The sequence below is a fragment of the Bos indicus x Bos taurus genome, chromosome 10 (genome assembly GCF_003369695.1).
Source record: "Bos indicus x Bos taurus breed Angus x Brahman F1 hybrid chromosome 10, Bos_hybrid_MaternalHap_v2.0, whole genome shotgun sequence".
NCBI classification, from domain to species: Eukaryota; Metazoa; Chordata; class Mammalia; order Artiodactyla; family Bovidae; genus Bos; species Bos indicus x Bos taurus.
In genome coordinates this window covers 59,328,006-59,472,184 of record NC_040085.1, presented here as the reverse complement: position 1 = coordinate 59,472,184, position 144,179 = coordinate 59,328,006, and the positions used below count along the sequence as shown (strand labels likewise).

Sequence of the window (144,179 nt, the reverse complement as noted above, 5' to 3'; positions counted from 1 at the left end):
AATATTTTATTTAAAACATTGTTATGAGCACAAGGAAGATGTTAGTCAAAAGATATGGACAAGAAATAGTAAGCCTTCAATGTAAGCTTTAACAAGTGAGCAGTGATATCCTAAGTAATCTATTGATTTGATTGCAACCTCAGTAAAAATGCAGCAGGATTTTATGTGACAAACTATTTTTCAAACTTATATTGGAAATATAAACAAGAATAGCCAGTAATTTCTTAGAGGAAAGAAGAATAATTAGACCTACTGTAGAGTAAAACATAGTATAAAACTACTATGATGAGAACTCTATAGTGTATGAAAAGACAAGGGAGACCAACAGAATAAACTAAAAAGCCCAGAAAGGCATCAAATAGATAAATTTAGTCTGTGATAAAGTTGACATTTTAAATCATCCAGTGAGAAGAATCTAAATTAAAAGTATGAGATCCTACTCTTTGCCTGTAAGGTTGACAAAGTTCAAAAAGCTTGATAGAGTGCTCTCTTGCTTAGGTCTGCTGCTGCTGCTGCTGTTGCGTCGCTTCAGTCGTGTCCGACTCTGTGCAACCCCATAGACAGCAGCCCACCAGGCTCCCCCATCCCTGGGATTCTCCAGGCAAGAACACTGGAGTGGGTTGCCATTTCCTTCTCCAGTGCATAAAAGTGAAAAGTGAAAGTGAAGTCGCTCAGTCGTGTCCGACTCCTAGCGACCCCATGGACTGCAGCCTACCAGGCTCCTCTGTCCTAGGAAACAGATATTCTCAAATGTTTGCCAATATTAACATGAATAAGGACAACCTCTTTGGTGGGCAATTTGGTGATAACTGCTTCCCGGGTGGCGCAGTGGTAAAGAATCCATCTGCCAAGCAAGAGATGTGGGTTTAATCCCTGCGTTGGGAAGATCCCCTGGAATAGGAAATGGCAACCCACTCCAATATCCTTAACTGGAACATTCCATGGATAGAGGAACCTGACAGCCTGCAGATCATGGGGTCGCAAAGAGTTATACATGACTGAGCACTCACACATATCAAAATTAAAATGCCCATCTGCTTTTACTCAGCAATTCTGCTTCTACAAATGCATCCTTCAAATGTCCTCATATGTGCAAAATGAGCTACATATGAAGTAATTCACTGCAGAAATGCTAGTGACAGCAAAAGATTAGCATCAGTGTAAATGTTCATTGATTGGGATTAGTTAAATAAATGATGGTACCTCCATAAATTGGAATGGTGTGTAGCTTAAAGATTTAAAAAATGATAAGATAAGGCAGTCCTGGATGTACAGGTATAAAACAATCCTCAACCTACATGGTTAAGTGAAAACCAAAATGCAGAACTGTGTATATAGAACGTAGTCTATTGTGAAGGGGGTTTGGGAGTATGAAATACTCGGAAAGATAAGAAAGTTCTAGTGGTTTCTTCTGCAAAAGAGTCTAAGAGTTTTTAATTGCATAATCAATCCTTTCCCTATTTAATTAAGATATTACTCTTGTCATCCCAAAAGTCTTCACATATAAGTCTACTTCTGTATTCTGGAATCTATTCCATTGACTTCATTCACAAAGCACACACTGTTTAAATTACTGCAGTTTTATAATGTTATACTATCTTGTTAGGCTGGTCTTCTTTCATATAGCTTTCCTAATAGGAAGGCTAATGATATTGTGTTCATTCGCTAAGTCACATCTGATTTTGCAACCCCATGGACTTCAGCATCCCTGTCTATCACTATCTCCTGGAGATTGCTCAAATTCACATCTGTTACTTTGTTCCTAATTTCAGGTGATTTTCTTTCTTGAGTTTTTCAGACGTGTAATCATATTGTCTATTAATAAGGATTAATTTTAATTCTATCTTTGTGATTCAATTTTTGCTCCTCTTATTTATTTCTGTTGTCTAATTATGTAGGCTATTACCTCCAGATTGATGATAGTTATAATGGTGAGGGTAGACATTCTAGTATTTTCCCTATAGAGCATAGTCTTTCTGGTTGGGATATATATATGAATGATATAACATGATTATTCCTATTTTACTAAGCATTTTAATCAAGAGTTGTTGAAATTTAAAAAATGCTTTCTAAAATAATTTATGAAGATGGTCATATGATTTTTCTCTTTTTTACACTAATAGGGTGAATTATGTAGATACATATTTTTTCAGATGGAACCATCTTTGCATGTCTTATATGAGTCATGCTTTACTAAGGTATGCTAGTCTTTTTATGTGTTGTTGAATCCATTTGCTAATACACTCTTTGGAGTCTTAGAATTGATACTCATGAGTGCTTTTAGTTTGTGATTTTTATTTTATGTTACCTTTGTCAGGTTTTGGTATCAGTTTTAGCTTGGCTTCATCATGAGAATCTGGAAGACTTTTGTCTTTTCTACATACTCTAGAACATTCGATGTCATCTGTTATTTAAAAGTTGGTAGAATTTACTAGTAAAATCACTTGTGAGTAGGGTATTATTTATTAGTTTATTTTGAGTAGGAAATTTGACAACTTTTCACATTTCTCTCATAGTAATTGCTATGTTTTGATTGTTATCTCTTCTGAGGACAACTTGGCAATTAATATTTTACTAGGAAATAATCTATTTTCTTCATTTAAAAAATGCATTTTCATACAGCTGAACAAAATCAGCTTTTAGAAGGCTTTTCATCCCTTATGTCTGTGGGTTTTAATTAACTTCCAATTTCTATTTTTAGTATGTGTATTTTCTCCATTTAAAAAATATAGTTAATTCTCTGAAACTGGAGCCTATTATACAGAGTGAAGTAAGCCAGAAAGAAAAACACCAATACAGTGTACTAACACATATATATGGAATTTAGAAAGATGGTAACAATAACCCTGTGTACGAGACAGCAAAAGAGACACTGATGTATAGATCAGTCTTATGGACTCTGTTGGAAAGGGAGAGGGTGGGAAGATTTGGGAGAATGGCATTGAAACATGTATAATATCATATATGAAACGAGTTGCCAGTCCAGGTTCGATGCACGATACTGGATGCTTGGGGCTGGTGCACTGGGACGACCCAGAGGGATGGTATGGGGAGGGAGGAGGGAGGAGGGTTCAGGATGGGGAACACATGTATACCTGTGGCGGATTCATTTCTATATTTGGCAAAACTAATACAATATTGTAAAGTTTAAAAAGAAAATAAAATTTAAAAAAATATATATATAGTTAAAAAGGGACTTCCCTAGTGGTCCAGTGACTAAGACTCAGGGCCAGGGTTTGATCCCTGGTCAGGGAATTAGACCCCTCATGCCACAACTAAGACCCAGCAACCCAGCACGGCCAAATAAATAAATAAATAATTTTAACTACTTAGTAATTAATTACTTACATTAATTAATTATCAATCAATTATCAATGTAAGTAATTAACTATCATTTTGGGGGGTTTTGGATTTATTTATTAGTACTGAATTTTTCTGTTTTCTAATTCTTTAATATCTACTTTTATCTTTATGCATTCCTTCCTTTTGCTATACTAGATGTAATAACACCAGTTCATGTCTAACAGCATTTTGGAAATTGTTTAAACAAATAAAAATAGTATGTCATTTCTATTGCCCTCCATATGGTAATTTTTTTAAAGAGAGAAAATTAAATTTTAGTGAGGAGAAATGGAATAAAGTCCTTAATTTTTTCCTTTGTTTCAGGTAAATATAAATTTAACTGTCCTGTGATTTTTTTTATTTTGGAATTGTTGACAATTTCTCCTAAGCAACAAACCTAATATGACAATAGGAGTAAAAAATACGCTGTTCTTGTTGGCTTTCTTTAAAATGGCCTTCCTAAAAAATAAAATAAAATAAAGTAAAATGGCCTTCCTCTGTTCCCTTGTGTCTTAATAAATTATTATACAATGGGTCAAACTATAATATGAATATCAAGAAAAAGTATATTCCCAGCTTCTCTCCCTGCCAAAACATTGCTTTATCTATTAATTTAATTGTTTGACTACCTCCCAAGTATCCCTTGTTTGTGTATGGTTTTGATGTTATGGGTCAGTTAGTTTCCCTTCTTGTAGTTTGATTCAGTCTAATCGTCCTTTACCACCTGCTCGCCACTGTCCTCAGGTGCAAGAGAGAGAAAACTAAGCCAAGCCGCCATCTCTCCACGCTTCCCCGTCCCCACCCCAAGGAACTCACAGTCTGTTCTGTTGGTACAGATTGTTCTTTAAGCCTCAATCAGACTTTGCCAAAATACCCGTCACAAGACAGGGTAAGGAGAAGAGGAGATCGCTTAACCCAGATGGTTTCCCTAACTGTAAAAACAACAAAAGTTAAGCTGGTTAATATGCATGCCCAGTAGTCAGAAGGATCCTCACAGCAAACTGCTTGTAGCAGCCCTCACAAGCCTGAATGAAGCTCTTGTTTGACTCTCTAAATTCTGAGGGTATTGAATCCCTAGACTGTATTTTCCCTGGAAAAGCCTTGGTCCTCTATGCTCTGCCAAGGAGAGTGAAGGTGAGGAGGCCTTCGTTTCCCCACAGCTTTTCTCCATTCTTGATCTCCTCAGGATCCTGAGAGTGGTAGAACCAGTTCATATACAAGCTAGCTAAAGAGTTTAATTACCTTCAGAGATTTTTATTTCTTGCAAATGCAAAATAACTTCAATTAACTCAATTCTTACATTTCACATAAAAGAAGAAATATGCAAGTAATATATGTATATCTAAGGTACATTTATCATTTCGTATTTAAAATAGTTAATTCAAAATAATCAACATTAGGTCTTCTCTGGCAGTCCAGTCTTTAAGACTCTGTGCTTCCATTGCAGGGGGTATGGTTCAGTTTCTGATCAGGGAACTAAGATCCCACATGCCTCGCAGTGGGGGAAAAAAATTAAAACAAATTTAGTGGCTTAGAGCAACACAAGTTTAAAAATAAGAACAATAATCAACATTATCCTCAGGGATACTCTGATGATGGACGTGGCCTTAGATTTATTATGAAGTTACAAGGAAAGAACAAGATTTGGGGCTTATTACTCACTTGAACATGCTAGAAACCAGAAGGCAACATGAGAATATGATAGTATATAGTTGTATACCTTTTTCAGTATAATTTCAGGAATATTTCAGTAAATTTAGATCTTGTATTTATTTTATGATGGTAAAGGTGAATTATCCGGAGCCTCTGGACTCCAGCTATTTAGTTATTTAGGAACATTTCCTGGGAGGAAGATATTTGCATCCCATGAACAAGGGCCCCAAAAGAAAAGTGTTTGGAACCCATGAAATGATTCCTCCAGGCTTGCTCTACTAGTGATAGAAGTTAGTTGTTCAAACAACACACATTTCTCGTGTTGTCTCATCTCATAGCCTCATCTGAAAAGTTTCATCTCCCATTTTCTCTCACATTTTGTAGTATCTCCACAGATCAATATCTGTGTGGAGGGAATGTTGTTTTATTTTTAAAGACATATTTCATCTGTCTTTGTACCATTACATTTTTATACAGTTATCTCAGTGGTAACATAATTTAACAGAATCATAGACTGTCTTCCTTGTGTTTTTTCTAAGTTAAATTTCTCCATTTCTTCATATAAAGACTTATCACCTTCCTAATCACTCTCCTACTGGACATATTTTAATTTGTCCCTATCTGCATTAAAATAAAATGCTTAAAACAGGAAAATACACTCTAGTTGTAGCTAACAAGAGCAGAAGGATAAGGAAGCAGGCCTCTGACCTTTGTCCTTGTCCTGCCCACTGTAGCCTCTGGCAGGCACATCACTCTATTATTAAAACTCGTTATATCATGGTGCCTGATAATTCCTAAGTTTTGGACATCCCTGGTGTTTCAGTTGTTAAGAATCCACCTGCCAATGCAGAGGACGCAGGTTCAATGCATGGTCAGGAAGATTCCACATGCTGCAGAGCAACTAATCCCGTGTGCCACATCTACTGAGCCCGCCCCTAGAGCCCAAGAGCCGCAAATACTGAAGCCTGTTTGCCTAGAGCCTGTGCTCTGCAACGAGAGAAGCCACCTCAATGAGAAACCTGCAAATTGCAACAAAGAGTAGACCTCGCTCACTATAGAAAGCCGGTGTGCAGCAATGAAGACCCAGCTCAGCCAAAAAACATAAAATTAAATATTTTTTAAGTCTTTTAAAAAAAATCCCTAGGTCTTTTTCACATGGATTGCCAAGTGCCCAGTTTTTCTCACTTGATTTTTGAATCCTGAACCCAAAATATTTTATACTTGTCAAGGTTCTGATTATAAATAACAAAAACCACCTACAGTTCCTTAAGTGGAAATGGAATTGACTGGGTATCTGGTGACTCGTAGAAACAAACAAACAAACAAAGCAGAAATGGACCAGATACTCGCCATAGCACCAGGCTGCTCAGGACGTGCCACTTACTGACAGGGAATTTGGCGTCCCAAGACTGGCACCTGCACCACTGGATACCTACCGTCCCTGTGCTGGGTTCCATTGTCACTGGACATGCACTTTGCCCTTCCAGACGCTCCTCCCTGCACACCCGGAGGCATTCCTAACTGACCGGAGCTGTGTTGTCACCCCCTCAAGATATACAGTCCAGGTGGCAGCATTTGATTGGCTGTGCTTGATCTTGTCCTTGTTTGTGGAGGGATTAATTGGCTTTTGGGCCTCAGAGTAGGGGGGCGTTTTCCCTATTATGATCTTAGTGTGTATATGTGTGTGTGTACTCCGTTGTGTCTGACTCTGAAACCCCATGGACTGTAGCCCTCCAGGCTCCTCTCTCCATGGGACTCTCCAGGCAAGAATACTGGACTTGGTTGCCATTTCCTTCTCCAAGGGATCTTGCTGACCCAGAGGCTGAACCATGTCTCCTGCATTGCAGGCAAATTCTTTACCACTGCACCATGGGAACTGATCTTAGGGCTCCTCCCAAATAGGAAAAGCTTTTCAACACTGGGCAACCCAGATTATAAATACTATCTGTAAATTTTCATTTTGTGAATTTGGGCTCCAAACTTGGGACTAGTATCTTTCAAGTAATGATGCTGTCATTCAGTTAGCTTTCATTCCCAGGTATATGCTACTACACACTTTCTACATACTTTCTTTGTGTTTCTCCAGACTCAGTCAAAGGATTGCACAGGAAAGCCCCAAAAGTAAGCATTGCAATCAGGCTTCCCTCTGACTTGAAGACCACATATTAATCTTCAGGAAATGTATTCCTCCTGCCACCCCCAAGAAGAGAACATAACTTCTAGCTGGATGAAAGAAAGCTGGTATAGGATATCTAACAACATTTCGGAAAAGCAGGACTCAAGTATTCTAAGGCTGAGAATTGCTTCAGTTGATGTCTATCCTCTCTACCCACTACCATCAACTTCAAGTCGCAGACACAAAAGTATGAAGACACAAAATTTCCAGCCCTCAAACCATGATATGGAGAGGAAAACCAAATAGAACTAACTGGGTTCTGAAATTTATAGAGGAAAAAGAATCTTGATTCAAAGCAAATACAATGTAGACAATCTAGATAAAATGTGAGCAGGATGAAAAAAATTGTAAAGTGATTTAACAAACACTTGCTTTTCCAACATTCAAAGAAAGGAAAATAGCATAAACATGATAAAGGGCCTAATTTAGAAGAACCCTAGGAACAAGGGAATTGACTACAGATGGTTTTGATCTCAAGTCATTTTAAGAACATGAATTAAATAAAACAAGAGCTCAAATACACTGTGATAAAAGAAAAAAAGCATAATGAGCTGATAGGAGGACCAAACAACATAATTACAAAATTAATAAAAGTAAAAGCGGCAAGGAACAGAGTAGAGATTGCTAAAAAATTTGAATTACTAACAGGCAAAGGTTTGAAGCATAATATAATCATAAATGATGTCCCAGAAATAGTAAACCCATCAAATTAAACAAAAAATATTCAGGAGAATACCCCTGAAACAAAGGAAAGTGAATTTGCAGAATTAAAAAACACACTTTCAGAAAACCTCACCATGTAACATTTAGTACTGAGATATATCATGACTTAAACTTAACCTATTGAAATTCAAAAGTAAGACTTCTTCAAGGATTCAGGCAAACAATATCAAATTATCTGCAGGAGATGAACTGACTCAGAATTCAATGACAGAAAATAGGAACAATGACTAAATAATGCAACCAAAGAGTGGTTTATCCAAATAAGTTATCATTCCTGTACATAGGCAAAATGGACTTATCTAAACATACAAAAAAAAAAACCAGGAAACATAATGCCCATGAGCGTCTCTCAAAAAAACTACTTGGTGATATCTTGGCATTTAAGGACAAATTTAAGGGGGAAAAAGAAACAAAGAAGCATATAGAGGACTTTTAGTGAACCCCAAATCCATATAAATGCAGACCAGTAAAAACTGCTGGACTGTCACTGAAGAGAATGTTAATGTTCCTGAAGAGACTGTTAATAAACATAAAGAGTACTATAAAAGTCAGGGAGAGAGGATGTGAGGTGGGAGACCATGTATGCAGTTTATCCCCATCTTTCACAGAAGGGGTCAATCCATGTATGAAATTGAAATGACTAAACACGCTTAGTGACTTCCAAAATCTCTTCTCGATCGTTTTTTTGTCTTTAACTTTTATTGGAGTATAGTGGCTTTACAATGTTATGTTAGTTTCTTGCTGTCCAACAAAGTGAATCAGTCATATGTGTACATATATCCCCTCTTTCTTAGATTTCCTCCCCACTTAGGTCACCACAGAGCACTGAGCAGAGTTCCTTGTGCTACACAGTAGGTTCTCATTAGTTACCTAGTTTATACATAGTAGTGTACATACGTCAGTCCCAATTCATCCCACCCTTTCTTCTCAATCTTAAAGAGATTGTTTAGGGACTAATATTTCTTGAAAGAAGAAAAAGTTATTGGAGTTTTAGCAATTCTTTCCACTTCAATTTTGTTTTCTATGAAATCCAAGTTATTTTCTTCCATGAAATTCAAGTGAAATCAAATCAAATGCTATTATTTTTGTTGATAGTAAAGGAGCCTTAATATGATGTTACATCCATGGGATTAGGGCAATACAGGAGAATATTAAATACTCTTGATTCCTCCCTTTAAAAAATGTACATTTTGGGCTTCCCTGATGGTTCAGTGGTTAAGAGTCCACCTGCCAGTTCAGGAAACATGGGTTTGACCCCTGATCCAGAAGGATACCACATGCAGAGGGACAATTAAGCCCATGCTTCAAACCACTGAGCCAGCGAGCAACAACTACTAAAGCCTGTGCTCCACAAGAGAAGCCCTAAAATGAGAAGCCTGTGCACTGCAACAAAGATTAGCCCCCCACTCACTGCAACTAGAAAAAGCCCTCACATAGCAATGAAGACCCAGCACAACCATAAATAAAAAATAAAATTAAAAAAATTTTAAAGATTACTCATAAAAATGTACACTTATTTCATTGTGTTCATATCAACTAGTTAATGATTTCAAATTATACCTTTCATGGGTATATACAATCTGCCAAAACTCTAAATTAAATTGTACACTTAAAATGGGTATATTTTATTGTGTATAAATTTAGTTAAGAAGGTGTATTTAAGTGATTTGTTTAGATTATGTCCCATTGGAGCCTATCTAGAGCATCAGGGGTGAAATGTCAGTGGACAGGGTTTTCTTCTCCTCCAATTCCCACCCATATCTGTTTAATTAATCTGTTTAATCTGGGCAGTTTGGCATTTATTTCTTTTACACATACTTCAACACAGGATTCCATAGCTTTAAGGAAGGGGGAAAAAAAAAGACACTACTGTTTTAAAAGTATTAATAGATATCAGATGACCTGAATACAAAAATATTGTGTATGACTGTACATGGTGGGTAAGAGAAATGAGCTAACAAAGTAATTCTAGTGAATTAAAGGTAAACATATTTGAAGCAAACATTTCTGGATGAGACACACATTCCTGCTTTCCAGCGTGGCTTCAGCTCAGGTCCTTCCTGGACAGATGGAGATGGTCTCCAGATGGCCTGTGGGGCTTCTGGATACATGACTTGGCCTCACTGGGGCTTGAACAACCCCCTCCACATCCCTTCCTCCCCCCCTCCACTCAGCCTCCACCGCATCCCCCGGCCTTGCTCAAATTACCAGCAGGCCTACACCAGGGAGCGGCTGGCTGAGGTCCTGCCCGCACAAAACGTTTTCAGTTTCCCTAACAATTTTTTCCCTCATCCTTGCAATGTTTTGGCAGCTGCAGAGCCTCTTTTTCTCCTCTCTTTCAACTTGCCTTGTGCTTCGAGCCACAGGGGAGACCCAAAACCCTGCAGAACATCCCGGAATGCAAAGCATTTGCAATGAGTCACAGCTGCAGAGGTGCCAGCGAGGGCTGTTCCAGACTGAGAGAGGGAATGAGGGAGGAGGGGTCAGGGGCAGCTGCAGAGCCTGTGTCAAAGGCTGGACCAGGAAAGAGGCGCGGCAACACTGGCTAAAAGGAGGAAAGAAAACCACCAGGAAAAATCTGTACAGGGACCACTCCTCTGAAACATCTCCACCTGCTCCGCATGGATGGAGCTGCCAGCTCTTCTAGCCTCATCCTCTAAGCCCCATACATTTTCCCAGGAAAAAACAACCTGGACTGTAGAAGGCTGCAAGTTAGCTGGAGGAAATGATCCTGACAGTCCTGTAACCAACAACCAGAAGGAGCTGAGCCCACTGAGCTTTGCAGTCAGTACACTATTTTAAGACACTCTTTAAAAATGCAGTGGGCGTTCTTTCCTTTTACACCAACAGAGGGGGCATTCACTGGCTCTTCCTGCCTGAAGACACTCCTCCCTTTTAAGTCCTGGAAAGAGTATTTGGTGTCAAAACATTACCCTCTTTTCAATGTTTTTATTCGTCACTATGAATAGAGAAAGCGTTCATAATATTCATCCAAAATATTTGAAAAACTATAAAATAAGAAGTAAGAGCACCTCTCACTTCTGTCCACCCCAGCCTCCTAGTTTCACACCCTGGAAGTTAGTATTGTTATTTGTTCCTTGGGTATTTTTATTGAAGTGTTTTTTGCATGTACAAGCATGTCTGGTGTATGTAAATTTTTGCACAAATAGCATACATCACACAATGTTCCGTTCTTTGTTTTTTTTTTAACTTATTTATTTTAACTGGAGGCTAATTACTTTACAATATTGTGGTGGTTTTTGCCATACATTGACATGAATCAGCCATGGGTGTACATGTGTTCCCCATCCTGAACCCCTCTCCCACCTCCCTCCCCCGTTCTTTGTTTTTAATAACGTTAGAAAACTGTTTCATATCAGTTCAGATAGAACTCTCTTGTTTATTGTTGATTTAACTAGACATTTAAACAGTAGCCTGTTAATACACATATTGGTTATTTTCAATCTTTCTGTATTTCAAACTCTGCTTCATTGAATATCTTTGAATATGTATCATGTATAGGTATATACATAGGTTGGATTTCTAGTGGTGGGATTTCTTGCAGTGGGATTGCTATGTCATATTTTAACATTTTCATAGATATTTTGTCTAATTCCCCTCCACAGAGATTATTCAAATATATACTCACATCCCCTATTCCTCAGCATGATTGGCCAACTCTTTTTGCCTTTGCCAATTGATAGGTTAAAAAATAGCATCTCATAATTTTAATTCAGTTTCTTCTTATTGCAAATGAGGCTGAGAGCTGCTGGCATTTTCTGTTCTGTGAACTATGTTCTCTGCCCATTCTCTATGGCATTGTTTGTTCTGATTCATTGAGCTCGATATATTAAGGAAAATAGCTCTTTGTCAATAAACATACAGGACGCTTTTTTCCCACTTGTTTTCTATCTTGTTTGTACTTACATTGCTTATTTCATACTGAGCTCTCTTTAGTTTTATGTTGTTGAAGTTACCTTTTCATTCTTGTCATCCAGAAAGTTTAGCATTTAGATTGTATTTCCCCTAAAACGACAAAACTTCCCCCCATGTGTTTTCCTTGAAGATTTGTTATTTTGTGTTGAGTGTTTTAATCTGATCCAGCCAGGATTTATTGCAGTGGCAGGGTAAGTAGTGCTCCTTCTATATCTCCCTCCAGGGGATTGGCCAGTTGTTCTAACACCGTTTATTGAACAACCAAGTCCTCACCCATTATGCTGGAATCCTCCCTCTATTAGAAAGTAAGTTTTCATAAAAATGTGTGTAGTAATATTTTTATTGCTACATAAAAAAAAAAAATCACCTGAGATTTCGGAACAAAGTAACACACATTTATTTATTCCCTCTCAGTTTCTGTGGGTCAGGAATCCAGGCACAGCTTGGTTGTGTCCTGTACTTCAGGGTCTCTCACTAGGCTACAAAGCGTGGGGTCTCAGCTGGGGCTGACCTGAGGAAGGGTTTGCTTCCAAGCTCAGGTGGCTGTTGGCAGGATTCAGTTCCTCCAGGGGATGTCAGATGGAGGCCTCAGCTTCTGTCACCCACAGCGTAACCTATCGGTTAGAAGCAACTCACAGGCACTACCCACATGCAAGGGGAGAGGACTACACGAGGCATTGATTGGGTGCCATCCTAGACTCTTCCTCCGGGCTTCAGTGATTGCTGTTCCTCCCACATGCAAAACACACCCGCCTCTCAAGTTCTCCAGGGGTCTCATCCCATTATAGCATCAATTTGAGCTCCAGAATCTCAACATCTACATCAGTCCCAGGTGTGACTGAGGTGCCTGGGATGTAGTTCATGAAGTCCAGCCCCTGGAACACAATTCTTCTCTGTCTGTGAACTTGCGAGACTAATGACACAAGTCATCAGCCCACACACCCGACATAAAAAGGTGGGACTGCAAAGCATGGCAGCTAGAGCCACTCCCAGTCAAAACAGGAGAAAATGTGGGGGGAAGGGTGTGCAATGGAGTCACTGTCCAAGTAGCAATGCACACGTTTGGGTTTGTTCAAAATGTCCAGAGCTCAATAGCAATGTTATTCTATTTTGTGCATTTGCTCTTTCCTGGTCTTTTCTTTATAAATACGTAGTTTCCTTTTTATTACTCCTTTTTTAATCACCACCCTCAACATCATCAGGCTTCCCAAGTAGCTCAGTGGTAAAGAATCTGCCTGCCAATGCAGAAGACACAAGAGACAGGGGTTCAATCCCTGAGTCAGGAGGATCCCCTGGAGAAGGAAATAGCAACCCACTCCAGTATTCTTGACTGGAGAATCCCATGGACAGAGAAACCTGGCAGGCTACAGTCCATGCGGTTACAGAGCCAGACACGACTGAATGACTGAACATGCAGCACACCATCATCATCACTTACACTGTGCTTACTAATTCCAAGTACTTTTCTAAGTACCTTACACATATTAACTTATTTAACCCTCAGAGCAATCTAATGAGGGTAGATACTCTTGTTCTCCTTATTTTACTTGAGAGCAAAATGAAGTGCAGAGACGTTAAACAACTTCCAATGACCTAGAGTGGTGAGATTGGGGGCAGAGGGGCGGGGAGGACATGGGAGGGAGGCTTAAGAGGGAGGGGATATATGTGTACCTGTGGCTGATTCACATCATTGTATGGCAGAAACAAAAACAACACTGCTAAGCAATTATCCTCCAAATAAAAATTTAAAAATAAAATTTTTTTTGATAAAGAAATCTAAAAAACAACTTTCCAAGAAGGTACAGGTAATAAGTGGCAGAGTCAGACATAAGATGGGTGTTCATGGAAGAACAATTTGTAGGAGGTTTGAGGGAAGGAGGGACTAAACAGGTGCTGTCAGCTGGCAAGCTTCTTCTCTGTTCCTTACAACACAAAGTTGTGTGTGTGTGTGTGTGTGTGTGTGTGTGTGAGACGGTTTAACCCTTTCTACTCCCCAGTCAGCAGCAATCAACAACTGTGGGGCTGTTCACAATTCACAGGTATTTTTTTCCAACCCTATTTCACCAACAGGCTGCTTCAGCAAGTACAGCAAGGGCGTGTCTTTTTTCTTTACCTATCCCTCCCCTGCTGCTCCTCAGGGCCACCTGGGAACTCCTGCAGCCCCCTTAAACCAGCCTGTTCACATCCCTTTCTGACCGGGGAGTGTGGAATTCTCCATCACGTGAAGGCATGCCACATGTGGGAATCTGGGAGCCACACTGCAGGCCTCCTCCTCCTACCTTCACCACCCCTCACTGATCCTCACTGCATTGGGCCTCCATTTCCATTGTTGTAGATCAGGGTTTGTGGTTCTCACTTTTGGTTGCCCACTCAGTATCGTTCCCCACTGCCCTCCTTCTAATAGAACATCAATTTTTTTCAGGCGTCCCAAACACCCACAGCCCAGGAGTTTCCAGGGAAGATGGCTCCATCCCCTCTATTCTCAGTCAAGGAACAGGCTATGGTTGGCCTAAACCTATTTCAATAGGAGTGGCTTAAACTCCTTCCTTCACCTGTATTTAGTTAAGTAACCAAAGTTTGAGCCAAACAGCATGTGGCAATCTCTTTGGTGATGCTTACTGATCCACAGGAAGGCATGTGAACTAACTTGGCATCAGGATTTTCATGGCTCTCTCAGCTAGCGGATGTGAACAGGGAATCAGGTAGCCAAAACTGCTGGGCAGCCACAGAGGGAACATAACAGGGAGCAGCCTTTAGACGAATCCTTAGGACAACAGCAAAGAGAGGCAGAAAAAATAACACTCTGTGGGAGAGGGAGAGGGTGGGAAGATTTGGGAGAATGGCATTGAAACATGTGAAATGTCATGTATGAAACGAGATGCCAGTCCAGGTTCAATGCACGATGCTGGATGCTTGGGGCTGGTGCACTGGGACAACTCAGAGGGATGGTATGGAGAGGGAGGAGGGAGGAGGGTTTATTTTTAGAAATTTTTATTAGTAAAAAAGAAAAAAAGAAAAAAAAATAAATATAAAACCAAGAGAGGAAAACATAATAAAAAAGTACCTATATGTTTGGACTCTTAAAAAAAAAAATAAAATAAAAAAAATAAAAAAATAAACTAAAAAAAAAAAAAAAAACCACTGATGATACTGTCCAGCCTGACATATCTTTGGAGTTCCTATTATATGACTTAATGCATTTCCTTATTTTTTAAGCCAGTCTGAGTCAGACTTTCTATTACTTGTAGTCAAAAGCTTCCTAATCAGTACAGAATTAAAGAAGTTGCCTAGGTTGGTCAAAGATGTACCTTGTGTTTTTATTGTTTTAGCTTTTCCACTTATTTTTGAAGGTGTTCAAAAAACTAAAGAATCCGCCTGCCAATGCAGGTGATACAAGAGATGCAGGTCCAATCCCTGGGTCAGGAAGATCCCCTGGAGGAGGGCATGGCAACCCACTCCAGTATTCTTGCCTGGAGAATCCCATGGACAGAAGAGCCTGGTGGGACACAACTGAGTGACTGAGCAGCAGAGCAGAGCAGTTCAAATTACCTCCATGAACTCGACTAGTTCAATCAGAATTGTAAACCATCAAAAAATATGATTAGCTTCAAACACAGAGCAAAAGCATTGGCCAGGGAAAACTCAGCCTTGCAGTAGTTGTCATACTCAAGGAAGCAGGGGCATCCTACAGCATTACATGTGGACAGGCCACTTGGACTTTCTCGCTGCAGTGTCAGTCACCCACCACCAGGGGATGCGGGGTGCTAGAGGCAGGAACTGGGTTCTCCTTGTCCAGTGTCTTAGTATAGTACCTTCAGCTTGGGAATGAGTGCCAAGCATGAAGCACTCCACATGTCAGAGTAATTCTGAAGGCCCTTAAGATACCCCAGGTATAAAAACTGAAATCAGAATAGTAAAGAAGAGGTGCTGAGTAAAAACTTCTTTGAATTTTCAAAACCCATAGCCATGGTGGAGTGCAGGAAGAAATGTTAAATCTGCGTTTTTCTTCCTCAATTATTTGTTGTGTTGTGTGTGCTAAATTTGTTGTATATTGTTTCTGAGTGGTCCTTTCTACTCTTTTTTTCCTAAAGAAAAGTAAAGAGCTTTTGTACTTCAAGGCCAGCATGGAGGATTGATTTAAGTGAGTCCAGAGGAGGATGGGATAAGGCTGGGCTTAGAACTGGGCATTTCCCCAAACATGAGTGGCTGGGAACGGGCAGCTTTCACAGTCTTCCAGGAAGTGACAAGGGTAGGACTCCATTTACACAATGTCTCAAATAAGGAATTGAGGGGATGCCTGCGTCTCTGCAATAAGTTTACCCATCAGCAGAGTGGACCACTCTGAAGAGCTACCAGGTTGGTGCAGATAAAATTATCTGAGTGGATGACCCTGGAGGCCCAGCCCTTGACAGCTGGAGCAGGGAGCAGAAAGGACAACCTCAATAACGTCAAGTAAATTTTGTTTCCTCTCATGGTTTGTGCATTTTGCATTTTAAGAAATCCTTTTCCACACATAGGTCGCAAGGATCCATATATATATATTTTTTCTATTAGCTTCATGATAGCTTTGAAAATAAGTCTTTAGCCCATTGGGAGCCAACGTTCATTTATGTAATAGACAGGGATTCGGTTTAGTTTTTCTCAAAACAGTGAGCAAGTTTTCCCGTCTGATAAACAGTCCATCCTTTCCCACACATATGTTCCAATCTAAACACAGTTGTACCTCTGTGTTCTATCATTCTGTTCCAGTTATTCATTTTGTCTGTTCTTGTACCAGTACCATAATGTTTCAATCATCATGGCTTAGTATTAGTATTCCTAAATATTCCCTCTTTGTCTTTCTTTCTCAAAGTGGACTTCACTGAATCATGGACATGTATCTCCAAATTCATTTTAGGATAAATTTTCAGTGTTTCTCAGAAAACAAACTACATTTTGAAAGAGATTAAATTTATGGATTAATTTGGAGAAAATCTGCATTTTCTTATTATGCCATTCTACTCATGAGTATGCAATACCTTTTCATCTATTCAGATCTTTTATGTACTCTAATAGAGTTTAAAATTTTTTCTTATAGAGCTCTAGTATATTCTTTGTTAATTCCTAGATATTCTGATAGTCTCAGTTGCTACTATGAAATATGTTATTTTTTCTATTATATATTTTATAGTTGCTTATTCTTAGTATAAAGAAATGCTATTGACTTTTATCTCATCAATTATTTATACCTTACTGGAAACAAGTTCCATAGATTTTTTCCCTGGGAGAGATTTTAGTCGGTAAAAGTGGGGAGGAAAAAGAGCATGAAGATACATGTGAGGACAAAAGGCTCTGCAAGAAGCCCAAAGGACAGGGAAGAGGCTGCCAGGTGCTTTGGAAAGCAATTTTATTGCTTTGTCTTTTTCCTTGAATTTTCATAGAATTATCCTAATTCTCGAAAACAGACCAGCCTCTTCACAAATGTGCCACTCTTTCCTCAGAGAGTAGTTCCTCCATCAGAATCTATCTGGAGTCCAGTTCCCTCTCAGCACCGTCACCTCTGTAACCCAAGTCCTCTCCTCTAATCCAAGCAGTCACCTATGACACTAACCTTCCAATGGGTCTCCCACATTTGACACGTTCCCTGTACAGTCTCTGCCATCAAGCCTGTCCTTTCATCATGTCACCCACCTGCTCACAACTCTGCACTGTGCATTCTCACCTCATTAGGTGCCCAATTAGAAGCCTGAGTGTTACCGTTGCTCATGAGACTCCATTGAGCTGGCCTCCCCGTCTGCTCTCTGACATCATCACCTATCATGCTCCCTCCTGCTCACTTTGTTCCAGCCATGTTCCAACTTGGCAAGCAAGCTGCAGCCTTGGGGCCTTAATGAATTATACTTTGCTGCATAACAAATTACCCCAACACTTAGCATCTTGAAATAACAAAGCTGTATTATTTCTCAGTTCTTGAGGGTCAGCTCAGCCCAGAGTGGCTGAGCTATGGGGTTCTGACTCAAGATCTCCGATCAGATTGCTGTCAAGCTTTCGTCTGTGGGTACAGTGTCAACTGAAGGTTCACCTGGGGAAGGATATATCAGTACTTCAAAGCTCACTCACGAGGCTGTTGGCAAGCCTCAGGTCCTCGTGGATTTGGGGACTAAGGACTTCCTTTCCTCCTTGACGGCTAGCCAGACACAGCACTCAGTGTCTTGCCACGTGAGCCTCTCTGTAGAGCAGAGAGCAACTCTCCTGGCAGCTCCCCAGGGAGAGTGATCTGAGAGAAATGAGCACCCAGAGTGGAAGCTGTAATCTTTTTAAAAGCTAATCTCAGAAGTAACACACCATCAGGTCTGCCATATTCTATTTATTTCAAATGCAGCACACACTCCAGGATAGGGGAGTCGAGCTCCACTTCTTAAAGAGTGCCAAGCGTTGATGAAATAGTTTTTATAACCATCATGAACTTTGCACCCATTCCATCTGCTCTGGGGTCTCCCTGCAAGGCTGACTCCTCTCGTTCAGGTCTCTGCTTATCAGAGAGACTTCTCATTACCTTCCTGTCTAATACAGCATTATTCTCTGTTCCCTTCCTCTGTTTTTTTCATAGCCTTTATCATCTGACATATTACATTTTATTTGTTTATAATTTGTCTTCCCACTAGACTATTAGCTTGAGAAAGGTAGGAACTTTGCTTGGCTTGCTGTTGAATCCCAGTACCCTAGAACTTTGACTGGCATATAACTGACTCACTGACTCAATAAATACTTGTAGGGCGAGAAGGGAGAAGGAAATCCCAGAAAGGGGGCCCCTGTCTTTAGTGTCTTCCTGTTGGAGACCTTGTTCAAGTCTGGAGCCAACTATCTATCCAACCCCTTGGGTCTGGAGGAATCCCAGGTGTCGGACGAAAGGTCAGAAATGTCCAAATCCATGGGACTTCCCTGGTGGTCCAGTGGTCCTGGTGGTCCTTGCAATGCAGGGGATGTGGATTCAATCCCTTGTTGGGGAACTAAGACTCCACCTGCTGATTAGCAACTAAGCCCGTGCGCCACAACTGGAGAGTCCGTGGGACACAACAAAAGATCGCTCAGGATTCGCGCCACAACTAGGACCCGACACAGCCAAATTATTTAATCAATTAACTTAAAAAAATATCTTCTGGGGTGAGTTTTAACAAAATAAGAAAAAGACATGTCCAAGTCCTAACCTCTGCTGCTGCTGCTAAGTCACTTCAGTTGTGTCCGACTCTGTGCGACCCCATAGTACCTATGAGTGTGACCTTATTTGAAAATAAAGTCTCTACAGATGCAATTAAGTTAAAGATCTCAAGATGAGATCATTGTGGAGTTAGGGTGGGCCCTAAATTCAACAGCTGGTGTCCTTATAAGAGGGAAAGGGAGATCTGTAATACAAAGACACATAGAGAAGAAGGCCAAGTGAAGATGGAGGCAGAGATTGTATTTTTGCTGTGGTTAAACCAAGGAATGCCTGAAGCCACCAGAAGCCAGAAGGAATAAGGCAGGATTTTCCCCTGAGCCTTCCAAGGGAGTGCAGCCCTGCCAACATCTTAATTGCAGACATCAAGCTTCCAGAACCAAGGAAGAATGCATTTCTATTGTTTAAAGCTACCCAGTGTGTGGTAATTTGTTAAGGCAGCTCTAGGAAGCTAATACAGGATTTAAGCACTTCTCTGAGACCCTTTCCTTGGGCCTCTGATTATAAGTGATTAAAAGAATCATCTCCAAGACTCAGATAAAAATTAATGACTCAGATCAGTTTTCATAACTTACATGCCAGATAAAAACCCTTTAGAATCATATTGGAGAAGGAAATGGCAACCAACTTCAGTATTCTTGCCTGGAAAATCCCATGGACAGAGGAGCCTGATGGGCTAAAGTCCATGGGGCCGCAAAGAGTCAGACAGGACTTAGCGACTGAGCAAAATCATATTGCTAACTACACATATAACTTTTTGAACACAACTTGCTTACCTGTCAAGTTGCTTCAGTCATGTCCGACTCTGCAAACCTAAGGACTGTAGCCTGCAAGGCTCCTCTGTCCATGGGATTCTCCAGGCAAGAATACTGAAGTGGGTTGCTGTGTCCTACTCCAGGGCATATTCCCAACCCAGGGACTGAACCTGTGTCTTCTGTGTCTCCTGCATTGGCAGACAGATTCTTTACAACTATCGCCATCTGGGAAGCCCCAACTTGCTTAAAAATGCTCAGAAAGAAAGTCAAAGTGAAAGTTGCTCCTTCGTGTTCAACTCTGCAACCCATGGACTATACAGTCCATGGAATTGTCCAGGCCAGAATACTGGAGTGGGTAGCCTTTACCTTCTCCAACCCAGTGATCGAACCTAGGTCTCCTGCATTGCAGGCAGATTCTTTACCAGCTGAACCACCAGGGAAGCCCAAGAATACTGGAATGGGTAGCTTATCCCTTCTTCGGCGGATCTTCTGGACCCAGGGATTCAACTGGGGTCTGCTGCATTGCAGGCAGATTCTTTAACAACTGCGCTATCAGGGAAGCATGCTCAGAATTCTAAATTCAGGATATGCAAGAAATGGTATCATTTGATATCTCTGCTGAAGAGGACAAGGATGGAGGAGCAAATTCAGGAGGCAGACATTCTGAAGTAAGTACCTTTTGTGCTGCTTGAGGTTTTATCTTGCACCTTCCTTTTCTTAACCTGCAAACGCACAATTAGGAAAAAAACAACAAAGCATTCCTATTGCTTCCATAAACTGGGATATAGTTTTCACAGAGTTATGTAAGAGTACCTTTTAGCCAACAATTGCTTAATCAAAAGCAAACATCAATCTGTTCACTTGTTTATTTTAAAAAAAAGAACTGCAATAGAAGCAGAGAATAGAATGGTGGTTCCTAGGGACAGGGAGGAGGGGAAATTGGGAGATGCTGGTTGAAGGGTACATAGTTTCAGTTATGCAAGAAGAGTCATTTCTAGAGAATCCACTCTATAGTATAGTGCATATAGTTAATAATACTGTTCTGCATATTCCAGAACTTGTTAAGAAGGTAGATCTTGTATCAAATGTTCTTATCACAAAAACAGAGGCAAGGAGGAAGTGTTTAGAGTTGATGGTCATGTTTCCAGCAGTGTTGATTGTGGTAATGGTTTCACAGCTGTATCCTTACTTTCAAACTCATCAAGGAGTACACAGCAAATATGTACAGCTTTCTTTTGTATGTCAAGCATTCTTCAATTTAAAAATATTTTTAAAAGGGACTTCCCTGGTGGTCCAGTGGCTAAGACCCTGTTCTCTCAATGCAGGGGGCCCAAGTTCAATTCCCTGATCAGGGAACTAGATCCCACCTGCAGCAATGCAGGCAGATAAATTATTTTTTAAAAAATTTTAAAGGACTGTGATATTACTAATAACAGTTTGGCACACAGTAGTGAGAATGTAGCAAAGGCGTTGCTTTGTTACATTGCTACTGCCTGAAATCTGTTTACACATCAAATTTGTCTCCCTCCACTTACTTAACTTCTTTGTCATAGCTTAGGATTGTCAGGGTATGCTTGCACCTTCTACAATGTGGATAGATGAAAGTGAGGGCACGCTGAATGATGGTTACCACTAGATTCTCTTTAAATAAAGAAAAGACAGGGACTTGCTGGCAGTCCAGCAGTTAAGACTCTGCACTTCCATCACAGGCACAGCACCCCAAAAAGATGATGACCACAGAACACAGGCCATTTTGTGGTGTTTGTTTGTTTTCCAAATAGAAAGGTGAGATAGGCTTATGTGTGAATGTTAACGTAAAGATAATGATTTTTGTATCTGTCAATAAGTCAGTGTTTTGGGAGATCCAAGACAAAAATGCACTCACTGATACTCACTTCTTCTTTCTTTAATTCAAGTGTAGTGCCTGTATGTGCCTTGGAATGTGTCAGAGGCTAAGGATAAAAGCAATAAGGCAGGGAATCTTCTCTCAAGATGGGGACGACTTCTAACTGAGTGTGCATGACTCACAATGATGGGCTTAGTGAGCCCACAAGGAAGGGGTGAACTGCCATCCCAGGGACCTTTGTGGAGCTTCAAGGGGAGACTTGAGAGTAAAAGTCACTGCTGCTGCTACTGCTGCTAAGTCGTGTCAGTCATGTCTGACTCTGTGCGACCACTTAGACGGCAGCCCACCAGGCTCCCCCGTCCCTGGGATTCTCCAGGCAAGAACACTGGAGTGGGTTGCCATTTCCTTCTCCAATGCATGAGAGTGAAAAGTGTAAGTGAAGTCGTCAGTCATGTCCAACTCTTAGTGACCCCATGGACTGCATCCTACCAGGCTCCTCCGTCCATGGGATTTTCCAGGCAAGAGTACTGGAGTGGGGTGCCATTGCCTCACAGAGATGATTGATTTTGTTAATGGCTCCGTGATGGGCGATATTTCTGTACAATAACTATAATTCCAGGCCATCTAAACAGAATTGTTTTTTCCTCTTTAGGAACGTCTGTGATTCTTGGCAGTGTATATTCCTGATGCACTCTTGGCAAATATCAAAGACTTCACTGGGCTCAATCACATACGTCTGTGGGAGAATGATGACCATCCAACAAGAGATATAAATTGGAAGCAGAGAGAGATTCCTCTGTAAGGAAGTAAAACTTAGGAGCTTCACATTTTGCCATTAAAATCTGACAGTTGGCTAATTGAGAAATGTACTGCACGACACATTACAGTTCTCACTATTAAGAGCTACAAAGAAACGTTATAGAACCATTTTGAATAGTGTCATTCTAGCAAGAGTTTAGTCTTGGTTTTAGAATTTAAAAATTTTAAAGAATTTCTTAAATTAAAAATACTGTAGTCCAGTGACTTCCCTGGTGGTCCAGGGGTTAAGACTCCAAGCTGCCAATGCAGGGGCACAGGTTCTATCCCTGGTTGAGGACCTAAGATCCCACAGGCCATGCAGCACAGCCAAAAGATTTTTTAAAATTAGCATATTGTAGTACAAACTTCAGTTCAATTCAGTTCAGTCGCTCAGTCGTGTCCGACTCTTTGCGACCCCATGAATCGCAGCACGCCAGGCCTCCCTGTCCATCACCATCTCCTGGAGTTCACTCAAACTCATGTCCATCGAGTTGGTGATGCCATCCAGCCATCTCATCCTCTGTCGTTGCAAAAGGACATCATTTCCATTTCATGGCTGAGAAGCTAGCCACTTTTCTTCTTGGCCATATGGTTGTACCCCATGGCCCAGCTCCCCACTTACAAACAGGAGGAGCCCTGTGACTGTGCCCCAGCTAGTGGGAGGGGCTAGAGGGGTGTGTGCCACGATCAGCCCTGGTCCATGAAACCCCATGCTCTTTGCCCCTTGCAGCTGGCTGGAATGCAGATGACCCCCCAGCAACATCGTGGAAGCCACCAGTTAAAGCCTGGCTGCCCAAATGATACACAAGGAGGAGCCCTACTGACTCAGGCCGTTTACCCAGTCCTATTCTGAGAACAAGAAATCACTCTGTGGTATTTCAGTCATAATATATTTTAGGGTCAGTTTGTTGCAATAGGTAGCGTTTTCTAAGTCATATACTTGCCTAGCAAAATTCTTCCCTTTCGCTTTTTTGGGGGAGGGAGGAGACGCACAAGAAAGGACAAACAGGGAAATTTAATTATACTGCTTGTGCTGAGCCTCTGTCATTTGCCCCTTTAAACCCATGCTCCATCTTTCCATACCCTGCTTTCAGTCCCTGAAGACTGACCCACATCACCGGGCCTCTGAGAGCCTGGGAGATGAGTGGGAGGGAGGGAAGGGAGGTCTTGCCCTGGTTTGCTCCCTGTGAGGTCCTGACCGAAGTTCTCTGCTGCTCCCAATCTGACTGTTTCCCATGACTATCTCACACTTTCAGATTCAAGCAGCGGCTCCCTGCCCTTGTCCACGTGGGCTTTGCGTTAGTCAGCTCAGCTTAGTCAGCTCCGGCTGCCATAAGGAAATACCATGGACTGGGTGGCTTCAAAAACAGACATTTGTTTCTCACAGTCTGGAAATTGGGAAGTCTGAGATCAGGGTGCCAGCATGGTCAACTTCTGGTGGTAGCCCACTTCCTGGCTTGCAGACAGCTGCCTTCTTGCCCTGTTCTCACATGGCAGTGGGGGAGAGAAGGAGAGGGAGAGGGAGAGTGAGCTCTGGTCCCTTCTCATAAGGGTAGTAATCCCACCATGAGGACCCTACATGCATAACCTCACCTAAACCTAATTACCTCCCAAAGGCCCCACCTCTTGATGCCATCACATTGGGGGTTAGGGGCTGCCTGGGGGAGTGGGGGGTGGGGGGATCACAGCGTTTAGTTCATAACAGGCCTAAGCATGTGTTGTCGGCCAGGCTGCTATGAGACCCAGATCACTGTAGCATCCCTCGCACACACCTACCCTGTGCCCACACCTGCATGTTGCCCATCTTTAAACAAACCCTCCTGGAATCATCCTCCTTTGATCGTGCCATCTGTTTCCTGTTAGCTTTCCAACTGAAACAATATTGTTTTGTTTTAACTCTCAAAGATGACAGGAACAAATACTGTACATATCACCGGAACCTAGTAAGGCTATGGTATGTTTTAGGACAATAACAATCACAAGCAGTAATTCACAGGCAAAGTATTCCATCTCCCTCTTCAGTATAGCAGAACTCTCTCCACAACCCAACCCAACCCAAACCTAGTATGTCAGTTCCCTTAGCCTTTCTGCCAGAATTGAAACCCTTAGCCCAGCCTTCAAGGCCCTTCATTATCTGATCTCTTCTCTCCAGTGTTATCGATGCCATTTCCTGCCCCCTTCCCCCTACTGCCTCATGCCCCGAGCCCTGTCTCTGAATCCCCTCCTGTCTTCCTCTTCACTTTGTGCCAAGTAGTTCTTTAAAACTCAGCTCACCTCTCTCCTGCTGAGGGAATCCTGACACCTAAACCCCCACCCCTCCCCATCTTCACACACACATCCCTTCCTAGGCTGGAAGACACTCATGTCCCTCTACCCTACACCACTTTATTTTCCTGTCCCCTGACTCCTGGATCATGATTCTTTTAAGGACTGGAGTTGACTGTTATTAATGTCTGTAAGCTCATAGTAGGTACTTTAAAAGTTTGTTGAAAGCATGTCTCCAGTGGCTTTACACTTTTATTAAAAGCCTGCATGTGAACTGGACTTACCATAGGAGACCTAGATAAAGCTGGGACCAAGATAGTTACATGTTCCTCTTCTCTCCCCACTCACCTTCTGCAAGAGCTGGAGACTTGGGAGAAGAGTCTATTTCTCTTACAGCATTTCATCACTTCCCTCCTCCTCGTGGAATGAAGACATAGCTCACCATCCTTGTCTTTAACGTGTCTGACCCTTTGCAACCCCATGGACTGTAGCCCACCAGGCTTCTCTGTCCATGGAATTTTCCAGGCAAGAATGCTAGAGCAGGTTGCCATTTCCTCCCCTAGAGGATCTTCCCAACCCGGGGCTCAACCCACCTCCCCTGTGTCTCCTGCATTGGCAGGCATATTCTTTACCACCGCACCATCTGAGAAGCCCTTGAACTTGTTCAACTCACTGCAAATTCCCAATGAATAGGACCTGAATTACTCAAGGTTTTGCTCTTACACACTTCTAGGTATTTTTTTTTTATTTAGATTTCTGAATAGGTAATGCATTCTTACTGGTCAAAACCAAAACATATACAAAGTTATATAGAGAGTGAAATTTCTCCCCTCACCCACCCCATGTTTCCATGAATCCAGTTCATACCCTCCATATGTAACCACTCTTCTTAATTTCTTACATGTACTTAGTTCCAGAGTTGTTTAGTGCACACACAAACAAATTTCAAATATCCATTCTTATATTTCTCTCTTCTTTACCAAAGCATGACATACTTTTTTGAACTGTGGGTTTTTTTTAAACTTAGTATGTTTTAGAAAACTTTCCTTACCTGTTCATAACTAGTTTCCTTGTTCTTTTGTACAGCTGCACAGTATTCCAATGTGTGAATTTACTTAACTAAACCTTTATTTATAAACATTTGAATTGTTTCTAATCTTTCTTTGTAAGTAATGCCTGTAGTGATGCACATTTTAAATTTTTATTTTTTAATTGAAATAGAGTTGATTTACAATATTGTATTAGTTTCAGGTATACAGCAAAGGGATTCATTTATATCTATGTGTATATTCACATCCTTTTAAATTTTTTTCCATTATAGTTTATTCCAATATATTGACTATAGTTCCCTGTGCTATATAGTAAATCTTTGTTTATGCATTTTATATGTAGTAGTGTGCATCTGTTAATCCCATACTCCCAATTTATCCCCCCCCACTTCCCCTTTGGTAGCCATAAGTTTGTTTTCTATGATAATGATGCATATCCAATCTTGATATGATGCTATATGATTCGATGTATAATTCTTTTTAACATTTTGACTTTATTCTTTATTTCAGAAACTTTTCATCTGTTGACCAATCAATACGTGACATTTGCTAAAGGATAAATTAAGGCTAGACCACAAATCAATGACCTGAGAAAGTTATTTAACTTTATGAGTTCATTTCTGGGCATTTATCCATAGAATGTTGGACGATATAGCAGAGTATGAGTTCATTTCAATGGAGCAGGCGGATGGATGTGTAAACTTTGCAATTTCTGCCAAGGTCATTTGGAAAAAGAAGCATTCTGGATTCCCCTTGGGAAAAAACCTCAATTGTTTTAGTACTTTTGATAATGAGTAACATTTTAATATTTGTTGTTCAGTCACTCAGTCGTGTCCGACTCTTTGAGAACCGATGCATGCAGCAGCCAGGCTTCCCTGTCCTTCACCATCTCCTGGAGCTTGCTCAAACTCATGTCCTTTGAGTTGGTGAAGCCATCTAATCATCTTGTCCTCTCTCTTCCCTTTCTCCTCCTGCCTTCAGTCTTTCCCAGCATCAGGGTCTTTTCTAATAAGTCAGCTCCTCACATCAGGTGGCCAAAGTGTTAGAGCTTCAGCATCAGTCCTTCCAATGAATATTCAGGGCTGATTTCTTTTAGCATGGACTGGTTCGATCTCCTTGCAGTCCAAGGGACTCTCAAGAGTCTTCTCCAGCACCACAGTTCAAAAGCATCAATTCTTTGGTGTTCAGCCTTCTTTATGGTCCAACTCTCACAACTATACATGACTACTGGAAAAACCATAGCTTTGACTATATGGACTTTTGTCGGCAAAGTATTGTCTCTGCTTTTTGATACACTGCCCAGTTTTGTCATAGCTTTTCTTTCAAGATGCAAGCGTCTTTTAATTTCATGGCTGCAGTCACCATCTGTAGTGATTTTGGAGCCTAAGAAAATAAAGTCTGTCACTCTTTCCATTGTTTCCCCATCTCTTTGCCATGAAGTGATGGGACTTGGAATATTAATGTGGTGTATTCAGAAGTTAGAAGAAAGGGAAGGACTGAGCTTGTCCATCCACATCCAGGGCACCATGAGCCCTTGAAGGAAGGCACACTGCTTCAAGAGAGCACTCTGCCCTCTGCTTCAAGACCATGCTCATTCCAGAGGCTGAGAGGTCAGTTGTGGGTTCCTCATCTGCTCCCCAGGACAAGATAGATGTGTGTGGGATTCTGTATGTTTATCCTGCTGCTGTACAGACTGGTGTCCCACTTGGCCACAAGGAATTCTGTCCAGCTGCCCCCCGGCAGGGTTGATAAGTGAGGCAAGCCTTTGGGCATGGTACATGCTACATCTGCTAGAGGGCAGTGATGGGTGGAAGGGGCCAATAGACTATTACTAGAACTTACTAACGGCTTGTAGGAGCTCCTTTCCTCAAAGAGGAGGACTGTGGATCTTATGAAGCTGTTCAGTCTAAACAGTGTCTGGCCTTAGACCTAACCTCAAGATGAGACACATTTCTCTTCAGGAAGGCTGGGCCTCTAGGCCCTCTGACTAGAACCAACTGAGAACACTCAGTGGGGCCATGCCACCCTCTGCTAAACCTTGCTTTGGGGCTGAGAAACCTAAACTCCTCTAAAACAGTGAGATGCTCCATCTCCTGTATCTCTTTTATTAATTTGTTTATTTTTGGCTGCCGTGAGTATTCATTGCATGGTTTGGGTTCTGAGGCAAACAGGCTCAGCAGTTGCAGCACACAGGCTTAGTTGCCCCATAGCACATGTGATCGTAGTTCCCCGACCAAATATTGAACCTGCATCCCCTGCATTGGAAGACAGATTCTCAACCACTGGGCCACCAGGGAAGTCTCTTCCTGTATCTCTTTACATGTATATTTTATACTTTCCAAAGTGAAAGCCTTTTTTTTCTGAGAAAATAAGACAAAAGAAAAATTTTACCTTCATCTTTTTCTTTCTGACAAAAGAGAAAGGTGAAGATAAAATTAGAGGTCTAAATCAGAGAGAACTGTTGCTAAAAAACACAGGCTCAAAGCCTTTTTATGAATAGTTTTCACAAACCTTGCTTTTATTCTGACCATTAGCCTTCCTGACCCTTTGAAGTCTCTGGTAATGGTATTTTATCTCTTTTATAGGTTTCTGGAACTCTCTCCAACTAACCCATTCCACCTCTTCCCATCTTATCAGGTTGGAAACCCTAAACTGGATGAACTACTCTATTTCACTTCTGATATTTAGTAGGTAAAATTTTTTAATTATAGTATGGTTTCGTGTGTTTATTTCCTGCCACAAGTCTTCAGTGAGCACTTATGAGTTCCTGTTCCAGTCATCTGGGGATGCATCAGCGAGCAAAACCAGTGAAATCATGCTGTACCAATTTCTCCACTGAAGGGTGGGGTGGTAGATAAATGCTTTTTTTATGACCAATAGTTGAACACAGGTCAGTTTAGTAAACTGATTTCCAATTCTCAAGTTCAAATATGATCCTGAGAAAAAAGTGAGCCCTTCTGTTAACTATTTTCCTTTTTTTCTTTCTCCTCCTTCAATTTTCCAAGACTTCTCTTTGACTTTCCCCCAATACACACACACACACCCCTATTTTTAAAATCTCCTGCCTGAAAACTCATGCAATTAAGTGATTAAGGTTTTGTATTGTGACAATATTTACACATGTCAGTTATCTATTGCTGTGTAATAAACAGCCCCATGATATACTGGCTTAAAATAACAGCCATTTTATTTGCTCAAGATTCTCTGGATCAGGAATTTGGGCTGGGCTCAGCTGGTGGTCCTGCTTCATATAACATTGTCTGGCTCTCTCATGAGGTTACAACATTCAGCTGGCAGTTTGGTCAGGGCTGGAGTGGTCAAGGTGTCTTCAGGCTTCTCTCCACTGGTCTCTCTCCAGCAGAGCAGAGGGTTTCTTACATGGCAGCTGGCTTCCAAGATGGAAGACCAGCCTTGAAAATTGCATATCACTTCTGTCACATTTTATTGGTCAAAATACATCTCAGAGCCAGCACAGATTCAAAGAGAGAGGAAACATAAGCCACTCACTTATTGTTGGGGGAATAGCAAATTCAAAATGCAAAATTCAAGATGCAAAAGAGCATGTGGGAGGGAAGATGTCATTACAGCCATCTTTGGAACATGAACTACTATACAGACCTATTTTATGGTAGCTGGTAATCCACCAGAAACAACAGTTATAGTCAGTAGTAATGAATCTAGTATTAGTTTGTTTTCTCTCTGTGTGTCTGTCTGCTTTTTACTAATAGTATCTGAGCTATAAAGAATGACTTGAACAATAATCCTGAGTTTCACGAGTATCCATCAGTATTTTTATTAATAGCTCCTTTAGTTCCAAGGAAGCAATTCTGGCTAGGTTTTTAGTCACTAAGTCATGTCCAGCTCTTTTGCAACCCCATGGACTATGGCCCACAAGGCTCCTCTGTCCATGGAATTCTCCAGCCAACAATATTGGAGTGGGTTGCCATTTACTTCTCAGGGGATCTTCCCGACCCAGTGGACACTGCTGCCATGGAGTCTCACTGCAACCACACCTGTGACAAAGGCTTTCTCATGGCTCCGAGTCCTGAGTAAGAACAATCAATTGTCCAGTCTACCTGCTCCCTCATTGACCAGGAGGTGAGGAGAGGGTCCTTTCCCCCTTCAAAGGTTGGGGTTTAAAGTCAATAAAGCGTCCTGATCTGGCCTCTGCTACTTCTCTGATCTCAATTCCTATTCACTCTGCTGCCGCCTCAATGCAGAACACCAAGTATACTCCTGCCTCAGGACCTTTGTACATGCCGTTTTCACATCTAAAGTGCTCTTACCTAAGTATCTGCATGACTCTCTCTCACCTTATTCAAATCTTTACACAAACATCACCTTTTCATAAGGCCTTCCAACAGCCATTCTATCTAAAATTGTAAGGCTTTTCCCCATACTTCCTATCCTCTATCACTACTTTTTTTTTTACCTCTTAACATTATCTAACAAAGCATATGTATATATTCTCTTCCCCCTAGGATGTAAGCTCCACGGAGGCAAGAATTTTAGTCTGTTTTACTCAATATTATGTCCTCAGCATCTAGAATAGAGCCTGGAAAACATTAAGTGTTCAATAAACATGTCTTGCTTAAAATGAATGTAGAGCCAGTATCTACATAATCCCTTTGAAATTCCTTTAAAACACATTTATTGTAAGGTTGACAATGATTCTTCTTAGAGTTTAATCCTTCTACCAGTATATCTGCCTAGAATATGTTTTTCTCATTTTAATTTGTTAAAATGAAAATTTTTCTTAGGTTAAAAAATTGTTTAATTTATTGTTTCTTTTCCTTCAGCCAGGCTTATCCCTCTGCCTAAAAGGAAATTAGATGAGTTGGACAAGGATCATTTATTATAAAACCATACCTTATGCTTTGTTCACTTCTCAGCGCTTCCAAAGTGATATTTGGCCGATTTATTGCACTACTTTTCAGGATATTGCCTCAGGCTTAATACTTTTCATAGTCATCTCCTTCATCCCTCATTCAGAAAGACATGAAGTTGGCCTTTTTCCCATTTTCAGAAATGTATTAGTCCTCAGGAGCTGCCGCAAGCAAAGCAACACCACTGTGACCTTAACTAATTCATGATGCGTCCCAAGAGACAAAAGACCCACCCAGAGACTAGAATCCATTGATAGCGTCCAAGTAGTCATCAGTGAGTCAAAAAACACATACTGATTGCAAAGCAGTGCTAGCTCTTCCCTTTTCTGTGGTTTAACGTCCAGCCTTCTCATCAGCGGAGAAGTTCGTCAAGCTCTGCCTCGTGCACACTTGTTCAAACTGGAAGCAGGAGGGAGAGGATTCAGCTGGCTTTAACAAACGTTTTGTGACATCGCACATTTGTGTCCCTGGCACAGGGCCCAATTTCAGTAGCCCTCTATCAGATGATAGCATATTTCCCTCTTTGAATAATAATTGATGAAGATGAACTCTCATTCATTCATTCATTCACAGAACATGTTCAAATAAATGAAATGTTTCAGTAAGTAGAATGGTCTCTATATCCACAAGGAGAAATCAATTTAAACAGATGAGTTTTGGGTGTTAGAAATGTTCATTTTTAAAACTACAGAAAATGACAACCTTTACAACGAAACCCATATTCATTCCTATCAGCCAGAATTAGTGACCATTATCATTTTGTCTTTTTTTTGTTTCCAGCCTTTAATAAAAGGTCATGCAGTACATGATAGTTAGAATAACATGACAAGGCTTAAAAGTCAGTTTCCTACCCCTAGACCCCTAATCTTCTATTTCAAGGCAACCTCTACTGCAAATTTTTTGTATTTCCTTACAAAGATATTCTATGCACATAGAAGTGAAGTGAAGTGAAAGTCACTCAGTCGTGTCCAACTCTTTGCGACCCCATGGACTCGATAGTCCATGGAATTCTCCAGGCCAGAATACTGGAGTGGGTAGCCTTTCCCTTCTCCAGGGGATCTTCCCAACCCAGGGACCGAACCCAGGTCTCCTGCACTGCAGGTAGATTCTTTACCAGCTGAGCCACAAGGGAAGCCCATGCACATAGAAGCTTATATGTAATTGTATTCTCCATTTTTCTTTTTTTTTTTCACAAATGGAAGCTCATGATATACAATATTCCGCATTTTAATTTTTTCAAGCAATACATCTTGGAGACCTTTGAAACAAGAGAGTTGTAAATCTAACATGAGAAAGTACTTTTTAACTTCCATGATGATAAAAATTTTGAAATAAGTCACTAAAATTAATAATATTACTTTCAGCTCTCTCAAACCATTTCTGGCACCTCTCTGGTTGAGGATCCTGAGAAGCCAACTCTGAAACAGATTAATGTGCAGGAATTTCATTGGGAAGTGCTCTTGGAATTAATACCTATGGAAGAGAACAGAAGAGGGAACAAAGCAGAAATGAGCAGAGAGGAAGTTTGGGTTGCAATTCAATGTTTCAGCTACGGCCTCATGACTGCTTGGGGAGCTAAAGCTGGAATGATCCTTCCGAGTTGTCCTCAGTCAGGAAGGAGTCCAGGCCTTTAAACTTCTACATCAATTAGTCATGGGATGCAGATGGCCCCTGAAAGGTTGTGACCTTGGGCTACATGGTCTTCCCAGCCAAGACAACTTCCAGAGAAGGCCAACAGCTAAGGGTTACCTGCCAGAGGCACTCCCAAAATAGGGGGGAATAAGTTCTTCATCCCTGAAGGGGAATCCAGGGAAAGCATCATAGTATTTACTCTGCTTTTTAAAGGTTCTCTTTTTAAATATTCATTTATTTATTTTCGGCTGTGCTGGGTCTTCATTGCAGCACACAGGCTTTCTCTAGTTGTGGTAAACAGGGAGTATTCTAGTTGTGGTGTGCCGGCTTCTCATTACTGTGGCTTTTCTTGTGAAGACCACGCGCTCTAGGGCACATGTGCTCAGTAGGCTGTGCACAGCCTGCTGTGGGATCTTCCCAGACTAGGGATTGAACCTGTGTCCCTTGCACTGGCAGGTGTATTCTTAACCACTGGACCACCAATGAAGTCCAAACCTTCCTATTTTTAAGACTACATGTCACAGTATTTAGGAGTGAAATTTCATAATAAATATAATTAGCTTTCGAATGGCTCCAGAAAATATACTTGTGGGAATTGGAGAAAGAGATAAAGCAAATTTACAAAATGCTAACAGTTAGTGAATCTAAGCAGAAGATATGTGGGTATTCATAGTATTAATTCTTGCAATTTTCCTGTGGCATTGGTGACACAGTATAAGAGGCTGCACCTGGAACCCAAATGCTAGAACCAGGTGACATAACTTATTAAAGGTGGATAACTATCTAAGGTTGCTAGAGTCTCATGGTGACCCTCTCAGGTCTTCTCCCAACCTTCAGGCCTCATTTTGGACAGGAAGGATTTTCCACCAACATAAACATGACTTTAGTAAAGATAGTGGGGAGATTTGAGAACACACACTCTCTGCACATCACTGTAAAGAAAAGTACCCCAAACTTAACAAATAAAACAGAAAGTACTGTGTGCCCTTTCAATATTCTCCTAGAGCATTATCTCTAACAAGACTGCCTAACAAGCCTGATGGTCTAGGAAATGTAGTTTTGTTTGATTGGCCATTTACTGTTGATTCGAGCCTAGACTCTGTGAAGTTAAATATTACCATAGAAAATTGATAATGATTTTTGCCCAGTCAATATAATAATCTCAAAGATTATGGTTTTACTCTTAGGACATCTACCAGTTTTGTATCTAATTTTGCCATCTTATTCCAGCATTCTTTTTTTCACCGATCCTATATATCAGCTTCCTAGATCCTCTTTGGATAAATTTCACCATCCTCCTGTTTCTTCATTAATAATTAAATAAATCTTTGACATATTGTGTATTTCTGTATAAGTCATGTTTTTGAAAATTATATTGTGACCTCCTCCAGACTGCTATCTCCTAGTTTCCTTTGAAAAAAAAAAATGTATTTCTTTTATCACCATAAATTCTCTTAATGCTCTTTTACACCAAGCCTTCAACTCTGTCCTGCATGGGATGACTCCAATGGAGTTTTCTTACCCATCATTCTCCTTGAGACATGTAACTTATTTCTCTCCCTAGAGTATTTTAAAGGATTAAAATTCCATTTGTCCTGCAAAAAAAAAAAAAAATCTACAAAGCCAATAAAATCAACTGCACAATTATATTACATGAAAATAAAATACCTAAAAATATAAAACAAACAGCAACATTAGAAGAGTGAACTATATGAGCAACAAAGAGTTGCCGTGGAGCTGTAGGAACAGGCTAGACTGTGCTGTTCTTTACATCCGTCATCCACTCTGCCTGGGCTGAGCTTTGTTCTCATTGCCCAGTGTCACTGCCGTGCCAGTTGTTAGTGTTAGTCACTCAATTGTGTCCAACTCTCTGAAACTCCATGGATCCTCTGTTCCTGGATCCCACCAGGATCCAGGATCCCTAGAATGCCAGTTGTTAACTATTTTGACTATCACTCTTGAATTAATACAACTGTAATAAGGTTATTTTTAGTTGTGTCATCATTTAAAATCATGGTATGTTAGAGTTTAGAGGTGTTAGTCCCTTAAAGAAATAAAAATGAACTTACGTGAAGTGACTATAATAGTGAAATTCATAGAGGCAGAAAGTAAAACAGCTAGGGGATGTTGAGGGGATGGAAAGTTAGTGCTTCTATATAGGTACAGAGTTTCAGTTTAGGAAGATGAAAAAGCTCTGGAGACAGATGGTCGTGCTGGTTGCAGGACAATGTGTATGTAGTTATTGCCACTAAATTGTACACTGAAAAATGGCTAAAATGGTAAATTTTATCTTATGCTATTTTACTACCAAAAAGTCACTACTAAAAATAGTTAATTTAAAAAAAATTATCAGGGACTTCCTTGGTGGTTCAGTGACTAAGACTCCACATTCCCAATGCAGGGGGCCCAGGTTTGATCCCAGGTCAGGGAACTAGATCCCATGGGTTGCAGCTAAGACCCAGTGCAGCTAAATAAATAAATATTTTAAAAACAAACAAGAAAGTCTTCTGATTATCTGTATCATTTTTTAAAAATTTAAATAAAATAATGAGCCTACAAGTAGAAAATAAGTTCATATAGATGTGAAAAGAATTTAAAAAAGATAGGTGTTCAGAAAAAACAATAAAAACAAATGGTTAAGGGTATTAATTTCACTGAAGAGACTAAAGAAATATATTGCCTACTGAAACATCGTTGGTACATTTATACCATATATAAAAATTGTATCTTCTCCCAGAGAGGAAATAACCTCCAAGAGAACAAGATGAAAGTTAGAAATTTGGGTTGATTACTGGAAACACTCCCTGTCTAGGAGATAAATATTGAATTATGAAATGGTCTCTTCAGGGAAATTGTGAAAGTCATCATCCAAAATATTAAAAATTAAATCGGATAAAACATCAGACAGGCCTAATGTAGGAAATGATCCTGTCCTGGTTTTGGGGAGACAGACTGGAAGACTTGTTGGGGCTTTTCTATTATTTATCTGAAAGATTCTGCCAAGCAGCAAAATCCATACGTTCAACTTAGGCCTAAACTCTGAAACTGCTATTCAGAGTTCCTGAAAAAAAAAAACAATAGGTTAATAGAGACTGGAGACAAATGTTCATTGGCAAAGTCATGTCCAACTCTGCAACCCCATGGACTACAGCACACCAGACCCCCTTGTCCTCCACTATTTTCTGGAGTTTGCTCAGATTCACGTCCATTGAGTCGGTGATGCTATCTAACCATCTCATCTTCTGCTGCCCACTTCTCCTTTTGCCCTTCAATCTTTCCCAGCATCAGGGTCTTTTCCAATGGGTTGGCTTTTTGCATCAGATGGCCAAAATATTGGAGCTTCAGCTTCAGCATCAGTTGGAGTCCTATTTTGAATGTATTAAACTAGAGACTTGGGCATGCTCAGATCCTGCACTGCCAAGCATCCTTCATGCTCAGTTGGTTCAACCACACGAAAAGAAAGATCCAAATTCACAGCGAAGTTCCCTTTCATTAACATCTGAGCCAGCACTTCATACTCCCACAGAGAGGGAGGGAGTCTCTGGCTGGATTGGAGAATGTGGCTTCTGCGTAAGGTTTCATTTCTTTGTTCCAAATAGGAGGAGCCTGCACCTCTGGAGGGCATATAGAATGGAAGAGAGGAGGCACAGAGTCTGCCCCAAGTGGAGAAAGGCTACCACACAAAAGATGCTGGAGATAGGTTCCAACTTGGACAAACACTAAACTTGCCTGTTAACAAACCTCCCCAGCTAATAATGTGGGCTCTAATCTACATATTAACAACTCTTCCCTTGTGGGCAAAGACCTAGGAGTTGTGGGGAGAAGGGAGATATGTCCTTTCCCCATTTTCTCACACTCAAAAATAAATTATGTATAAGGGCCAATTCTCAGGAATGCAAAATTATTTAATATTGGAAAGACTGATGCTGAAGCTGAGGCTCCAGTACTTTGGCCATCTGATGCAAAGAGCCAACTCATTAGAAAAGACCCTGATGCTGGGAAAGATTGAAGACAAAAGGAGAAGGGGATGACAGAGGACTAGACGATTGGATGGCATCACTGACTCAATGGACATGAGTTTGAGCAAACTCCAAGAGATAGTGAAGGACAGGCAAGCCCGGCATGTGGTAGTCCATGGGGTTGCAAAGAGTTGGACAGGATTTAGTACCTGAACAACAACAAATTCACATGTCCACATCCTGTAGAATTGTGAATGCCAATAGTGTGTTAGTTAGTTGCTCAATTGTGTCTGACTCTTTGCAATCCCATGGACTGTAGTCTGCCAGGCTCCTCTGTCCATGGGATGCTCTAGGCAAGTATACTAGAGTGGAATGCCAATACTGCTAAGTCACTTCATTCGTGTCCGACTCTGTGCGACCCCATAGATGGCAGCCTACGAAGCTCCGCCATCCCTGGGATTCTCCAGGCAAGAACACTGGAGTGGGTTGCCATTTCCATCTCCAATGCATGAAAGTGAAAACTGAAAGTAAAGTCACTCAGTCGCATCTGACTCTTTGTGACCCCATGGACTACAGTCTACCAGGCTCCTCTGTCCATGGGATTTTCCAGGCAAGAGTACTGGAATGCCAATAAAAGCCTGCAATTAAAAGCCTTTATACTCTTGATTCATGTTGAGGTTTGACAGAAAACAACAAAATTCTGTAAAGAAATTATTCTTCAGTAAAAAACTTAAAAAAAAAAGCTTTTATAGGCTTTGAGGATGGATGTCCAGAAATATTGTGACTTGAAATTTAAGGTCCTATCACAGAAGGAGTTGTTTCTATAGTTAGGAGGACAAATATTTTGGTTGGAAAGGAGATAAATTTGGATCAAATTAAGGGAGAGTCCTAGTATTATGTGGAGAATGTTATTGTCCTAAATATAAAATGAAAACATTGAAATTTATTAAAGGAAAGAGAAAGAGACTAGAAGGAATGTAAAAGAAAAATATGTTGAAATGTAATGACAGATAACCTGAGAATTTCTCAGCTAGACCTTCAGGAAGTTATGGGTGAAAACATACTATCCATTGGCTGTCATTCATTCAACAATATTTATTGGGTATCTATTTTTGTGCCAGGTACTGGCAGGTGTTGAGGACAAAACAGGGTGGGATAGACACTGTTCCTTCAAGATAGGGATGGCATACATTAACCAAAAAATCATGCAAATATCTAATTGTAAACTGTGAGCAGTGCTGTGATATGAAAGAAGAGGGCTTAAAAACAGCCTGTAGCAGAGTAAACCAGTTTAGTCTGGGAGTGGAGGAAAGCTTCCCTTACATGGAGTATTTGCACTGTGTATCTTAATCTGCATTTTCCCAAACGCAGACCCTAAGACAAGGGTTTGGGCACAAGTGACTTATTTAAGAATGAATGAAAATTTCATGGACCGGAGCCTGGCAGGCTACAGTCGCGGGGGTCACAAAGAGTTGGACATGACTTAGCGACTGAGCACGCACGCACAACTTAAGAGTGAACGAGTAGGTTAAGGAAGGACAACTTTTCCATTAAAAAGGAAGGAAGGGCCAGGAAAATATGGTGTGACAGGAGGCAAGGGAAATGTTGCAAGGAGAAAGTGATCGCCAATGTTAAGAACTGCCAATAAATCAAGATGAGGGTTAAAAATGCCTTTTGTGTTTAGTGACATGGAGGTAATTCTAACATGAGCCACTTCAGTGAAGTAAGGAGGCAGGCACAAGAATGAGATGGGTTCAATAGTAAGAGAGGAAAGGAAGGAAAGGAAGACAAAATGTTCTGACTGGAGACAGTGAGCAGAGGACAGCCATTTAAGCCATCGTTGTAAGGAGTTCAATTTTATTCTGAGCACAATGGAAAGTTGTTGATGTTTCTAAGAGTAAATCTTGTGATTTACATATTTAGAGGATCACTCTAGGTACTCTGTAGGAAATGGACTGGAGAGGGGAAGAGTGGAGAGACCACTCAGGAGGCTCTTGAATAAATAACCCAACTGAGAATAAATAACCCAACCTGTGGCCAGCCCCAGGATGGTGATGGTGAAGTTGTAGAGAAGTGGATGAATTCAGGATCTATTTTACAGACGGACTTAGCATGTACTTAGTGGAGTGGTGGTGAAGGAATGTGGGAAACCCAGCTTTTAGGCTCAGCAAATGGATGAATGATGGTGTCATTTACTGAGATGGGAAACACTGGAGCGGGAACAGATATTGAAGGAAAGTCAGTGTCAATTGCACACATTAGTGTGAAGTATTTTTTATGCATGAATCTCTAAGTCTGGAGCTCCAAGGACAGATCTGGGCTAGAGACATGGAATCATCAGCATAGAGACAACATTTTAAGTCTCAAAGTAGAAGAAAGTAGGCTAGAGAGAGAATGCATATAGAAAAGAAAAGAGGTCCCAGGTTGAATTTAGGGCTTGGCTAGAGGCTAAGGAGCCAGCAAGGGAGACTGAAAAAAGAAGACAGAAAGGTAGAACAAAAATAAGGAGATGGTGATTTCCAGAGTCCAAGAGGAGCAAGAAATTAGAAAGAGAGCAGACAGCATCTAATGTTGCTGAAAGTTTGAGAAGATGGAAAAGGCACTAAATGTTTTGCAACAGAGAAGTCATGAGTGTCAGTGGAGAGGTGATCACAGAGACTAATTTGAGGGTGAATTAAAAAGTAATTTAGACTCGAGGAAATAGATATGTTGCACATAAGTATCTCATATAAGTGGTTTTGTGTTCAAGGAGACCATAGCAGGATCGGTAGTGGAGGGATATACGTCATCAAGAATGACCTTCTTCTTTCTTTGAGTGTGAAATGGTAGAGGCATCCCAGGCGGCACAAGTGGTAAAGAATCCACCTACCAGTGCAGGAGACACAAGAGACAGGGGTTCAATCCCTGGGTTGGGAAGATCCCCTGGAGTAGGAAATGGCAGCCCACTCCAGTATTCTTGCCTGGAGAATCCTACGGATAGAGGAGCCTGACATGCTACAGTCCATAAGGTTGAAAAGAGTCCGACAAGACTGAGCAACCAAGCACAAAGCACAGCACAGAGTCTGTCTATATGGTGATGGCAATGATTTGAAGCAAGCGGAGAATTAGATGAAGCAGGAAAAATTGCTGATGCAGGAATAGTGTGGATATCTCCAAGAGCACAGTCCTAAAAAAATAATGGGATCCCAAAATGAAGAGTTTATATTTTCATAGATGCATTTTTTTTTCCATTTGCTCACTAATTTCATAATGAAATTTATGTTGAATTTAATTCAACGGGGAGAAAAGATTTGCAGTGACACCTCCCAGGCACCAGGTGGTGATGTTCAGCTGTGGTCAATTCTCTGTCACCTGAGCACCTGTTTAGGAGCAAGTGGATAAAAACACTTTTGTCCTTCCAAGTTGAACTGAGTTGGCCTCAGGGCAACAGGAATTGTGGGTGACTTTCTGGTTTGGCTCTTTTAGTGGAATTGCAACTCCTAGTTTGGGAAGAATAGAGGGTTTATGCATTTGAAGAGGGCATTGTGATACAAAGCACAAAGGGGAGGGATCCTTCCTCCGAATAGGGGTTGGGAGTCAGCAATTTACCTGCCACTAAAAACAGGGAGGAACTGGGTAGAGTAAATAACACTGAAAATCAGGGAGGAGCCTAGTGTGTTCATTAACAGGGAAACACTTATCAAGTGGGAGTTTTTGCTGTGTTGCAGGAATTGACTGCAGAAGGCAGCTGTGGGGGTTGACCTCTTGACCTGTAGACTTCCAGTGACTTACACGTGACAGCTATACTGTCCCCAGGCCAGCTGAGCCCCTGCAGCATCTCTGGAGCAGGAAAGTTGGCATCTGTGCTGCCACCACTGGTTTTCCTTACAGGCCTCTGAATTTCTGTCCTTGTCCTACTGAAATAATCTCTTAATCACATCCTTCCTTTCTTACATCCTGGCCCCAATCTGACCTCCTGGGAGGGCGTCCATCTGAATAGCACAGTAACTCAGCCAGCCCCACCCTCTTCTTGACTAATATAGACATTATTTATTTAAATAAGTTTATGCACCAATTTGCTGTGTCCTGCCATGCGCTTCCACTCTTACAAGGTGGTTAGAACCTTCCAATAAACCAGTTTTATCCTTGCAAGTTTGTGAGTCTGTATTCTGTCTTGGCAAGGGCTGCTCCTATTCCCCCTGAAGCTTTGGTACAATCCCAGATAATCCCAGAGGTAATTTGGTTTTGTTGTTAAGCAACCAGTTCCCTCTTATGTCTTCCATGGTCTTTATGAATGCTCAGGCCCCCTTTGTTTTGAAAAAGCATCTCTGCTCCTGTGGCACCCCCAAATTACCATCCTATTTCTTGCTTTCCTTTTATTGATAAACTTCCCTTTCTTTAGCTGTCTGAACCCTGTCTTCAGTGGGTTAGCTGGAAAGTGATCTCTCCAAGGTGAGCAATGATTCTCACCAGCCTCATCTTCTTTTGGTACTCTATTCTCCTGGACTTCTCGGCATCATTTGATACTGCTGACCACCCTTCCTTCTTGGAATGGCTTCTTTCTTTGTTTTGGTTGGCATGACACTGGACTAACGACTCTTTTCCTTACTCCGATCCTTTCTTCTCTGTTGCCTTGGACGTCTCTTCTTCTTGCTTCCATCCTTGGAGAGCAGTTCCCCAAGGGTCAGTTTCATTTGCGAAGTTGAGACACCCATGAAGGCTTGCCTCAATGTTAATGATTTTTCTCTGTGTGATCTGATCCTCTCACAAGATTACTAGGCTTGTTTATCTAATTGTCCTCCAAGTGTTTCCACTGGGATGTACAGTTCTCACCTCAAGTTCAATATTTCTTTAAAAAAAAAAAAAAAGCTTCACATTTCCCTTGGTCCCTGAAATCAGCTCCTCCCAATTTTTCTTTTCCAGTTCAGTAACTCCACTGTTTTTTCTGGTCACCCAATGGTAAAAACTTTGAAGCATTTATGATCTTCTGTTTTCAAACCTGTTTTAAATCCTCTTCTTCCAAGTACCAACCATGTCATTTAGAACAAATTAGACAACCAGATAATCAGTTTGGCTATCAGTTAACTCACATTAAATAAGGATAATAATAAAAACTCAAGGTTATTGTGAGGTACATGTAAAGTGTCCTGCACAGCAGCACTTAGAACATCAAAAATGCACAAAAACTTTTGACATACTGAATTCCCTCCATCTCTCACCCCCTATTACTTACCTTACCAGCCCAAGACTTTCTCTTGCATCTAAGTAATAAGCAAGCAAACTTCTGGACTTTAGTCTCTTGTTCTTCCATCATGCATATTTTTCTTGGATTAATCTCATTTGAACATTGCTTTCATGATGTTACTATTGTGAGCCAGTTTTTTAACGGCTCCCCATTCTCTTTCTCAGATTCCAGACTCACTAGTCAGCCTCACTGCATGCTCACTCTTCCCCAGGGCAACTCTGTGGCATTTCTTCCTTTCTTCTCTCTGGCTGGTGATCATGCCAGGCTCTCTTCTGCCTCATGATTTCACATACCACCCCTCTGGATAAACCTAACTCCATCTACTATTTCAGATCTGTTTAGGTTTATCTTCAGAACACGTTCCCATGACTGTCTTGATGACTTTTTTCGGAGGCTAGGTTATCACAAATCTTCAAAGAGGGTCTGTACTTCACAATTTAGTCATTACAGTAATAGAATTGTTATCGCTTCTGATTTTTTAATGTCATTTTAAAATAATTTATTTTCTTTTTGGTCGTGCTGGGCCTTTGTCGCTGCGCACTTTTCTCTCGTTATGGCAAGCACGGGTTGCTCTCTAGCTGTGGTGCAGGGGCTGCTCACTGCGGTGGCTCTCAGGGACGCAGGCTTCAGTAGTTGTGGCGAATGGGCTCAGTAGTTGCAGTTCCTGGGCTCTAGAGCACAAGCTCAAAAGTTGCAGCTTACTTAGTTGCTCTAAGGCATGAGGGATCTTCCCTGATCAGGGATTGAACCTCTGTCTCCTGCACTGGTGGGTGGATTCTTTACCACTGAGCCACCAGAGAGGCCCCTCCCCTTTAATTTTTTAATGAATCACTACGAAATACTTCTATATGAATATTAATAATAGTCAAAAGGTAGAAATAATCCAAATGTCCTTCATTTATCACTTGAAAGACATTTGGTTGTTTCTATCTTTTGGTTATTATTAATGTAGCTGGATCGTAAAGAAGGCAGAGCACCAAAGAATTGATGCCTTCAAACTATGGCGCTGGAGAAGACACCTGAGAGTCCCTTGGACAGCAAGGAGATCAAACCAATCTTAAGGGAAATCAACCCTGGATACTCGTTGAAAGGACGGACACGGAAGCTGAAACTCCAGTATTATGTTCATCTGATGCAAACAGCTGACTCATTGGAAAAGTCCCTGATGCTGGGAAAGATTGAGGAGAAGAGGTCATCAGAGGATGAGATGGCTGGATGGCATCACTGATGCAACGGACATAAGCTTGGGCAAACTTCAGGAAATGGTGGTGAACAGAGAGAACTGGCGTGCTGCACAGTCCATGGGGTCGCAAAGAGTCGGACAGGACTGGGCGACTGAACAAAAACAACAATCTTTGTATACAAGTATTTGTGTGGACATATGTTTCCAATTCTCCTGGGTATATATCTAGGAGCAGAACTGCTAGGTTATATGGGAATTCCATATTTAACTTTCTACGGAACTACCAGATCATTTTTCAAAACAGCTGACCATTTTGCACTCCCACCAGCAATGCGTGAGGGTTGTAGTTTCTCCACATCTTAGCCAATACTTGTTACTGTCATCTTTTTTATTATATCATTTTAGTGGATGGAAAGTGTTATCACATTGCAGTTTTGATTAGCATTTCCCTGATGCCTAATAATGTTGAGCATCTTATTAGGTGCTTTTCGCTTATTTGTAAATCTTCTTTGAAGAACTGTCTACTCAGATCATTTGCCCATTCTAAACTTAATTACTTGGCTGTGTCAGGTCTTAGTTACCACCCTTAGGATCTTTGTGGTGTCACATGGGATCTCTCGTTGCATCTTTTGCTGTGGCACACAGGCTCTAGCTGTGGCTCGTGGGCTCAGTAGTAGGAGCATATGGCCTAAGTTGCTCTGCAGCACATGAGACCTTAGTTTCCTGACCAGGGATGAACTCAGGCACCCCCTCCAGTGGAAGCACAGAGTCCTAACCATTGAACCATCAGAGAATTCCCTCTTTTCACATTTTTAAAATGAGATTAAAAAAAAAATTTTTTTTTTATTGGAGTATACCTGATTTACAATGCTGTGATAGTTTCAGGTGGGCAGAAAAGGGACCAATCATAGATATACGTATATCCATTCTCCCTGAAATTCCCCTCCCATCTAGACTGCCACAAAACATTGAGCAGAGTTCCCTGTGTTATACAGTAGGTCGTTACTGGTTTTCCATTTTAAATAAAGCAGTGTGTGTGTATTGATGACAAACTCTCTACCTAACCCTTCCCTGCCTCTTTTCACATTTTTGTTACTGTTCTTTGAAATACTGGCATTTTTGATTTTGATAAAACCCAACTTAGTTTTCCTTTCATTGTTTTTGCTTTGATGTCCTGTTTAAGAAGGCATTATTTAATCTATGGTGACAAAGGTTTACTCCTATGTTTTCTTCTAAGAATTTTACAGTTTAAATATTATATTTAGGTCTATGATCCTTTTTCAGTTAATTTTTGTAAATGGTATAAGGTCTAATTTAACTCTTTATGCATATGGATAGCCTTTCTGGTGTTTTAAATATTCCACTATTAGAAACATGTTCCTTAAGAGCTCGTGACATGTGTTATACATCTACAGACATGTCTCAGGGCCCTGCACTGCGCTAAGCACACAGCTAGCCACCGTGTTTGTGTGTGTGTGTGAACAGTTCATATTTCTGTCAGAGGCAGAACACTTCACAAGATGATGTGATGTTCAAAAACTGTTTCCTAAGGATCAGCCAGCATGATTTTCTACCAAACAGCTTTCTGTAATCTAGAGCGGTAAATACAAGAGTGTATTTCTTTCCCCTTGAAGTAGAGATTTCAATGTTATCTCAGAGGCTTTCTTTAGGTCTGTGTCAAAACAGCCCCACCCTGAAGCAAGTCTTCCTTGTTGCTCATTTTGCCAGACTTTTCCTTGCTGTCCACCTTGAATAACACTTATATCAAAAAAGTGGCCCCCTCAACCTTCCTTCCCATTATTAGTTCACACTCCATGCCCCTGGATTTCTACCTCCTTAGTAGCTTTCACAGGGAGCTCCATTTTTGGTAATCCCTGAGACAAACAGAGAATTCTGCTCACCTGGTATTTGACAGGAATAATTCATTACATTTCATCTTGCTGGCCTCAAATGGTATTTTTAAGTGCATTTTAAAATACTTCTACACATTCCTACTCACACAAACCTTCCCTTATGTTCTTCTATCCCCCAATCTCCCTATAGTTCAAACTCAGTGGTTATATTTGCTACGAACCTTTTAAGACTGTAAAGCACAGTTTAAGTGGGCTCAGAGAAAAAGCTGAAGTCAACCTGTGGACTACCAAGCCGGAGGGCTGCGTTTGACGGCAGATCTGTGAGGTATCATTTGGTCTAAACCTAAGCCCAGTGCTTGGTACCTTATTTGGATATTGCTGCTTTCAATGCTTGAGCTGTTCTTCCAAACACTGGAGTTCTCGGCTACTTTTCAGTATGATGTAAGTACCACAAGTATTGCATTGTCTTAGAGGTTCTAGTGGGGCATTTCAGATGAGATTCCACATCTGAACACACTGGGAAACGTTAGGTGGAAGTAAACGTTTAAGAAATGTATTTGAAGGTCTCACTCAATTATCGAGAAAAAAAAAAACCCCAGTTTCAGAGATTCAAGTCTGACTCCTCTTTAATCTTCAAAGCAAGCAACAGCTTGAAACACTCAAAAAGAGGGCCTACAGGGACCAGCTGCACCCAACTCAGCCTAACTATTCCTCTAATAGTTCTTTTAGGGGGTCACTGCCTACCCTGTGCTTCCAGTTGGCTCGAACACCAACTGCTGATTATCTGAAGCTAGTAAAGTCGCTTGTAAAGCTATAATTAAGCTGTTTCAGTGCTAAGAAACGGGACTGATATTTGCAATATTAACACCCGGCTCCCAGCTCCCCATCCTAATGCAGGAAACATTCACTTAAGTCAGCAGCTGTCATAGGAGTAGGCATTGTGGTGGGAGGCTGTTCAGAAAGTAACTCACTGGAGAGTTCGAAAAAGAGAACTAGAATGTGGAAACTGAGCATTCAAAGAGTTTCTGAAACACAACAGTTGGCTTAGACAAATTTGCCTGAAGGAAAGGGAATATTCAGAAAGGACGTGGATATTTTTGGTTCTACAAAGGCATGTTTAAGAAGTCATAGTCATTCAGAGCTTGCTGGAGCACTTGCACAATTTGTTGAGGTACAATTCTCAGCCTCATTCCTGGCTCCATTTTAAGTCTCTAATTTTCCACTTCCCACCTTTTTTCCTTGTTGTTTTGTGCCCTTTATAATGTATGCTATCTCATAGTTTGTGCATCATTATATATTGCCATAAATCTTTGGAGGATAAGGTGTAGAAATAAGCACATACATTTCCAAGCCAGGATTTCCCCCCAGAATGAAATATCTCCATGGGGCAGACATAGTGTTTCCTAGCCTTTTGAGTTGATTTGCTCCTAGCATGTCTTTCATTTTCTTTGTGCCAAGGTATTTGTAAATTTGTGGGCAAGACAAAGAACTTGAGGTCCCTGCTCTCAAAGAACTCATGTCTTATTTGGGGATATTTAAAAACACAATAGGAAACCCCTGAAGGTCCTGTCCATGTGTCCAGCAGCTGCTCTATCAGTTGTGTCTATCACTGTGAAGGTAATGGCATGCCCAGAGAAACTGAGATGCTGGATGTAATTAAAGGTGGTGACAGACAAGTCCTGAATGCAAAGCTCTGGAATTTTTAGAAAATCAAAAATAGAGAGGCAAAAAAACCTCCCTTGATTTTAACACCCAGAGAGCTTGTTAACATTTTGGTGTATTTCCTTTCGCTCTTTTTTCTCTTAATAATTAGAACTAGATACGCTTGTGATTTTTTACAGTTGCATGTACAGTTCTGTACAGTTTTTTTTTTTTACCCTAACAAGTTACTCTCTATTTTATTAAAAACATTTTCCTATTATACTTGCAACACCACAATTTACATAAACATCGCCTCCTCTCTGGACGTTCATAATGTTTGTAAGTGAACTATTTAGAACTTCCATGAGAAGAAATGATTGGAGAGTGGAGAGCCTACAGACTCTGAGGCATCAATTTCTCCATGATGACTAGCTGAAAATGCTGTAGTGGTTTTCCCTATTTTTGGTGCCAAACCTCTGGGATCTGACTAAACTTCGCTGCTTTTCTTTTACTCCTTTATGGGTCCCACCCTTCTTGAGGCCTCTAACCTCGTTTCCCAATAGTGTTGCTGAACACAGGATTATTTGCCTAGGGTGGGGGTGGGGGTGTCCTCTTTGAAGAGTCTGACACAGTTCAAGAAGACTTGGAGGCTTTTAAAACCGGGGGTCTTTCATGGGATCTGGGATATCTTATCTGCGTCTTCCTGACCTAAATTCGTCGAGCCCTCTATTTGCCAGCGAGGCAGTTTTCCAGTAGCCGTTTTTGACTGGAGCCCTCTGGATTGAGTGCGATAGTAAAAGGGGGAAGTGGAAGTGAAGTGGGAAGCTGGAGGACCGTTCTCCATCACTGGTCAGTCTCAACAGGTAACATTCTTTAGTTCCTCCCGTACCTGCTGGCACCGGTTCAGAGCTATTAAAATTCCTTCAAGGTGTGGCTGAGGGTGGGGTAGAGTGATGTCCAGCCATCTAAATAACTTAGTAGACTGGGATTGCTAAAATGCAAATAAAAATACACAAATACGTACACAGAGTCGAAAAGGCTGGAGAAAAGAGTTTCCGAATAAATCTCACTGTCCTGATCCTCGCCCCCGCCCCGCGCCCCGCAACTACAGCATCGTGGACCTAAATGACTCACTTTTGGTTGCAGCTTCCGAATGGGTTAAGAGCGCAAGTAAACTCTTGGGAGTCCGGTAGGAGTTGCTGATTGTGCCGGACATTGCTTGCAAAGCAATTTTGCGGTTCACCTCTCTCCGCTTTTTCTCATTCTTTTGTTGGAGGTTCGCGGAGTTGGCTTGGGCATTTACTTTTTTTTAAAGTTTTTACGTCCCCAATCCCCTGTCTCCAGCTCCCGGAGTGCGGCACTTCTCACCGCCCCGAGACTTTTGGGCTCGCTCCAGCCGTGGGGAGGGGGCGGGGGGACTTTGTTCCCCGAAAACGACCTTGCCCTGGGAATTTCCTGTGGCCATTTCTCACGGACCAGCCCCCTCCTCCGGGTGGAAGCACCGACACCCACCGCTGCATGCCCTCCCGGAGCCAGAGACGCGAGCGTGGAAGGGAACGCCTGGCTCCCTCCCGCACCCGGGTGGGAGGCAGCCGCGCTCCCCGGGCTCCCCCTCCTCAGGTCCCGCCGCCGAGAGCCCGGATGTTGGATTCAATCCCTACGCCGGGTCCTTCATTTCCATAAAAGGGCAGCGACTCGGCGGGGCCGAGATTGCTGCCGCCGCGGGCGCCCCCGCCTCCCCCGCACGGCTCGCCTCCCCGCCGCGCGCCACCCCTCCCCAGCCCGGGAGTTCGCGCGGCCTCGGCCCCGAGAGCGGCGGCGGGGGGACGGCGGGGGAGGGGCGAGGCGGCCGGACCCGCGGAGGGCGGCTCGGCGGGGCGGGGAGGAGGGAGCTGGTCTCGGACTGAGGGGGCGGGGAGAGAGGGGTGGAGCGCGGAGGGAGAGGCGAGGGGCAGCGACCGCTGGACTCCATTAGTCGCTCGGGCCAGGACGCCGCGTTTCGCCGGCAGAGGAGGGGACCCGACACCACCGCCGCTGCCGGGCAAGCCCCCGCTCCGCGCCCGTTGCTGCTCCAGTCCGGGCCGGGAGCGCAAGAAGCGCTCGGTGAGGGGCCGGGCCCGGCAGGGACTGAGGGGAAGCGCGGGCGGGGAGGAGGACCGTGGAGCCCGCGGACGGCCTCTCCCGGGCCTGGGTGCGGCCGGCAGGCGGGCAGGTGAAGCCCGCCGCGGTCCGCTAGGCGAGGGCCGCTAGGCTGGGGCCGCGCGGGGTGGGCGGCGCCGTGTCCGCCGAGGACCGCCGCGGGGCGGGAGCCGGGGTGACCGCGGGAAGGGGCGCGGGGCGTAGAGTCCTGCCGGCAGCTGGCCTCCCCGCCGGCTCTCCAGAATTCGTGCGGAAACCCTTGCGTCCTCTCACCCGCGGCTGACTGTGCGAGTTCGGTGGGATTTGCTTTCCTTTGGGAGAGTGACGCTGACGAGAGCCATTTCCTCCGTGCTCGCAGGAAGGAGCCATGGCTCTGGACGGGATAAGGATGCCAGATGGCTGCTATGCGGATGGGACGTGGGAACTGAGCGTTCATGTGACGGACCTGAACCGCGATGTCACCCTGAGAGTGACTGGGGAGGTGCACATTGGAGGCGTCATGCTCAAATTGGTGGAAAAACTCGGTGAGTAGCATCCCGGCCGCGTCAAAGTAACGACTTCTCAGGCTGGGCGCGCGGGTGGGGAGGGGGGGACTTTAAGGCGGGAGGAGGGGTGGGTTTTGGAAGTCTTGCTTGGCATCCCGCAAATGCTTTTGTTTTTCCTAGTGTAAGATTCCGTTAATATTTAAACAAATAGGCTTTCCCCCTTTGCCTCTTTTTTGTATTGTTACTCTTTGAAATTTTAATAATTTGGTGACTTCAGTCTCCTAACTAGTACTCTTAATTGCGTAGGAAATAGAAAAAACTTAATTCTTAAAGGAAGTGAGAAGAGTGCGCAAATGAAGGTTGAGAGGGTTATATTACAGGGTTTGTGGTTATCGGTTCCTTACCTTCAGTGTACCTGAATGTTGGTGACGTTTGACATTGAGGATGATGCAAAATCTATATAAAATTAAATTCTGTTGAAAAATGTTCAACTTCTGGCGTTAATATGAAAGTTGTGTAGCTGTGCTACTACGTGATGGAGTATATTTAAATGTTCCAGTCATCCACGGTTAGAAGGGGTGGGGCAATATTTGACTGTCTGTAATAGTCCGTGCTTTTAAGTTATTTCGAGCGTTGGATTTATGTAAATAACAAGCTAGTGAAAGAATTTTGTTTTAAAAAGCAGATATTATTGACTGGAGATTGGCAATACTTGATTGGGTACAAATATATTGATTTAATACTGTTAAGTTGATTAATTTTAACACTGACTCAGTCATACTAGCATATCCAACAATGTGAAGTGTAAGAAAATTTTCAGTACACATTTGTGATGGATGAAACCATTTTCAGCTGGGAGAATCAACTAAAACTATTCAATAGATGTTTTTATTACAAGAGAAATGCTCGGAGGACTGTTCCTGAGTTTTAATGTGTCATTTGTTTGTAGTACAAGTTCTGATAAGTGTGTGGCATTATCTCTCTGGGCTTTGTATGTGTGTCTTTTTAAAACACAGCATTCCTTCTTCAGGCCACTCTGGAAAAAGAAAAATGGTTATTTATAAGAAAATGTATTTCTTGCCAAGGATTAGTGTATACCTTCCATATAAACTTACCGAAATTGTGCCCCCAGTATAAGACAGCATTCATTTAGGTGGAACTTTTTTGGATCAGTGCAGGGAGTTTAATTATTGAAGGACCATAAAGAAGCTCCTTAGAGGGTAGCCTCCTTAGGAATGTGCGTTGTTTGGCTCTCTGAGACATAGTCCAGGAGGGAGCCCCCCTGCTTTGTAGCCCTTTCAAAAGGAGATTCTGCTGTGTTTACCTACATAACTGTTAGTTATCATTGTTCTTACCTGATTTGACTAAGTCAGTCACTGTGCAAAATATTTGAGTCTTTTTTGTCCAGCACTAGTAAGGGATTGTTTAAGGAAGAAAATATCAAATATAATTGTTTGTATTTCCTTTGTTTTCAAAGGGAGTAAGCATTTGCTTCAGAGATTGCTTTGTATATGACAAATGGGCCTCATTAATACACTGGTTTCAAAAAGAGATATTATTGTGAAAAGGAGCTGTTGAAGGTGACTGAGACAACTTGTAGTTCTTGAAAGCCAGGCTTTATCTAATGAATAAATAATGACTATGTTGCATTGATTGGAGCTGTTTATTGTAGAATCACAGGCATAAATAGAAATACAGAGAATAAACTATTTGCAGACAGAACTGATGTTAATTTGCAGTGACTATAATGTTAATCTTTTAATGTTGATATATTTTAAATTTTTTTATGCAGTGACAAGAAACCCAGTAAGGTAGGAAATGTGTACATGAAAGCTTTACATCTTTCTTGAACTGAACAATATTGATCCTCTTAGATTTTGATTTTCAAGTAGAAAATGTTCTTTAGCGTAATTCTGACTTTCCCCTTTGGTAAAAGTAAGGCTTAATGAATTTTTGCTCCTGGTTTTAGGATTAGATATTTTGAATGGCAAGCTATTTTGTTACCTATTGGCAAGTAAATAGAGGAGAAATTCTGGACAGCATTTTGACTTAGAAATCAGGCTCGTCAAATTAGAAAAGAACTTTTTAGTTCTTCAGAGTTGCCTAAAACTGGAATGGCCTACCTTCTGAAGCCCTAAGTTGTGTTACTGAAGGTATTGGGCAGACTGGTTAGTTACTTGTCAACAGCCGAAGTAGATCAAAGAAGCTTGCAGAGTTTAGATGAAAAGAGGTGGAGGTCATGGCACAGATCAGATGGTACAGGATCTCATGTCTGAGGGGGTTGTAAAGCAGGGATGCACAATTAGCAGAACCAGGCTGCTCTGCACTCAGAGCAGTTATGGTACCGAAGAGCAACTTTCACCTGTTTTCAAACTCCACATGCCTGTTTGATACCCTTTTTATTTTCATCATTGTGTGTATGAATGAATACCAGAGCATTATGTTTTAAGGCTGTCTTGCATATAATCAGTGATAACAGTTATTTCTCTGGGATTGGTAGATTTTATGATGACTCCTTCCTTCAACATTGTGTTAAAATTTTGTGTGTATGTACACACATGAAATTTTCTGCGAAGAGTCTTAGCTTTCATTAGGTTTTCGAAGAGGTCTATGATCAAACAACGATTTGGCCCTTGAAAGTCAGCCTTATTTTGAAGGTACAGTGTTCATCTCAGACTCAGGCAGTTTAATGAAGCAAGCTAAAAAAGTAAATAATGCTTCCAGCAACATCTTTATATTTAGAATTTTATAAAGAACTTGTGTGCTTCAGGTAAGATCATTCAACCGTGATTCTTAGATTTATGACTTTAATTCAAAGATCTACTTGATGCCTTTTAAATTTTAGTACACAAGACATTTGTTATTCTGCGCAGATCTTTTAAAAGAAGATAGAGTATACACCATGAAAAAGTGGGCTTTCGGGAATTAAATCCTGATGTCACAGAAACTTCTTCCATCTGTGACTTTAGGTTGATACTAGACAAGTAATCTCCATATCAAGTTTCCCAATGTTTATACCCCATTCTGAAAATGAAAAGTTATTACACTTGATTTTTTAAATCCAGATTGAAAGCTTTAAATAAAAATTTTTAAAACTTTTTGTACTTTTTGTTGAAAACAATTTTCAAAGCTAATAGATTTTTTTTTTTTAAGAAAAGAGTTAAAATATAAAATATCAAGGTTAAGGATTATAAAAATAAGACACCAGAGAATAAAATTATAAAAATAGTTGTGTTTAAAAATAAATGTTGCAGGTAAGGAGGAGGCTCAGTTTTATGGGATTCCCTGATGTTCCTTTGGAGATCACCAAGAAGTATTAAAACTGTTCTACTCTGTAGAATTCAGAGCTTAGTAAGTATTGAGGATTCAAAATGCCAAAAGATGCTTTGTTTCACTGCATAGCAAAAGGCTACTGTTTCTGGATGTAGCCTTTGGAAAGAAGTCATCCTCACTTTATCATGTATCATGTTCTTGCTATAATAATAGAATACATTTATGTTGGAGTTGTGTGTTAGGATTAAGTTAAACTGTGATTTTAGCACACATGATGACCCACCCCCCAAAGCTTTTGGTTCAGATTACCTTAAAAATCCCTTAAAGTGATAAGTGATCATGAAGTATGGTTTCCATTCATTCATTCCATCTCATAGAATTATAAAATAGCTATTTTTTCCTTCAGAAATTCCAAAAATAAATTTCTTTAGTTGGACCACAGATGAAGAAATTGGCTTGCATTCGGGGCTTTGTTACACAAAAATACTTTAAATACTAGGATCAGAGCTTGGCAAGATACACATAGGGAGAAACGATTATGTTACTGGACAGCTCCCTTACACTCCTGCTTAGGGCTCCTTGGGGAGGGTGTGCTTATTTAGTGAAATGGTGTCTATGTCGTTGAAATCCTCAGTTTTTTTCCTCTGAGGGCTTATGATTGAATTCATGGAAGTGAAATGTCAGCATGATGCAGCGTCAGTGCATTCATAGTGGACTATATCAAGATAAAATTTCTGAAAATCTTTTGAAGTGGGGTGGGAGAAGCACTTAATGGTGAAATCATGTATATTAGAATAAGTTGAATTTTAGTTAAATATGTACTTAGAGCAAGTTTACTCAGTAATTAGAGTACTCTTAATGATCCATTGGAACTGGACATTGAATTTTATCTGTTTCTCAGCACATCTGAAGCTCTTTAAAAATAAAGGACACTATGTGAATTTTACTAAAATTCTCATAGCATGTAATAAAGTTCAAGCTATTCTTTGGATACATTATGGGTTGTTTGCTGCTGTGTTTTATACCCAGTTTTTAAAAAGTCAACAAATACTGTTTGATTCCAAGTAGAGTTAACTTATATTTATAGAGGCACTAAAAAGAGTGTATCTTTTTTATTCCGTTTGTTAGAAAAGATAGTGTTGGAAATGCCTATTAGCTATTAAAAACAGAAAATTTGAAGTTTTGTCTTTTATCTTCAACTCTTTATTTTTTGTAATTTCAAACTTATAAGTTCAAGAATGATAATTGAATACTATAGTCTTCATTTAGATCATCTGTTAGCATTTTTCATTTGATTTCTCTGTGCACATACACACACACTTTTGGGAACCATTTGAGGGAGTTACACACATCATAACCCTTCATCTCTAAGTACTTAAAATATGTGTCACCTAAGAACAAGGACTTTCTCTTTCATATTACATTACAGTTATCAAGTTCAGGAAATTAAACATTGATTTGATACTGTTGTCTAACATGCATCCAGATTCATATTTGGCAGTTGTTCCAGTATTAGCCTTTGTTTTTTCCATCCAAGATCTCATTCTACATTTAGCTGTCAGTAAATTGCCTTCTTTACTTAGTCTCCTTTAATATACACAATGGCTACCAAGTTTAGAACCATAAGAGATTATGTAATATGTGGCTTATTAATATTACGTTGAGATATATGTAAAGTAATAGTACCTGTTTCCAGATACTTCACAGCCATCCTATGGCATAGTTCCTTAGCATTTGTCTTTTCAAGACATTGTTTTACCTTTTTTTCAACAATAAAATTGTTTATCAGTGTGAATTTCACTTCAGAATGATTGTAGGTTCTTCTTCATACACCTTTATCAGTAAAGCTTAGTTTTCTTCTTAGCTTACTATTGGATAAGGTATACAATATTTTTACACATCATTGGGTATAGGTTTCCATCGTGTTAGTTGTCTTTAGGCTAGTAGACACTAATAGATACACAGAATAATAAATAATATTCTGGCTCTGCCATGTATTGGCTTGTGTGATCTTGGACAACTAATCTAATCTTCTGAGTGAGTTTTGACATCTGTAAAATTCCAATTTAAAAAAACTTTCTCGTAGGTCTTGGTGAGAAAAGAGATAATACATGTGAAAATGCATTATATGGACTATTTGTGCTACACAGATAAGAGTGGCCGTTTTCTCAGTGGCATTGAGAGTCCCTGAATATCCTGAAGTGGAGGCAGGGGTCAGGGAGGAACTCCTTTTAAAAGGAGTTCAGATGTAATCTAGACTGTTTAAAAGGTTCCAGCTTTAATCGTGGAGAATTACACCACTCAGAAGGAGCCTAGTTTGGGACTGCTTTGTGCTCTCAACCCCCAACAGCAAGGAAAATAGCTATCATTCCACCCTTTCGCTCACTTCCAAGCATACGTGCCTCTGTAATGTAGCAAAGAGCTATTTAACTACTGTTTTCATGAGATTTCTGAAATGGAGTGGACCAGTAAGTGGACAATGGTATTCCAGAGATTTGAAAAATTTATAACCATGAAGGCTTCAGTAGTGTGTTTTTTATTCAGTTGTAACAAAGGAATGATATACCATTGTGTCTTGGCATGTGAAAACATTGAGCCCATTTAGAAATTAATGGAAATGGTTTAAGAAAAAAGCTAATATATGCAATATTTTTATTTAGATAATTATCTTACTGAAATAATTTAAAAATTGTGCTGATGCCATAATATATTACAAAATGGTATATTTGCCCAGTGTGAGGTAAACAGATACTCTAAAAAAATATTTTAAGATAACTTTTTGAGATATAATATTCTGCACTCATGTTTGTGGTTACAAAGTCATATCTACCATAATTCTTTTGTAACAAATTTTTGCATAATTACTGCATTTTTTGCTCGTTAATTTTTCTTAAAATCAGGCTTACTGAGGTATAATTTACATACAATAAAATTCATACTTTTTAGTATACTGTGCTGAGTTTTAGCAAATGCATGCAGTCATAAAACAACCACAGTCAAGACACAGAACTTTTCCAGCACCCCAAAAACTTGTCTCTGTGTTTCTTTATAATGAGCCCACCCCTTCAACTCCAGCTCCTGAAAAACCACTGGATGTCTTTTCCAGAATGTCATTTAAATGGAGCTTTAAGGGTGGTTTCTTTCACTCTGGTGGCTCAGCTGTAAAGAATCCCCCTGCAATGCAGGAGACATGGGTTTGATCCCTGGGTTGGGAAGATCTCTTGGAGAAGAAAATGGCAACTCACTCCAGTGTTCTTGCCTGGGAAATTCATGGATTGAGCAGCCTGGCGCGGGCTACATACAGATCATGAGGTCACAAAAGAATTGGACACAATTTAGCAACTAGTACATTTTAGTAGTAAAAGTGAAGTCGCTCAGTCGTGTCCGACTCTTTGTGACCCCATGGACTGTAGCCTATCAGGCTCCTCAGTCCATGGAATTTTCCAGGCAAGAGTACTGGAGTGGGTTGCCATTTCCTTCTCCACGGGATCTTCCCAACCCAGGGATCAAACCCGGGTCTCCTGCATTGCGGGCAGACACTTTACTGTCTGAGCCACCAGGGAAGCTCTTTACATTTTAGTAGTACATTTTATTTAAAAATAATTGTTAGCGTAATACATTTTAGATTCTTGTATATGAGTAGTTGTTTTTATTGTCCAGTTGTAGTTCTTTGTATGAGTATGTACCACAGTTTGTCTATCTACCAGTTGTTTGCAGTCTTTTGAGAGTACCACTGTTTTTTCTCGTTTGCAGAGATTTTCTGAGAGTTAACAATTGTTCCAAGTCCTCCAGTAGCATTTGGTATTGTCAGGGTTTTGGTTTTATTTTTGTTTAATTTTATTCAGTCTAATAAAGTATGTAATGATATCTTACTATGATTGTAAGTCACACTTCCCTAATGGCTATGATGGGAAGCTTTTTACAGGCTTATATGCCATCTGTATATCTTAGTAAACTGTCTTCATATCGTTTGCTTATTTTTTTAATTGTTTTATTTGTTTTCTTGTTGAGTTTTAAGATTACTTAATATATGCCAGATACAAGTACTTTATCAGATAGGTATTTTAAAGTATTTTCTCCCAGTCTGTGGCTTGTCTTTTTATTTTCTTAACAGTATCTTTCAAAGAGCAAAATTTTTAAATTTTGAGGAAGTCCAATTTTATCAAGTTTTTTCTGGATTGAACTTTTAAAAAACTGTCTTCCACAAGGGAATTGGCTTAGTCAAAGCTTGAAACTTTTTGCCCTATAAGTTGTGTAACTTCTGTTTATTTTTGTATGTTGAAAGGAGAAATATATGAAGTATAGTAGTGATAATGTATCAGAAAGGAAATAATTGCATCATATCAATTTGAAATAATGTAATTACAACTTTAATTTGGTAAAATCTAAGCTATAAAATAATAGGCCAGTGAAAACTAATTTACCATCAATCCATTAGAAAACCTAGATATTTTAGAACTTTAGTCATAAAAATAGATCTGTAATAAAGCATCATTGAATAATTAAAATTTTAGGGTTTAATGTTATAAAAAGAATTAAGTCTGGATTATAATCCTGACCATGCTACTTAATAGCTTTGTGATTTTTAAAAATTTTTTAAGTCAGAGTTTTCATGTTAAGGGTCTCAGTTTCCTTATCTGTACAATACAGATAAAGACAGAAGCCTTCGTTTATGTTTGTTACCTTGTCTTTTAGTGTTATTGGAAGTCTTTGAAAATTGTTCTTCAAATATAATATCCTCTAAACAGTATCGTTGTGTATAAAGGGTCATTATTTGAATCCTTCATTCTTTGCTTTTTGTCTGCCTTCCTTCATTGAGACTATTACACTATTTATTCATAGTGACTCAGAGTTATGTGTAAAATGTTGAAAATTTTATTTTCTGATACTTTTTCTGTTTCAATAATTCTGCTCAGTGAATTAGGGTTCTTAAGAGAAGATGATAAGCAATAAATGGTTGAAATGGGAAGTTTACATTTAGATTTCCCTTCCTTTCATGATTCAGTCTGCAGACTCGATTATTTATTATTTAGTTATAAAGACCATCCAGTTTCAGTGGGTAGCCCTTATACAGTGTTGAAGGTAACAGAGCTGGTAACCTTCAGCCCACAGGAGGTGACGTTTGCTTTGGAATCTGTAGTGAATCTTTTCTCAGATATTTACCTATCTTATTTTTATATTATGCTGTAACTAAAAGCTACATGAGGTATCTTAAAGATCAGTTTTAAAGCATCAGTGTGATGATGGTTTTGATATCTTTTCTTAATGGAGCATTCAAGGTTATGAATAAAACAGCAGTGACGTGCTAGCATTATTGATTGCAGATGAAGATGTCTGTTGGATAAGTGCCTCCCAGTTTATTGTTCCTTAATGAGGTTCCTGAATTTCATAACCTTTGAAGTTAAAAATAACTTGAAAAATGCGGACAGTTGCTGTATCAGTTTAAGCTTTTATGCAAGGTGTTGATGCAGTCTGTTGCTGTGATAGAATGCCCTTGTTGTGGAGCATAGCCTGTGGGAAGGCCTCCTGTGTCACAATCCTGATTTTGCAGCCCTGTGGTGTGTGACCTAACCTGTCTGTGCCTGTGGTTGCTCATCTTGAAAATGGGAATAATAACAATGTCTTTATCCTAGGATTATTAGAAGGACTCAGTTAGTTAATATATGTGAAGTATTTTAGAATAGCCTCTGTAAATGGAGCTATGTTGATGAAGTGTAGCTATGTAAAATGTTCCCTTTTACTGAGCTAGAGAAATAATATAAAAGATTGGGAATGTGTCATTTATAAAGGTGAGCCAAATAGTACTGATTCATTCTCTACCATATTAGGAATATATTTTAACATTATTGTGCTTACCTTTATCACTATGGGGTTTCCCTAGTGGCTAAGACTTTAAAGAATCTGCCTGTAATGCAGGAGATCTGTGTTCCATCCCTGGGTCAGGAGGATCCCTTGGAGAAGGGTATACTGACTACCCACTTCAGTATTCTTGCCTGGATATGACAAAGATGGTTTAGAAGCAGTAGATTTTGTATTCCAATATATACAAAATTATAGATAAACCATGCTTAAATGGAGGCTATTCCAATTTAGTATTCTGGTTTAAGCAAATGCCTTTTTTAAAAGGTGAACTTTGTCAGTGTTTAAGGACTTAAGTCCAAGATGTGGCCACTTAGAGTTATATATGACCTTGGCATATTGTTTTAACCTCTCCTGATTATTAATCTCACTTAACCTTTGTTTACTTCCCTGCTTCTTAGAGTTAATATAAGAACTAAGTATGATGTAAAAAGTATTGGGATGACCAAAAAGTTTGTTCAGGTCTTTTTCATGAGATGGTACGAAAAAACCTGAATGAATATTGGCCACCCACCCCAATATTAACAGAATCTCTGGTAATAAGTAGAATGCCTATATTAAGAACTCAAAAAAAATGTTACCCTCAGTTATCCTTCAAATACTATGTAAACCTAGTTTTGAATTGTGGGTTGAAGTAGCCTGGTTTATTTTCATTGTATTTATGTAGTACTTAACCAAAACCCCTTCTTATTTTCTTGCTTTTGTAAGTTTTGTTTAATGGCTCTGAACTCTGGAATACGTTCCCTGAGCTAAACTGCTTGGGTGGGAATACTGGCTTTACTCCCTATAAGCTTTGTGACCCTGGGTCAAGTTATTTAGCTTTGCGGTGGCTTAGTCTCCTATAAGTAAAATGAGGGTAATAGTATATTTACCTCATATGAGTTGTGAGGATTAAATGAATACATATGTGTAAAGTACACAGTGGTGTATAGTGAGTACTGTTAGGGGGTGGTGGTTGTTCAGTCAGTTGCTCAGTCTTGTCTAGCTCTTTGTGACCCCATGGACTGAAGCATGTCAGGCTTCTCTGTCCTTCAGAGTGACTGTGGTTATTTTATTGAGGATCCTAATGGATGGCTAGGATATCTCACTACTAAATATTTTCTTGGATGAATTTGGGGAATAAATGCCTTAAAAGAACTTAGACCAGGAAAGAGGGACTTTAGAACAAAAGGAGACATTCACGTGTAAATATTCCTACCCAAAGATAAGTACATGCATTTTTTGTTTCAGTAGGTTAGAGAGACTTATAACATGTGGCATTTGTGAGGATCAAAGAGATGGTGAACTTGACCCATCAGTAGTAGCAGCAAGCAAGCATTTATGGAGGGCCAAGCCATGAAATTAAAAGACGCTTACTCCTTGGAAGAAAAGTTATGACTAACCTAGATAGCATATTGAAAAGCAGAGACATTACTTTGCCAACAAAGGTCCGTGTAGTCAAGGCTATGGTTTTTCCAGTGATCGTGTATGGATGTGAGAGTTAGACTATGAAGAAAGCTGAGCGCCAGAGAATTGATGCTTTTGAACTGTGGTGTTGGAGAAGACTGGAGAGTCCCTTGGACTGCAAGGAGATCCAACCAGTCCATTCTGAAGGAGATGAGCCCTGGGATTTCTTTGGAAGGAATGATGCTAAAGCTGAAACTCCAGTACTTCGGCCACCTCATGCGAAGAGTTGACTCATTGGAAAAGACTCTGATGCTGGGAGGGATTGGGGGCAGGAGGAGAAGGGGACGACAGAGAATGAGATGGCTGGATGGCATCACTGACTCGATGGACGTGAGTGTGAGTGAACTCCGGGAGTTGGTGATGGACAGGGAGGCCTGGCGTGCTGTGATTCACGGGGTCGCAAAGAGTCGGACACGACTGAGCGACTGAACTGAACTGAAGCATTATATTAGGTAATAGGACGTAGTCCCCACATAAAATCTGAACGACTTTCTAGTAACAGTGAAAACGGAAGATTGCTTTGAATTGACAGTCTCAATGTGAAGCACCAAATACGTGGTTCAGAAAGATGGTGGAGATTTAGAAGCATGAGCCTCGACTGACTGACTTTATTTGAAGAGAGCCAGGGTGAAAAGTTTGGAAGAAAGGTATTCTGGATTGAAAATTGTGATGTTTATGATGTATTAGAGACTAAGAGAAGCAGAAAATATGATTATAGAGAGGAAATATATCATTAAGTGAGGAAATGATATTCTGTTTTCTTCTGTTATTCCTTCATTCACCTACTTGCTTTAAATGAGAACCTACTAGAGTGCCAGATACCATACTGCGAATGGCAGAGACCAAGTGTACAAAATTAACTTAATCCTTAGACTCATTCGACCTGCAGTCTTAAGGGTAAGACAATCTTTAAATAAGTAATTGCTGTTATGTGTGAGTGTTATAATAATTAAAATAGTTATCAGAGAGCATATATACTGGGGAACCCAACCTAGTATATGGGGAAGGGTTTCTGGAGGACATTACATTTAAATCGAGGGCTGATGGTGTCTGACTCTTTGCAACCCCATGGACTGTAGCCCACCAGGCTCCTCTGTCCATGGGATTCTCCAGGCAGGAATACTGGAGTGGGTTGCCATTTCCTTCTCCAGGGGATCTTCCTGACCCAGGGATCGAACCCAGGTCTCCCACATTGCAGGCAGACGCTTTAACCTCTGAGCCACCAGGGAAGCCCGATGGTGGAGTAGGAAAGAGCCAGATGAGTGAGTGGCAGAAGATCTTAGGAAGGAGGTGTAGGATAAAAGAACAGCAGGTGGGAGAACATGAGAAGTCGAGCATGCAAGCATGGGGATGAGGGAGGGCCACCATTTGAGGAACTGAGTCTGTGTTGATAGAGGAATGGTCCTGGGGAACCAGGGACTTGACAGGCTTAAGAAATAAGCAAATGCTTAAAGTGCATTGTAAACCAAATTTAAAAGATTTAGTATTGTGGTAAGAGCTGTGAGATTCCAATAACAGATTTTAAACTGGAAAGAGACATCAGATCTTTACAAATTTGAAGTACATCATGTTCATATATGTCAGTAACATATGATACAAGCAGTAGTAAGCCTCTTGCTGCTGCTGCTAAGTCACTTCAGTCGTGTCCGACTCTGTGCGACCCCATAGACAGCAGCCCACCAGGCTCCCCCGTCCCTGGGATTCTCCAGGCAAGAACACTGGAGTGGGTTGCCATTTCCTTCTCCAATGCATGAGAGTGAAAAGTGAAAGGGAAGTCGCTCAGTCGTGTCCAACCCTCAGCGACCCCATGGACTCCAGCCTTCCCGGCTCCTCCAGCCATGGGATTTTCCAGGCAAGAGTACTGGAGTGGGATGCCATTGCCTTCTCTGAGTAAGCCTCTTAGATTCCAAGAAATATTTTTTTCCATAGCTTGTGCTCTAGTCCCGTATTAGAATTTGTTTCCATACTTCTTTTTTGAAGTATAGAATAGCTAGTGCCTTTGACTAACTTCAAAAAACAAATCCAGTTTTAATACTCCATGAGTCAAACACTAACTGATAAATTCAGCCTTGATGTTACTCTTAGAATTTGTCAGATGTTGACATTGCATGGACTCTGAGTCCAGTCTTCTAGGAACTAAGCCAAACTGAACCAAATTTGTAGTAAACCTTTAGGATTGGATAGAAAGTTACCCACCCTCTGGAAATGAATAATTGACATGCTTTCTATTTGTGTGCACTCTGTAATTGCATGCATGATTTATGTCATCTGGTAAAACTTCTTAACTACTTGAATTAGTGTATTTTGTAATAGCAAATACTATTGCTATTTGAAATAGTATTCAATTGATACTGAAATTGATAAACATTATTTTGTGTTTGTGAGTAACTTCAGAAGGCGATTTGTAAACTTAGTTGATTGTGTTTTGCTTTGATGGGCGAATTCCTGAATTTTCAATCAAGTTAGCTATGTCAAAGAAATGTCAATTAGTCACTTTGTATCAGAAGTTTAGTTTCTAAATGTTTTTAATCACTGGTTGATGCATCTGTTTTAGTCACTCATTGAAATCTTAATGTAAAACAATAATTTTCTTATGCTAAAATTGAATGGAGTACTTTAATTGAAATATTTTGGCAGTTTGAATGATATGTATACTTTGAAATGGTTTACTGCTTCTACTAACAGATGACAAACATTTTATTAAGAATAGGACATATCAGAATTTTGGAAACCATCAATATTTTGCACAGTTTCAACATACAAGTTTTCGTTATCATGGTTTAGTTAACACCAGTTATCTAACAACATGGTTCATGTTTTAGTTACCACCATACTTTTGTTTAATTGCATAAAATACCAACTTTGCTTCTAACTCTTCAGTATACAATTCACTGTGTCAGTAACAGACGAGTACATTTAAGAGTTTTCATGTTACTTGCATATTACAGATATTTATTGGTTTAATTCCATGTACAAGGCCCTGGGCTTTGCCTTTGAAGTACAAGATAAATAAGACCAAAGACCCTTAATTGAGTGGAGGAAGGGAGTTACATAAAATCAATTATAATTGATTGGGATACATTATTCAGAATGCTAAGATGTACCTAACTGCTTTGGCAAGAGGGTTAGTGAAGACATAGAGATGGTAATATTTGGTTTTTATGTAGGATTTTGTCAGCCTGATGAGAAGGAAAGAGAAAGGCATACAACCAAGGAGGCAGAAAACATCAAGTTGTTTCACCAACTAGGCCAGAAAGTGAGTTATAGAACCTGGGGACAACTAAGCATCGAGGTGCACAGAAGGTTAGGATTTATGTAACCTACTGAGAGGTTATGAAACACTTCAGCAACAGAGGGACTTGGAAAGTTAAGTAGAGAAGTAAAATGATCAAATTTGCATTTTAAAAAGTAACAGATAGTTTTGTAAAAAATGATATTATAGTTCAGACAAGAGATGTTGAGGACTTAAACTAAAGCAATGTAATAAAAGGAAAGAAAGGGACACATTTAACAGCCATTTGAGAGGTAAATTCCATAGTATTTGCATAGAAAGAAAAACAGGGAGAAGTTGTAAGTTCAGCCTTAGAGAAATATATTCAACATTTTTCTTTGAGGGGAGGCTCCAAAATCACTGCAAATGGTGACTGCAGCCATGAAATTAAAAGACGCTTGCTCCTTGAAAGAAAAGTTATGACCAACCTAGACAGCATATTGAAAAGCAGAGATTACTTTGCCAACAAAGGTCTGTATAGTCAAAGCTGTGATTTTTCCAGTAGTCATGTGACAGTTGAATTATAAAGAAAGCTGAGCGCCGAAGAATTGATGCTTTTGAACTGTGGTGTTGGAGAAGACTCTTGAGAGTCCCTTGGACTGCAAGGAAATCAAACCAGTCCATCCTAAAGGAAATCAGTCCTGAATATTCATTGGAAGGACTGATGCTGAAGCTGAAACTCCAATACTTTGGCCACCTGATGTGAAGAACTGACTCCTTAGAAAAGACCCTGATGCTGGGAAAGATTGAAGGTGGGAGGAGAAGGGGACGACAGAGGATGAGATGGTTGGAGGGCATCACCGACTCAATGGACATGAGTTTCAGTAAACTCCAGGAGTTGGTGATGGACAGGGAAGCCTGGTGTGTTGCAGTCCATGGGGTCACAGAGTCAGATATGACTAAGCAACTGAACTGAACTGAACTTAAAGATTTTAAAGATTAGGTTAATATAATTACTCTTTGTATCATCTTGGAGGGGCTTCCCTGGTGGCACTAGTAGTAAAGAACTCACTTGCCAGTGCAGGAGACATAAGAGACACGGATTTGATCCCTGGGTCAGGAAGATCCCTTGGAGAAGGGAATGGCAACCCACTCCAGTATTCTTGTCTGGAGAAGCCCATGGACAGAGGAGCCTGTTGGGCTACAGTCCATGGGGTTGCAAAGAGTTCAACATGATTGAGTGGCTTAGCAAACACACATGATCTTGGTATGAAGGGAAAGTGTTAGTCGCTTAGTTGTGTCCAACTCTTTGCGAACCCATAGACTGTAGCCAGCCAGGCTTCTCTCTCTGTGGGATTACCCAGGTAAGAACACTGGAGTGGGTTGCCATTTCCTCCTCCATGATCTTGGTAGTCTTCGCTTAATTTGTTGAATGGATGGGGCGAGTGGGCAACAGTTACTGAGTTTTGAAATATTTACATGCGTCATTGCCAGTGTTTGCTCTTGTCATTTTATTGATTACTAAAAGTGTATGTCAGCTGAGTTAGCTCTGGGATTGGTTAAAAGCAGTTTCTTTCTGCTTTTCATAGCTGTGGAAAATCAGGAATATACTTATTTCTGGTATACTAGTAATCCTATTATAGTTACTTGAATTAAGTCATAGATCATGTGGTAGTGATGTAGTATAGAATGCACTGCTGAGAATCTCTTGGATTATTCTTCTAGAGTAAAGGATGATTCTGGAAGGAGGGTTGCTCTTCTAGAATAAGATTAAAAATAACTGAGGAATTTACTTCTGGTCTCTCTAGAACAGTCTTAAGGAAGAGAAGAATGATTTAGAAGTTGTTTCAGTTATTTTTATGTGATACAGAATATTCAGTTTATAATATACTTTTGTTTAATCTCTAATATAAAATAAGTGGTTAGTTACATTATTTTTCTGAACTGCCTCTTTGCTGTTGATAATCTGTTTCTGTTCTTCACTTGTTTTAAACTCAGTTTAATTTTGTTTAGTAGTATATGTATTCTTCAAATAATTAAATAGCTACCAGCCATAACCTTTTTGAATTTTATTGTCTATAGCTGTCATTATTAAATCAATTGAATATATGTATAATATAAATATTCCTTCACATTTGGTGTTTTGAGAGTGAACTGATGAGTGACTTTGCAGTGTTGGCTGGTTCTAGGCACGACCTCCTGAAACCAGTCTTACTTGAATCACAATTTCCATGGTCCAGTTCTTATTATCTGGTGAAATGCCATATATATATATATATACACACACATACATACATATATACACACACACACACATATATATATACACACATACATATATATGTATCTTAGGATATATCTTGAATTGATTAGCTTCTTGGTGCCTGTGAGGACTGGGGTCCATCATATACAAATTGACATTTCCAGTGTATGGATAGTATTGGAATAGAGAAATGGAGTCGTTTAAGTGACTATTTCCCCATAGTTCTTTGAGACCCTAATAAAAGAGCAGTCTCTGATGACAAGGTTTCTCCGCCTGGAGTTTGTTTCCCTTGGGCAGAGCTGAGTGAACATAATTTTAGACTGTGAACCCATTTCATCTTGCCGACTTCTTAGCTGAGATTTCAGTTAGGTGCCTATTAGAACTGAAATCTGATCTCTCTGCCCCTGAGGATCTGTAGAGCCTCAAGCGAGAACCTAACCCCACTGAACCTGGTTTACTTATCTATATGAAGAATTTTAGATTGGGTTGATTCCTAAGGACCTTTTCAGTTCCCAGTTTATTTGGGTCTTTGTAAGCCTTCCTGTGATACTGGCAGGGAAAGGCACAAACTAATAAGCAAGTTGTAGAAAGATCCATGATGTCAGACTTATGGAAAGTATGTTGAAACTCCCACCAGAATTTTACTCGGCTCTTTGCCTGCAAGATAACTTGAAGTCTACTGCACAATAGTCCTGCTACCAGTGCAGGCCACTTAGCTCTGAGTTAGGAATGGCAGGTACCATGTTAAGGAAGGGCGGGAATGAAATACAGCCTCCATATTTCACTTCTCAGCACTCTCCAGTCCCTCTGGCAAGCCCTGGGGTATTTCCACTTCATTTAATAATCCCTTTACCTCCCTTTTCTTCCCTGGTGGCTCAGACGGTAAAGCGTCTGCCCGCAATGCGGGAGACCCAGGTTCAATCCCTGGGTTGGGAAGATCCCCTGGCAAAGGAAATGGCAATCCACTCCAGTAATATTGCCTGGAAAATCCCACGGACAGAGGAACCTGGTAGGCTACAGTCCATGGGATCGCAGAGTCGGACATGACTGAGCGACTTCACTTTCACTTTCATTGTCTATAGAACAGTTACGTGTTAGAACTCCCACACTAAGACCCAGGTAAAATGTCCCCTTTTCTTCAGAGCCTTATCAGTCTTCCACGTTTAAAGTTGTTTGCTCCTGTTGCATTTTGCTCTTTTATCTTTTTAGCTCGTTAAATTTATGTTTCCCTCACTTGAACAGCAAGAACCTCTAGGATGGGAATTCTGAGATAAGTGTAACTTAAGTATATATCCCCATGGCCTAGCTTAGAATCTGGCATATAGTAGGTCCTTGGAAAATGCTTATCGATTCGCGTATTGGTTGTGTATCCAAAGAGCAACACTTTGTCCAGTTTGCCTATTTGCTTTTTGGAAGTCTGAGTGATTAAAAAGACAAGAACTTCAGAGTACTATGTTTCAGGAATTGGTGAGGAAAGCAGAAGGTAAAGCTCTTCTATTGTGAGGAACTTTTTTTTTTAGCAGAGGAAAGAAACTTTGAGGAAGGAGGCCAGTCAATTCCTACAGTAAATGAAGGATGAGGGGGAAGTAGCCAAGTGTGCTACTTTTAGCAGGAAGAGCTCTCCCTCACCACTTAACACCTCCATTGTTTTTAAGCGTCTCTTCCCTCCAGCCCACACTGCAGGTGCCACTTAGCAGTTTTCCTTACATCTCTAGTTGAACATTGACCATATATTCTTTTTTTTTTTTTTTTTGACCATATATTCTGCAAAAAGCCTTATGATTAGTGGAATATTTCTTATAGTATACTTTGGACTATTTTAGATTTGGGTAATAGTCTGATTTGGAATCTATTTATAATGTTTCCTTGTGGCAAATCTAAATTCTAAGACTCAAAGGAATTTTTTGAACATAATCATTTCATGCTATAAGGATTGTCTTGAGCAAAAGATGATGTGAGAAATAAGAGGAGGTTGATATGGTTTGATGCCCCGTGTCTAGGAGAATCTGTGCCGTACTTAGTGTAGACATGTTTTAATTCTGAATTTGAAGAAGAAAAAATGAATTTTTGAACATAGAACTAAATAAATTTTACATATTATTTTTCATGTTGGTTTCAGAGTAACTTCCTTGTTGTTTTCTTTTTGTTGTTGTTGTTTCCCAAACTTTAAACTGTTTATTTTGTGTTAGGGTATAGTCAGTGAGCATTGTTGTGGTAGTTTCAGTGAAAGGGACTCATGCATCCATTCTCTCCCAAACCTGCCTCGCATCTAGCCTGGCACATACCATTGAGCATGTGCTGTTCAATAGGTCCTTGTTGGTTATACCTTTTAAATATAGCGATGTGTACATTACTATGCCACAAGTCCCTAATTATCCCTTCCCCCTGCAACCGTAAGTTCATTGTCTAAGTCTGTGAGTCTCTTTCTGTTTTGTAAGTTCAGGTGATCATTTCTTTTTAGTTTCCACATGTAAAGGATGTCATATGATATTTCCCCTTCTCTTTCTGACTGACTTCACTCAGTATGGCACTCCTAGGTCTCTCCATGTGGTGGCAAATGGCATTATTTCATTCTTTTTAATGGCTGAGTAATATTCCATTGTATATATGTCCCACATCTTCTTAATCCATTCCTCTGTCAATGGACATTTAGGTTGCTTCCATGTCTTGGCTATTGTAAATAGTGCTGCAGTGAACATTGGGGTTTTTCTCTGGATATATGCCCAGGAGTGTGATTGCAGGGTCATATGTAGCTCTATTTTTAGTTTTGTTTTTTTTTTAAAGGAACTTCCATACTGTTCTCCGTAATGGTTGTGCCAATTTATATTCCCACCAACAGTGTAGAAGGTTTCCCTTCTCTCCAGAACCTCTTCAGCATTTGTTGTTTGTGGGTTTTTTGATGATAGCTATTCTGACCGGTGTGAGATGATATCTCACTGTAGTTTTGATTTGCATTTCTCTGATAACGAGTGATATTGAACATCTTTTCATGTGCCTGTTGGCCATCTGTGTGTCCTCTTTGGAGGAATGTCTATTCAGGTCTTTCTTATGCCCATTTTTTTGAGTGGGTTGTTTGTTTTGATGCTATTAAGTGTCATGAGCTGTTTCTCAATTTTGGAGACTAATCCCTCATTGATCACATCATTTGTAAATATTTTCTTCCAATCTGTAGGTTGTCTTTTCATTTTGTTTATTGTTTCCTTTGCTATACAAAAGCTTTGAAGTTTAGGTCTCATTTGTTTATTTTTGCTTTTATTTTCATTATTTTGGGAGATGAATCAAAAAAGATGTTGCTGTGATTTATGTTAGAGAGCGTTCTGCCTATGTTTTTCTCTGAGAGTTTTATAGTATCCAGTCTCACATTTAGGTCTTTAATCCATTTTGAGCTTATTTTTGTGTCTGGAGTTAAGGAATGATCTAATGTCATTTTTTTTGCATGTGGCTGTCCAGTTTCCCAGCACCATTTGATGAAGAGCCTGTCTTTCCAACATTGTGTAGTTTTGCCTTTGTTATAGATTAATTGACCATAGGTGAATGGGCTTATTTCTGGGTTCTCTATACTGTTCCATTGATCTATATTTCTGTTGTTGGCCAGTACCATACTGTTTTGATACTGTAGCTTTGTGGTATAGTCTGAAGTCAGGGAGCCAGATTCCTCCAGCTCTGTTTTTCTTTTTCAAGATTGCTTTGGCTGTTTGGGGTCTTTTGTGTCTCCATACAAATTTTGAGATTTTTTTTTCTAGTTTTATGAAAAATGCCATTGGTGCTTTGATAGGGATTGCATTGACTCTGTAGATTGCCTTGGTAGTATAGTCATTTTGACTGTTGATTCTTCCAGTCCATGAACATGGCATATCTTTCCATCTGTTTACGTCTTCTTCAGTTTCTTTCATCGGCATCTTATAGTTTTCAGAGTACAAGTCTTGTGTCTTCTTCAGTTCAGTCAGTTCAGTCGCTCAGTTGTGTCCGACTCTTTGCGACCCCATGAATCGCAGCACGCCAGGCCTCCCTGTCCATCACCAACTCCCGGAGTTCACTCACACTGACGTCCATTGAGTCAGTGATGCCATCCAGCCATCTCATCGGTTTATTCTGGGATTAATGTTTTCTTGATGTAATGAAGGATCTTTAAATTTTTCAATATAAGGATTCATTTATCAAACGTGTGCCAGTCACCTGTGCAATGTGCTAGAAATATAATGGTGATCAAAATAGGCATTGTCCTTGTCTTCTCAGTGTTTAGTAGGAAATTAAGAAACCCCTCGCCCCCATCCCAGGAACAACAAACGAAATGAATGCACATTTTGATAAGTGATGCTACAGTGTACTGAAATAAAGAATAAAGGAGGGACATAGGACACTGGAGGTCTTAGAGTGGTTAAGAAAAACTCTGAGACTATGGAACTTAAAATTTGGAAGACAGAAAACTAGACATTCAGAGAGTGTAGTGACACTTGCAAAGCCACTGAGGCAAAAAAGCTTACTTACTAGACAGTTCTTGGGATAAAAGGAAGGTAGGTGTGGCCTTGGCAGAGGAAGAGTAGCGCAAGATAAGTGTGGAAGAGGAGACGGGCTGTACTGGGTGAAAGTTTGTAGACTAGAAGTCATTTGGATTTCATTCTCAGTGCAGTTGCAAGCTGTTAAAGATTTTCAGCTGGGGGATTAACATGAAAGTGTTAAATAACTTTGGCTGTCGCGTAGAAAGTACTGGATGGAATCAAGGAGACTAGACAGGAGCCTGTTGGCAGTAGTTGGTGTAAGAGATAATAATGATGACCTGAAATAGGGTGATGCCAGTGGAGACCAAAGTGGAGACTTTGGGAAGTGGAACTGAGGGGCTTGATGAATGTGCAGACTAGGGAAAGAGAATTCACTACTTTTAGCTTTCTAGCATGAGCAGCTTGGGTTGACTCTTAGGCCTACTTAGTGACAGTAGAACTAGGAGAAAATTGGATTAACTTTTGCATATATTGGACCTTCCTGAGTAGTTCAGATGGTAAAGAATCTGCCTACAATGAGGGAGACCTGGGTTTGATCCCTGGGTTGGAATGTGGCAGCCCACTCCAGTATTCTTGCCTGGAGAATTCCATGGACAGAGAGGCCTGGTGGGCTACAGTCCATGGAGTCTCAAAGAGGTGGACATGACTGAGTGGCCAACACACTTTGTATATATTAAGTTTGACATTCTTCTGAGACATCCTGGTGGAGATGTGGGGTAGTCAGTAGGATGTATAAACTGGTGCTCTAAGCAGAAGGGTAGGCTGGAGATAAAAACTAGGAAGGTAAGTGCATAGAGGCCATGTAAAGTCACAAGAATGGATGAGATACCTAGGAGCCAGAGTGAGGAGTGCATGGTTTCTAGAAGGTGGGAGTGGCAACAGAGCATATGTAGCTGGGTTGGTTTCAGATAATTAGGAGGAGATATGTTTTCATCATAAGTCAAAGGCAGGAGACCCATACTGGCACAGATGCAAGAAGCTTTGTACATTTGGTTGGCCCTTAGGTGAAATAGTTTCAATCTGATGGCGTCTCTATTTTCTGAAGTAGAATCCATGGTTGTCTGCTGAGGAGAAGGAGGGTACACAGGCATTTGAGGAGGGTTGGCAAGTTTGAGATGCAGTGGTGAACAGAAGAAACGTGGTAGGATTGCCCAGCACTAGCTCTGATCCTGTTGGCCTTATATTTATAATGTTTCAATCTGCCTGGGTTGAAATGAAGGAGCTATTATGTTAAGATACACAGCTTTACATACACACACACACAATTTGTATAGTTAAGTATTTTTGAGGTGTTGTTAGCTCTACATTTGCCTTGGTGAATGAGTCTCAATTGGTTTATCATCATCTTCCTCAGGATTCTCATCAGAGTGTAAAGTTGTTTTTGCTACTTCTGAATAGAATAAATATATTCTTGTGATATCTGTAGTGGAGCCAGCTGTGGGACATGACGTGTAGGTATTAGCTTCAAAATAAGATATACAGTGTAATACAGAGCCAAAACTAAAGAAAGATTTTCTAGTAAGTAGGAAAATGTTGTCTTGCATATTTAAGAGAGCTCAGTCAAGCCTCTAACAAGTTTTGAAATGACACTGTGACACAATGACTCTCTGGAGGGGCAGTCAAGTTAAAGAATAATTGGATATGTGTTTTAAGTTTTACCGGATTATCACTACTTAAGTAACGTTGAAATACCTTTTGTTCTTAAAAACAAGACTGAAAGTGCTTCTTGGACTTGTTATCCCCTTTCTGTTCGTCTACCATCCATTATTCTACTCCCCAGTATAACAAAATGATCAGGAAAAGTTGTCTGTATTCCTTATTTCTACTTCCTCATTGCCCAGCCATTGCAATTCAAACTTTCATCCTGTCCACTCCATGCTAACTTCTTGCATGGCCTCTGAATGTCACTCATGCTCAGCCCTACCCCTGCATTCTTCAAAATTATTTGATGACTTTGAAATAAAAAATCACTCCCCTGCTTAAAATCAAGTTTTAGACCCACACGCAAAGTGGTCTGGGCTGAGTCCAGGCATTACTCTGAAAAGTTGCTTGGATAATTCTAATGCCAAACAGGCTGGAAAACACTGCTCTAGTGGCCTCTCTCACACTCGGAAAGAGTAAAAGCTGAACAACCTTATGGGATACAGGGCTCCTGCCAAGCTCCCTGGTGTTTTACCTCTTCAATTCGAGTCATACTGGCTTTCTTCAAATATGTGGGAACTTTGTTCTTCTCATCACTGTATTTCTAGCACTAGAATAGTGCTTTCTGGTAAATGTTCAGTAGATATTTGTGTAATTAATGAATATTTTACAGATGTTGTTTGTTTCTTGATTATCTTGTGATTAGGGCTGATTAGGTTGCTGGCATTTTTGAGTCTTCAGGAATGCTACCAAAATTATACTGTTGGAACAAACATCACAGGCTCATCATTCCATCTTATTTATTTATGGCTGCTTTGGGTCTTGGCTGCGGCATGCAAGGTCTTCATTGCATCACACAGATTCCTCTCTTGCACTGATAGCGGATTCCTAACCACTGGACTATAGTCCCTTCAACTATTCCATCTTCTAAAACTGATTGCTTTTTTTACTGTCAGAATGCCCGCTTTTCTGTTTTTGTTTGCTGGCGTGTGCAGTGTTGACACTTCAGATCTTTCCTGGTGTCCTGCTTCTGTTTTTATTTGGGGTAATTTTTCTTTCCTATATTGATACTTACCCACTGTTTTCTGTCGGTAAAAAAGACTGATCTTACCAGTGTTTCCAGTCGGTAAGAGAGTCTTTCTCTTTCTGTGGGTAAACAAACTGTTCATAGTGTTTCTAGTACATAATCTTTAGATTACATGTCCTTCTCCCCTGTGTTTATTCTTAATAGATGCCGTGGGGGGGTGCTGTTCCTTTGGTGTAAAAAACCAAGGTGGAATTGATGGGGAGGGTTAGATTCTAAAGAGGAAGATCATAGGAAGTACTTGTTTCTGAGGTCAGTGTTTGAAGCCTAATTGATGCAAGGTTGAGATTTTATTGAATCTGTAAAATCTTTCTGTAAAAATCCATGTAGTAAATATTTAGGGTTTGGTGAGTTAAGTCCTTGAGTGCAGGGTGGTCAGCCCCATGCATGGCAGCTGGGGAAATGCTGGGAATTTAATGGCCCTAAGAGCAACCCTCAACCAACTGGATAGATCCTCCACCTTTCTCTTTCCTTAGGAGGAGAATTCTAAGTCATGTTTTATGTGATTCCTCAGAGGGGCTCTTGCAGGACTGAACTCAAGTTATCCACAGAAGTTAATGAGTTCTTAATAGACTTTTCTCCCGTGTCTCACTTTTCCTAATCCCCTAAGGTATGCTTCCTGGGATCTCCCCCTCCCCCATCCCACCTCAATAAGCTACTTGCACCAGAGTTCTTATTTCAGGGTTGTCTTTTGATTTAAGACAAAGGAAATCCAAATGACTTAAGTCAGTATTAACAAAACTATTACTATTAGCAGCATACAGCTTTTTCCTCTCTTCTCCCTGCACTGGGAATATATGTTGTGGCTTCCTTAGTGATTGACATTGGTAGCAGAAGTAAATGGGCTGAAGAAGAAAGTATTAGATACTAATCTACCATTTCTTCAGTTCAGCTCAGCCTTGCGACCCCATGGACTATAGCCTACAGGCTCCTCCGTCCATGGGATTTTCCAGGCAAGAATACTGGAGTGGGTTGCCATTTCCTTCTCCAGGAGATCTTCCCGACCCAGGGATTGAACCCGGGTCTCCTACATTGTAGGCAGACTCTTGACCATCTGAGCCACCAGGGAAGTCAGTGGTTACTGTCATTCTTTACAAATGATCTTTTTCTGTCTTCAGCTCTTTGCTCCTAAAGAAAACAGTAAACCATCTGTAACATGTGAGACATTTACTTCATAGTATACAAAAAAGGTCCTAGTCTTGGTTTTCTGCTTGTGAGCCAGATTGGATTTACTGTTTCTAAAAGTTGATAAATTCTGTGCTAGAAAGTAACTTAGGAGACCAGGTACTATATATTGAATACATTGTGTCACAAGTGAGTAGTTGTAAAATATGTATTTCTGCAGCCAAACTTCAAATAACATAATTGACAGGGCTTTCCCAAAACAAATACTGAAATTTCAAAATGCAGTAAAATCACAAGTAACAGTTTTCCCATTAAAGTACTTACTCATTAAAATATTTTTTTTACTATCTGGGGGAATTGAAGGTCTTTTTCCCTCTTGTGATCTGTTTCTTCAGTAATGAGGAGAATTATATCAGTTACCTTTCACCATTATAGAACGTGTTTCTAGGCTTATAGTGTGGTAATTTGATGTTTTACTATCTGAGGCTTTCAGGGAGACAAGTTGTGCTAAACAAAGTTTCAGGTTTAGTATATACTTTTAAACTCATCTTAAAATAGACCAGTTCTTTTTAAAACTGTATTCAAATGAGCTTTATATCAGAATCATGATGATAGTTTTCTCCCCCTGCCCCCCCCCGCCCCCCGCCCTCTGGAAAGCTTTGTTTTGCTATGTTGTTGTTGTTTTAATATCCTGTTCCCCCTTTTTGGTTCTTAGTTCATCATATAATTGATCCCCACATTCTTTACTTTTATTGCTACTTTAATAACCAGCTGAAATTGGATTTTATTTGTAAATTTATTGCTATGATCTGTATCTGGAGGGAGCCAAATCTTCTGTAAATTACACTTTTCTGTATTTCAGTTCAGTTCAGTTGCTCAGTCGTGTCCAACTCTTTGTGACCCCATAGATTGCAGCACGCCAGGCCTCCCTGTCCATCACCAACTCCTGGAGTTTGCTCAAACTCATGTCCAGTGAGTCAGTGATGCCATCCAAATATCTCATCCTCTGTTGTCCCCTTCTCCTCCTGCCTTCAATCTTTCCCAGCATCAGTCTTTTCAGATGAGTCAGCTCTTCGCCTCAGGTGGCCAAAGTATTGGAGTTTCAGCTTCAACATCAGTCCTTCCAATGAATATTCAGGACTGATCTCCTTTAGGATGTGCTTGTTGGATCTCCTTGCAGTCCAAGGGACTCTCAAGGGTCTTCTCCAACGCCCCAGTTCAAAAGCATCAGTTCTTCAGCATTCAGCTTTCTTTATAGTCCCAACTCTTTATTAATTTAGTTTCTTTTAATTTAATTGTATATGAGTGTTAAATAGTTTAACAGGTATTAACGTTTTTTCTTGTGCCAAAATATATTGGGGGGAAATAGTTACTTTTCTTGGAATGTATTTGGGTGTGTGGTTGGGATGTAGTTTTTTTGTTTTTGTTTTCTCTCAAGTTAAGTGTTACTCATGGATATTTTCTTTTCCAGGCTCTTCTTTACCTAGGATAGTGGTTTTTGTTCTTTTTCGTTCCATCTTACTTCTCACCACCCCTTAGCCTCAACATGCTTCTGCAGCCTCATATACCTCACCTTTCTCACCAACTTTATCATCAGAATGTCCATTGCTCAAAGCTGGGCTAAGAATCCACCAACTCCATGTCATTATTTATACGTCCTTTTGATTCCAGTCCCCAGGGTCCTCTATGTTCTCTGAATGCTTACAGAGAGTACATACTCTGTTATATGTGTGTCATGCTTCCTTTGTCATGTGTGTGTCTACTTTAAGCATTATTAGTTACCCTGTGTATTCTGCCTCTGCTGCCTTCTATATTAGCTTTTAAGGGCAGTGTTTTCTCAGCTGTTTGGTATTTTAGGACTTCTTTAGTATTACTTATCACATAACAGGCACGTAGTATTTAACTAATTGTTCATATTAAATACCTAGTTGCTTAGTTTTCTGCTTGTAATTTCTCTCAAGGCAGTCCTGCAGATTTTTAAGTGTTTTGTTTGTTTTTTTAATAGATGTAAAAAAAGATTGGTCTGACCATGCTCTGTGGTGGGAAAAGAAGAGAACTTGGCTTCTCAAGACGCATTGGACCTTGGATAAGTATGGCATTCAGGCAGATGCTAAGCTTCAGTTCACCCCCCAGCACAAGCTGCTCCGCCTGCAACTTCCCAACATGAAGTATGTGAAGGTGAAAGTGAATTTCTCTGATAGAGTCTTCAAAGCTGTTTCTGACATCTGTAAGACATTTAGTAAGTACTATATCAGTTCTTCATGAAATTATGGGTTGTATGATATGTATATGGCTGACATTGAGGAGTAGGGATTGGGGTGAGCAATCTGTGCTTGTGTGTATGTGAAATTATTACTTTATTCTTTAACGTTTTTACATTTAAGATAAAGAAATACTGAGTTAAACTAGAACAGGAGTCTGGTAGAGCTCTTTGCTTTCTAGAAGTATATCGTATATTTATTATTATTGAATACCTCCTTCTGATGACTTTATTTTTATGGAAAGGAGAAGGGAGCAATCAGAGCAATGTAGCTTTTGTAGTGTTTCAGTGCAAATCAGTATTTGCATTGATTCAGGCAGATTGTGTCACTTCCTTCACTGAAGGGCTGACACAGTTCCTAAGGAAATGACCACGTGTGTTGGCATCCTTCCTTAACCAGTCTACAGTTTGACCACTCTTGTAGCAGTTCTGTTTATGTTTTCTGAAATGAGATGTGGATTACGTTTGGTTGACCCAGTTCTGTCATATGACAGGAAGTATTTAACCATCAGAGAAAATCTGAATCACTGTCATCATTAGTACATAATTCTGTCATACCATAGATTTGGGGGAAATACAGGACATTACTGTTTTGATCTAATAACTCAAATTGCAAGGTTTTTTTATGTTTAATGGAATTTCTAAGAAGAAAAATAAAAATACAGAAAAATATTAAGACCTATGTAGCATTCACCTAAATATCATCTAGAATTAATAGTTGATATTTTGTCATTTGCTAAACTTTTAAAGTCAAATAATATAGGTAAAGTTCTTGATTCGTATTCTTGTCTAATTTCCCTTTATAAAGCAGCTACTGTCATAAGGTTAGTGTGTATCTTTCCAGTACTTTTGAAAATACATAAAGACACATACATACACATAAACATATTCATATCTGTGAGTGTATATACTCAAAAAATATGTTACTGTAGTTGTTGTACAGTATCTTACATTATTTTGTACATGTGTGGTGGAATTTCTCTTTTGTGTTGGTGTAGAAGTAGAAGGTAGAATTGTTTTGTTTTAAGTGTATACATAATTCATTTCAGATACTGCCAAATTGCACTCCCAAGTGGTTATACCAGTTTACATTCCAACTCGCACTGTGTGAAAACCCACTGCCCGAAGCCATCACTAACACATGAATGTTGTCAGTTTTTATTGTTTGTTTCTCTGAGTGAAAAAAATTTTAGTTTATAAAGATAACTATGTTTTTATGTCTTAACTGGCCATTTCAGTTTCTTTTTTGAATTGCTTATTTATATCACTTATCAATTTTTTTTAATTAATAAACTTTTTTTAGAGTAGTTTTAGGTTCACAGCAAGATGGAACAGAAAGTACATTTTTACTTTCAGAAAAATGTACCTATTTACTCTCATAGCAGAAAGTACCTGTTTACTCTCATTCCCACACATACAGCCTCCCCACTGTCAACACTCCACACCAGCATGGGACATTTGTTATAAGGATAAACCTTCATTAACACATCATTATGACCCAGACTGCATGGTTTACATTAGGGTTTACTCTTGATATTGTATAGTCCACAAGTTTGGACGAATGTATAACCATTATTATAATACCATACAGAATAGTTTTACTGTTCTGTAAATCAGTGCTCTGCCTTTTCATCCCTCCACTACCAACCCATGGCAACAGTTCATCTCTTTACTGTCTCCATAATTCTGCTTTTTACAGAATGTCGTACAATTGGAATCATACAATATATAGCTTTTTCAGATTATCTTTTGCTTAGTAATACAGATTTAAATTTCCTTCATGTCCTTTGATGGCTTGATAACTCATTTTTTTAAAGCGCTGAATAATATCCCATTGTCTGGATGTGCCAGTTTATTTTCCACACCTACTCACAGATATCTTAGTTGTTTCCAAGTTTTGCAACTAGAATAAAGGTGCCGTAAACATTTATGTGCAGATTTTTTTGTGAACATGTGGCTTTTACTCCTTTGGGTAGATTCTAAGGAGAATGGTTGTTGGACCATATGGTAGGAAAATGCTTAGTTTTGTGGGAAACTGCTAAACTGTCTTCCAAAGTAGCCATGTCATGCTGTGTTCACATTCAGTAGTGCTCTAAATCCTCACCAGCATTTGGTGGTGTCTGTGTTCTCGATTGTGGACACTCTGATCAATGTGTAGTGGCTTAGCACTGTTATAATTTTGCATTTTAATTATGACATAAAATGTCGGACATATTTTTATATGTTCATTTGCCACCTATGCATCTTTGGTGAGGTGTCTGTTTAAAAGTTTGTGACCTATTTTTTAGTCAAGCTTTTTGTTTTTTTTTATTGTTATATTTTAATAGTTCTTTGTATACTTTGGGTAACAATCCTTTGTCAGATATGACTTGCAAATATTTTATCCTGGTCAGTGGCTTTTCTTTTTCTTTGGCAGTTTCTTTCACAGAGCAGAAATTTTTAATTTTTATAAAGTCTAGCATATCAGTTATTTCTTTAATAGTATGGTGTGTAATTATTTTTTATAAATACATTATTGAATTTGATTTTCTAGTAGTTTATTAAATATTTTTGCATTTATGTTCATTAGAGATATTGTTCTATAGTTTTCTTGCAGTGTCTCTGTTTGATTTTAGCATTAAAAGTAATGCTAGCCTCATAGAATGTGTTAGGAAGTATTTCCTCTGCTTCTGTCTTCTGAAAGAGATTGTAGAATATTAGTATAATTTCTTCCTCAAAGGTCAAGGAGGAAAGCTCCTTGACATGGGTTTTGGCAATGATTTTTTGGATATAGCATCTAAAGCACAGGCAAAAATAAACAGGTGGGATTACATCAAACAACAAAATTTGTATGCAGCAAAAGAAATGATCAGCAAAATGAAATATAATCTATGGAATAGGAAAAAATATCTGCAATCCATATATTTTATAAGGAGTTAATATCCAAAATATATAAAGAGCTCCATATCAAAATCCCCCCAAAATGGGCAAAAGACCTGAATAGACATTTTCCAAAGGAGTTTTACAAATGGTCAACGAGGTACTTGAAAATGTGCACATCACCACTGATCATTAGGAAAATACAAATTAAAACCACAGGAGATATAGCTTACATTTGTTAAAATTCAGTTCAGTTCAGTCGTTCAGTCGTTCAGTCGTGTCTGACTCTTTGCGACCCCATGGACTACAAGCACGCCGGGCTTCCCTGTCCATCACCAACTCCTGGAGCTTGCTCAAACTCATGTCCATCGAGTCAGCGATGTTAGTCTTGTTAGAATGGCTGTATCATCACAAAGCCAAGTGATAAAATGCTGGCAAGGATGTAGAGAAGAGAACCCTTGTGCACTCTTGGTGGGACTGTAAATTGGTGTAGCCACTATGGAAAACTGTGGAGGGTCCTCAAAAAACTAAAAGTAGACTACCATATGACCCAGCATTTCCACTTCTGGGAACATATCCAAAGGAAATTCAAACATTGGGTCAAAGAGGTAACTGCACCCCCATGTTCATAGCAGCATTATTTATAATAGCCAAGACATGTAAACAAGGTCAAAAGGTGCAAGATAAGTTAAGTACTTGGGAAGGTGGTATATGCATGTTGACGAGAGCTAACGCTACTGTATGGTTTATTTGGAAGTTGTTAAGAGAGTAGGTCATAAGTTCTTAACGCAAGGAAAATACTGTGGTGATCAGTATATGTAAGTTCACAGTATATGTACGTCAAGTCATTATGCTGTACACCTTAAACTTACACAGTGTTGTATGACATACCTGAGGTATGTCAGGCATACCTCAATAAAACTAGAAAAAATGTTTGGTAGAATTTAAGTGAACCAGTCTGGCCCTAGTGCTTTCTGTTTTGGAAGGTTATTATTGATTCAATTTTTTTAATAGGTAAAGGCTTACTCAGATTGTCTGTTTCTTTTCTTGTGTGACTTTTGGCCGACTACTTTCTTAGTTTTTTATTTGGTAAAAATTATCTTGGTTTTCTTTTGTTATATAAGAAAATGCTCCTGTGTCGTGATTAAATGAGGTTCTTTGTTATATTTTACTTTCCTTTTTTAAAGAAACACTTCTGGCAAAAGCATGCCAGAACTTACATAAAAGCTCTTTTATATAAGGTGAGTTCTGACATGCAGGCTTTACAAGTGAAGAGCCTTATTAAGAGTAAATGGAGAGTTCATTTGTGTCATTTTTTAGATGCCACATGTAAGTGATACATGAATATTTCTCCTTGTCTGACTTTACTTCATATTCTGATGTGTCCTGGCCTAGTTTTAAGTTTATTCTGTTTTTATTGTAATTCTTAGATTTATGGATTTACAGTTATCAAATTTGTGTAATTTTCAACCATTAGTTCTTCAAATAATTTTTGGTGTCCCTTCCCACACTTGCTATCATTTGCTGGACTTGTTTCATATATGCTAGAGCAATTGTTATTCTTCTGTAAGTTGCTGATGTTCTTTTCCTTTTTTTGGTCTTTATTCTCAGTTTCATCTTGGATAGTGTTCACTGCTATCTTCAAATTCATTGATGTTCTGTTAATCCCATCCAGTATTCATTTCAGATGTAGTTTTCATCACTACAAGTTTGGTTTTGGCATTTTAAAAATACATAAATTTTAATTTGTTTTCATTATTTGTATGGCTTTCCTTTCTTAAACACGTGGAGTGTACTTAAAATAGCCATTTTCATATCTTTGATTACTGATTCTATAATTGTTTATATAATCAATTCTATAATTGATTATATAATCTGTTATACCGCTCCCTCCAACTTTACTCCTGCCTCTTTTTTGTCTGGTAATTTCTGTTTGAATGTTAGAGTCTGTTAATTTTACACTGTTGGCTGGATTTCTTTGTGTATTCCTTTAAGTAATGTTGGGGTTTTGTTTTTTTTTCTGCTAGATTTTTCAGTCAGATTACCTGGAATCAGTTGAATCCTTTTGATACTTGCTTTTAAGCGTTAAGGGCAAGTCCATTAGTCTGGAGCTGATTTTCTTCTGGGGATTCTTCTCAATATCCAGTGTGTTAGGAAAACTTTACCTCACAGGTACACAGATCTGTATTCACCCAGATCCCAGAGGATCCCTGCAGATCTCCAGAGCTCTCTTCTCTCTGGTACTCTGACCCACAAATTCTAGTCATCTTGGCCTCCCTGGGTTCCATCTCAGATGTCTCAACTCAGCAAGACCTGACTCCGTTTGCCCCTCCCCACCCTGAACTACTTCTAGACAGTAAACTGGTATACTCAAACAGCTCATTGTTTTTTTTCTCTCCTCTCCTGTGCTCCTTGTTGTCTAATATCTGAAAAACTTTCTTTCTTATTCCTTTATTGTTTAAATAAAGCAGGAGGCTAAATCACATTCTTATTACTCTGTCTTGTTGTTAGTTGCTAAGTCGTGTCCAACTCTTTGCAACCCCATGGACTGAAGCACACCAGGCTTCCTGTCCTCCACTGTCCCCTGGAGTTTGCTCACATTCATGTCCATTGAGTTGATGATGCCATCCAACCATCTCATCCTCTCTGTTGCCCCCTTCTCCTCCTGCCTTCAATCTTACCCAGCATCAGGGTCTTTTCTAATGATTGAGTCAGCTCTTTGCATCAGGTGGCCAAAGTATTGGAGCTTCAGCTTCAGCATCAGTCCTTCCAGTGAATATTCAGGGTTGATTTCTTTAGGATTGACTGGTTTGATCTCCTTGTTAGCTTCTAGAGGCCTCCTAAATTCCTTGACTTGTGACCCTCCTCCTTTTTCAAAGTCAGCAATAGCAAGTCCAGCTCTTCTTACTTCTCAAGTCTATATGACCTCTCCTGTCTTATCTCTCCTCTGCTTCCTTCTGCCTTTCTTTTCTGTTAGGCAGGCTTCTTGTAATTGCTTTGGACCCACTGAGAGAATTCAGGATAATCTCCCTAAAATCAGTTGATCAGTAACCTTAATTCCATTTGCAAAGTCTCTTCACAGCAGTTGCTAGATTAGTGCATGATTGTATAACCAGGAGCAAAAATTTTAAGGGGCTGTCTCTAGAATTCTGCCTGCCACAGATTCCTTTCTATAATGTCTTATCAGTCACCGATTTTCCATTCATACAGATACCTGATAGGAAGCTCTAGTTGAATGGGGTTTAGCTTGTTTAGCTTGTCCCTCTAAGGGGTATTAGACATTGAGCAAACCTTTTCAAATGTCAGTATCTAAAGGATCTTTTCTCTGGGGCTTTTCAGATTTTCCTCTAAGGAATCCTAAAGGGCTTGTATCTAAGGGGTAGGTGTAATTTAGTATGGGACAGGATTCATTTTTCTTGTCTCTCTTTGGAGCACATGATCATGCTTGATGTTTAGCATAGTGAGTCCATGTGTTTCCCATTGGTGTTTCCTGCAGACACCTTGATTTTGTGTTTACTAAGAATTTGCTTGTCTCCCATCTGGCTTTTGTCTCAACATTTTTCTGATGTTGCTGATCTGATGTTTTTCTCCTTGTTTTGTCCTTTTAGGTTCATATTTTATTTCTCTACATTTTGGTATGATTTTTTGGAAAAGAGTGAAAGTAAATGCAAGAACTCAACCTACATGTTTAATTGGAAACTCTTAAGAAAACTCTGCTTTTAAACAAAATCTGTTTTATTATTTTACCTGAGTACCCTTCTCCCCTCCTTCATTTCCCATTTCCTCAGCCCCATAATTTTTGAGATACATATGCACTATGTATATTACATAATTATATAGGTAATTTATGTTACCTGTCTTCCACTAGACTTGTACTCTACTTGATAACATTGATTTTGAACCTTGGATTTTATTGCTGTATAGTTTATCATTTTGTTATAAATAGATCCTAGATCACTGTTTTGTGTGCTGCTGCTGCTGCTGCTAAGTTGCATCAGTCGTGTCTGACTCTGTGCGACCCCATGGACTGCAGCCTACCAGGCTCCTCCGCCCTTGGGATTTTCCAAGCAAGAGTACTGGAGTGGGGTGCCATTGCCTTCTCTGACTGTTTTTTGTAGTGACTCATAAATGCTGCTATCTCTTTATTATTGAACTATAATTTAGCATAAAGGAAAGGCAGCATTGTATTTTGGTATGCCCATTTTAAAGATTTTACATCTCATAGTCCTGTAAGTGTATTTTATCTTAATCTAAATCTTATTTAATTATTTGTGTTCTTCACCAAGCCCACTCTTACACATGTGATTCAGATTCCTAAATTCACTAGTTTAATTTCTTCCTGATGTAAGACACAGAGTAAATACATAAGTCCTAAGTTCCTGTAGCATTAAAATAGTATCGCATATGGATTTACCTTTTTTGGTTATTGCTGTAATGAAATGAAAATCACTTACTCACAGACTTCATGTGTAGCCAACAGCTACCTTGCTGCATATAGAACCGTCTATCATTAGAGAAATAAGATGTCGTTCTCCTCTTCCTACCCTTTCCCTTAGCTGCAAGTTCTCAAGAAAAAGTTGGAATCAAAATTACCTGTAGATATTTAAAATTGAGATACGATTGACACATAAACGTAAACATCAGGTGTACAACATAATGATTCTGTGTTTATATGTATTGTGACATGATCACCACAATAAGTTTAGTTAACATCCATCACTAGAACTTTTATAAAACAAGCTGTTGGAGCCCCCAAGTCACTAAGAGTATTATCTGGGTGTGTGACCTAAACATATGTTTTTAATATAATTACTTTTACATCACAAGCAGTTCTCACAGGCACATGTAGTTAGGAGCTGCTTCATCTGCCTATGAGCAAAAAGCTAGTTAACAGTTAACAGTACTCATTTTTCTAAAAATGTTCATGGCTGGTTTGTGAGCTGACAGGAAATGGCCCATGAACAAAAATCTCAAAGGATGAATCATGTAGTGCAGTGATTCTCAAGAAGAAAGGACGTACTAGAGATTTAGGAGGCGTGCTGCTTGCTTTCCTCTCTCCCACCAAACTTGGTAATGGTGAACTGTGGTAGAAGCAGGTCATATCTCAGGCGTGATTAGCTTTATGTCCTATGTACTTTTTAGATTTTCCACCCTGTACCAGTTTATGATTTGCTTTGGAGAAATGAATGGGTGGAGAGACAGATTACCACCACCACCCTGCCCCCACTTAATACTGAAGTAGAGGAGACAAGTGATTATTCAGAAGCTTGGAATTTTCTAATGTTTTTATTTACTCCCAGCATGGCAGTGGTGGCATTTAGAGCTGAGGTACACTGAGAATTGAAAGTACAATCCATAAATCATTAGATCTCTTAGCATGCTAAATCTTGTTTCTTTTAAAAGTATTCTAGGCCATTATGATTCAGTTCTGTTAATTAAATAAATATGGCTCAAAAGACATACTTGAAATATCTTCTGAATTTCTGAATCTACATAGTACAACTTAACACTACTGATTCAAATCCCCAAAATTACTTTCAAGGATAAATAGGTTACCTTTGTTATGGAATTGTGTCCTTGGGCTCTTTAATCAATAGAAATTGAAAAGAGGAATTCAGGCATGGCTTTATTGGGACTCATGCTATTCCAGAGCAAAAACAGGTAACAAGTCCCCTTGCTCATTCTCTGAGGGAGGGTGGGATCCTTAAGTGGGGATCTGGTGGGAGCAGATCTGTGGGTTGGGCTGGAGGGCTGGTTAGGTGATCTGCTCACCCCTTGGTGCTGTGTGCAGGGATCATGCTCAGTACCCTCCTTCAGCTCCCAGCACCTGCAAAATGAAAGTTGGTTTGAGGCCTTTTTGTATCTTATTGTTCATAATTGCCCTGACTGCGCGTGCATGCAGTTGTTTTTAATTCCTTATAAGTTCTTTGTTGCTTGAGGAGACATTTGTCCAGGTGCAAGCACTCCGGTAAAGGGTCCGAGGTCCCAGCCCTATCTCAACTTGAATATACAAGATGAAGAAAATCTTTGATTTTTAATTTTATGACTTTAGCTAAAGAAGTCACTGTACTACTTTTAACTTTAAAAAGACCTGCCTGGAAGCTTAAGTGACAGAATTTAAGGAACAAACATTTATTTTTAATATCATCTCTGCTGTTTAGTACCTAAGATGTTCATCTGCTCTTTGGTAAAGTATTTGTTCAGGACAATTTTACTACTAATTCCATGTTCATGTTTCAGAGAAGTATTCACCCCGAAATAGCAAATAAGTACAAAACAAAACCTAATGTATACCAGAGTGTTCCTAATAGTAAACTTCAAATAACCAACAGAGAAACAAAAAAAAATCCATTTAGTTATTGAAAGATTTGGATTTCTTTTTTAAACATGGTTTAAGGTGTAAATGAGTAAAAAAGTTCAGTGTGGTTTGCAGTGGTATCTACCATGTTAACTTTTATATGCAAAATAACTTTGATCTGAAGAAAATGAAAGTCACTCAGTTGTGTCCGACTTTTTGCAACCCCATGGACTCTACAGTCCATGGAATTCTCCAGGCCAGAACACTGGAGTGGGTAGCTGTTCCCTTCTCCAGGGGATCTTCCCAACCCAGGGATAGAACCCAGGTCTACGTCATTGCAGGTGGATTCTTGTACCAGCTGAGCTACCAGGGAAGCCCTGATTTGAAGAAATTTAGGAGAAGGCAGTGGCACCCCACTCCAGTACTCTTGCCTGGAAAATCCCATGGACAGAGGAGCCTGGTAGGCTGCAGTCCATGGGGTCGCTACGAGTCAGACACGACTGAGCGACTTCACTTTCACTTTTCACTTTGATGCATTGGAGAAGGAAATGGCAACCCACTCCAGTGTTCTTGCCTGGAGAATCCCAGGGACGGGGGAGCCTGGTGGGCTGCCATCTGTGGGGTCTCATAGAGTCCGACACGACTGAAGTGACTTAGCAGTAGCAGCAGCAGTAGAAAAATGAGCAAAGGAAGGAATAATATAAATAGCTAAAAACCCATGGGGAAGTATAGATTATCACTAATAATCAAAGAAATGTAAATTAAAACAAGGAGATAAACATACTGTTTTAAAAATAAAGCTTTAAAAAAATAATACACATGCCCAAGTTGCTACATTTTGGCCTTAAAATTCATTTAACCTTTGATCCAGTAATTCTATTCCAGTGAATTTCTAAAGAGATAAAATGTGGAAAAGTAGATATATATAGATGTTTGCAGAACCATTATTTATAATGGGCACAGTTTTGTACATCTGTTAAGAATCACTGAATCACATAGTCATATTCCATTTTTCACAAACAGGGTTTAAATGTCTTAATACTTTCTTGTAATTTCCAAATGTATACCATGATTGTATATTTTTTTAAATTAGTAAAAAACATTAATACCTAATACTTACGAAGTAGTTATTGTGTGTCAGGCCCTGTGCAATCATTGAATTTTCATAAACACCTCCTGTGGTGGTAGTTTCATTTTACATATGAGGAAACTTGGATGCTAGTAGGCTAATTAGTAGCTTTCCCAAGTCATGCAGCTAATAGTGTAGCTGAGATGTGAATCCAGGTAGTTTGGCTGTGTGCTTCTGCCTCAAATTGTGCATCATCAGCTCTGCAGCAGTGTGGCCGATCCTAGTTCTAATTTTCCTCTAGATAAAAAGCTTCCTGAGTTCCTAATACTGGGTGGAGTTCCTAATACACAGTGGAGACTGTGGGTTTCTGAAAGTACAGATTACCTGCTGTCAAACTCTGATCCAGTGACTTAGCAGTCTGCAGCATTACAAGTTACGCCGGGACTTGGATTTCATTGTCTGTTCTCCTCATACTGACAGATGGTGTAGATGCCACCAAACACTCCAAGAACACAACTAGCACTTCTTTCTGCTGCTTTTTTTCCTTGGCTTTCCCTCTCTTTACATTTTATTTTTTAATTAACTTAATTTTTGTATAATTGATGTACAATAAACTCTACTCATTTAAAGTGTACAGTTGAATGAGTTTGACAAATGTTTCCATCTCTGAAACTATTAATACTACAATCAGGATATAGAACATTTCCATTAACTATCAAACTCTAGCCTAACAGTCATTGATCTGCTCTGTCACTGTAGATTTGCTGTCATTTTCTGGAATGTTGTGAATGAAATCATGCAGTATATGTACCCTTTTCTAATTGGCTTCTTCTACTTAGATAATAATTTTGAGATGCATTCATGTTATTGAATATATCAGTAGTATTGTGGGGTTTTTTTTACTGATGACTTGTATTACATTCTAAGAGTAGTGTTCACTGATACGAAAATATAACATGTTCTTCCACCTGTGTTACTTCTATTGAGTTTTGTGAGTAAAACTATTATAAATATGCTTTTCATTTTCTTAAATAAGAGGGGAGTGTCTAACTTTATAAAGAACATGTTTAACTTTATAAAGAACTGCCAAGGTGTTTTCAAAATTTTGCATTTCATGTTCCCAGCAACTGAGTATAAGAGTTCCACTTACTCTCCATCCTTACCAACACTGGGTATTATCAGTCTTATTCATATTGGCCACTCTGATGGGTGTATTTGTGTCTTGTCGTTTTAATTTGCATTTCGTGACCATTAATGTTGAGCATCTTTGCATATGCTTCTTGGCTATTCTTATGTATTCTGTGGTGAAATGCCTATCCAAATCTTCAGCCCACTGGTCTGCTTATTATTAAGTTGAATGGGTTCTTTATATATTTTGGATACAACTCTTTTGTCAGATATAATATATTATGTGAATATTTTGTCCCAGTATACAGCTTGCCTTTTTGTTTTCACAACAGTTTTTTTTTCTTATAGTAAAGGGCAGTTGTTGGGGTTTTTTTTGTTTTTTAATAAGGGGTGTGGGTATCCTATCTAAGAAATATTTGTCTACTTAAATTTTCTTTAGGTCTATGATGTGCTCAGTTGCTCAGTCGTGTCCAATTCGCTGCAATCCCATGGACCGTAGCCCACCAGGCTCCTCTGTCCATGGGATTTTTTAGGCAAGAATGCTGGAGTGGGTTGCCATTTAATCCTCCAGGGGATCTTCCAAATCCAGGAATCAGACCCTTGTCTTCTACATTGTCAGGCAGATTCTTTACCACTGTGCCACCTGGGAAGCCCAGGCCTATGATACATAAAATTAATTTTTGCATATTGCATTAGATGAGAGCTAATGTTCTTTTTGAAAAATACATGAGTCTCTCATTTAGCACTGTTTATTGAAGAGATTAAAAAAAAGCAAGAGAGTTCCAGAAAAAAATCTACTTCTGCTTTATTGACTACACCAAAGCCTTTGACTGTGGATCACAACAAACTGAAAAATTCTTAAGTGATGGGATTGCCAGACCACCTTACCTGCCTTCTGAGAAATCAGTATGCAGGTCAAGAAGCAGCAGTTAGAACTGGACATGTAACAACAGACTGGTTCCAAATCGGGAAAGGAGTACGTCAAGGCTGTATATTGTCACCCTGCTTATTTAACTTCTATGCAGAGTGTATTATGAGAAATGCCAGTCTGGATGAAGCACAAGCTGGAATCAAGATTGCCAGGAGAAATATCAATAGCTTCAGATACGCAGGTGACACCACCCTTATGGCAGAAAGCGAAGAACTGAAGAAACTGATGAAAATGAAAGAGAAGAGTGAAAAAGTTGTCTTAAAACTCAACATTCAGAAAACTAGGATCATGGCATCTGGTCCCATCACTTCATGGCAAATAGACAGGGAAACAGTGACAGACTTTATTTTGGGGGGCTCCAAAATCACTGCAGATGGTGACTGCAGCCATGAAATTAAAAGATGCTTGTTCCTTGGAAGAAAAGCTGTGACCAACCTAGACAGCATATTAAAAAGCAGAGACATTACTTTGCCAACAAAGGTCCGTCTAGTCAAAGCTGTGGTTTTTCCAGTAGTCCTGTATGGATGTGAGAGTTGGACTATAAAGAAAGCTGAGCACCAAAGAATTGATGTTTTTGAACTGTGGTGTTGGAGAAGAGTCTTTTTGAGAGTCGCTTGGACTGCAAGGAGATCCAACCAGTCCATCCTAAAGGAAATCAGTGCTGAATAGTCATTGGAAGGACTGATGCTGAAGACACTAACTCATGTCCGACTGTTTTGCGACCCCGTGGACTTTAGTCTGCGAGGCTCTACTGTGGCCACCTGATGCAAAGAACTGACTCATTGAAAAAGATCCAAATGTTGGGAAAGATTGAAGGTAGGAGGAGAACGGGGACGACAGAGGATGAGATGGTTGGATGGCATTACCGACTTGGTGGACATGAGTTTGAGCAAGCTCTGGGAGTTGGTGATGGACAGAGAAGCCTGGCGTGCTGCAGTCCATGGGTCGCAAAGAGTTGGACACGACTGAGCGACTTAACTGAATTAAGAGATTTCCCTTTTCCTTTGAATTGCCATAGCACCTTTGTCCAAAATAATTGGCTGTGTCTGGATTTGTTTCTGGGTCCTTTCTTCTGATCCATTCATTTATATGTCTCATCATTTAGCCAGTAATTGCACAGTTTTAATTGCTATGGATTTATGATGTCTTAAAATCAGGTAGTTTAAGTCTTCCAATTTTATTCGTTTTCAAAATTGCTTTCACTATTATAAAATTTATAAGGAAATGAGAACAATTCTACAGTCAGAAGAGTAAGCTGGAATTTGGATTAGAATTTCATCAAATCTTTCGCTCAATTTGGGAGGAACTGACTTCTTAACTTGGGCTTCCCTGGTGGCTCAGTGGTAAAGAATCTGCCTGCCAATGCAGGAGAGGCAGGTTTGGTCCCTGGGTCTAGAAGATCCCTTGGGGAAGAAAATGGCAACCTACTCCAGTATTCTTGCCTGGGAAATCCCATGGACAGAGGAGCCTCGCAGACTACAGTCCATGGGGTGGAAAAAGAGTTGGACATGACTTAGTGTCTAAACAACATCACTGACTTCTTAGTCATTCCTGCTGTTTATGGACATGGTATATAATATGTAATGTAATATATGAACTTATTTGGGTCATTTTTAATTCTTTTTGTGTAGCCACTTTGCTTCTTATATATTTTTTGGTTTTTTAAAACCCACTTGGTGATTTTCTTTCTTTCTTTTTTTTTTTTTTTTTTTTTTGATGGGTGACAACTTTATACTCCTAGCTATCACTAACTGTACTGTTAGAGATATGGAATTGTAGAAGACCAGACAGCAGACACAGGAAAATATCAATCTTCGTTATTTTGCCCATTTTTCATTATGTGTACACATCAGGTTCTTCACATGAAAATGAATAGAATATTCAGAAACTTGTAGACATTTGGTATCAAGGTAGGAAAGTTTGAGTTGATTAAAATTTTGAGATTTGGTAATGGTGTGAAAATGTTTTCTTTACATTTACTTCATATATCCAGTATAACTTATATACAGAATGAACCAACCATATAATATAAACCCTATTTACATAGAGTTTTGGTTTAAAACATATATAAATAAGAGCTCTATTATTTTCTTTCTGTACCATAGTATTATCTTTCTACTAGGTAACTACATTTATTGGATAGTTACAAATTAAGTGTGCTTTGGTATATTGTTTTTGAAAGTGTCATATTCTAGTGTTTTGCATGGCGTTAGTATCTGGCAAAATACAAACATGCTCAGGAGGAAATTACAGGTCTTGTTTTGAAATGGATTCGTAGATTTACCAAGTGTAATGTGTTTAAACTTTCCATTATCCCAGTAAAATAATGTTTTTTTTCTTAATTGTAACAGACATCAGACACCCTGAAGAGCTTTCTCTATTGAAAAAACCCAGAGATCCAACAAAGAAAAAAAAGAAAAAGCTAGATGACCAATCTGAAGATGAGGCACTTGAACTAGAGGGGCCTCTTATCACTCCTGGATCAGGTGAGTCTTTGACTAAGTATGGGTATGCCTCTGTGAGTGTGTGTGTATTTGAAATATAGTTGATTTACAATATTGTGTTAGCTTCAGGTATTGCAGCACAGTGATTCATTTATACACACATGTGTAGAATATATAGATCAGATCAGATCAGTCGCTCAGTCGTGTCCGACTCTTTGCGACCCCATGAATCACAGCACGCCAGGCCTCCCTGTCCATCACCAACTCCGGAGTTCACGAGACTCACATCCATCGAGTCAGTGATGCCATCCAGCCATCTCATCCTCTGTCGTCCCCTTCTCCTCCTGCCCCCAATCCCTCCCAGCATCAGAGTCTTTTCCAATGAGTCAACTCTTCGCATGAGGTGGCCAAAGTACTGCAGTTTCAGCTTTAGCATCATTCCTTCCAAAGAAATCCCAGGGCTGATCTCCTTCAGAATGGATGGGTTGGATCTCCTTGCAGTCCAAGGGACTCTCAAGAGTCTTCTCCAACACCACAGTTCAGAAGCATCAATTCTTCGGCATTCAGCCTTCTTCACAGTCCAACTCTCACATCCATACATGACCACAGGAAAAACCATAGCCTTGATTAGGCGAACCTTTGTTGGCAAAGTAATGTCTCTGCTTTTGAATATGCTGTCTAGGTTGGTCATAACTTTCCTTCCAAGGAGTAAGCGTCTTTTAATTTCGTGGCTGCAATCACCATCTGCAGTGATTTTGGAGCCCCCAAAAATAAAGTCTGACACTGTTTCCCCATCTATTTCCCATGAAGTGATGGGACCCGATGCCATGATCTTCGTTTTCTAAATGTTGAGCTTTAAGCCAGCTTTTTCACTCTCCACTTTCACTTTCATCAAGAGGCTTTTTAGTTCCTCTTCACTTTCTGCCAGAAGGGTGGTGTCATCTGCATATCTGAGGTTATTGATATTTCTCCCGGCAATCTTGATTCCAGCTTGTGCTTCTTCCAGCCCAGCGTTTCTCGTGATGGACTCTGCATATAAGTTAAATAAGCAGGGTGATAATATACAGCCTTGATGTACTCCTTTTCCTATTTGGAACCAGTCTGTTGTTCCATGTCCAGTTCTAACTGTTGCTCCCTGACCTGCATACAGATTTCTCAAGAGGCAGATCAAGTGGTCTGCTATTCCCATCTCTTTCAGAATTTTCCATATTTTATTGTGATACACACAGTCAAACACTTTGGCATAGGCAATAAAGCAGAAATAGATGTTTTTCTGGAACTCTCTTGCTTTTTCCATGATCCAGCGGATGTTGGCAATTTGATCTCTGGTTCCTCTGCCCTTTCTCCCTTCCAAGTACTAACCAGGCCCGACCCTGCTTAGCTTCCGAGATCAAACGAGGTCGGGCGCATTCAGGGTGGTATGGCCGTATACTCCTCTGCCCTTTCTAAAACCAGCTTGAACATCAGGAAGTTCATGGTTCACATATTGCTGAAGCCTGGCTTGGAGAATTTTGAGCATTACTTTACTAGCGTGTGAGATGAGTGCAATCGTGCGGTAGTTTGAGCATTCTTTGGCATTGCCTTTCTTTGGGATTGGAATGAAAACTGACCTTTTCCAGTGTTGTGGCCCCTGCTGAGTTTTCCAAATTTGCTGGCATATTGAGTGCAGCACTTTCACAGCATCATCTTCCAGGATTTGAAATAGCTCAACTGGAATTCCATCACCTCCACTAGCTTTGTTCGTAGTGATACTTTCTAAGGCCCACTTGACTTCACATTCCAGGATGTCTGGCTCTAGGTCAGTGATCACACCATCGTGATTATCTGGGTTGTGAAGATTTTTTTTGTACAGTTCTTCTGTGTATTCTTGCCACCTCTTCTTAGTATCTTTTGCTTCTGTTAGGTCCATACCATTTCTGTCCTTTATCGAGCCCATCTTTGCATGAAATGTTCCCTTGGTATCTCTAATTTTCTTGAAGAGATCTCTAGTCTTTCCCATTCTGTTGTTTTCCTCTATTTCTTTGCACTGATTGCTGAGGAAGGCTTTCTTATCTCTTCTTGCTATTCTTTGGAACTGCATTCAGATGCTTATATCTTTCCTTTTCTCCTTTGCTTTTCGCTTCGCTTCTTTTCACAGCTATTTGTAAGGCCTGTCCAGACAGCCATTTTGCTTTCTTGCATTTCTTTTCCATGGGGATGGTCTTGATCCCTGTCTCCTGTACAGTGTCACGAACCTCAGTCCATAGTTCATCAGGCACTCTGTCTATCAGATCTAGGCCCTTAAATCTATTTCTCACTTCCACTGTATAATCATAAGGGATTTGATTTAGGTCAGACCTGAATGGTCTAGTGGTTTTCCCTAGTTTCTTCAATTTAAGTCTGAATTTGGCAATAAGGAGTTCATGGTCTGAGCCACAGTCAGCTCCTGGTCTTGTTCTTGCTGACTGTATAGAGCTTCTCCATCTTTGGCTGCAAAGAATATAATCAATCTGATTTCGGTGTTGACCATCTGGTGATGTCCATGTGTAGAGTCTTCTCTTGTGTTGTTGGAAGAGGGTGTTTGTTATGATATATTCTTTTTCAGGTTCTTTTCCCTTATAGGTTATTAAAAAATATTGAGTACAGTTCCCTGTGCTGTACAGTGGGTCTTCCTGTGTGTTTTTGATATCTGTATAAATGGACTGAATAGTCTGGAGAGTGGTCAGGTTAAAGAACGCTCTCCTTCTGCATCTTTTCCCTCAGTCTTTAAATCATCACTAGAGTCTGTCATGTGCGGATCATCGTGTCAGGTGTTAGTAGTTGAATCAATAATAAGAAAAGCTGGTTCTGTGCTCAGGAAAAGTCAAAAGGAGACTTGTACCTTAACTTGCCTCAGTTCTCGGCATTGCAGAAATTGGAGGGTTTTTTTAGCATTTAGTTCCATTTTGGGTGTATTTTGTGGAAACCACCACTAATTTAGTTAAGACATTATTACTTTTATCAGGTTACTTAAAACTTCTATGCTTTTCATACGCTAGTGTCTTAGTGCCTCTCTTGTTTCTTGAAGAAGCTTTCTCAGATTTCCTTCCGTTACCTCCCCAACCTGAATTAGGTATCCTGCTGTCATAAGTCACCAGACTTCTCTGTGTTTGGTATTATATCATGTGTTTTCCCCTAATAATTGTGAGGTCCTGCATGAAGAGACTGTTTCTTACCTTTCTGTTACTAGGAACTAACAGCGTATGTCATACAGTAGGAACATGGGCAGTGTCTGTTGAGAAGTTAGATGACTATCAATTAGATTACATGATTCTTTGGTTCCTGAAAATTTATTTTCCATGTTTCGATTGGCTGCACATTTATAAATCAGTTTCTTAGGATAGATCTTAGAAGCAAATAAATAAACTTAATTTTGCTAATTCAGTTCATTCTTATTTTTTAAAATTCTGGGGTCATGATGATGGCAATGATAGTAAACAATGAACACAGACTTATGTATGCCCAGAACTATTTCACGCACTTTACCCGTGGAAACTCATTTAATCCTCACTACATCCCATCGAAGTAGATTGTTATTATTCACATATAAGGATGAAAATATGGCACAGTAAGATTCAGTTCACTCGCTCAATCATGTCTGGCTCTTTGTTAACAGTAAGGTTAGGAGCCATAAAAAAGGCCAAGCACCAAAGAATTGATGCTTTCCAATTGTGGTGCTGGAGAAAACTCTTGAGAGACCCTTGGACTACAAGGAGAGCAAACCAGTCGATCCTAAAGGAAATCAATCCTGAATGTTCATTAGAAGGACTAATACTGAATCTCCAATACTCTGGCTATGTGATGCGAAGAGCCGACTCACTGGAAAAGACCCTGAAACTGGGAAAGACTGAGGGCAGGAGAAGAGGGAAGCCAAGGATGAGATGGATAGATAGCATCATCAACTCAGTGGACGTGAATTTGAGCAAACTCTGGGAGATAGTGAAGGACATGGAAATCTGGCATGCTACAGTCTATGGGGTCACAAAGAGTCAGACATAGCTACTGAACAGCAAAGATTAGGAACATCTAAGGTCACACACCTTGTAACCTTTATGTCACTGCTCATGTACTGATTATATCTGGGAGCTACCAAGAAATACGGTAGTCCTTACTCTTAAGTAATTTATAGGCAGTGGGAAACCATAGTTACTGTATTTAAAGAGGTAATACATAAATGTTAAATGAATATTATAGAAATAATGTTGTAAGAATTCAGAAGACAAAACAATTCCAAGTAGGGTGTATTCAGTTTTCAGGTTGGGAAAGTAAGTTTGTGAATTGGCTAGGATTCCAGTGGCTAGGATTTTGATAAGAAGAATAGGTGATCCAAGTAGAAAGAATGATATTAACAAAGAACATCCTGGCAAAAGAAAAGTACAAGATGTGTAAAGAAACCATTTGAGCCAGTTCATGGGGGAGAGACCTCCAAGGAACTTTTGGATCACACTGGAGGGTATTTAATGTCAGGCTGAGGAATATAGGCTAGTGCATTGTAGAGTCACTGGTTTCTGAATATGGTACAAAATGAGCAAATCATTACTTAGAAAGAATATCAATTTTAATTCCAGTAAAATGTGGAGGAGGGAATGAGGGGAAAGAGTAGTGGTAGAGCCTACAGACTGAGGAAGCCAAGAGAGTAAAAGAATGTGTCTGTCATTAGAATACAATTGAAATCTGATTTAGACTTGATGGTTTATGTAGATGAAGCCATGTGACAGTAGACAGACTCTCTGCTTTCAGTTGTTTTTTGTTTGTTTATTTGTTTAAATGAAAACTCACTCAGTTCTTAAGATGAAGAACTACATAGAAAGGTATATTTATGGGATGGTTTTAGAGTGGTTGAAATCAGGCAGGGTTGGTCTTAGAACTGCAAGGAAGAGCTTTTATATAGTGCTTTAAGAAAAAGACAATTAGAGACAAAAGATAATGAATTAAGACAAGGGAAAGCTACAAATATTTTAGAGTAAGTAACTGTGGGTTTCTTTTCTTTCTTGTTTTAAATTGAGGTGTTACATATAGTAAAATGAACAGATTTTAAATTATAGATTAATATTTGCCAATGCATACAACTTGTCACCACCCAGAACTAGGTATGGCATGTAACATGATACCAAGACCCCAGAAGGCCTTTTGCATGCCTTTTCCTGTGCCTCTCTCACCACAGAATAGTGTTGGGCTGGTTCTTGCACCTCATGTGAATGGAGTCATATACTGGTGTGCTCTCTTGTGTCTGTGAAGTGACTGTTTTCAGTTGAAGGAGTTTTTTTTTTTTTTTTTTTAATAGGTTTAGTTGTCTACATCCAAACAGTTTAAAAACATTTGAGGAGTTGATGTGAAATGCTAAGAAAGTACACAAAGATAATGATATGTAGAGGACTGATTATCTATAGAGAAGTCCCATACACACATGAAAAGTAATAAGAGATTAATTTTTAAAAGAAATACTAAATATCAAGTTTGCCTGCTTTTATGATTTGTTGGTCATATTAGTCAATGTTTGGACCAAATGCTGACAGATTTGATCAGTTGCATATTATGTTCATATAAATAGCAACAGGTCTGTACATCTCAGCTTATGACGTCTTCTGGGGGTCAGACACTGTGCTCAGTGCCACACAGAGGTTCCTGTACTGCAGGCTTGGTAAGGCATAGGTGTAATTTTCATTCTACTGAGGCAGAAACAGGCTCAGTTTCCTTTAGTGCCTATGTGCTTCCTGAATTATGAGCATCTATGTGAGCATGGTTAGCAATTATGTATTTATGTGTTTGTGTATTTTCATTTCATCCTTACAGAATATCTGTGATTTTGGTGGCATTATCCCCACTTTACTTACAAGGAAAGAACATTACAAGGGTTAAGTAATTGGCCCAAGGTCACAAAGCTAATCAGGACACAGCTAGGATTCAAATCCAGATTGGTCTGGGTCTAGCACTCATATGTCAAACCATTATGTAACATCATTTCTCCATTATTTAATATTTAAAGGTGAATACTTTGTGAAATATTGGTGTGTAAATTGTACTTCAACAAAGCTTTTTTTATTTAATGTTTAAAAAGGTAAAGGATCATGAGTGAATTAGCGATTCTCAGGCTTTAGTCAGATTCTTACACAGAAATATGATAAAATTCTGAGTGTTTACATACCTTGTTTACAGGCTGTGCTCAGGTGACACACTCTCTACTGCTTTGCCACTTGCTGGCTGTAACTAGGTAAATATCTATTCTCCAAGTACCTGTGAGGAGGGAACCATTTGAAGTAGCATGATCCCATGTCTGGGGAAAACAATTTTTCCATGTAAATTAACTTTACTGTTTAGTGCTGATTTACAGATCTGACAGAATGTGGTCCACTGTAGAAGGGAATGGCAAACCACTTCAGTATTCTTGCCTTGAGAACCCCATGAATAGTGTGAAAAGGCAAAATGATAGGATACTGAACTCCCCAGGTCAGTAGGTGCCCAATATGCTACTGGAGATCAGTGGAGAAATAACTCCAGAAAGAATGAAGAGATGGAGCCAAAGCAAAAAGAATACCCAGCTGTGGATGTGACTGGTGATAGAAGCAAGGTCCGATGCTGTAAAGAGCAATATTGCATAGGAACCTGGAATGTCAGATCCATGAATCAAGGCAAATTGGAAGTGATCAAACAAGAGATGGCAAGAGTGAACGTTGACATTCTAGGAATCAGCGAACTCATATGGACTTGAATGGGTGAATTTAACTCAGATGACCAGTATATCTACTACTGAGGGCAGGAATCTCTCAGAAGATATGGAGTAGCCATCATGGTCAACAAAAGAGTCCGAAATGCAGTACTTGGATGCAATCTCAAAAATGACAGAATGATCTCTGTTCATTTCCAAGGCAAACCATTCAGTATCACAGTAATCCGAGTCTATGCCCCAACCAGTAACGCTGAAGAAGCTGAAGTTGAATGGTTCTGTGAAGACCTACAAGACCTTTTAGAACTAACACCCAAAAAAGATGTCCTTTACATTATAGGGGACTGGAATGCAAAAGTAGGAAGTCAAGAAACACATGGAGTAACAGGCAAATTTGGCCTTAGAATACGGAATGAAGCAGGGCAAAGACTAATAGAGTTTTTCCAAGAAAATGCACTGGTCATAACAAACACCCTCTTTCAACAATACAAGAGAAGACTGTACACATGGACATCACCAGATGGTCAACACCGAAATCAGATTGATTATATTCTTTGCAGCCAAAGATGGAGAAGCTCTATACAGTCAGCAAGAACAAGACCAGAAGCTGACTGTGGCTCAGACCATGAACTCCTTATTGCCAAATTCAGACTTAAATTGAAGAAACTAGGGAAAACCACTAGACCATTCAGGTCTGACCTAAATCAAATCCCTTATGATTATACAGTGGAAGTGAGAAATAGATTTAAGGGCCTAGATCTGATAGACAGAGTGCCTGATGAACTATGGACTGAGGTTCGTGACATTGTACAGGAGACAGGGATCAAGACCATCCCCATGGAAAAGAAATGCAAGAAAGCAAAATGGCTGTCTGGGGAGGCCTTACAAATAGCTGTGAAAAGAAGCGAAGCGAAAAGCAAAGGAGAAAAGGAAAGATATAAGCATCTGAATGCAGTTCCAAAGAATAGCAAGAAGAGATAAGAAAGCCTTCCTCAGCAATCAGTGCAAAGAAATAGAGGAAAACAACAGAATGGGAAAGACTAGAGATCTCTTCAAGAAAATTAGAGATACCAAGGGAACATTTCATGCAAAGATGGGCTCGATAAAGGACAGAAATGGTATGGACCTAACAGAAGCAAAAGATATTAAGAAGAGGTGGCAAGAATACACAGAAGAACTGTACAAAAAAGATCTTCATGACCCAGATAATCACGATGGTGTGATCACTGACCTAGAGCCAGACATCCTGGAATGTGAAGTCAAGTGGGCCTTAGAAAGCATCACTACAAACAAAGCTAGTGGAGGTGATGGAATTCCAGTTGAGCTATTTCAAATCCTGGAAGATGATGCTGTGAAAGTGCTGCACTCAATATGCCAGCAAATTTGGAAAACTCAGCAGGGGCCACAGCACTGGAAAAGGTCAGTTTTCATTCCAATCCCAAAGAAAGGCAATGCCAAAGAATGCTCAAACTACCGCACAATTGCACTCATCTCACACGCTAGTAAAGTAATGCTCAAAATTCTCCAAGCCAGGCTTCAGCAATATGTGAACCATGAACTTCCTGATGTTCAAGCTGGTTTTAGAAAAGGCAGAGGAACCAGAGATCAAATTGCCAACATCTGCTGGATCATGGAAAAAGCGAGAGAGTTCCAGAAAAACATCTATTTCTGCTTTATTGCCTATGCCTAAGCCTTTGACTGTGTGGATCACAATAAACTGTGGAAAATTCTTCAAGAGATGGGAATAGCAGCCCACGTGATCTGCCTCTTGAGAAATCTGTATGCAGGTCAGGAAGCAACAGTTAGAACTGGACATGGAACAAGAGACTGGTTCCAAATAGGAAAAGGAGTACATCAAGGCTGTATATTGTCACCCTGTTTATTTAACTGATATGCAGAGTACATCATGAGAAATGCTGGACTGGAAGAAACACAAGCTAGAATCAAGATTGCCGGGAGAAATATCAATAACCTGAGATATGCAGATGACACCACCCTTATGGCAGAAAGTGAAGAGGAACTCAAAAGCCTCTTGATGAAAGTGAAAGTGGAGAGTGAAAAAGTTGGCTTAAAGCTCAACATTCAGAAAACGAAGATCATGGCATCGGGTCCCATCACTTCATGGGAAATAGATGGGGAAACAGTGTCAGACTTTATTTTGGGGGGCTCCAAAATCACTACAGATGGTGACTGCAGCCATGAAATTAAAAGACGCTTACTCCTTGGAAGGAAAGTTATGACCAACCTAGATAGCATATTCAAAAGCAGAGATGTTACTTTGCCCACAAAGTTTCTTCTAGTCAGGGCTATGGTTTTTCCTGTGGTCACGTATGGATGTGAGAGTTGGACTGTGAAGAAGGCTGAGTGCCGAAGAATTGATGCTTTTGAACTGTGGTGTTGGAGAAGACCCTTGAGAGTCCCTTGGACTGCAAGGAGATCCAACCAGTCCATTCTGAAGGAGATCAGCCCTGGGATTTCTTTGGAAGGAATGATGCTAAAGCTGAAACTGCAGTACTTTGGCCACCTCATGCGAAGAGTTGACTCATTGGAAAAGACTCTGATGCTGGGAGGGATTGGGGGCAGGAGGAGAAGGGGACGACAGAGGATGAGATGGCTGGATTGCATCACCGACTCGATGGACGTGAGTCTGGGTGAACTCCAGAAGTTGGTGATGGACAGGGAGGCCTGGCGTGCTGTGATTCATGGGATCGCAAAGAGTCGGACACGACTGAGTGACTGAACTGAACTGAAATCAAGATTTACTATGGAAGTAGAAAATTATTTCATTAGGAACTTTTCTAGGAAATCTTAAAGGCAGGTCGACAAAGGAAAAGTCGGTCCTAAGGTAATCGAGAAAATCAGGAAAATCACCATGCAGGATACCATTGTTCCTAACTAAAATTTGCCATTTTAAACATCAAAGCATTTTTTAAAAACTATTCTTTAATTATAAAAGTAATGAGTCTTTAATATTTATAGTAGGTGGTCCATACTGTAGTGCTTGTTAAATAAAGTCTTTGTTTTTCACCCTTATAGTTTTTAAGTTATCATTCTGTGGTGTCCAGCAAACTCATATATTTTGTTGCTGAGTACATATGCCACCTCATCGTACCCTTTATTAGTTTTCTGCTTCAAATATTTAATTTGAAATAAAATTAAGTTGGGCAATCAGGTTTAAATTGGGCAATCAGGAGTACAGGCTGGTTGAGATTGTCACTGAACTGGGACTTAAAAGGAGTTTAAAATGCACATACCCTCTGATCTAGTGCTGCTAGAATTGGGAAATAAGTATAAAAATGGTTATTGGAGTGCACTGTTTGCAGTAGCAGTGGTGACATCAGTAATAAAACTCTAAAATGAATAAATGCACACCGATTGGAAATGGCTTAAATAAGTTATGGTACCTGGGAGGCAGTGTGTTTAGCTGCAGTCGAGTCGGACTGCTGATTTATAGCTTGGCTCTGCAACTTAATAGTTCTTGACACTGGACAAATATATGAACTTCTCTGTGCCTCAGTTTGCTCCTCTCAAATGACGACATATGAGCTATTACTGTAGGCTGCCTAACAACAAATAGCAAAATGAAATGAAAGTATGGAATGTAGATTATACAAAGTATAGGTAAATAAGAAGGAAGGGAATCGATTGAATGGCTGATATTAGGTGTTGCGTAACGTAGGGAAATAGATTTTGTTTTAGAAACTTCATAAAGAAGTTTCATTTCCACACCTTATTTACATGTATCGTCTATAGCAGAATTTTCCTTTGCACATTTGAGCTGGAGTATTGTTCTCAGCCCTTTTATAAGTAATTCTTTCACAAAATACCCTTGTATTTTAAGGTTCTTTGCTTTACAACTAAATATTCCAGTTTTCTTCCTCAAAGGCTAAAAGGCAACATTACAGCCTTCTTTGTTTCTTCACATTCTACATGTTCACGTTCTACAAATTGTTTTAGTATTCTTTGGGAGAACACATTTAGAGGTATCAAATCAGATAACCCTGTGGTTAGTAAAATTTTTTTTTTGATTTGTTTTTTTATTTTTTTACTTTATGTTCTCTTCCTAGACTCTGTCTTGACAACTTTAAACATCTCTAGCCTTACCATCACTTTTTCATGGGTAGTTGTTTCTATCATTCTGTGCTTATGGGTGGTGTATAGTTAGAGATGACAGGAAAGAAATTCCTAAGCATATTCCTAAGTTAGGTAAGGAAAACAGCTATTTCATTAACAGCATCCATTAACAATGTGACACCCATTTATACATTTTCTTTTTAAAAATTATTACTACAGGATAAAATATATTAACAGAGTTGAAACTTTGAAGGGGATGTGCTTTTGCTTAATGTCATTCTGAATTTTTTTTTAAAGTCTTTATCAAGTCTCAATTTTTGTGGTTTAAATGACAGAGAATAGATCATCACTGGACTAATTTAAAAAATTTTTTTAATGTAGCCTCTTTTTTTAAAATAAGTATTTAAAAAAATGTATGCCTAGCCCTTTAACACTAAGGAAGCTGAAGATTAAAAAGATAACATCTCTGTAACTTCAGGGGATTAAATATAAAATGCACTTTTGTTAGCCTCTTTCTAGGGCAAAATTTATATATCCTTTTGCTTTAATATTTTATTTGTAACTGTTGGAGCCAGTTCAACTATTCATTGAGAAAACAACAACATAAAATTATTATCTTAATTTATGTGAATTTATTCAGTTACATTGAGCTGTCTTAAAACAGGGTATGGTGATTTCAGAGGGTGATAAATATACATGTTTGTCACTAAACACGTGCCAAGAGCACAACCTCATTTTTTTGCGTTGAACAAAAGCTCATTTTAGGTTATAGCTTCTAAGGTTCTTTACTCTTAAATTCACTTAAAATATTTATTTCAGTTTATGATTCACAGGAAAATCTGTTTTCCTTTTCCTATTTTCTTTTCATTTTCATTCTTTGTTTCTGTCTTCTATTGTTGCCTTTCCTTTACCTTCTGAACTCCTTTCTTTCCTTTTCTATAGGCACTGATGTTCTTTACATTGGCCCTCTGAAAGGTGAGCCTTGGCACAATTAAAAAACAAAAGTGTTGGTCTGTCTGCTTCAGCAATATCCTTAACGTATTCTAACTCTCTTGAACTGTTTTCCCTAGAATTTCTACCAACTTAATTATATTTTTGACCTTATTGTTACATGTTCTTAATGCTATTCAAGTAAAGTTAATTTCACATGTTTCTAAGACAGGTAAAATAATGTACTAAAGCTTTCCCTTCCAGAACGAAGTTTGTGTTTCACAATGTGTTATACATCATTATAGCATGTATTACTGGAAACTAAGATAACTATCCTTCATACTTACTACCTATTTTTCACATTATTTATTAGGAAGTATATATTCAAGCCCAGGACTTTATAGTAAAACAATGACCCCTACTTACGATGCTCATGATGGAAGCCCCTTGTCACCAACTTCTGCTTGGTTTGGTGACAGTGCTTTGTCAGAAGGCAACCCTGGTATACTTGCTGTCAGTCAGCCGATAACATCACCAGAAATCTTGGCGAAAATGTTCAAACCTCAAGCCCTTCTTGACAAAGCAAAAATCAACCAAGGGTAAGTTTTTGTTTCATTTGTTGTTGTTTTGCTATTATAAATTACAAGGTTTTTTTAAGTGAAGCATAGTTGATTTACAATATAGTGTTTCAGTTGTGCAGCACAGCAGTTCAGTTTCATATATATGCATGTGTGTCTGTCTGTCTGTATGTACAACTGAACACAGTTATACAATAGGTCCTTGCTGATTGTCTTATTTTATAAATAGTAGTTTGTATATGTTAATCCTAGCCTCCTAATTTATCCCTCCCAACCAGGGTAAGTTTCAAAATATAGATACAATTTAAGAATTTCTTTATCTACATAGAGGTAGAAAGTTAATTCTGTCTTGCTCTGTTCCACTGTGTTTGTTAATTTGTCCAGGTGGCTTGATTCCTCAAGATCTCTCATGGAACAAGATGTGAAGGAAAATGAGGCCTTGCTGCTCCGATTCAAGTATTACAGCTTTTTTGATTTGAATCCAAAGGTACCGAGGGTTTAGAGGGGTCTCTTTTTGTTTCTCTTTGTTTCTTGGAAGTTGGTGGGTTAAGGAATTGCTTGGATATGGATAGCAAGTCTTGAATATAATATTAGAAACTCAAAACTTTGGACACAATTGCCGGTATTTTAAAGAAGTCTATTGTTTTAGTAGGTTGGAAGCATAACTGAACCGTTTTCTATTTGTTAAGATAATTGAATTGTTGGTTGATTTGTATTTTTAACTTGCTTTTATATTGAAATATAGTTGGTTAACAATGTTGTGGTAGTTGCTGGTGTATAACGAAGTAATTCAGTTATACATGTATCTGTTCTTTTTCAAATTCTTTTCCCATTTAGCTTGTTAGGTAATATTGAGCAGAGTTATCTGCGCTGTATAGTAGGTCCTTCTTGGTTATAACTTCTAAACACAGCAGTGTATACATGTCAGTCCCTAACTATTCTTTCTGCCACTCTTCCCCACTGGTAACCATAAGTTTGTTCTGTAAGGCTGTCTGTTTCTGTTTTATAAGTTCTTTGTACCACTTCTTTTTAGAATCTGCTTATAAGTGATATCATACCATACTTTTCTTTCTCTGTCTGACTTACCACTCAGTATGACAATCTGTTTCCTCCATGTTGCTGCAGATAGCATTATTTCATTCTTTTTTTAAAAAAGATTTCTGTATTTTATTTTAGTTTTGGCTGCACTGGGTCTTTGTTGCTGTGCGTGCTGGGCTTTCTCTAGTTGTGGCGCGCAGGCTTCTCTTGTTGCAGACCACAGGCTCTAGAGCGCATGAACTCAGTAGTTGTGGTGCTCAGGCTTAGTTGCTCTGCAGTATGTGGGATCTTCTGGACCAGGGATTGAACTGGTGTCCCCAGCATTACAACGCATATTCTTAACCACTGGATCACCAGGGAAACCCTGTTTTATTCTTTTTAATGATATTAATTATTAATATTATTAATTAATATTACGATATTAATATTCATAATATTCCATTGTATATATGTGTGCCACATCCTCTTTATCCATTCTTCTGTTGATGGATATTAGGTTGCTTCCATGTCTTGGCTATTGTAAGCAGTGCTGCAATGAATATAAGCTTGCGTGTATCCTTTTTGACCATGTTTTTCTTTGGATGTATGCCCAGGAGTGGGATTGCGGGATCATATGGTAGCTCCATCTTTAGTTTTTTAAGGAATCTCCATACTGTGTTCCATGGTTTGTATTTACTACGGAGTTGGTAAAGTTAGTTTATGTTTTTTAACATCTCTCTTCAACTCTACTTTAGGTAGAAGAAAAGTTTTCTGAAAGATTACCTGTTCAGTTAATTTCAAATTTCTAATTACATATCCCAGATGTTGCTTCAAAAAAAATTTTTTTTAATTCTTTTTAAGTCTACATTTCTCTTAGTTTCACAGCCAAACATTGTAATATGTTTTTACTGTCAAGTGGTTGTCATCATCTCTGCTACTGAAATACTGTGCTTTTCTGATAAGATGAAATTTGCTATAAAATCTGGAGTGTTTCCCCCAGAAAACACATGACAGAGATTTGGATCTTTTGCTTTCGTATCATCCTTGTGGGTGGGGGGACTTCTCTTGTCTGCCCGTCATACTTTTCATGTCTAGATTATAGCCTAGATTTTAATGTATATATTTATCATCTTAAATTATGTGCTTAAATAATACTTTGTACAACACTAAAATGTATATAGAATTATAAAAAATCATTTTAATTCTTTTTTAGGCTATATCACACCTAATTTTGGTAAACCCAAAGTTTTCTGGGAACACAGTTACATTTGCATGGGGTAGGAAGGGGCTATGCATTTTGTTACTATTCTAAGATATATTACTACTAGTTTTTATTAATATAACTGGATAATTCAGTAACACTTAAGTCTTTTCCACAAATGTGTGTGTGCCCTTTATTTTGAATTTTTAAAATAATTCCTGTTTCCAAGGACCTGCTACTTTGTCTGGGTATACATTTCCACAGTAAGCAAGATATTCCCTGAAATAATTAATTTACTCTGTGATTATGACATGTTAGTGTAAGTTGCAAAACAATACTGAAAAGCAGTCAGTTCTGCCTTACTTTAATGTCTTCAAGTTAAATTCCTTTTGTTAAGGGCCAGTATACCTAATGGTTATTACCCTGGAAAATAACATACAGAATCTACTTCTAATACTGAATATGTAAAAATCTTTTGGCATATTTTAATGCCATTTTTAATGAAAAAATAGAGATGGTGTATATAGATATGTATAACCCTAAGAGTAGCTTTTTTCCTTATTGCTAATGTTAAAGGTAACATATTACAGAAGAATTGTGTCTCCTTTTGCTGCAGTATGATGCAATCAGAATCAATCAGCTTTATGAGCAGGCCAAGTGGGCTATTCTCTTGGAAGAAATTGAATGCACCGAAGAAGAAATGATGATGTTTGCAGCCTTGCAGGTAGTGAAGAGTATTGGTAAATTAGACTTTAAAGGGGAATGGGTAGGGGATTATTTACATGGTAAAGTGGCATAGTAATTCCAGTAGTATTTTGATATAATGTTTTATTTTTTGCTATGTAGAAAGTGAATAGACACTTAGAAGGCAAAATATGTGAATTTAATTTTTTTTGTCTTATGTAAGAGTTTAGTGGCATACTTAAATATTTAATTACTTTTCTATATTTTCCGACCCCCAGATCTATATTAGCTTAAAGCTATCCATTTTTCCCCTGGAAATAAAATCCATATTAAAATTCAGATTTCTGCAATGAAGCCTTGCATAACTTCGTAAATAACTGGGAATGGTACTATTTATAAAATGGGCTATGGCAGAAATTAATACCTTTTAAGATGATAAAATTTTATTAGACTAGTGAAACTAAACATAAATAAGTCTTTAGAATGATAATTCCTTAAGAAGCAAGTAACCAACATTAACAAATGTGGATCTTGCATACCACCTATTTCAGAATTATAGTAGGGCTTACTAAGAAATTGATGTCCACTGATCTCCCCTCTGGTAAAGTAATATTAGGACAGCACCCACAGTTCCGCATTCTTAGAGACACTGAGGTCTGACCACTAGATTAACCTTTCTAGATGAATCATTTCAGCTATCTAAGTGTTCTCGGATTATGGTGGAATTCCATTTTCGTGTAAAGTTCTGATTAAGTTGATGTTCTTTGAGTATTGTAAGCAAAAAGAACATTTAGTTTTGAATGTCTTTTACTTTAACAGTGATTTAATTCTTCATTAGAACACAAATAAAAATGCTCTCCATCTTCCATATTCTTCTTTGTACCCAGAAAAGTTTCTCAGTTAAGACTCACAACATTGTTTTTTTCAAGAGGAAGAACAGCTCATTTCTTCTCTGTTTATATTCTAAAAGAGGGAAATCAAAATGAACCCCAGATGGAAAATGAATGACAGATGAATTAGTTTAATTATTTATTTTCTAGAGACTTGCTTAATCAGTTAAGACTCTTCTTTATGTTTCTGGATCATTAAGGCTACCTGAAGAATTTCTTGAATTAAACTCTAGAACAGTTTTTGGAAGATATCTCACTTGGTTACAGCATTGTGTCTACATTTTTCCCACTTAGAGTAAGGGCTTTTAATTGTCTAGTGAAAATTTTGCTGATGACAAAGTAATAAGAAAACTTGTAAAATGTATATGGAGAAAACCACAGCTTTTCTTATATATTATTTCATTTTTAAAAAAAAAGCCAATAGTTACATGCAGTGCCCAGCACATAGTAGGTGTTCAAAAAGTAGTTACTGAATGAGTATACACATAGTCAAATTGTCACAGAAATGGGACTATTCTGCGGTTTTCCCCAGCTCCCACCCCATCCAGTAAACATTAGATATTCCATTTCAATTCAGTAGAAAAACACCTCAGAATGCTGGATTTTAATTCATGGAGACTAAATGCCCCAAAGCATAGCTTTCCCTGGACCATTTTAGAATCTAGATTCAGTGAGAGAAATTTGGACTACAAATCCCCTGAGTTGTTAGAAGCCTTCCCAGAGACTGACCAAAGCCTCTTGGAAGCCATCCAGCACAAGAACAGGGAAACTCGGAAAATATGGCAAGGAGATGCCTAGTATTTTTTATTTTAAACATAGGCTGCACCCTGAATTATTCTCTTATTAGAGCTTCTGGTTCCTTGTGTAAAATAAATCTACAATAGTAAAAAGAAACAAAGTACTTCAAAGTAAGAAGCTGTGGATTTTGAAAAGTTAGAAAAGTTAGTAACACTGTTTTTTAAGCATTTAGATCCAATCATGTAACATTTGAAAGCAAAGCTGGATTTTATGACCAGTCCCATTCACAGCCAGGATTTCTCCAGTATAACTCATAAGGACCTTCTGCATCAGATTCATCTAAGGCACTTAGCAGCCTGGGGCCCAGGCTGGACTCCAGATTTGCTGAGTCAAAATCTCTGAGGGTGAACCTAAGCATCTCTATGTTTAATCAGATCTCCATATGCTTCTTATTATACTCTGATATTTGAGACCACTGCCTGAGAGCCTCAACCTACCTCCTTCATGGTTTATGAATATGAAAGTTTCTACCATTATAAGGATCTCATTTCAGCACAACTGAAGATACAGCCAGAGAGTAGTAGTTGTTAGTTGCTAAGTTTGTGACCCCATAGACTATCCCAACTGTAATCCACAGACTATATAGCCCAGCTGTAGTCCTCTGTCCATGGGATTTCTCAGGCAAGAATACAGGAGTGGGTTGCCATTTGCTTCTCCAGGGGATCTTCCTGACCCAGGGGTCGAACCTGTGTCTCCTGCATTGGCAGGCGGATTCTTTACTACCGAGCCACGAGGGACCATAGCTAGAGACTAGTCATTATTAATTCACTAAATCTTAAAATGGAGGAACCTCTTGGCCTCTATTAGTTAATTAGATAATTGGCCTCAGCATTAGTTTACTAATTGTTCCCATGAACAGATTGTATTTGGTGAATGAATCCTTAAGAAACAATGATTGCTACTTATTTAGTGGTCTGAAAGATAAATGATTAAGTGATTTAAAAGTTCTGCTTAACTTTGTATAAAACCTCCTAAGTTTAGCCTCAGAATCTAAACATTAATATTTGTTTTAAACCATTTATCTAAGTGTGTTTAAAATCATGACTAGTTTTACACCCAAAGATTTTTTTATGTACATATAGGAGGACTTACCACTACTTATTATGTATATACATATATGTATATGCGAGTATTCATGTGTGTCAGGGTGGTGTATGTATTCACATATAAACATGTTTATTCTTATGTATAAATGACAATGTAAATTAGGTTTTCAGCATTGAATTGAAGATGGGGAGGCAGTGGAACTTTAGTTTTCAACATAATAGCGATAACTAACTTCCCGCTGCAGGGTAATAGTACCTAGCAGTAATAAGTAGTAATAGTAGTAAGATAAGTAAGTAAGATAAGATAATCAGTGTTAATGCATTTATTCAGACCTTATGCATAGTCTGTTCAATTCATCCAGTACCTGTTGCTTCTAGCTTGCGTGCTAGACATGGAATACTGCAGGGGGGATGGAGCACTTAAAAGTCACTGCTCATGTAGAGTTCAGTGGAAGAGGTGTTAACTCTAAATCCTAGGGATTCCTAAACTGAATTCATTTGTGTTTGTCAAAAAAATCCTTTTTTGAATAAAGATTTATTAGCAAGTTTAGGACACTGATTTCAGGTGCCATGCCCATCATTTTTCTATCCTTCTAATTCTTGGGAGACTTTTAGCCTTTCAGATTAGGTGACAAAAGGCATTCAATATAGATACAGATAATAATCTCACTTAAAAATTCATAGTCAAAAAAGTCATTTAAATGTCACTTTGGTTTTAGTATCATATCAATAAGCTGTCGATCATGACGTCAGAGAATCATCTGAACAACAGCGACAAAGAAGTTGATGAAGTTGATGCTGCCCTTTCAGACCTGGAGATTACTTTGGAAGGGGGGAAAACATCAACAATTTTGGTAGGGTGAATCTTTTGCCTATTAATTTAGTCTGATGCTTGTACCTTTTTTTGGAATTAGGTTTTCATGAAATGTTTGGGACATATAGAGAAATATTTAATGCTTTAGAGAATACAGACATAGATTTTCCAGAAATTTTCAGGGAAGTTTTTTACATTAATACTGTTTAGTCTCTAGTGCTTCCAACACAGTAGAGAGAGATCCTCTGCCAGTACAGTCTGCATGTTCTCTTACAAGTAGTGGGAGAACATTTCCGCAGAGGAAAAGTTAACTTCAAGCCATGGTAAAATCCGTTTATTGATCTCCAAATTTGAAATATTATGAAAAGAAGAATAAATAGATCTCAGTAAAATTTTTAAATGCTTAGATATTAGTTATTACAGAAGAAACACTATTCTCAGGACTGTTAAGAGTCAGAAAATTTCTGTATGCAGCTATAAACAGTTTTAGTCATATTAGAATCAACACTACATTCTTATGGATTGTCTAAATGGCTGTATTGATCAAACTTTTAATAGCTTTTTATGCCATTTGAAAATACCTTTGTACTATATGACCATGTATATAATACCTTTAAAATCTTTATAATCTGTAATTTATGTAATTTTCCTTGTTGATTGAACAAGCTGGTTCTTAATATCAGATGCTAAACAGAGTTTCAGATTTTTTAAAAGTGAGAAAAAAATGTTTTCATTCTTTTCCTAGGGTGACATCACTTCCATTCCTGAACTTGCTGACTATATTAAAGTTTTCAAGTAAGTACAAAAGAGAAGGAATTCCAAACATTAATAAATAAATGTCAGTTTTATAGTCATGTTCACATTCTTGAAATTTATGTGACTGGCAAATGCATCTCTAAAAGCATTTGCCAGTTATTATGAAGACTAAATTATAACCCGGAAAAATTTTACCTTTAGAAAATTAAAATTCCTGTACTTATAAGTACTATACTTATAAAACTTATAAATAAGTACTGTACTTATAAAAATTTTACCTTTACAAAATTAAAATTCCTGTACTTATAAAACTTAAGTTGTTTTATCTGATAAACATTTTACTTAAGGCAGGGAGGAGATTGTATAACTTAGGTGGATTGCATCATGCAAATTCTGAAACATACGGTTCATATAAATCATCCTGCCTGGGTGAAAGCAGTACATAATGCACTGCTATTTTCTGTGGTTATTTCCTTGTTCAGAGCCCCAGAATTTATTGGATTCTATTCATTTGTTCATGGGATATTTTACAACAAGATTCCAGAGTATCTTATCTAGATTTTTAAATGGTTGGTCTAGTCATACTCCACAGAATCAAGATAAAGCAGAAAGAGGAAAGGAGGTGATATGGAATATAAGCTCTGGAATAAACCATTTATTGTAGCTGAACATAAAACAGCTCCACATAGTAACATTTCTAAGCTACTGACCTGATTTCAGATGCTGCTCCCTACCTCACTTTGTTTTCCTTTTACCCACCTTTTTCATCTACCTACAGTTTTCCTAATCCTCTTCCCCATGCTTCATGTTTGGCTTTGGAGTGGGAAGTGAAAGTCACCACTGCAGTACATCCCTAGAGATAAGCACTTCACGCACTTTAGACTTGCCAGGCAAACTTGCCTGTTTAGAGAGGCTCTGGAGGCAGCCCTGCGGACACCACGAACCTGCAGAACCCAGGAACCTTCCAGTTATTGACATTTCCTTCACTTTTACTTTCCTGTCCTTTCCATGTGACCTGCTAGTGATCGGGACAGTTACAACTGACAGAAACATGGGAATGTTATCCTTAGGGTCTTCCTCTGCCCACTCACTGTAATATCTCCTGAGCAGATTGAGTGGAAGAGGAAAATCCAATAACAGCAACAACTGAATATCACACACAAGACGAAAAGGGAACTGAACTCAGCATATATAAAACTTGGCCTCAGACTTTTAACATTGTGAGATTTTGCTGCTAAAATATAGCATTGATAAAGTTATTTCAAAAGTGTTTTTTTTTCCCCCTTCTAATTCTGTTCGACACATAGGCCAAAAAAGCTGACTCTAAAAGGTTATAAACAGTATTGGTGTACCTTTAAAGATACATCTATTTCTTGTTACAAGAGCAAAGAAGAATCCAGTGGCACACCAGCTCATCAGATGAACCTAAGAGGTAAGGAAAGCCTTGGAATGACTGTATTGATTGTAGAATATCTATTAGCTAATATTCACTAAACTTCTTTTTGCTGGGGGGTAAAGCTTTTAGCAGTTCCTTTTGCTCCTTTAGGTACTTTTTTTAAGTTCAGTATTAAGCTTCCCGTGAATATTTTGTTCTAATCTCTGTGCAGGCCTCACATGCAGGGTGTGTTTCTACTTTTATCCCAAGTAAATCTGTGGCGTCCCTTTTCTGTTCTTCAGCATGAGGACATGTAGGTTTTCTCATTCTGTGGGAGCCGCCCACATATCTATTTCAGATTCTGCCTCATTCTCATCTCTACTGTAGTCCTCTCCCAGTTTTCGCTGCTGTCTCCCTTCATCATCAGCATCCTGCTCCTCTTCCTCACCTTAACAGGTAACCAGCTGGTTCAGCTCAAGTCCCCAGTCTCTTGGCTTTCTGACTCACCAGTGGGTTAGCCATCGCAGGGTTTTAACTGAGGTCTTCCCCTTTCCCAACACCTCTCGCCTGCACAATTTTGTTGTCTTCAACAGTGCTCTCATCCTAGCTCCCGGGGCAGCCCCAGGAGCCCTCTGAGGCTCCCTCCTAGCTGATGGCCTAAATCTCGTTGGTTTCCTCTTGCCTCTATAGATCCGCAGCTGTCTCAGAACAGGGGCTAGTATTTGAGCACACGTTGCTGCACCTGTTCCCACAGTCCTGTGGCCTGGACTGAGTCTGGCTGAGGGCTCAGAGCTACTGGTTTTAGTCTTTTTTTCCCCATTCAGGTCTGTGGAGTTACAGCTTCATTTGAGTTTTAGTGACTTCTGTTTGTTCTTCACGCTGCTTCTTCATCTCTTTCAAAAACCTGTTGGATGCTTTGGTTCAGGGGGAGGAGCATTTCCTCTCCTGGCTGGTATGGTTCTTCTGCAGCTGGAGGATGTCCTGCTGCCCCTTGCTCTGATTCTCTCTACACAGCCTTCAGCTGTACTTGCAGATTGCCCATGAGCCTCTCGCTTGCAGTGATGTTACTTAAAGCTGCCAGCTCACTTCTAGTTTAGACACCACTTCCTCTAGGAACCCATACCCCTGAGAACTGTTCTCCTACAGGTTCACACAGCACTCACCACACCCTTGGTCCCCAGCATGTGTGCTGAAGGATGCACTACACATTGGCTTCTCACTGTTCACACTCTTTTTACTGGCCTTCCCTCATAGCAGAGGCTGGAAGACTGAAGTACATTTTCCAGACTCATTTCCAGTGAGACTGAGATTCCAATCAGATGCATTCTTGCATTCTAGTCAGATGAATTCCCAACTGAGTTAAGGGGTTGGAAAGGCAATTAGAAAAGGATTTAAGTGTTTCCGGGCTCTGGAGTTACATCTGTAGATCTGTATTCTTTATTTTTTTAGTACATTGTGTATTAGAGTATTTTTAGTATATTTCAGCAAAATGTCCAAATCTCTACCCTATCTCTATTCTGCCTAGTAGTCATCTGTGAACTATTGCTTTATAGTTACATGTGTGTGTGCTAAGTTGTGTCCAATTCTTTGCAACCCTATGGAGTGTAGCCCGCCAGGCTCCTCTGTCCATGGGCTTCTTCAGGCACGAATGCTGGAGTGGGTTGCCCTGCCTTCCTCCAGGAGATCTTCCCTACCCAGGGATTAAACCCACATCTCTTATATCTCCTATATTGGCAGGCGGGTTCTTTACCACTAGTGCCACCTGTAAAGCCCATTTATAGTTACATACATTTTAATAAGGGGCTTCCCTCATAGCTCAGTTGGTAAATCATCTACCTGCAGTGAGGAGACCCGGGTTTGATTTCCTGGGTTGGGAAGATCCCCTGGAAAAGGAAATGGCAACCCACTCCAGTATTCTTGCCTGGGGAATCCCATGGACAGAGGAGCCTGCCAGTCTACACTTCACAGGATCTCAAGAGTCGGACACAACTTAGCAACTATACCACCACCACAACCACCACATTTTAATAAATAGGAAAACCTGTGCTCTGGGGTAGAAGATTGCTATGCCCATGTGTTGAAATTCTGTAATTTTCCTAAAACTTCTAGTTAGACTTACTGCCTTTCTCTCTAGGTCAGGAGTTTTAACTTTTGGATCTTTACTGTTATTTGTTACTCTGAGAATACATTGCAGCTGTCCTCTTGCTTCCCTTCCAAGCTGCCCAGGATCCACTCTGATTATCCACTCTCGATTTAGAGGCTTAATCTGTCTTCTGGACCCTATCTTCTCTGTCCCTGTTACATCCTTATTCTTCTCTCTGTATGACTGAGAAGTTAAGTCCTGGATGGAAAACAGTTTATAGAGTGTCCTAATCCCACTTCTCCAACATCTTTCCAAAGGAGTACTTTTCTAGCACATCACACTGGTGAGGGTAACACTAGCCTAAGAATCAAATGGCCTAGGTTCTGCTCTGCCACAAAACAAGCCCTGTGATTTTGGAAAAATAACTGTCAGGATCTTAATATCTTCCTATGAGTAATGAGAGTGTTGGACTGGATGCTCTCTAAGGCCCCTAAGATATCTAAAGTGCACAGTTCTAAAAAATGCAGGTCAGCAGATGCTGAGTGGTCACCCACGCCACCCACTGTGCCAGGTACTAGAGTCATGAGCGAGAACAGATTATAGTCACATCCCTAGGATGTCAGAGAATGTCAGGAAATAAACTACTAGAATTTGGGCAATAGTAGTACTTTTAAAAGTAAACAGTAGGTCAAAGGAACAAAGAGGTAAGGATGCTGTATCAATCTTCAGTGATTTTGGAGAGAATTAGGGGAAGCTTAATAGGGGAAATAACATTGGAGTTAAGATCCCAAAAAGAAAATTACAATCCATGAGAGGAAGGAGGAGAGTTGATAAAAGAGACTGATGTGCAAAATTGCATGGGGAAAATCATCAGCAGTCACGCGGAGGGTGGGTGAGGGGGCATGCTTCTGGAGTATGGAGTTGAAGCAGAGAGGATGAATCCTTCCCTAATAGCTGCTGAATCCATTCCTTCTAAGAAGAAAGGTGACAGCAGGAGCTAGAGGATAAAGCTGCTAAGGAGATTGTTTTCTAAACTGGCAGCAGTGAAGTGACACTGAAGGATTGTGAATACGATAAGATTCATCATCCTTACGTTGGCTGCAATGTAGAAGAGTAATTTTGGAGTAGTGCTACTGATCCAGGTTACGCTTATCAGCATGGGTGGGAAAAGGGCGCAACTTTGTTAGATTCTCAGGACGTTCAGTCAATAGACTGGATGATTGAGCTGGGAGAGGCTGGGGAAGTGACTTGATCCGGGCTTGTACAGTTGGGTGGATAGGGTAATACTGAGATTGAGACTATATAAGAGCAGAGTTTGGGGAGGAAGATGAGCTAAATTTAATTGGGTTATTTTAAATTTGAGGTGCCGTGGTGTATCTGTTTGGAGCATGGGTAGGATCCATGCTGCAGATACTGACGTGGCAGCAGTGAGTATTCATAGTAGATGCAACCTTTGTAGTAGTTGTCTGTAATATGAAAAGGCTGAGAGCAGAGCCCTGCAGGATACCAATGTTTAAGGGACAGAGCAGATTAGAGGAGGTGGAACTTGCAAGGGAAATAAACAACAACAAACAAATATCTAGGAAGACCATGGAAATGAGGTGTGATAGAAGTTAAAGGACAGAGTAGTCAATAGCATCAAATGCTTTAGAAAAGTAAGATTAAGCTTCCATAAGATTTATTTACATGGAGGTGGTTCGTGGCCTCTACTAAGAACAGATTTAGCAGATTTCAGTGGGCTTTTATGCATGGGAGCCAAAGTACAGTCACTGAGATGGGAAACAAAGATAGCTTTTTGATGAACCTCATCTGTGACAGGCAAGGAGGAAAGAGGGCAGTAATAGAAGAGAGAGGCCTAAAATGGAGAGGTATTTTATGGTTTAAGATGGGAGACTCAAGGAAGTTAAATGCTGATGGAACTGTCATGTAGAAAGGCAGGGAGGTGGGAGGACAGGATCTCTGTGATGGAACAAGCTACCTGACAGATGGTAGGAAACTCTGCCTGCTCGGATAGGAGAGATACCTTTTCCTCTGTGTGGAAGTGAGGGTGGCCAGGTTTATCTGCTTTGGTGGCTGGAAGTTGGGGGACCTCATTTCTGATGGCTTTCATGTTCTTGGAAAAATAACAGGTGAGGTTGTTCTCTAAGAGTAGCATAGGAGGCCTGAGAAGATGTGAAATAAACATTGTTGAGGATGTCAACACAGAAGGGTTGCAAATGTTCAGGGGCAGACTCACGTTGGGAATCTACATGTTTCTAGTGAAATTTACCTGCTCAGTTTTGTGATGTTTTCCCCGCCCACCCCCACCCCCCCATCTTAGAGTGCTCAGCACCCAGAGCATAGGCAAATGAGAGGTAGGTGGTTGGGTTGAGCCAGGATTAAGGTTTTGCAAAGTGTGTGTAATGGAAAGACGGTGAGTCTGGAGAGTTGGAGGTGACAGCTAGTGAAGCAGGGTCCGGGCTGGACTGCAGAGAAAAGGTGGAAACATGGAGCCAATGGGGAGAGAGTTGTGGGGTCACAGGATTGGGTCTCCCAAAGATTTTGAGGGGATTTAGGAATGAAGAAAGATACATCTCTTTGTTTTAACTTTGCAGGTTAAACACATTGCCACACAACTTCCTGAGTGTTTGTAATGATTGTGTAGGAGTTACATGTGGTAGCTATTAATGTGAAGTAAATATTCTAAAAAGAAAGAGGGAGGGAAAGTTCATCAAATTCGTGATTGAAGTTAATTCTGGAGAGGAGAGGATCTCTCCTTTATCTAAAATGTTTTGTTTCTTTCATTTGCTATTTAAAACATTTATTTGATGAGGGAAAAAATGACAGTTTAAACATTTGTTCAGATACATAGAAGCTTATTATCTTGTTGCTTGTACTTTCTTTGTCAGGAGAAGTTGCTTCAGTTCAGGGACAAAGGCAACAGCAGGCCCTGCTAACAAGTTTGCATTCTTCCCCAGAGTCTGCATGATGGTCTTAACACACATTGAGGGTGACATGAACTAAGTACTAACAATTGGAATACTGTTTAGGAAGCTTTGGCGTAATCGTTATCTTACTGATCCTTACAGCATTGCTGTGAGATAGAGCTTAAGGTCAGGGAATTTGGGCATAAGTAAATATGATATGCTTATTAAGTGGTCAAGAAAGGTCTGGAACCCCCAATCTGTCTGTTTACAGAGCTCTTCTTCACTATTTTATTCTGGTTACTAGTTTAGGCTGACCATTGCCCCATTATCTATCTGGGTATACATTCAGTAAATCTGTTTTCTCTCCTATAAAGCCATAAACTAATGGTTAACAGAGTTCATTACGGGGATTTTGTACAGTCCATAAATGTACATATTCCTGAAAACTTGACAGTAAAGTGAAATCCTGCATGCCTTTATTTTCATACTGACTTCCCATGTATGTAAGTTTATATTACCTTCTGTGTCAGATGGACTCCTAAAATTTTGTGCAAATCAGGAGAGCCTGTGCTCCCTGCCCCCTGCATCTGTGCCATTAGTCTTCCTTGCACCGGCAGTAGGAGGCCAGAGCAGCTGAGAGAGGGAGCAGTGGGGCCCTGAGGGGGCCCTCATAGAGGACTCTAGCTCACACTGGCTGGTTCCCCACACGTGTGCCTTTCTTAAAAGGCATCATAAAGTCATTTATTCTGACCAGAACACACTTTAGAATTTTACTATGGAAAGATATTTTTAAATCCCTGTACATTTAGAAACTTAGCAAAAAAAAAAAAAAAACCCTGATAACTTAAGATTCAAAGAACTGAATGATATTAAAATAATAATGTGTGAAACTTGTGGGAACAGAGTGCAAATTTTCTTTGTATAATATCCTTTTTTTTTTTTTTTAATTTTTAAACTTTACAGTATTGTATTGGTTTTGCCAAATATCGAAATGAATCCGCCACAGGTATACATGTGTTCCCCATCCTGAACCCTCCTCCCTCCTCCCTCCCCATACCATCCCTCTGGGTCGTCCCAGGGGTAGAACTCTTTCCTTCTCTTCTCAATCAAGTTTTGTGAATTGTGAGGGCCACAAACTGTGCAGTTACATCTCTTGTATATTAGGTCTGAGTTGAGTCTTCGCTCCACCCTCAACGAAATTACTGAACATAAAGAATTCCCTGATTTGTAGATTCCATGACAGCAAAATCAGCATGTTAAGATGCCATAAAATGGGAACTGCCTGTATTGGCTTGGGATTTCTTAAGTCTAAATGTAACCATTTTAATATGTATTTTTTTAAATACAGGGTGTGAAGTTACCCCAGATGTGAATATTTCAGGCCAAAAATTTAACATTAAACTCCTCATTCCGGTTGCAGAGGGCATGAATGAAATCTGGCTTCGTTGTGACAATGTAAGTTTTCTGATTAAAAATAAACCTCAATTTGGGAGATGTCCCTGGTGGGTCCATTGGTTAAGACTCTGCGCTCTCAATGCACGGGTCATGGGTTCAATCCCCTGGTCAGGGAACTAAGATTCCACATGCACAGTGCAGCCAAAAAAAAAAAAAGTAAACCTAGGTTTTCTTTGCTTCCTTAGTGAGTTGATCATTCATTCTTATGTTTTATACTCAAAGGATTTATCATGTGATAGATTCCAAACCTCAGTATTTCTTTTCACAGGAAAAACAGTATGCACACTGGATGGCAGCCTGCAGATTGGCCTCCAAAGGCAAGACCATGGCAGACAGTTCTTACAACTTAGAAGTTCAGAATATTCTTTCCTTTCTGAAGATGCAGCATTTAAATCCAGATCCTCAGTTAATACCAGAGCAGATCACAACTGATATAAATCCTGAATGTCTGGTGTCCCCTCGCTATCTAAAAAAGTACAAGAACAAGCAGGTAAACGGTTTTCTACATATACTTTAGTTTCCCCTCTTAAACACAACTTTTTAGTCTTAATTGGTAGTCTTAATTTTGTATCAGGTGGTTAAAATATAAGGAAAAAATAGCTTTCAGTCAGTTTAAATTGGTCTTTTAAGAAAAGTCTTATTATTTTAATAGGATGGATAATGAGGTAGAGTAGTTGGGAGCATATTTATTCTAAGCCACCTGAGGAAATCACTCTGCTAACAGGATATTCTTTTCAGGGAATTGAGTATGGTCTTACTGCTTTGTGTTCCACAGTTCCATGCCATTTTATTCCTTAAATAAAGTAAGTCTGATACAGAGCACAGCCAGCATTTCCCAGCCAAATCTCTGATGACTCTTCTTGCCGTCGAAATGGACCTTTCCAGCTTTGGAAATAAACTTGACGTGGTTTATAGTCCACGTTTGACGTTGCCTTTTCTTAACATTAACAGTGAAAACCTAAGCCCGATTTGCATGTGACAACATTTGGTGAATTTTCATGGAAATTCACTGCTTTTGTTCCCTCTGTTTAGAATTCCTTTTCTGGAAATGACTACCGTAAAAGGATTGCTATTTCGGAAAATGGTTCTTCGGTCCAACACCAAAGGTTCTTTGCCAGGGGAGTTTCACTTGGGATAGCCCCCAGTATTCTTGACTTGATACCCAACATCATGCCTTAAAAGGGAAGAGGCTCCAACTTAGGAAGGGGGTGAAGAAGAACTTTGAAATAAATACTTCATTTTTATCTAGTTTCATTTTTATCTTTGTTAAGGAGTAATTTTAAAACGTTACGGGAAAGGCCCAATGATATACCCAGAACACTTGTTAATTCTTAACTTTAAATACAGTGTTTATATCATATGGGTCTGAAATCCCTTAGCTGGAAATGTTCAAAAGTTTTAATCACCAAGTAGTTGTCTTTTAAGTTGCAGAAGTTGTGTAAGCTACATGGAAATTGTTTATCCCATAGTCATATGATGTGGGAGTAGTGAGGAATGGAGGAAATGCCCTTGGAGCTGAGTGGAATGTAGATTGTAAGTTAACAAGGGAAACTGAATTGAGTACTAATTTCATTTTTTAATTCTTAGGTTAATTCATTTTAACGTTATTTATGAAGAGACTTGTTTGTAAAAGTGGATTCATTTGCCTTCAAAGTCAATGAATAGTTTCAAATCTTAGCAGTTTTACCATTTCACCATCAGGTATTAGGAATAAAAGATCTTAAACTATAATTGTGAAGATTGCCAAATGTTAGTTTAGCTGTCAGACAGGTACTGAATTGTCTTCCCAGAAGCCTTTAAAATGATAGGTTTAGCTGTAAAAAGATAAATTTTCTTTTGGTGAGTTCTTGACTACAAGTCAACTGAAGATTCTCTTGAGGACAAAGAATGTGTGGCTGTCCTTAACTGACAGGATAGTAGTATGTGTGTGGTCTGAGGTTAAGGAGCTTTCTAGCCTTGTCTTCCACATTGTCATCTTATCAAATGCACATTCATTTTGAATTCTCCTTTCCCTAACCAGGAGGTTGAGTCAAGTATTGCCCTGACACCTAGTAAGTGCTGATAAGCAGAGTTTAGTTGCTATTGTGTGTCATGTACTGTACTGTTTGTTGGACTTAGTGGCTCAGTAATTGGATTTTTTAAACTATATAATGCAGTGGCACTTAGGAGTCAGGTAGGTCTAAGCTGTGCAGGCCATGGGGTCATTCAGCCCTACCAGGGCATAAAGTCTTCAGGCGCATATAGCCTTTGTTACAATCTATTTTAATTCCCCAAGACTATCTATTAAACTTGCTATGGATATTTTTTACATAACTATGACTCCCAAACTGGATTTTTACATTTTAGAGGAAAGATTTATTCTTCGTTTTATTCATGTTAATCCAAATTGAAATGAACTGATATATTTGTAGCCACCACTCCTAGTGTAGTGTATGGCATATTTTTATTTTCCCTTCCAGGAAAAAGGATGCAAAAAAAAGATGGTAATTGAGGGGTTTGCTTTTCTTCTGTAAATAAAGAAACAGTATGGTCACTGCACTTATTTAATGCCTTCAACTATTTTCTGAAAAGCTGTGCATGGATCATATTATTTGACTCAATATAAGACAAGATTAAAGGCTTTTGAATATTAATTTTTTTTATCTTGCTACTAAAATAATTAGCTTTACCCTAATCAGTAAGAACTGGTACATGAAGGGGAAAAGGTTATTTGCGTTTTAAATTTTCTCCCTGCAAATTTCTACCCTTAATTTTAGTAACACTTAACAATCTAAAATAATGTGGAGTGTTTCTCAGTATTCTAAATGAAAAGTAATCACTGCTTTCTCATTTTCATTTTCATACTTGCATTTACTTTGCTTGGTTTCCAACTAAAGTCATTTTTTTGCATGGTTTTTGGCTGGAATTTTGGTTTACAGGTTACCGCAACTTTTTCTTTGCTTCATTGCCATTTTTTCTGATTGCCTTTTTTTTCTTTCTGCTTCCTTTTTCTTTTCCTCGCATTGCCATCTACAGCCAGGCTATATAAGAGATTTGGTAAGTTCTCCATATTTAAAAAAAAAAGAAAGAATTAAAAATATTTACAGCCCTAGCTACAGTCTCCCCTCATGAATTAATTTCCCTCTACTCTTTGAGCAAATAGGCACCCCAAAGTGAATAAATTTAAAAACTAACCTAATTACTCCTTTAGAAAAATTTTAAAATCATTGCAGTGATTTCTAGTGCTAGAAACCTGTATGGCAGGCACTCATTCTGATCGGATATCTTGGTACTGAACTTAAAACCCATCATGTATATGAGGATTAGAACTTGTGCTATCATATGTGTATGTACTTGAATAAGTCTCAACAATTATATATACCTACTAGTAGTACTTATTCTTTCTTGACATATGGAACTAAAATTAAGAAAAACTATGTATTGAAGTTTGGTTTGGAAAGTCATTAGTTTACTAAAATTCCCAAATGTAGCTTCAGATATTTTCTAATTTCATCTCTCGCAATACATAATTTTGGGGCATGGGGCACATAATTCAATGTTTTAATCTTTTTTTGTCTTGATTCTACCATGAAAGAATAATATCTGATAGTAAATATGATGTTTACTCATGTTTAGATAACAGCAAGAATCTTGGAGGCCCATCAGAATGTAGCTCAGATGAGTTTAATTGAAGCCAAGATGAGATTTATTCAAGCTTGGCAATCATTACCAGAATTCGGCATCACACACTTTATTGCAAGGTCAGTGGTTCTACTAAGCACTGGTGTGTAAACCTCAGTCTGTGCCTTCTTAATCGACTTCGTATAATTAGAAATTAAACATTTAAAGCTACCTACTGAGACCCATTAACCTATTACACAGTAAAATTTAAAGAATGTTGGAATGTATTTTCTATGCTTATCATTTTTTCATCAAAAATTTAAAGTGATTTCATTTCTCTTTTTACTCAGGCAAGAATAGCACTTTAAGAGTTAAAAAGTACATATCTTCAAGAAAAACAGACCAACATGTCCCCCTACCACCCCTGTTTTAAAACATGTATTTATGTTTTTAATTCTATAGGTTCCAAGGGGGCAAAAAAGAAGAACTTATTGGAATTGCATACAATAGACTGATTAGGATGGACGCCAGCACGGGAGATGCAATTAAAACCTGGCGTTTCAGTAATATGAAACAGTGGAATGTAAACTGGGAAATAAAAATGGTAAGCTGTAACCATGCTTCTTTAACACACACACATAGTCGATCTGCTAAAAATGAATTAATTAAGAAGAAAATGCCCTATAAATGTTTAAGATTCTTTGTGCCATTTCCTCTTAAAGTATAAAACATGCTTGGTTGTTCATTTCCTATTTGCCTATTTTATAAGTAGCCCAGATACTTATAAGAGCATAATATGTTACAATATTGGCTAATCTTTAAGGTTGTCTTTCTATAATGAATAAACGCTTTCCACTCAAAAATAGCAGCTACTCTTTAGTGAATGCCTACTTTGTGCCAAGCATGATACTAGATGCTTTACATCTGTACCCTATTTCTAAACGTTACCCCAGCCCTGCAAGGTACATGGATTATCCCCATGGTACAAATGAAGGCCATCGTTGTCCTTGACCACACACTGAGAATTAGGATTCAAACTGGGATACTTGGGGCTCTAAAGCCTGACACATCATGCTACCCCTCGCCTTGGAGTACATGACTCTCATTTAAACAGAATATTTCCCTAATAAGTCCTTTGTTTTAGGGTCATTGGATTTGTTGTACTGATTTCAATTACTTCATAGAATCTTGTATTTCTGAAATATTCAAACATGAAATCTAAAGGTTAAATAGCTAAACACAGGAAATAGGTTTTCTCCCAGGACTTGAAGGGAGACACTCATTAATTGAATCACCAGAGACCTTTTGGGAACTTAATGACCTAAGCCCCTTGCATTCAGCCTTCCTTTTCAGAAAAAGAAAATTAAAAAGGAGGAGGGGAGGGGCTAGTAAACTACTTATGCTTTTGGACTTGAAGGCATTATTAGTTTAGGATTTAAAAAAAAAAATTTTGAGGACCAGCGAGTATTTTGTGATCAGGACAGACCTTAAGTGTAGTGGCCTCACTTGGACCCAGCCGTCTGGACTTCTGCAGGGACTGATGGTTCTCTGTCTTTGTTCTAGGTCACTGTAGAGTTTGCAGATGAAGTACGGTTGTCCTTCATTTGCACTGAAGTAGATTGCAAAGTGGTTCATGAATTCATTGGTGGCTACATATTTCTCTCAACACGTGCAAAAGACCAAAATGAGAGTTTAGATGAAGAGATGTTCTACAAACTTACCAGTGGTTGGGTGTGAACAGAAATGCTGTGTAATGAAACTCCGTGGCCATAACAGTTGTTTAACTTTAAAAGCTGTTGTTTGTTATATGCTGCTTAATAAAGTAAGCTTGAAATTCATTATTTTATCATGAAAACTTTTTTGCCTTACCAGACCAGTTAATATGTGCACTAACAAGCACGACTATTAATCTGCTATCATGATACAATGTACGGACTTGAATATGGCACATGTTCCTTAGAGCCAGGAATTGAAACTGAAGTAGTGGGTAAGTTAGGAACAAAACATCACTGATTCAAGCTAGCCGAACTGTAAGAAACTCAAGCCATCTACTTTAAAGCTATCCAGGGCTTAAGCTATATGAAGTCTATTTATCATGTTTAATGCATGTGTTTTAATGTATGTTTAATTTGACCTCATAATTTTTCAAATATCCTACTTTTGGTAGCCATCTGTCATGCGTTCCCCCCCCAACCCCAAAATAAATTAGGCCTACAAAAGGTGCCTGGTATTTAATAATGTCATTGTTTGATCTTGAAGGAAAATGCTATTAGTCGTTATGCCTGGTTTGTTTTTGTCCTTGAATAAGCATGTATGTATATTGTCTTGTGTTTTTATTTTTACACCATATTGTATTACAACACTTTTAGTATTCACCAGCATATTCACTGTCTGCCTAAAACATGCAACTTTTGCATTACAATATGAAGTAAAGGTCTATGAAGTATGCATTTTGTGTAACTAATGTACAAACACAAATTTTATAAAATTGTACAGTTTTTTAAAAATCTACTCACAACTAGCAAATGGCTTAGATGTAGCATCTTTGCATTAATTAAATGCTCTTTAAAATATAATTAATGTGCAGTTTTAATATCTGCTAAATTAAGGATGACTTCATTATAGTCATGATTTGCCACAATGTCCTTAACTCTAATGCCTGGACTGGCCGTGTTCTAGTCTGTTGCGCTGTTACAACCTGCATTGGTGCTAGTCAGAAAATTCCTAGCTCACATAGCCCAAAAGGGTGCCAGGGAGGGGTAGATTACCAGTATTGTTCAATAATCCATGGTTTAAAGACTGTATAAATGCATTTTATTTTAAATAAAAGCAAAATCTTTTATTTAATGTTTCTTTTGTACTTCTTGTTTTTACTGTTCACATGACATTAACTGTGTAGACATGAACTTGCGCTTTTGTAAGTGCTGTACCTGCAGCTCGTGAGAACAGTGTGCTTAGTATTCTGCAGTGTCACCAGACAGGCGTACTTAATCTCGAAGATGGAGTCTTCCACTTCAGTCGAAACCCCTCATTTCTCCTACTACTTAAGGATGAACTGTAAAATATTTATGTTAGAAATGTAGCTATAAATAGAAATATAACAGATGAACTGACACTGCTGGCTTGAGGAGAGCTGATTTTAAACAGCAAAATGACTCAGTTTAAGAAAACACATTTTTAAATGAATTTACTCTGTATTGTTACTGCTATCACATCATCACTCAGACTCAAAACTTCAGTTCTCGACTTTCTCCTTTACCCCTTGCAATTAATAAGGCCAAGCCCTGGTGATATTTCGCTCATGCAGCCCAATGTCTTTCTTCTATCACTGTTCTCACTGTCCCCTGAATTCAGATCTTTGGCCTATGTCACATTCTCCATGGCTTTTCTTTGTACTCTAAGGCCAGGTCATAACAGGCCTTGCTCAGAAATTTAAGAGCTCCTTCCCATTAAAAAAAAAAATGTAATAATATGTTCCCGTTCCTCATCTTAAGTACAGGTCATCAGTTTATACAGTCACTTGCTAAAAGCCCCAAATGTATTTAGTCTGTGGCACATACCTGCGTCCTTACTGGTCCCACGGCCTCCCCACAAGGGAGAATAGCCTCTGTGCTGATTGTTTGGCCTCTGGTGGCCCTTCTGCCCTCCCAGGGATTTTGAGATTAGTTTAGCCCCAACACAGCTAAACTGTATTTCAGCTCTAGTAAATCCTGGGGTTGCTCACAGCATAAAAGCTAATGGTCCCCAGTCAAACGCTCAGAGGTCTTCTGTGGCCTGTTCCCCAGCTCAAACGGGGCAACTGCAGACACACTGCACTCACCAATCTCCATTCATTCCCCAAACCTTCTAGTCGCCACCTGTTCACATCTGAGCTTTCTAGCATTTTTAGAAATTTTAGAGGTCGAATGTTCTTTCATCTGTGAATACTTCCAACTTTCCTTGTAGCCAAACATTTTCTCTTACTCCTCTGAACTGCCACTGAATTTGGTCCTTTTTGGAACTTAAGAGCAGTCATCCTTATTAGAATTGAGTATATCCTATTGCCCCTAATAAATTATTACTTAAATTATTACTTCTTTGAGAACTGGATCTGAGCATCATGGTTTCTACCTAGGATCTATTAACATATATTTGTTTATTGAATATAGTGATGGTTGTTACAACTTGGAACTTTTCAGCCTCAGTTTAATATGGAGAAAACACATTTTGGATACTGTCTGCACTAAGAGGCATGCTAAGTGCTTTCACATACATTATCTCTTCTAAAAGTGTTAGTCACTTGGTCGTGTCCGACTCTTTGCAACCCCATGGGCTGTAGCCTTCCAGGCTCATCTGTCCATGGAATTCTCCAGGCAAGAATACTGGAGTGGGTTGCCATGACCTCCACCAGGGGATCTTCCTGACCCAGGGATAGAACCTAGGTCTCATGGATTGCAAGTAGATTCTTCACCATCTGAGCCACCAGGAAAGCCCTTTTTAAAAGATTCATGCAACTCCACCTCCTCATTTTATAGATGAAGCTCAGTGAGGCCAAGTAACCTGTTTGAAGTCACATGGCTATAACTGACATGCCAAGGCAGAGCTAGAAGTGGAACCCTGATTTCCATCCCCCTATCCAGTGGTACTTAGTGAATCCTGGGGAGCCCTATTGATGGTGGTCTCTACAGAGATGACAGCAGTCAATGAAAAGAATACTGCAGGGCCTCCAGAAACAGCTTCTGGTTTCTGCTCAGTAACTCATTTTCAGGTAGACACGAAGGCACAGGGGACAAGAGACTAAGCTCTCTTGCAACTCGTTCTCTTAACAACAGCAGTTTAAAGACCAGCTGGAAGCCCCTGACGCAGTTGGTCACTAATCTTCGCTTGGTACAAATTATTTTTTACGCAGCCTCGAACTTCGAAAGTCAAGGAATTAGAGACATGAACTTATTTTTCCCCGGGTATTACAGAGGGATAATTTGCAAAACTAAGATTTACAGTGTACACTGTGGTGATTTGATCTACATCTAGAAGGATGTAGATCATACACTCTACACATCACCACCTCAGAGACATGAACTTTGTGGAAGGAAAGCCACTTGGCAGTTCTTGGCCAATGTAGAAATAGTGCTTATTTCATTTTGTATTCCATAGTTTTGTGCTTTTTTATGTTAAAAGTCTTATTGAGGTGCTTTTAATCATTTATCAGTTAGTGATGTAGTGGGATCAGACCAATCTGGGTTCCTGGCCTTTAATTTATCTGGGAGATAACTGCACAGAGTTAAAGAAAATGTTTCAAGTACACAACAATTTACCTGTATTAAATGTAGTAGTTTCCCAGCAAAATATTAGGGTTTTTTTTTTTAACTCAAAACTTCTTTGATACTCTGGATTGCATCCTTATACTTTTGTTTCTACCCCCTATAATTGTTGGACAAGGGCTGCTGCTGTGTTTGACCATCAGTCGAAACATGGTAACATTCACTGCTCTGATAATTCAGAAAATAAGAACAGGACTTTCTGAGATCCATCCCTTTGTGACATAGTATCATCACTGATACTTCTTGAATGCCTCTCCTCCACCCATGACCTTGCACAGCTGCCGCCTATCATCTATGCTTTATTCTAAAAATGCAGATGCTGGTTCCAAATAATCCCGCCACCCCCTCTCCCAAAATGTTTTTGTGGCTCCTGTAGCTGTTCCCTCTTTTAGTGGCTATAAAGTTGCAAAGGAAAGGCAGGGATGAACTGACTTGCTGTGTGGGGGGTGTAGGCCTAATAAACATGTACAATAAGAAGTGGATTCAGTTCTTACTCTGCTGATAAAGTTCCTGTCATTTCCACACAGAACTGCCTAGGAAAAAGTTGTTTACTGAAAGCTCTGTGCTCTTCAGCAAATTAACTTTATTTGTTTGAACTGCTTTGGCCTGGCAGGTCAAGAATGGGGGAGGGAGGTGGCAGAGAGAGTGACAGGAAATGGGAAATTGTCAGTCTGGGTAAGAGGAATGAATCTCTCCCAGTGGATGGCAGAGCCACCCAGCACAGGAAACAGGGTAGCAAAAAAGCCTTATCTGGTGACCTGACTTCCCGTTGTGCTGATTCCTCTCTTGCTTTCTCTGCTTTATTTAATAAACAACACTAAGTTTCCCAGGCTGAGTGTGTACATTAAAATTCTCTATTTATTCTTGTAATAAACAGTTATCAGCACACACACACACACACACACACACACTCACCTAGTTGAGTTTCTCTTTTGATGTCTGTGCCTGGGCCTGCATATTACTAAAAATTACAGGCACTTAAAATAATTTGAGACCATTATTTCTTGAGATCTAATTATAATCTCAGCTTCACTGGCCAAGCATTATCTCTTACTACTCAGGGAAATGGTCCAAGTTCAGTGTTAATTAAATTTGTGATAAAAACACCACAACCAACCAGACAGGTTTAGCATACCTGTATTAGTATGGTTTGCAGATATTGGACAATTTAAAAAAAAAAAACAACACTTTTTTGAGCATAAATTCTCATCTCAAATCCAAATTTCATGAACTTAATTTTTATGACCAAGTAAAATTGAAGTAAACACATTAACTATCAGGTTTATTGATTGGAACATCTACCCTTGCCTAATTATAAATTCAGTTAGCACTTAGAAGGAATATTTAGAAAACAGCATGTTTTGTATTCCAGGAGCACAAAGGTCCAAGAATAGCCAAGACACTCCTAGAGAACAAGTATGGCCTTTCAGACAGCAAGAAGTCCTATAACTATAGTATACTTAACACTAGACAGAAAGTGTCACATTGGCACAGAGATCCCAAATAGACCCCAGAAGCAAACATGCCCACATAGGGAAACAATTTCCAAGAGCCAGCCTTGCAGATCAGTGTGAAACAGGAGGACTTCCCACCGAGCTTTGCTGGTGTTTAGGGAAGGAATTTGGATCACTGACCTCATCTGTGAATGCAGTAGTCCAGGTGAATTCCAAATGGATTAAATATTTAAATAGAGAATGGGAAAGCATGTAACTGTTAAAAGATAACATAAGAGATCATTCAGTGAGGAAAGATTTGTGTATTAAGACACAAAAAGTACAAACCAGTTACATTAAGATGAAAACTAAGATATTATGAAGTGTAAAAAGGCACACTGGACCGGATATTTTCAACACATAGTTGACAGAGGATTACCATCTGGAATATAAATACACATGCGTGCTGATGAAGCCAAAAGAAAAATGGACATGTGATGGTTGTCCATTCTCTTGTGGCTCAGTGGTAGAGAATCCACCTGCCAGTGCAAGAGACACGGATTCCACCCCAGATCCAGGAAGATCCCACATGCCACGAAGCAACTAAGCCTGTGCACCACAACTATTGAGCCTGTGCTCTAGAGCCTGGGGGCCACAAGTACTGAAGCTCATGAGCCCTAAAGCCCGTGCTTCCCAACAAGAGAAGCCATTGCAGTGAGAAACCCATGCTCCACAACTAGAGAGTAGCCCCCGCTCACTGCAACTAGAGAAAAGCCCATGCAGCAACAAAGACCCAATGTAGCCAAAAGTAAATAAATAAAAGTATTTTTAAAAACTGGACAGAACACTGGAATGGGTACTTGACAAAAGAGGAAAGCTGAATGGCCAATCTACCAAAAAAAAAAAAAATCTGTTCAACTCTACTAGTATTCTAGAAAACGGAGGAAAAAGCAAAATTAAATTGGTTGTATTTAAATACAATTAAAATACAGCTTCACACGTACCACACTGGCAAAATTTTCAAAGTCTGACAATATCAAATATTGGCCAGGATGTGAGATAACCGGAATACTTGGTGGAGTATAAACTGGAACAGAGCCCTGCACAAACACTTTGAGATCACCTGGTAAAATGGACGATGTATCCTCAAAGCCAGCAACCCTACGCCTAAGTATGTGCAGAACCTGGAGAAACGCACATGTGCAAACCAGGAGACATACATGCAAGTACACATTGCAGAGCTACTTATAAAGCAAAACTGGAGAAATCAAACATCCATCACAGTAGAATGGGTAAAATATAAGACAGTCATAAAATGGAATCAAAATAGTGAATACATTCCAATACACAAAAGAACAGATTAATCTCAACCTAATGAATCAAAAATCTAGTTTGTAGAATACATAATATGATTCTAGTTTTAAAATGTGCAAGATGTTTTAACATGAAAAATGGAAGCAAGTGAGTCTTGCTCTTGACAGCTGACACTCTGTCTTTCTGATAGACTTTCCTGGGTCTGAACTAGATCAGCACATGGTGGCCCCTCCTGCCAAGTGAACCACTAGTTGGTTGACTGTTGTGCTGCCCTGGTTTATGAATAGAGTTAACGAGCCCAAGGTCAGGGGTTCAGTCCCCATGTGGCCCAGTTGGCTTTGCTCTGTTTCATGCTCACAGGAGGCACCATTGTTCTGTAAACATGCAGGCTGAGTCACATGAGTGAGACCAATGAACAGACCAAGAACAGATCAATCAGTTCAAGCAGAAAATCAACATTAAGCTAGCTCAAGGCTCTGGTCAATATACAAATACCAGCATTGTTAAGCATTTGTGAAGATGTCAACCCAAAACCCTATTAAACCAGCCAGGTCCTAGGAGAGGAATCAGGTAACTTACTTGACACTTTCCCTTGATGCCTACTTTAGTATTAAGTTGTGTTCTTGAAATCCAGCTTTCTACAGGTGCTGACTTTATAAGACAGCGATTCTGAACGAAATGTTGATTCTCAAGAAATTAGGCTGTTATGATTGGAAAGTGCTTTATAAATATCTGATCAGGAAGACAACAAGATAGGAATGAAGATAAAAGCCACTGCTTACGTAAGCAGGGCAGAAAATACCTGGGATCTATTTTGATTTGTTGTTTTTAAAATGTTCCTATTCATACAGAAAGTACCAGAGTAAGGAATGATGATAGGTAAATAAAACTGATAGAAGACTTTTTAAAAATAATGGCTCAGTAAGACTAATTCAGTGCTGCTTCATTGAGGATAGAAAAAGACACGTAGAATCATGGACTAAACAAGATACATATCAGGTGTTCTTTCAAGGGTATATTTGGGAAAGCCATCATTTGTACCAGGGGGTGATGATACCGCTGATCTGTACCAAAGGCAGGGAAAAGGAAGCTTCAAAAGTAGGTTCAACAGGGAAGAAACTTACTTAACAAGAACATAGAACAGACAGCAAATACTGGAGACTGTTATGAGGTCATCTTTGTCACTCAGGTTCGACTTTTATTTCTAAATGTTATACTCAAGAAATTATTCAAAGTTTGTATAATCAGCCTATATGTCTTTACAGAAGATTTGGAAACGCCTCAGTTTCAAAAGCAGCCTGAATGTCTTGCCCTAAATAGGTTATGCTTCTTTCTGATTGGGTTTCAGTCTCATTTCAGTGCTCCAAGTACTTGCCATCTGGCAGTAGTTTAGAAACTTCCTTTTGCGTTCTCATAAATTTTGTTGAAAGCAACCACATAATGAAGAGTAAATGCCGTCTACTTATCCTTAGCAGGAAGCCGGAACTGAGTTCCTTGCAACGCCCTACCCAGGCCTGGTTGTACTGTGTAGATGGAGGCCTACTCTGTGAGCCTGACTCCTTCCACATGCCCAGAATTCCTCCTATGAAGATCTTTAAAGAGGGGACTGGACAGATGTTTTCTTTCATCTTCACTAGTTAAGATAAATCTGTGGAATGCAGAAAATTTATAGGGTTCTTTGTTTGTTTGTTTGTATTTTTAGGCAAACAAAATGAATTTTAAATGTTTCTTCTAGTCCCAAGAACTGCCTGAGATCAAATTATGTTGATTTTTAAGCAAAAATGACTTCTAACCTATGAGATGTGATTACAAACCTTGCCCTTGATTTATATTCCGAGAAACTGCACTAAGAAGTTGTATTCCATAAAAGCCTGGGTCACAGTATTTTGCAACCTGTTAGGCAACTATTTAAAAAACTATTACACACACTATTATGTGTGTGTAATAACTGATTGGTACATGATTAATTGAATTCTGTCTCTAAGTAAGAGGTCACAAATTACTGGAGGCAGGTCAGTTCATTTTGTTCCAAGAATCTATAAATTCAGATGAGTTCCTCAGTGAAGCAGGTAAAGCTGCATGGTTCACTAGTGTTTTGAAAAAGGGAGAAGTTTTCCTGGTAATTTGAAAATCAATGTAGATTCCTAAAATTGAAGCTGGAGAAGTAGAAGGCAAAGAGCTGTTAACTTAAAAACAATCAAGAAGAAAGTACTATATTGTGACGTAGGGTCCAGAAATGAAGAGACTGTAATAATCGTGGAAGACAGCACAGGAGGTTTGGTACCTGTCACATGACTATTTACGACTAACTGCCAAGCCAGCGATGGCGGTGATAAGCGCTCATGAGGCTGAGGAGGCCACGGGCCAGAGCAGCCCAGTAGCAATGCCTGACCACAGGGACACTGGTGGGGCCTTGAAGGACATGGAGACAGCCTAGGGGGTGCAGGGGTCGGGGAAGGGGGGCAGCCCTGGAAGCAAGAGGGTTGGAAGCAAAGTTCCAGGTGACTGAGAAAAATCCCAGTCCTGACATGAGGAAATGGTAGGTGCTTCATAAATACATGTGAAACCCTAAAAGAGGGATTAAAAAAAAAGAAAATGATTAAAATGCTCAGAGACATCGGTGGAATAATGTGGTGTTTGAGTTATTCAAATGAAGCTAAATTTAGCCACCTGTTTCAGAAGTACAGATGGGGAAACCAGAATGTGAGGGAGACAAGCCCTTCAAAATCATCCTGAAGAAACACGGGAAATAATACACACATGTAAAGCATCAACTATAACCTTAGTGTAAATATCCATATTTTCAAAAAGCAGTGGAGGGACGAAGATGAGAAGGCAACAAGAGCAAGAAAAGAGGTCTTATAAAAACACAACATGAAGAAGGATAGCACACTGAAGCTTCCAAAACAAGATGTCCTGGAGAAGACCCCTGGGAAGGCCAACATCCATCTGAAAAGATGGTCCTCGCATTTCAGGCTGAGAAGGGAGACACCGGAAACAGACCAGAGCATGTGAGTGTCCTCAGGGATCCAGAGCAGGAGGGACTCACAGGCCGGCGCCCAGAGTGGAGCGTGGGAAGCTCCCTGCTTCACGTGAGTGTGTGGGAACTCTGACCGTGAGCAGATGGGCCGAGTTCTGTTTTTCTACAACAAGTTGTGGTGCTAAGAGAAACTTCTGTGAAGGGATCTGAAAAGACTGTCACCACAAATAAGTCTTCAAAGAGAGTTCTTTCTGGCAAATTCCATCTAGGTCCTTTAAAGAAATATGACACCAAACCCCAACAGTATGTAAAACAAGAAACAGACCAATGGAGCCCTGTTCTTCCCACGGGGTGGGCGACCATGAGTCTCAGAGGCACTTGCCCTGACAATCCTCTGTGTTCCCCCAAGACCCTCCTTATTCATTAAGTGAGTGCCAGCCTTAGAAATGAGAGGTGCCCGGTTATGCCTCCCCAGTGCCTGATGGACTAGGAAAAACAAGGTGCTCGAAACATTTTCCCTGAATGAATGAGGTTAGGAATTCCAAACAAAAGGGAAAGATTTCTTTTAACAATGTGAAGGCTGGGAGGTGGCAGTTGCTAATGAAAGATACTCAGAAGGAAGTGTACTCCAGGCCTGAGGGTGAATATGGTTATATACTTGGTTTTTTTTTTATTAGCCAGCTGGGGATTATTTATTTTACTATTTTTAGGTCCAAAAATCTTAGCCTTCTCTTCCCTACCGCTAGCTGTTTTGAAGTTACAAAATAGAGCCAATTGGAATACTGGCCCCAGCAAAATATCCCAGAGACAGGTGCCCTCAAAACAAAAAAAATAAAATTAAAAAAGCAAACATTTCACATTATATGGATACATCAAAATATCAAGCTTAAATTATACACAATTTTTATCTGTCAGTTATGCCTAAATAAGGATAGACAAAAAAGAAATAAAAATAAATAGTATTATTAAAAAAGCAAACAAGAAAAAAAGATTTGGGGGTTGTTTATCATTTCATGCTAGGAATTTGAAGCCAATCTGATGGAGATAAAATTAAGGTATTAACTTCCAAGTTCACTGAAAGGGCAGGAGCCCTTTTCTAATTTCTTTTCAGCCAAACCTTCCCCAGTGGGATCTCATCACGTCAATTCCCCAAATATCAGAGGCAGTCACACTGGAATTAAACAGAAAAGTTTTTTCAAAGACAAATACAAATAAATTTTTAAAATGTGATCTCTGCCCCATTTTTCTCCACTAATAATAACTAACATTTGTTGAGCAAGAACTTGGCCAAGCACTTTACACATACTTCATCTCATTTAAACCTCACAAAACCCTATGATGGATCGGAACTATGGGGAAATTAAGGAGTTTTTTCAAAGCCACAGAGCTAATAAATGGTTCCAAAGCTTGTAATCTTCAACCACTGTTCTCCCCCATTAATATGGATAATTGGATGTTGCCTAGAAAAGTGCAACAACCAGAACAGCCCATGATCCATGCATCAATTCACTTTTTAAATTTTATGCTCAGTCCTGTCTGACCCTTTGTGACCCTGTGGACTGCAGCCCACCAGGCTCCTCTGTCCATGGGATTATCCCAGCAAGAATACTGGAGTGGGTTGCCATTTCCTTCTCCAGGGGACCTTCCTGACCCAGGGATCGAATGTGCATCTCCTGCATTTGCAGGTGGATTCTTTACCACTGAGACACCTGGGAAGCCCTTTAAGTTTTATACACATTTTTAAAACTTTTTACTATGGAAAAATGCAAACATATATAAAGAAAACAGTATAATGAACTCCCATGTATCCATCATATGAATTTAACAATTACCAATATCCTATCATTTTTGCATCTCCTTTACCTCTTCCTATTCCTCACTCAATTATTATGTTCACTGACATGCATGAATCTCAGCTGTACAGCCTGACAAATGGATGCAAACCTGTAATCCACATTCCTCATACAATTCAGAACATTTTTGTCTCCCTGGAAAGAACCTCCATGTCTTCCCAGTCCTCAGAGGCAACCATTCTTTTTTGTTGTTTTTCTAAACTTAGGTTTTCTTCTTCTAGAATTTCTATAAAAGGAATCACACAGCATGTCCTCGTCTGGCTTTTTGAGATTTATCCAAAGTTGTTGGATATATCACAAGCTCATTGTCTGTATGAACACTCCACAATTTGTCTATCCATTCTCCTACTGAGGCACATGTGGGATGTTTCCATTCTCAAGCTATTATGAATAAAGCTACTGTGAACATTCTTATACAAGCCTTTTTGTGAACATGTGTTTCATTTCTCTCTGGGAGTGGAATTTCCAAGTCAAAGGGTAGGTGTATGTTTGATTTTTATCTGAAACTACTAGGCCTTTTTCCAAAGTGGACATACTCTCTTTATATTTCCACTAGCAATTGATGGGTGTTGGTTATAGACTCATTGACATTAGATGTTGTCAGTCTTTTAAATTTTAGCCATTCTAATGAGTGTGTCTATGCCCCGACCAGTAATGCTGAAGAAGCTGAACAGTTCTATGAAGACCTACAAGACCTTTTAGAACTAATACCCAAAAAAGATGTCCTTTTCATTATAGGGGACTGGAATGCAAAAGTAGGAAGTCAAGAAACACCTGGAGTAACCGGCAAATATGGCCTTGGAGTACAGAATGAAGCAGGGCAAAGGCTAATAGAGTTCTGCCAAGAGAATGCACTGGTCATAGCAAACACCCTATTCCAACAACACAAGAGAAGACTCTACACATGGACATCACCAGATGGTCAACACTGAAATCAGATTGATTATGTTCTTTGCAGCCAAAGATGGAGAAGCTCTATACAGCAAAAAAAAAACCAGGAGCTGACTGTGGCTCAGATCATGAACTCCTTATTGCCAAATTCAGACTGAAATTGAAGAAAGTGGAGAAAACCACTAGACCATTCAGGTATGACCTAAATCAAACCCCTTATAACTATACAGTGGAAGTGACAAAGAGATTTAAGGGACTAGATCTGATATACAGAGTGCCTGATGAACTATGGATGGAGGTTCATGACATTGTACAGGAGACAGGAATCAAGACCATCCCCAAGAAAAAGACATGCAAAAAAGCAAAATGACTGTCCGAGGAGGCCTTACAAATAGCTGTGAAAAGAAGAGAAGTGAAAAGCAAAAGAGAAAAGGAAAGATATACCCATTTGAATGCAGAGTTCCAAAGAATAGCAAGGAGAGATAAGAAAGCCTTCTTCAGCGATCAATGCAAAGAAATAGAGGAAAACAATAGAATGAGAAAGACTAGAGATCTCTTCAAGAAAAATAGAGATACCAAGGGAATATTTCATGCAAAGATGGGCTCGATAAAGGACAGAAATGATATGGACCTGACAGAAGCAGGAGATATTAAGAAGAGGTAGCAAGAATACACAGAAGAACTGTACAAAAGAGATCTTCACAACCCAGATAATCACAATTGTGTGGTCACTCACCTAGAGCCAGACATCCTGGGATGTGAAGTCAAGTGGGCCTTAGGAAGCATCAGTACAAACAAAGCTAGTGGAGGTGATGGAATTCCAGTTGAGCTATTTCAAATCCTGGAAGATGATGCTGTGAAAGTGCTGCACTCAATATGCCAGCAAATTTGAAAAACTCAGCAATGGCCACCGGACTGGAAAAGGTCTGTTTCATTCCAATCCCAAAGAAAGGCAATGCCAAAGAATGCTCAAACTACTACACAATTGCACTCATCTCACATGCTAGTGAAGTGATGCTTAAAATTCTCCAAGCCAGGCTTCAGCAATATATGAACTGCGAACTTCCAGATGTTCCAGCTGGTTTTAGAAAAGGCAGAGGAACCCGAGATCAAATTGCCAACATCTGCTGGATCACCGAAAAAGCAAGAGAGTTCCAGGAAAACATCTATTTCTGCTTTATTGACTATACCAAAGCCTTTGACTGTGTGGATCACAATAAACTGTGGAAAATTCTTCAAGAGATGGGAATACCAGACCACCTGACCTGCCTCTTGAGAAACCTGTATGCAGGTCAGGAAGTAACAGTTAGAACTGGACATGGAACAACAGATTGGTTCCAAATAGGAAAAGGAGTACGTCGAGGCTGTATATTGTCACCCTGCTTATTTAACTTATATGCAGAGTACATCATGAGAAACGCTGGGCTGGAAGAAGCACAAGCTGGAATCAGGATTGCGGGGAGAAATATCAATAACCTCAGATATGCAGATGACACCACCCTTATAGCAGAAAGTGAAGAAGAACTAAAGAGCCTCTTGATGAAAGTAAAAGAGGAGAGTGAAAAAGTTGGCTTAAAGCTCAACATTCAGAAAACAAAGATCATGGCATCTGGTCCCATCACTTCATGGCAAATAGATGGGGAAACAGTGGAAACAGTGGCTGACTTTATTTTCTGGGCTCCAAAATCGGTGCAGATGGTTACTGCAGCCATGAAATTAAAAGACGCTTACTCCTTGGAAGGAAAGTTATGACCAACCTAGATAGCATATTCAAAAGCAGAGACATTACTTTGCCAACAAAGGTCCGTCTAGTCAAGGCTATGGTTTTTCCAGTGGTTATGTATGGATATGAGAGTTGGACTATAAAGAAAGCTGAGCGCCAAAGAGTTGATGCTTTTGAACTGTGGTGTTGGAGAAGACTCTTGAGAGTCCCTTGGACTACAAGGAGATCCAACCAGTCCATCCTAAAGGAGATCAGTCCTGGGTGTTCATTGGAAGGACTCATGTTGAAGCTGAAACTTCAATACTTTGGCCAGCTGATGTGAAGAGCTGACTCATTTGAAAAGACCTTGATGCTAGGAAAGATTGAGGGCAGGAGGAGAAGGGGACAACAGAGGATGAGATAGTTGGATGGCATCACTGAATCAATGGACATGGGTTTGGGTGGATTCCAGGAGTTGGTGATGGACAGGAAAGCCTGGCATGCTGCAGTTCATGGGGTTACAAAGAGTCGGACACGACTGAGTGACTGAACTGAACTGAACTGAATGGGTGTATAGTCTCAGTTCATTGTGGTTCTAATTTGCATTTCTCTGATGACTAATGATGTTGAGCATCTTTCCATGTGTTTGCTGACCATTCATCTATCTTCCTTTGTAAAGTGTGTGTTTACGATTTCTGTCCATCTTTTTTAAACTGGGTTGTCTTGGGGGCTTTCCAAAAGTGGCTCAGTGGTAAAGAACCCACCTGTCAATGCAGGAGACACAGGTTCAATCCCTGGTCTGGGAAAATCCCACATGCCATAGAGCAACTAAGCCCATGTGCCACAACTATTGAGCCTGTGCTCTAGAGCAGGAGCCACAACTACTGAGCCCATGTGCTGCAACTACTGAAGCCCATGTCCCCGAGAGTCTGTGCTAAGCAACAAGAAAAGTCACCACAGTGAGAAGCCCCAGGAGCCCCCGCTCGCTGCAACTAGAGAAAAAGTCCATGCAGCAACAAAGACCCAGCACAACCAAAAATAAGTGAATAAATAAATAAATTAAAAATGAGTTGTGTTTTGCTTCATGATAGGAAGGACTGAATCATCTCATAGATGCCACCCTGATGTGCACATGGCTGCTGGGGAGGGCGGAAATGGACACCCCTGCTCTTTGTCTGTGTGTGTGTGTGTGTGTCCTAAGAGGCTAACCATGCACCAGTCCTGCTGCTTCCTGCCTCTCCCCTCCCTGCAACTCCCCGCATTCCTCTGTGTCTCACTTCTACCCTTTGGTGTTTGGGTGGTCCCGCTCCAGGCTTCCTTTTCAAGGGGAAGCTGAGAGAAGGATCAGAATGAGTGAGTCTGAGATATTAGCACTGTCTGCAATAACTCACAATTCAATAAATGCTGATGAGGTTAAAAGAAAAACTGGGTCATCTTTATTACTGAATTGTGGAGTTTTTTACATCTTTGGGATACAAATCCTTTACTAGATACATATTTGCCACTGCCTACTTCCAGGCCATAGATGCTTATTTATTTTCTTTACTGTATTTCTAATAAACAGAAATATTTCATTTTAAAGAAGTCTAATTCATAATTTTTTTCTTTTATGGTTATTGCTTTCTGAGTCCTATCAGAATAGTTGCCTCCCCCCACCTCATGAATGTTTACTGTTCTCTTTCTAAAGCTTTATAGTTTTAGCTTTTATATTTATGTCGAGGATCCATCTTAAATTAAGCCTGTAAATGCTGTGAGGTACTGGTTGAGATTCACTTTTCTTTACACGAGGATACCCAGTTATTCTGCACCCTTGGTTGAAAACACTATTGTTCCCCCATTGGATTATCTTAACTCTTTGAAAAAAGTCAACTGACCACATCAGTGAGGATCTATTTCTGGACTTTCTGTCTGTCCTTAATCTGTACTTTCCTTTTTATTTCCTGGCTTTATTCTTCTTAAACATTATTCTGGCAAGCTTAGGTCCTTTGCATTTCTGTGTAGCTTTTATAATTATCTTGTCAATTTTGATATTAAAAAGCCTGCTGAGATTATATTGAATTGCTACAATTATTTTGGAGAGAACTGACATTTTAACAATATTGAGCCTTCCAATCAATAATATGGTATCTCTTACCATTTATTGGAATTTTTTTGGGTGGGGGGCAAGACTGAGTCGCTATTTATCTAACAGAAACAAAGCTATTTTCTTTAAAGCAGCTTGAATCTCCAATCCTTTGGCCACCTGATGAGAAGAGCTGTCTCACTCAAAAAGACCCTGATGCTGGGAAAAATTGAGAGGAAGAGGAGAAGGGGGTGATAGAGGATGAGATGGTTGGATGGTACCACTGGCTCAATGGACATGAGTTTGAGCAAACTCTGGGAGATAGTGAAGGACTGGGAAGCCTGGCATGCTGCAGTCCATGGGGTTGCCAAGAGTTGGATACTTAGCGACTGAACAACAACTGAGGCATAACTGATGCATTAAAAACCCTGCACATATTTAATGTTGCAATCTGATGAGTCTGGACATATGTGTACACCCATGATACCACACTGGAATCTTTAAAAGGAAAAAAAATGTTATCAGAAAAATCTTATTCCAAGGTTAAAAGTGCTTTATATTCTATTCTACCCTACACAAAAGCTTTCTGATTATTGTATTACTTTAGTCAGAGATTACCTCAAATAATAGTAATAATTTCAAATAGGGAAAAAATGAGTTCCTCAAAATGTAAATAAAGGAAATATATAAGAGCTAATCAAACAAAATGTGTACTACTGAAACAAGTATATCTTTGTTCGGTGTGTATATGTGTGTGTGTGTGTGTGTGTGTGTGTTTGTGTGTGTGTGTGTGTGTGTGTGTGTGTATGTGTGTGTTTGCAGTTGATAAGGGGATGGTCACACAGTCTACCTGAAAGTCGGGGAAATTAGTCACACAATTTGAGGACCTGAAGTGTTAGACAAGGCTTCTCTGGTGGCTCAGTTGGTAAAGAATCTGCCTGCAGTGCAGGAAACCCGGGTTTGATCCCTGGGTCGGGAAGATCCCCTGGAGAACGGGATGGCAGTGCACTCCAGTATTCTTGCCTGGAGAATTTCACAGACAGAGGAGTCTGACGGGCTACAGTCTTTGGGGTCACAAAGATTCAGACACAACTAAGCAATTAACACTCACACACAAAGTGTTGGACAACATAAGTCGGAAAAAAAAGATGCTGACAAAAAGATAATGGAAAGTGGAAGCCCTAGCTGATGGCACAAGATAGCCTCTTTTGTTAACAGTCAAGTGTGATTTGTTAAAGAAAAAAATTCTGGATGGGGCTGGAGTGCTTTGTGATATCCTGCACTCTAGTGGTACAAGTCAACTCTCTTGTAACAGTACAAAGACTGAGAAGTGAGAGATAAGTAGTTCTTCAGTTCAGTTCAGTTCAGTTGCTCAGTCATGTCCAACTCTTTGTGACTCCATGAACTGCAGCACGCCAGGCTTCCATGTCCATCACCAACTCCCGGAGCTTGCTCAAACTTATGCCCATCAAGTAGGTGATGCCATCCAACCATCTCATTCTCTGTCATCCCCTTCTCCTCCTGCCTTCAATGTTTCCCAGCATCAGAGTCTTTTTCCAATGAGTCAGTTCTTCACATCATGTGACCAAAGTACTGGAGTTTCAGCTTCAGCATCAGTTCCTTCCAATGAATATTCAGGACTGATTTCCTATAGGATTGACTGACTTGATCTCCTTGCAGTTCAAGGTACTCTCTAAGCAGTTCTTAACTCCCTGCTAAGGGTGTAACATCGGCAGCAGTTTCTATGGGACTAAGACTCAGCAAAGGTCAAGTTTTATGTGGCCAAATTAATTAGACTAATAAAGCATTAATGCAAGTTTGAATGTGATCTAGATACATCTTTCCCTTTGTGAATAAAAAGTGCTTTAAAGATAACCAAACCAAACTGTAAAAGTACTTTACTGTATAGTAAGGACGATGTTGGCTAGAAACAGGAGTTTGCAGAATAAAATGTCAATCTTTAATAATTAAAAAATCATTCTAATTCTCAAAACATATGAATGAAACTATTAAAATACCCAGTCCTCACCGGAGGTACACCAGCATCAACAATGTAGTCTACATTTTAAATATCTATTATATAATATGTGCAATCATTTCACATTACAATTATTACAAAATCAGGACAAATCACCAAGAAAGTTGTGTGCTTGTGTGTATGAATGGGAGGTGGAGGTGAGGGTCACAGAAACGTTAACTGTCCCAGAGCCCCCTTTTCTCTATTAGATGTTCTTCAACACTGCACTCTTTTCACTTGTTCCTTAAAAGAAGGATTAGATAGACAACACCAAAAGAAATGTCTCCAGGCCTGCAGGAAAATGTGCTACTGCTTAAAAATAACCACAAATGGGCCGGGCCTTGGCTCTGCACATCCCAGGGTTACTCACGCTTACTTCCACAGCCCCTCCCTGGCACAGCTGTGGAGTAGGCAAAGTTTATCTTTAGATTCTCCTACTTCCCCGTCTGGGCCACGGCACTCTTTCTGGGTCCGTACATGATGCTTGATACTTCATGTTGCCCAGGGTGACACCATACCCAGGCCTGCCCGCCTTGAAATGCAGCTTTGTCCTTAAAATAGTATTTCTCCCTCTCCTTCTACTTTGCCCCAACCCTCAAATCAAGTTAAAGTTAAAATTCTCATCTTCTCAGTATCAACTGGAAAGAAAGCAATGTTGTAAATGAATTCACTCTGGCATGTGAGTAATGAATATTTTATATACCGCCCATGTGCACTGGCATTGTAAAGTTTGTTAAGCTAAAGGAATGTGTTCCTTAGAAGGAAAGCTCAGTCTGTAGAACATCCAACAGAGAAAATTTGGAGCAATCTGGGTTTCCCCAAGCCATCCAAGTACCATTAGACTGGCAGAGTTTTGTCAGACTTAATAGAGGTAGTTACTACCCCCATTGACTCTCAAGCAAAGGGCTAGTGAAAAACTGGCAGATGGATAGATTATTGAAAACCTATGAAAAAGTGAAATGCAAATCTAAAAGAACTGAAAATGAAAGTGAAGTTGCTCAGTCGTATCTGACTCTTAGCGACCCCATGGACTACAGCCCACCAGGCCCTCCGTCCATGGGATTTTCCAGGCAAGAGTACTAGAGTGGGGTGCCATTGCCTTCTCAGTTAACAGCGGCTAGGCATATTAGATTTACTTGGAGCTGGTATACTTGGTGACAGCCTTAGTGCCCTCGGACACGGTGTGCTTGGCCAGCTCCCCAGGTAGCAGCAAGCGCACGGCAGTCTGGATCTCCCTGGATATGATAGTCGAGCGCTTGTTGTAATGCGCCAGGCGCGATGCCTCACCAGCGATGGGCTCGAAAATGTTGACGAAGGAGTTCATGACTTCCATGGCCTTGGACGAGATGCCGGTGTCCGGATGGACTTGCTTCAGCACCTTGTACACGTACATGGAGTAGCCCTCCTTGCAGCTGCGCTTGCGCTTCTTGCTGTCCTTCTTCTGGGCCTTGGTCACAGCTTTTTTAGAGCCCTTTTTAGGGGCAGGAGCAGACTTAGCCGGTTCAGGCATGTCTATAATGACAACATCCAACAACTGGAAGAACTGACTCACTGGAAAAGACCCTGATGCTGAGAAAGATTGAAGGCAGGAGAAGGGGATGACAAAGGATGAGATGGCTGGATGTTTTCACTGACTTAAACATGAGTTTGAGCAAGCTCCAGGAGCTGGTGATGGACAGGGAAGCCTGGTGTGCTGCAGTTCATGGGGTTCAAAGAGTTGGACACGACTGAGTGACTGAACTAAACTGACTGAAATCTAAAAGATGAGATGTAATTCTAACAGTTTCCCCTTCTCAGTGTAAAATAAAACTGAATAATCCACAAGGGTGCCAAGACCATTCAATGGGAAAAGGGCAGTCTTTTCAACAAGTGGTGCTTGGAAACAAATAACCACATGCAACAGAATGAAACTGGACCCCTACCTTACACTATACATAAAAATTAACTCAAGATAGGTCCTAAATGTGAGAGCTAAACACTATAAAGCTCTTGGAAGAGAGCATAGGAGAAATGCTTCATGACACTGGATTTTGGCAATGAATTCTTAGGTATGACATCAAAGCACAGACCACAAATTGTCAGGGGGGTGTGTAATTTCCTTGGTTCTGTCTCACCACAGCGAAAATCTGAAGCAATAGACAGAGTGGTGTTATAGCTCAGTTTTATTAGGAAAAGCAAAGGATAGTACACCCTTGACAGTACACCCTCAAGGAGTGAGGCCAGGCCGACCCAAAAGACAAGAGAAGAGAGGCCTCAATCCTTCTAGGCTTCCTCCTTTTATACATTTGTCTCCTCCCCGCTGGGCCTGCCCTGTGTAAACTGGGCTAGCCAGGAGGGCTGTTTGTTTTCCCTGAGGTCCTCACTCTGGTCCTCAGACCTTCATTTGTTCTATTTTTGCAGGCTTTTCCCTACTTTGTCTTTTAGCCACTGCCATTTTGGACTCCTTTTTCCTATTCTAACCACCTAACAAAATGAAAAGTAAATTGGATCTTGTCAAAATCCAAGACTTTTCTGTATCATAGGACTCAATTAACAGAGTGAAAAGCCAATCTACAGAATGGGAAAAATATTTGCAAATCACATATTTGATAAGAGATTAGTATCCAGAATATATATATATATATATATATATATATATATATAAAGAAATCCTACAACTCAACAACAAAAAGACAAATGACTCAATTTAAAAATGAGCAAAGGATCTGAATAGACATTTCTCCAATGAAGATACACAAATGGCCACTGTCACATGAAAAAGTGTTTAACATCATTAATTAGAAGGGAAATCAAAATGCAAGTCAAAACCGCAATGAGATACTACTTCATACCCATTAGGAATGCTATATACAAGAAAACAGAAGACAAGTGTTGGTGAGGATATGGAGAATTTGGGATTCTTGTATTGCTGGTGGGAATATAAACACGGCGTAGCCACTGTGGAAAACAGTACGACAGTTTCTCAAAAGTGAAAAGTAAAAGCACTGGACACTGGGCCCAGACAGCCAAGGTGCACATCAAAGGAGTGATCTTAGTGAGCATAATAAGCTCTTGCATCTTCCCATACATACACAAGTGCTAAATTCATTAACTTGAGATATTTGGTTTTGTTATGGAGTCCAAGCTCACTGTTCACCACACGATAGGCCAATGAATCCAAGAGACAAGGTCCTGAGGCAAGAAAGCAACTTTAATCGGGGAGCAGGCAGACTGAGAAGATGGCAGGCTAGCACCTCAAAATAACCATCTTATTGGGATCTGGATGCCAGGTTCTTTTACAGATCAGAGAGAAAGAAGCAATGAGAAACTAAAGTCAAAAGGCAGAATAGAGAGGGAGATGCAGTGGGGAAGTAAAGTGAAAGGGTCCTCAGTCTTGTAAAAATCTCCAAAGGAATGTCCAGCCTTCAAAGTTCAGTTCAGTTCAGTCGCTCAGTCACGTCCGACTCTTTGCGACCCCATGAACCGCAGCACGCCAGGCCTCCCTGTCCATCACCAACTCCTGGAGTTTACCCAAACCCATGTCCATCGAGTCAGTGATGGCATCCAACCATCTCATCCTCTGTCGTCCCCTCCTCCTCCTGCCCTTAATCTTTCCCAGCATCAGGGTC

At 39.6% G+C, this 144,179-nt stretch overlaps 2 protein-coding genes across 8 annotated transcripts; one reads left to right on the top strand and one right to left on the bottom strand.

Moving 5' to 3' along the window:
* The first annotated feature begins 46,756 nt into the window (after positions 1 to 46,756).
* Positions 46,757 to 123,866, top strand: FERMT2 (fermitin family member 2). Of its 7 annotated transcripts, none has more exons than XM_027554130.1 (18): positions 46,757 to 46,979; positions 48,614 to 48,779; positions 75,147 to 75,380; positions 90,038 to 90,172; positions 101,829 to 101,861; positions 102,190 to 102,415; positions 102,779 to 102,881; positions 105,229 to 105,336; positions 108,750 to 108,884; positions 109,590 to 109,639; positions 110,908 to 111,032; positions 117,313 to 117,419; positions 117,688 to 117,909; positions 119,879 to 119,902; positions 120,435 to 120,455; positions 121,035 to 121,159; positions 121,482 to 121,623; positions 122,583 to 123,866. In XM_027554130.1, the coding sequence occupies exons 2-18, from the start codon at positions 48,623 to 48,625 to the stop codon at positions 122,754 to 122,756; spliced, it is 2,121 nt and encodes a 706-aa protein (XP_027409931.1). In that variant the 5' UTR covers positions 46,757 to 46,979; positions 48,614 to 48,622; the 3' UTR covers positions 122,757 to 123,866. The 7 variants fall into 7 exon arrangements, with proteins under 7 accessions (XP_027409931.1, XP_027409936.1, XP_027409930.1 ...); XM_027554129.1 differs by lacking the exon at positions 46,757 to 46,979 and adding an exon at positions 48,043 to 48,219; XM_027554132.1 differs by lacking the exons at positions 46,757 to 46,979; positions 101,829 to 101,861 and adding an exon at positions 48,043 to 48,219.
* Positions 123,867 to 141,249: 17,383 nt separating this feature from the next.
* On the bottom strand, positions 141,250 to 142,081 carry LOC113899647 (histone H2B type 2-E-like). Its single transcript, XM_027552879.1, has one exon. It carries the CDS (start codon positions 142,079 to 142,081, stop codon positions 141,704 to 141,706), a length of 378 nt encoding a protein of 125 aa, XP_027408680.1. The 3' UTR covers positions 141,250 to 141,703.
* Between the last annotated feature and the right edge of the window lie 2,098 nt (positions 142,082 to 144,179).

Bases quoted from the DNA above. Each gene is read 5' to 3' on its own strand.
- FERMT2 (XM_027554130.1), top strand. From the start codon at position 48,623: ATGGCTCTGGACGGGATAAGGATGCCAGATGGCTGCTATGCGGATGGG. The intron at 48,780-75,146 runs GTGAGTAGCATC...TTTTTTTAATAG, and splicing joins CAAATTGGTGGAAAAACTCG to ATGTAAAAAAAGATTGGTCT. The intron at 108,885-109,589 runs GTAGGGTGAATC...TTCTTTTCCTAG, and splicing joins GGAAAACATCAACAATTTTG to GGTGACATCACTTCCATTCC.
- LOC113899647 (XM_027552879.1), bottom strand. From the start codon at position 142,081: ATGCCTGAACCGGCTAAGTCTGCTCCTGCCCCTAAAAAGGGCTCTAAA.